Below are 144,179 nucleotides of genomic sequence, written 5' to 3'. Positions count from 1 at the left end.
GAGTGAGATGATCGTATTTATGTGTACAGGTAAGAAGTTAGACTGTGTTAAGAACACTGCAGTGTAATTGCCATAATCACAGAGTTCAATCGGAGTACAATGTTTATGGAGTAAGTGTGCAGAAGTCCACAGAACCCTATCTGGCCTACTAATAAATGTACATCAGGCCATATGTACTGTTTTATAATGCATGCTCAAAGTGAGACAATTATACTGGGCAAAATTTACAAATGTATCTTGCTGCTAAATTGTATTTAGCTTCTATCTTTTTTTTCATAATTTCAATATAATTTTGAACAAATATCAAAGAAATGGATGTAGACAAATGTATGTGTCCTAGTCCATCTTCTGCTTGCTACTCTGATGAAGTCACAATACTGAATTGGCAACAGCTGGCACAAACAGAAGATCAGGCAGAAACTGGGTTAGGAGGGAAAAGGATATTCTTACAAAAACGTCTCCCAAAATATAAATCTTCAGAAAGTTACTGGAAAAGAAAATTGCCTTTGTCTAAATGGCATAAATTTTTTCACCTTTACCACTGTCCCTCTTTAACACAAGAATTGTTTTGCCTTCAAGCTGTATTGTTACATAGATTGTGTGGGCTGATGCCCCAGTGCATGATCGCCCCCTTTGTCAGACAGAGTGTTGCACAGAGTCTGCTCAGATTGGTAGAGTGGTCAGCCAGCCCTGCCTGTCTGAGTCTCTATGTTCCTTTTCTGGAGGCAAGAATGTATTTTTTGTCCTACTGGGGTGTACAGACTTCCCCAAATGTTTGGTAGGGTTTATGTGGTCCTTGTCCTGCAACCCACATTGGCTCTTAAGTTTCTGTTAAGGGGTTGGCAGGGGAACCCAGGCCCACGCACTCCACTGGGTTCCAGCTCAGGTCCCTTAACCCAGGCAGGCAGAATCAGTCCTCAACAGTTCTCCTGCTGTACCCTGTGCTCCCTTCTTACCTCCGTAGGCTTCTGCAAGCTGTGGCTCTGGTCATCCCTTTTTGGGGGTGTTGTCAATGTGGGGCAGCTTCTCAACAGCTTGCTAGCCAGACTTTCTGTCTCTGGCCTGCTTCTTCTCTAGCAGCCACTGTACACCTCTGCTACTTAGCTTTTGTTTTCTCCTGGCTGCTGTGTGGCTGCTAATCGGTATTGGTTGACAGTTCCTGTATTAATTCCTTGGTTACCACATGGGGTCTACACACCCCATAACAATTATCTAGAAATAAGAAATTCTCAAATCAGCCCTTTTCTGATACATTAACGGCTTTCTTGAGACATCTTACACAGTGAAATCGTCTTGAGAAATAAAACTTCCGGAAAATGGAATCTGCCCATTGAGACCTGAATGCTAACAAATCTTAAAAAATGGAAGTAAAACCTTCTCATCGACTTCTACCTGGGGACCAAAATATCATGTTCTGTGTCAGGCTGGATGTTAATTGTGAAAGAGTTACACCTAGGAGCAGACATCTCTTTTGATGTTCCATACTATATGTTCTAACTCTTTAGCAATAACTTTTCATTTTATTTACAATTAATTTTTAAATGAGGAGTTTTTGCTGCTGTCTGACTATTTTGTTAAATAGAAATGAAGGGAGAAAGGAAAAGATTCCCATCTCTTACACTAATAAATCCAAAGTAACTTAACTGAAACCAATGGAACTGCTTCAAAGTTGTACTGGCACACTGAGAGCAGAATTTGGCCTCTAGACTTCCATTCCATTGTGTCTTGACTGTCCATTAGCAAAATTCCATGTTCTTATAATATCTTGAATTGGGTCATATTTAGCACTGCAAAAAATCACCTACAAGAAATAAACATGAATTTTGCGAATGGGAATGGGGTGGGGGTGCTCAGCCCAGAACACTCTTTTTTAATTTAGCATTCATGGGGTGGGGGTGGGAAACTAAGTTACAAATAAAAACATTTAAAGTGAAATGGTGTGGACATAATCATGTAAACCACTTCTGAAAGTCATACCACTTTATTTCTACACGTAAACCAAACCAAAACAATATTAACTTAGATTTAATAGCTGAAATTTCCCTAAAAAATGTAATGCTTCAAACAATGTCTGCTTGCATACCAATAAATCAGTGGCTGAGAGTAGTGTCAAGTATCTCTTTGTCTTTTATTATTAGCATCTGCAAATCCAAATTTACGCCCATCTAAATCCCACCCTGAGGATTTGGGAAAATCTTCCACTGTTGCTCTAGTACTGATCTTATTCTGTTGTACTAGCAAGGTTCAGAATACTCAGGTAGAGCAGCCGCAAGTGGTTTTACAGCCCATCGTGCCTGGAATTGCTCTAAGCAGAATTAGAAGATACTGTGGTAAAAACATTGATGTCCAATCTAGCGCTAGTACTTCTACCATTGGAGCTCCCATTCTTTGTGTAAATGCAATGCAGCTTGCACTGATTTCAAAGGGAGTTTTGTGATTGAGGAGTGCAAAATCTTCCCCTTAATTTTGCATTGTCAAACTGTGTTCTAAAGCAGTGGTTCTCAACCAGCGGTCCGGGGTCCATTAGGTTGGCCCCAGCAGGTTTCGGGGGGGGGGGGGGGAAGGGGGTCTGCCAAGCAGGGCTGGCATTAGACTTGCTGTGGCCCAGGGAAGAAAGCCAAAGCCCCACCACATAGGGCTGAAGCCTGGGGTCCCAAGTCCCACCACCCAGGGCTGAAACCAAAGCCTGAACTTAATGTGGCCTGATCCATTATCTCTTCTACTTTTTCTTTTTTCTTTTTTTTTTCAGCCTTGAAATTCCACATTTAGTTTATTTTACATATACATCAAGAAAGAAAACTGGGAGGAAGTGAATTCTCTTGTCATATAACACAGTAGTGTAATAATGGAAAGCAACAAAGGGTTTGAATATTTGGAATATATACTGCATGTAAGTTTTTTAATGTAAATTTAGTTTTAAAATTAGTAGATTTAGGACAGCTTTAAATAATCTATGAATTTTATGTACCTGTAAAAATATTGGAAGTTATGGTTTTGATTCATAATTAATAATGTTAACCACACATTTTATTACTCAGCCCAGAACACTCTTTTTTAATTTAGCATTCATGCCTTCTTGCTAAGCAAGATCAAGGATTTGCATCACTAACTTATGAAAAGCTATTAATTGGAAAGTTGTTATTGATAAATATCAGTGTCCCTGCTCTTGTTAAAAATAGCACAGGGATCATAGAATCATAGAATCATAGAATATCAGGGTTGGAAGGGACCCCAGAAGGTCATCTAGTCCAACCCCCTGCTCAAAGCAGGACCAAGTCCCAGTTAAATCATCCCAGCTAGGGCTTTGTCAAGCCTGACCTTAAAAACCTCTAAGGAAGGAGATTCTACCACCTCCCTAGGTAACGCATTCCAGTGTTTCACCACCCTCTTAGTGAAAAAGTTTTTCCTAATATCCAATCTAAACCTTCCCCATTGCAACTTGAGACCATTACTCCTCGTTCTGTCATCTGCTACCATTGAGAACAGTCTAGAGCCATCCTCTTTGAAACCCCCTTTCAGGTAGTTGAAAGCAGCTATCAAATCCCCCCTCATTCTTCTCTTCTGCAGACTAAACAATCCCAGCTCCCTCAGCCTCTCCTCATAAGTCATGTGCTCTAGACCCCTAATCATTTTCGTTGCCCTTCGTTGTACTCTTTCCAATTTATCCACATCCTTCCTGTAGTGTGGGGCCCAAAACTGGACACAGTACTCCAGATGAGGCCTCACCAGTGTCGAATAGAGGGGAACGATCACGTCCCTCGATCTGCTCGCTATGCCCCTACTTATACAACCCAAAATGCCATTGGCCTTCTTGGCAACAAGGGCACACTGCTGACTCATATCCAGCTTCTCGTCCACTGTCACCCCTAGGTCCTTTTCCGCAGAACTGCTGCCGAGCCATTCGGTCCCTAGTCTGTAGCGGTGCATTGGATTCTTCCATCCTAAGTGCAGGACCCTGCATTTATCCTTATTGAACCTCATTAGATTTCTTTTGGCCCAATCCTCCAATTTGTCTAGGTCCTTCTGTATCCTATCCCTCCCCTCCAGCGTATCTACCACTCCTCCCAGTTTGGTATCATCCGCAAATTTGCTGAGAGTGCAATCCACACCATCCTCCAGATCATTTATGAAGATATTGAACAAAACGGGCCCCAGGACCGACCCCTGGGGCACTCCACTTGACACCGGCTGCCAACTAGACATGGAGCCATTGATCACTACCCGTTGAGCCCGACAATCTAGCCAGCTTTCTACCCACCTTATAGTGCATTCATCCAGCCCATACTTCCTTAACTTGCTGACAAGAATGCTGTGGGAGACCGTGTCAAAAGCTTTGCTAAAGTCAAGAAACAATACATCCACTGCTTTCCCTTCATCCACAGAACCAGTAATCTCATCATAAAAGGCGATTAGATTAGTCAGGCATGACCTTCCCTTGGTGAATCCATGCTGACTGTTCCTGATCACTTTCCTCTCCTCTAAGTGCTTCAGGATTGATAAATATTTGATACTGACTTTGATGTTATTTCCAGGAGTGATGTAAAAAGGTAGTGCTCCCTCACTATACCTGACCCATCCACAGAATGTAGGTAAATATTTTTTTTGGTTTTATTTGATTTGAATCAGTCAGTCCCAGAGACAATTACTTTCTTACATCTGTATGCCTTATGTGTTAGTATATAGAAAATAATAATAATATATTTCATATAGTGATTTCCATTGCAAAAGCATCCCATAGCACTTTTCAAACATGCAGATCCACTGAAATGCAGCTATCTCTGGGATAAAGGATAGCAATCTGCAAGCAGCATAATACTACAGGAGGGACAATGATGACTAAAGACATCAGGGTAAATCTCTTTTCTTAAAAAAAAAAAGCTATGGGATATATATAGAAGAGATAAGACATCACTGCAAGGTCTTATTTACAACACCCACAAATAGTAAACTAAATGGTTATTAATTTATCTTACTTTGGAAGTGAAAATAGTAAGTCATAGATTCACAGATTTTAAAGCCAGAAAGGACCTCCTGCATACACAGGTCAAAACACTTCACCCTGTTATTTCTGCATCACGGCCATAACTCCAGTTTGAGCCATGGCATATCTTCTAGAAAGGTATATCCAGTCTTGATTTAAAGACTTCAAGTGATGGAGAATAATAGCCCTAGGTAAACTGTTCCCATTCTTATTTACCCTTGACGTTTAAAGGGTGTGCCTTATTTCTACTCTGGATTTGTCTAGCTTCAGCTTCCAACTATTGAATCTTGTTATACCTTTTCCTGCTATCTTAGAGAGCTGTCTACTATCGGAAATTTCCTCTCCATGGTACTTGTAGACCGAAAGGAAGTCACCTCTTAGCCTTCTCTTGAATAAACTAAATAGATTGAGCTTCTTCAGTCTTTGACTATAAGGTACACTTTCCAAACTTCAAGTGATTTTTATCGCTCTTTCGTAAACCCAGTCTTGCTGGGATTTGAATATGTTGTGTCAGGAAGTCTAGCTGGTGTTCAACATATTGGAAAAAATTACATTGATAAACAGCCCCTCTCAGACAGGCTGTAACACGGGTGGCCAAAGCACAGCTCATGAGCCACATGTGGCTCTTTTACAGTTAAAATACTGCTCGCAGAACCCCCTCACGACTCCCCATTCTCCGCCTACAAGACTGGAGGGTGGGGAGCATGGGGCTAGGAGTTTCGGCCTGCAGGGAGCGGGAGGCTTGGGGCTTCAGGCCCACAGGGCACACCTGCCCAGGCTTGGGGCTTCAGCAGAAGCTGGGTTGAAGCCCTGCCAAGAGCCTTCCACATGGAGCAGGAGCCCCGAGCCCTGGCAAGCATCTCCCACAAGGGGCAGGAGCCCCAGCAGGCATGTCCTGGCTCTTGAACTTCTGAAGATTATCATATGCGGCAAAGTGGGTCAGTATATTTGGCCACCATGGGGCTATAATCTTTCTCCATTCACGAATTTTTCTCTCTCTCCTATTTGCTACTATGGGCCTAATTATCCTCTATTTATATTCACAGAAAACAGATGCAAATCCATAGATTTCAGTAGTTATTCATAATCTAGTATTAGTGAGTGGTCAGTCAGGATCTGTTTCCTGTTTTCCCTTGCTCTTTGACCCTCTGTTTCATTGTCCTATGAAAACGTTTTTTTAAAAAATCAGTTACATTTACAGAACAGATATATATTTTTTTTTGCAAATCAAAAAATCTGACTTGCCATTCCGCTCAGAAAGCCAGTACTTGTAAACAAATATATATTAAGCAACTAAAAGATCATCTCCTATTTGTGTGAACTTTTCATCTCCCTGACATTTGCAACTGCCTGTTGCCCATATACCAAGTCAGTTGTTCACACTAATGAAAGCCCCACTGCAAAACATTTAAAACAAGATGAACAAAGCACTAATCAGGGATTTCCAAACTTTTTCATAACCTAGACTATATTTTAATGGAGAAAATGTCTTATAAACTATCTTCCCACCCATTCACAATCACACAGACCGCTTAGCTCTCCCATAGTATAGTGTCATTATTATCAAGGAATTTCTTAGAGTGAGAAAACAATGTGACTTTCACAAACTGGCTTTATTTGAAATTCATCAAGAATACAGATCAAAACTTAGAACTTTGCATTAAAATCACCTTTTGTTTTTAAGTTCTGTGATCTTTGTGTCATTTTGATCATTAAGGGTATGTATACACGACCGGCCGGATCGGCAGGCAGCGATCAATCCAGCAGGGATTGATTTATTGCGACTAGTCTAGACGGGGAGTTGACAGGGGAGCGGCAGAAGTCAACACATCGCAGTGAAGACACCTCAGTAAGTCAATCTAAGTATGTCAACTTCAGCTACATTATTCATGTAGCTGAAGTTGTGTAACTTAGACCAATCCCCTCGCCTCCCCAGTGTAGACCAGGGCTAAGTTAGCAGTCAGTGTATCAGTTTGATCACTTTTAGCCCTGGTCTACACTACGCAACTTCAGCTACATGAATAATGTAGCTGAAGTCGACATACTTAGATCGACTTACCATGGTGTCTTCACTGCTGCCGCTCCCCCATTGACTCTGGCTGCACCTCTCGCAGAGCTGGAGTACAGGAGTCGACTAGACGAGACGCGATAAATCAATCCCCGCTGGATCGATCACTGCCCACCGATCCGGCGGGTAGTGAAGACATACCCTTAGAAAGATTTCCAGTCAATTCATAAATGTCCCACCAAATAAAAGAGATTTTTTGATAATTTATTTAATGAAAGCTTTACCATTTTCTGCTTGGCCTCTCTATTACAGGCTGCCATTAGTAGATTGAATGAAACTGAATTAAAATGTTAAATCTTACAGAAAGATGTGATTATTACATTGTATTTTTCCTAACATATATAAGAAATAATGCACAGAATGAATCCCCTTATCCATACAAGTATAAAGGCAATATTCTCTTCATTAGAACTATGGATCTAATATCCACTACTCTGCACATATTTGCTGTGCATTAGAGGTGGGGAAATAACTGATTTTTCAGTTCACTGGCAGTTCTGGAAAAAAAATAAATAGTTTGACACAAATCCAAAAATTCTGAAAAATTCCAGAGAATTGCAGAAATCGACAAATTTCATTTCAGCTCAGATGAAGCATTCTGCTCAACCCAAAACAAACTATTTTCATTTAGTTTCTGGGCACTTTGTTAAGGTGAAGGAAATAAAGGTGAAGATTCACAGAGAAAGAGGATTATGTACCACCACCTCTGTTATAACTTTCAGCCCATTGATTGGGGTACTTATCCGTATATGGGAGATTTGGTGGGGAGCATGGATTTGAACTCAGGTTTTTCCTACCCTATGAAAGTGTCCTAGCCACTGGGCTAGGTCTCTTGCAAGTCCTCTATGGTAGTTGTTCTACTGTGTAGTGGTACTTAGTCATAGGAACAGGCACTTGAATTTAGGTCTCCTGTTTCCTCAGTAAATGCCCTTACCACCTGGCTATAGTCATTCTTCCTCTATAGCCTACTAACTAGTCAAGTATTTTATATGGAGTGGAACAGCCTCCAAACATTTTGTGAATGGTGTGTTAGTCCCAAATAAAATTTATTTGCATCAAATTCACAAATAGTTTCAGGTTGACCAAAACGGCAATATTTGGCAAATAAAGTATTCATCTGAAAAATTTCATCCAGCTCTAACGTGCTCAAAACTCCTATTGACGTCAGGTTCTAGGTGAACAACTTAGAGGTTTTAATAGATCTTATGAGGATGGAAAGAATCTGCCTGTTTGATATAGGGTTGTGGGAAAAATAATCCAGAACACCTTTGGTATGTGGTGTTCACATTGCATTTTAAGGAAAATCCTATGCGCTCACATATACAGAGAGCCGTTGTTGAATTCAGTAAATATTCCTCCAATGGTCAGATTTAACCCTTAAGTCATCTAGACAAAGTTAAAGCACTTGTTGATCTCATCTATGCTTGCACTTTGCCCTAATCCTCCAATAAGATCTTCACCAGTAGCTCCCTCCTGTACAGTGCCCCATTAACTTTAAGTGGGGTCTATGTATGGAAAAACATGACAGAAACATGCAAGTAATAGCGTATTTGCAGACACCGACTTAATGCCCTTAATTTCTCTTTTTAATAATAATATCTTAATTTTTAATATCCTAATATTTTAATAATAATTAGAGCTATGAAAATAACAGATTTTTTGGTTCTCAGACAATCCTGAAAAAATGGGGAAAAATTATTTGGGGTTGAAATGAAAATATTCTAAAAAAAATTTTGGCAAACTGAAAAAAAAAATTTCTTGAGTTGAACAAAACATTTTGTTTGACCCAGAACAAAACATTTTGGTTTGATTTTGAATGTTTTTAATTTTACTTTTAATACATTAAAGGACATTTGGAAAAAAATTGTTTCAAACAGAAAATATAAAATGTTTCAACAACGTTGCAACAAAACACTGTGATTTGGAGAGTTTGAAGTTTCCAACTGAAATAATTCAGCAAAACTGACACAAATTTGAGAAATGTTTTGGTTGATTAACATGTTTTTTTTTCCAAAAAAGAAAATTTTATGAAAATTTCACTCAGCTCTACTTTTAAAATGCTTCTAACAAATGTGTAGTTTTCTGTAGTATCACTTTTTGCATTGCAACTAAAACAGCACTGGTGACTTCTGTGCAAGCTGAAATTTAATAATACATGCTTTCTAACTTATTTGAGGTCCATTAGCTTTTATCTAGAATACTTACAACAGCATTCTCCCCAGACTGTCGTTCCTCCCGCCCAAAATTATAAATCTTCTTAAGCATATCTAAAGGGATATAATCCTTGCAGTTCAGAAAAAGTGGGAGAAAAGACTAATGAACGTATGAATTTTCAGGCAGTGCAGGCTGGACCACGAGTAGAAAACAAAAACCTCTGGATGCATTACTGCATATTCCATAATATCTAAACATCCTAGCATTTTCTTGAAGGAAAAATGGAAGATGAGGAAAAGACGTTTGTACTAGAAATCAATGTTCATCAAAAGAATGGCCTTGTTGTCATTATATATTTTTAATAGGCGTTAGTGTAGGGAAGTTCACTAGGGAGTAGCAGGCCTACTGGGCAGGCTGCAACTCAGCAATCTCCTAGACTCTGAGGATGGCCTTGCTGATCAGTCTGAGAGGCTGGCAGTCAAGTTACAGTCCTTTGTCCACCAGTGCTCCCTGAGTTCTCTTAGTTGGCCAGAGGAGAAGGGAAGGGTAGGGGGACCTGGGTTGTCCTTCTCCACTGGTTCTCAATCCAAGGTCCAAGGAGAAAGAGGTGAGGAGAGTCTTTCAGTCCCCACTTAACTGATACACCAGACCAGCCTCCTCAGGGCCACTTCCTACCTCCCCTGTTCTCCCTTCAGTTTGGGGCATGGTCCCAGATGGCCTCCTTCCTTCCCACCAGAGGGTGCTCACACAACCTCAACAATTCAGGTAGTCAGGGAGAAGAAAGGTAGGTGGGAGGGAAGAAGGGACTCAGGCCCCTGGCCTTCTGGTCAGGTCTTACCCACAGTCCAGGCCCTTCTGTAGATCACTCTGTCATAGAAGCTACACCTGGCAGCCTTCCTGAAGACTTTCTCTCCTTTACTCACCTGACTGCTTGACTGTCAAAATCCTCTTTTAAGCAAGCCTTCTTGGCCCAGTATTGCTCCACCACTCCCTTAGCATTAGTGTGGTGTCTGCAAAGCGCCATTAGACTTCAAGCTGGACATTGCGGGCTCAATCTGTGTGGATGAGTTTCCTCTGTCCCATGAGAAGAAGTCTGCATCCTTATGGTCACTTCTTGCTTGGTGCAGTACCTCAAACCTGCATGATCCAGGGTTTATGATCTTTCATGGTCTTTCATAGCATGCAGCCAGTGAAGGGATGCATGACCTGTCACAAGACGGAATGGCTGGAATGCTTTGATAGCTCATTTCACTGCCAGGTCCTCCTTCTCAATTTCTGAGCACACAGCTTCTCAGAAGAACAATTTTTGGCTGAGGTAAAAGATAGGGTGTTCTTCTCCTTCTGTATTCTGAGACAATACAACCCCCAGGCTGATGTCAGAGGTGTCCATTTGCAAGATGAAGGGTTTTGAAAAATCAGGATAGGTTCCCAAGTCAGTTGATCCTTAAATTTTCTGAAGACTGGTACAGTGTTTAGACCACTGGACTTCCTTGGGGGCCGCATCCTTCACTAGGTCCATCAGTGGGGCCACAATTGTGGCAAAGTCTAGAATAAACCATCTATAATACAGCACAAATCCCTGAAAATGTCATTCCTGCCTCTTTGTTGTGGACTCGGGCCATTCCAATACGGTTTGAACCTTTCCCACAAGGATCTTTCCCTGACAAGATCTTCAAAGCTTTATGGATCAGATCACGTCTTACACCAAAAAGACCTTCAGAAGACTCAAAAAACACTGCAAGTTTCAACACACTCAGGTTCCTTAAGATCAGATCTTGAGCTATTCTGGAAAAGTAAGGTATTTATTAGGAGTCATAGTATTTCCATACTACTTCCTCAGACTCCTGTTCCTAATGATAGCGTTGACCCCTTTGAAAAGGATAAAAACACATTCCCCCCCCCACAGCGGTGAGGATGAGATTCTAAAGCTAAGAGGGGGAGCAGAATTAATATTATTCTTTGTAAGAATATTATTCTTGCAGAAACTTTCCTCTACCCTTGTTTACAATGTGGTTCAAAGACCTGAGCAGAACTTTCCCTAAGAAAATTATAAAACTGTGTTTTCCCATCCACAGTGGCAATAAACATCTGTATTATTTATAACACAAGCTTCTCTAGCCGAGGCAAAGAACTATGTTCTCTCATACTCATTCTTGTAGTCTAGGTGAGCCCTTTGCTTTTTAAAAATATCAAGCATGTTATCAGTGTTGAATAAAAAATAGCTTTCATGAATAATAAGAGTTAATAGTTCTTGTTTGGAGGAAGAGACAAGAAATTACAAAGCATTTTATTTTTACGCAACCCACTGTGGTAAGCTGCCTCCCTTCCTTGATCAGTTTGTTACAAAATAATGTCTCATCATTCTCTGAAGTCACAATTTGTACATGAGGTTGAATCGGCAGCAGTGGACGGGAGTTCTTTTCAGTTTTAGTCTTTATGGGAAGTTACCGTGAGCTTTTCTACACTTTGGGCACTACAGTGGCATAGCTACGGCGCTGTAACACCATAGTGTAGATGCTTCCTTCAGCGACTGAAGCGGGGTTGTCATCACTCAGATAATCCACCTCCCTGAGTGATGGTATCTAGGATGATGGAAGCATTCTTCCATCAACTTGGCTGTGTCTATGCCAGGAGCTAAGTAGGCATATCTACAACACTCAGGGATGTGAATTTTTCACACTCTTGAATGACATAGCTATGTTAATCTAAATTAAGTGTAGACCAGGCCTGTGAAAATATTGCATCCAGAAACTTAGTTTAAAAAATCCGATTTAAAAGTGGGGACATTATTTTAATTATCTAATTTTGAAGACAGACTTGTACTCTCTTATGAAAAATACTTTTTCTCATCTAAAAATAGAGATTGAATAGACCTTTCCTCTTCCTTTCTGGATATAAGTGATTGACTTCATAAAAATCTTCAATGTAAGGATTGGGAATGAGATATTTAGAAGAGGTATGTAATCAGAGAGGAAGCATAGTCTTGTGGTTAAGCTTCTAAGGAAATCTGGGTTCAGATTCCAGGTTTGCTGTAGACCTCCTGTGTGACCTTGGGAAAATCACTTAAGGCCTTTTCCTCCTTTCACTTACATTGATGAAAATTGGGAATTAGCTCACTGACAATGGAGTGTCACTAGAGTAAAAGTCAGGGGAGAATCAGACCCATTATCTCTCACATGGAGATAATATTAAATTTATCCCACCTAGAAATACTCAAAAAATGTCAAACATTTTTTATCAAAAATTTTTGTTTTGTTTCAAACTTCAAAATTTTCATGAAAAATTGTCCATTTTAGAATTTTTTCACAAAACGTTTCATTTTAAAAATAGTTTAATAGTTTTCATTTCTCTTTGTTTTTCTTTTTTCCAAGTCATTTTCAAAAATCTTTTGAAGGAAAAAGGAAAAAATGTACAAATGGGGGGGGAGCAAGGGAATTCCTTAATTTATTTTAAATGAAAAATAAATAATTTTGAATCCTGAGAAAGAAAAACAATGTTGAATTTTTCACAAAATTGTTTGTTCATTTTTTGTCCATCTGTATTCCCATCCTTTGTCAGAGCTAGTCTCCACTACAGAGGCTATGCTGGTATAGCTATTCTGGCTTAATTATATCAACAAAACCCTGTAGTGGAGATGCTGCTTCTAGTGGCAAACAGTTATTTTGTGTGCACAGTTAAACCACTTCCCCAAACAACATAAATTATTCCAGCAAAAGGACACACCACTAACCAGCATAGTTATGCTGGCAAAACTTTGTAGTATAGACATGGCATCTTTCTTGTCTATTTCGGCCCTAGTCCTGCAAAGATTTATGGCAGATCTACACTACAAACTTTCATCGGCATACCTATGTTGGTCAGCTATTTGAAAAAATGTGGTTTGTGATGACATAGCTGCACTGGCAAAAACACCTAGTGAAGAAGGCTAAATCACGCTTTTGCCAGTGTAGCTTATTTTGAATGGGGGGTGGGATAGGGATTAAGCTTTGCTATTACAAGCTACCTCTATACAAGAGCATTTGTCAGTATAGTGTACTGCTATAGCTATACTGGCAAAGCCTTCCAAGTGTAGACCTGGCATTACACATGCTTAACTTCACATGCTGTGAATAGTCCTATTAAAGTCAATGGCACAGCTCACAGAATGTAAAGTTAAGGACATGTGTGAGGACTCAGCTACATGTAAAAGTTACTGCTTTAGCTCTACCAGTATAATTAAAGCAATACAAGTCCCCAGTGTGGATACAGTTATAGCAATATAAAAGTGTCTCCCTGTATAAGCTTATTCCCTTAAGGCAAGGGAAATAACAATACTGGTATAAATCACCTTTATACCAGTATAACTGTCCACAGTAAGGCTTTTTCTGATATAATAATTTTCTAGCTAAAATAGTTATAGCATTTTTAAGTGTAGACCATGCCTAAATACTTGCAGGATTGGGGCCATAGATTGTAAAACTATTGTCACAGTTTGGGGCAACTACACCTGTATCTTCCCTCTGGGGTTCAGCAAGGGCAGCCACTCTCAGGCTTCCAGCTCCCTAGCTGTTGCCTCTTTTGGGTAAGAACATGAGTCTCTCCCTCTGACCAGAGTATTTTCAGCCTAGGAAATCCACTTTACACATATTGTTCCACAAAGTTCCTTGAACTTCCTCATATCTTCCAGAGATTGCATTACTTTTGTTGTCTGCTAAAGAAGTTCCATACAGTCTCACAATAGTACCTAAACATTTGCCTTTACAACAGAATGTATCCCTAAGGTATTAATTCTAATTCATTAAGGTTTAATTTAATTCAAAAAGACTTGTTCAGGATATTACAGGACACTGTCAATCTGTCACAACCATCACTAAGGCTATGTCTACACTATAGAGTTAAGTAGATGCAAGTTACGCCGATGAACAAAAATGGTATAATTACATTGTTTGTGGATGTTCACACATGCTCCTTCTGTCGGCAGAATGCATTCCCAGTTGACTCTCTAGCATCGATAGTGAGAGCAGTGCACTGTGAGTAGCTATCTCACTGTGCAACTTGCCACCTTCTGCAGCTAGGAGTGTGGGAAGGCGGAGTGGATAGCAGTGCATCATGGGTGTGGGATCAACATCCCATGATGCAAAGTCCATGGGCTTCCAACTATGTTTCGTGCCATATTTCAATGGACTCTGTTTACTGTACGCCTGCCATCTCTGCCTCAAAGGATGGATCCTGCACTGCTCTCTACTGTTGTGGTTAGTGTTATAAACACAATGCGGCTGATCATGCAGTGTACCATGAGCTCCAAATCTAAACAGGAATCTGTGGTGCCTATCCTGCTGTGTGTCATGGAAAGAAACAACACCAGCTTATTTTTGGCATTCACGGAGCAACTGCACACGGTGGACTGTCAGTAATAGGCTCAGGAAACAAGCACTGATTGGGGAGATCATATCATTATGCAGGTCTGGGATAATGAGCAGTGGCTGCAGAACTTCTGGATGTGCAAATCCACCTTTCTGGAACTGTGTGCAGAGCTCACTTCAGCAAGGACACCAAGATGAGAGTTGCCCTCTCAGTGGAGAAGTGTGTGGCGGTCGCTATGTAGAAGCTGCCAACTCCAGATCGCGACCGATCAGTCACAAAGCAGTTTGGAGTCAGGAAGTCCACCGATGGGGTTGTGTTCATACAAATGTGCAGAGTCATTAATCACATCCTGCTACGAAGGACTGTGACTCTTGGAAATGTGCATGAAATAGTGGATGGCTTTGCAGCAATGGGATTCCCCAACTGAGGCGGGGCAATAGATAGCACACATATCCCAATTTTGGCCCCTGACCATCTTGCAATGGAGTACACCAATAGAAAGGGGTACGTCTCTATGGTATTGCAGACACTTGTGGATCACTGGGGTCATTTCACTGATATCAACACGGGGTGGTCAAGGAAGTTGCATAACACACACATCTTCAGGAACACTGGTCTGTACAGAAAGCTGCAAGCAGGGACTTTCTTTCAAGATCAGAAGATTCCAATGGGGGATGCTGAAATGCAATAGTGATCCTGGGAGATCCAACATACCTCTTACTCCCATGGCTTATGAAGCCTTACACAGGATACCTGAACAGCACCAATGAATGCTTCAACCATAGACTGAGCAGATGCAGAATAACTGTTAAATGTGCATTTGGCAGACTAAAAGCTCGCTGGCACTGACTTTATGGCAGGTTAGACCTAAATGAGGAAAATATTCCTATGGTTATAGCAGCCTGCTGTACACTGCATAATATTTGTGAGGTGTCATAACCATACAGCTAAGGGTAGCCTAGAATTCCTCCTTACCTGTAAGGGGTTAAGAAGCTGAAATAACCTGGTTGGCACCTGACCAAAAGGACCAATGGGGAAAGAAGATACTTTCAAATCTTGGGGTGGTGGGGGGAGGCTTTGTTTGTGTGTGTTCTCTTGGGAAGCAGAGAAGTATCAGGTCAGAAAACTCCTTCTCCTATAAACCATCCTAAAAGTCTTTCATATTACAAAAATTGTAAGTAAAAGCCAAGCAAGGCGTGTTAGATTATCTTTTGCTTTGCTTGTGAATTTTTCCTTTGCTGGAGGGAGGTTTATTTCTGTTCTTTGTAATTTTGAAACTAAGCCTAGAGGAAGTTCTGCTGTGTTTTTGAATCTTTTGTTACCCTGTAAAGTTATTTTCCATCCTGATTTTACAGAGGTGACTTTTACCTTTTTTTTTTCCAATAAAATCCTTCTTTTAAGAACCTGACTGATTTTTCTATTGTCCTACGACCCAGGGGTTTGGGTCTGTGATCACTTTGTAACCAATTGGTTAGGATATTATTCTCAAGCTTCCTCAGGAAGGGTGGTTGTGACATTGTGAGTGTAATATAATATCTCATTGAAAGGTGACAGGACCAGAAAGAGTTAATTAACTCACAGACTGACCTGACCCATGGCCGAACTTTAGAGACTGGTTAAGAAGATATGTAAATGAATAGAGCTTTGAAATGCAATCCTGTATTGTTAGAAATAGAAGAGTAGATGTTTGCTCAGGTCTTGTGATGTAAACAAACAAGTCTTGTCTATGGCTATAGTTTTGATTCAAAGATCAAAAAGGGAATATACTTGAGTGAAATAGTATTATTGTCTGTCTCTTTGAAGGTTGTAATAACTTGTATCGGAACTGTTTAATGGATAAATTATCCTGTGCTAATTGCCATCATGATTGGAAGAAGGAAAGTTAAGCCTATTGTTTTCTCAGGCCAAAAGGCTGCAGGAAATGTATAAAAATCTTGGGACATGATCCTTCTTCATCTCAGATCTGCTTTGGGTTTCAAGAGGGGGAAACCTTAAGCCATAAGGTTTGAGATCCCTAGTCACTGACTGGAGTCACCCTGAATATGGACATTGGACTATAACCTATGGACTATTTCTAAAAGGGCTTTTGGCAACTACAAGCTCATCTCTACTATGTATCTGAACCTCAAGAAATGAACTCAAATCTGTATGTATATTGATCTTTTAACCAACACTCTCTCTCTTTTCTTTTTAAATAAATTTTAGTTTAATTAATAAGAATTGACTAAACGCATGTATTTGGGGTAAGATCTAAATTATTATTTGACCTGGGTCTGGGGCTTGGTACTTTGGGGTCAGGAGAACCTTTTCTTTTGTATGATGAAATAAGATTTTCAGAATTTATCATCATATGTTTGACATGTGTGTCTGGATGGAGGCCTGAGGTTGGGTACTTTAAGGGAACTACATTATTTGGACTTCTGAAACTTGGACTTCTGAGTAACCAGTGAGGTACTATAGAAGCTGTTTTGTGCTGGCTTGGTAAATCTAAGTATTGGAATATCCACCAGCATTTGGGGTTTGTTTGCCCTGTTCTGTTTTCAGTTCACCCTGATTGAGTGACCTCAGCTGGGGCCCAAAGGCAGCACTGTTACAGGGGTGTAAGGGCTTGGGGGGATATTTTGGAGGAATAGAAACTCCAAGTGGTCCTTTCCCTGATTCTTTGTTAAATTACTTGGTGGTGGCAATGTCACCTGGCTTTAAGATTCTACTCGATAAGTTTATGGAGGAGATGGTATGATGGGATAATGGGATTTTGGTAAGTAATTGATCTTTAAATATTCAGGGTAAATAGGCCAAATCCCCTGAGATGGGATATTAGATGGATGGGATCTGAGTTACTATAGAAAATTCTTTCCTGGGTATCTGGCTGGTGAATCTTGCCCATATGCTCAGGGTTTAGCTGATTGCCATATTTGGGGTCGGGAAGGAATTTTCCTCCAGGGCAGATTGGAGAGGCCCTGGAGGTTTTTCGCCTTCCTCTGTAGCATGGGGCATGGTTGACTTGAGGGAGGCTTCTCTGCTCCTTGAAGTCTTTGAACCATGATTTAAGGACTTCAATAGCTCAGACATGGGTGAAGTTTTTCATAGGAGTGGGTGGGTGAGATTCTGTGGCCTGCGCTGTGTAGGAGGTCGGACTAGATGATCAGAATGGTCCCTTCTGACCTTAGTATCTATATTGCACTAAGCCAAAGGTCTATATGTCCAAGGGCAAAGCATTTGTGCCTTGGGGAAGTTTTAACCTAAGCTGGTAGAATTAAGCTTAGGGGGGGTTTTCATGCGGGTCCCCACATCTATACCATAGAGTTCAGAGTGGAGAGGGAACCCTGACATGAGGCTAAGGGTAAAAAAATTCCCCAGGGGTGGAGCATGGAAGTGGATCACCTGGTGGCTAATTTTGAGCAGCCAGATACCAGGGCTATTAGCGGAACACAATGGGGAGTTACTCGAATCAGGGAGGATTTGAGGCACCATTCTCCCAATGGAGGCTCTCATAGTTGGGTGTAACTCTAGCTATCATTTGGAAGCTGTCCAAAAGGGTGGAGTGAGTGGGATACTGCGATGGGCCAGGAAGATGCAAGGAATGTGTGGGAGGAGTTTGGGGAGGGCATGGAAAGCAGTTCTATATGGGCTGCAGGGGGAAGGGGGGCAAGCTTGCATGTATTCTGCCTGCAGCAGGATTAGGGGCTTCAGCATCTTCATTTTCTGCTCCATCACTTTTATCATCCACTGCTGGCACTCCTTCCTCTCCTGCCTATCTATTTTAAAATGCTCTCTTCATGCCCTGTGTTCTTGTTTTGCAGAGTCAGAGGATTGTAAACATGTCCTCCTTGCTTCTTCTCAGTTACTTCCTTATCTGGCAGAGGTGCTCCACCAGTGTGTAGGGGGTTCCCCTGAAGGCCACAGGTACAGAAGCACAAGAAACAGTAAAGAGAAGCATGATTGTTAATGCACTTGCAGCATTGAATCATATGTGAATGCCCTAAATACGGTGAGTTTGGCCCAGGGGAAGAGGGGGCGCTCAAGATCATGCAAAGGGTCTTTGTGGTTTTTAAAGGGGATCACTGCAAGCGACTAGGGACAATATCATAAATTCTGCCACCATTTTCCACAGATGGGGGTCATTGAAGCCAATATCTCACTCCTGAGATTAAGCAAGGATGCAAGAGTGCATCTTCTGCATGCCTGCTGCTTCAGACTGGGTGCCTACGGTGCTCGCCTGTGTGCCGTTTTGGTCCCTGCTTAGCGGATTGCCAGTTGGCATGGGAAAGTTTCCTACAACAGGGGAAGGAACAAAGCAGCTCTGCCAAGGAACCATAGGCAAAGGATTGGTGAGTACCTCCAGGAAAGTTTCCTAGAGAGCTCTCTGGAAGAATCCCTTGAAATCTCAGTGTACATTAACACACTATTTTGTAAAGGGGAATGTGAAGCAGATGCAAACACAGCTAGTCTTGTACATATCTATTTCTTAACTCAGTGTTTCCCAAACTTGGGACGCCAAGTTCAGGGAAAGCCCCTGGCAGGCCTGGCCAGTTTGTTTTCCAGCCACGTCTGCAGGTTCGGCCGATCACGGCTCCCACTGGCCGCAGTTTGCCGCTCTAGGCCAATGGGGGCTGCAGGAAGCAGCGGCCCGTACGTCCTTTGTCCCGCGCCGCTTCCCGCAGCTCCCACCGGCCTGCAGCAGTGAACTGCAGCCAGTGGGAGCCGTGATTGGCTGAACCTGCAGATGCAGCAGGTAAACAAACTGGCCCGGCCCTCCAGGGGCTTTCCCTGAACAAGCGGTGTCCCAAGTTTGGGAAACACTGCCTTAACCCATTTCTAGCATATAGCAAAGCAAAGAACAGCTCTACCTCATGTAACTGAGCAGCATTAACTCAAAATGATCATTTATCAGAGTTCCCCCCTGCATCCTGTGGGCCAGAGACAGAGTGCTGGGACTAGCATAGGGGTTGAGAAGAGGTCCTGGCTTGCCACAGTACTGGACAAACCTGTCGCCTGTCCCATCTCATCCTACAACTCCACTTCTTCATCCCACTTCATCCCCAGGTTTCAGTCCACTAGCTGTTGTTCCAGCCCTCCAAAGTGTCCACGGAGCTCTTGGCGGTGGAGGTGGAGTCGCCACCGAGGATTGCATCCAGCTCCTTATAGAAACAGCTGGTCTTCAGTGCAGCACCAGAGCAATGGTTTATCTGGTATGCCTGCCTCTGTTCCTTTATCTTTGTACGGCACTGATGCATGTCCTGTTCATAGCCCTTATCCAACATGACACAAGAAATCTGACCTTAGGTATATGGCTGGAGCAGAGCTGGGACTGCACAGCCTCCTCTCTCCACAGACCCAGCAGATCTAACAACTCTTGTGTGCTCCAAGCAGGAGAGCATTTGCTCCATGGAGCCGCCATGGTCAGCTGGGAAGATGTGATGTGAGTTCTCCACGCTCAGCAAAGAGAAAGTGGAATTTCAAAAATTCCTCGTCATTTGAAGGGGGAGGGACAGATGTCTGTGTACCTGTGTGCATTGCAGCAGAGTTCGAGCTGCTGAGTAGAGCAGTCAGAATGAGCATTGTGGAACACCTCCTTGAGGCCATTCACAGCAACATAACGAAGTACAGTGTCAACACTGACCCTTTGTTGATCTAAGGCCACTAGGCGGGGGGATCGATCTAAGTTACGCAACTTCAGCTATGTGAATAACGTAGCTGAAGTACATGTACCTAGATCGACTTACCGTGGTGTTTTCACCATGGTGAGTCGACTGCTGCCGCTCCCTCGTCGTCTCTGCCTGCGCCTTTCGCCAAGCTGGAGTACAGGAGTAGACGGGAGAGCGCTTGGGGGTCGATTTAACATGTCTAGACTAGATGCGATAAATCAATCCCCGCTGGATCGATCGCTGCCCGCTGATCCGGCAGGTACTGAAGACATACCCTAACTTTGACATAAAAAGCTCCTAGTCTCTCGTCGATCAGGAGAGTTTTGTTGGCAGCAGGACCATTGCAGTGTACACCTCCAGTGTTTTGTCGATGAAAGCTGACTTTTGTAAACAAAACTCAAACATTTTCCTTGATATTTCAGGATCAATTTTTCTTCTGTCTCAACTGAAGACTAATATTTCTGATTTGTCTACGCTGAGTTTTATACTCTGATATTTTTGCAGATTCTGTCCAAGTATAAAATCATAGGGAAAGTGGATGGCAGATATTCCATACATAAAGTTATATATGTGTATTTGAGATGTGATGGGATTTCTTGTTGATTAAGATGCTTTCTATCATGCACATTTTCTGAGTCAGCAGATCTGTAAATGTGTGACTAGTAAAGGTGAGTCAGTTTGTAATTTTTAATATTAATGTTGTAGGTCAGTTTTTTACAACTCTCAGTATAATGACTCTGTGATGCTTTGCATGTCTGTTAAAGATAGTGGGACTGCATTAATTGAGTGTGCTAATGAATTGATTAAGAAGCAGGGAAGAGTTAAAAAAGAAATGAAGCTGCAATTAGGGGGAAAGAAATGAAGCTGCAATTAGGGCATTGTTGTTCCTATTGCTAAGTGCTGCTGGTTTGGGGAGCTCCTGTGTAACTCGCACCAGCAGAGTGCAGTGTGTTGATTCAGCAGATCTCAGTGTTACTCATAAGGAAAGACTACAGGCTTGGTTCGATGGCAAAGGCATTAGGCCAACATGGTATTAGTGTTCTGGCTCAATGATTACAGGTACACTGACACATGTATGCCTGATACAAGGGATTTTTCAGCTACTCTGTTCTGTATAAAGCAGACAGCACTAAGAGGTCTTGTTATTGTGCTCACTTGCTATGTCTTCCCTACAATAAAGGTGTATGAAAATGGCTATCTTGATGTCAAAACACACATTTTGCAGGAAAGAACATAGCCTCTGATGAACTGTGGAATTTGCTGGGTTGCAAAACTCTATTTCTGTGGCAGAATTAGGAAATGGAAAGACTGTGATTCAGTGTATAATATAACTGCATTTAGGATAGAGCATTTTTTGTAATTTCTTACCAAAAACTGCTTTAAAAGAACACTGAGGCTGCAAAGTTAAGCACTCAAAGTTAGGATATGCCATAATTAAGGTTGCTTGTTCCAGTTTAATTTGGTCTCCTTGGGCGTATGGATTATCATACAGTCCCTAATTTCATGTTCACACACTATTTTTGTTACAGGATCCCTGCCTCATTCAGTGCACAGAATGGATGGTGCTCATTCAATGAGCACTTATTCAGAATTCTGTTTTATCCTCATTGTTCAGTGTGTGCTTTGTGCCTTATTTACTGTACACATTCAAACCCTGCTCTGAATCCAGGATTATTAATTTCCTCAGGGGCTCATCCTTATAGCATCTGAGTGCTTCACAAATATTAATTAAGTTATCTGCACAAGATCCCTGTGAGATGCTTATTACTGTAACATCTGAGTCCTTCACAAATATTAATTAAATTATCTGCACAAGATCCCTGTGAGGTGTGGAACATTATTATCCTTTTACACATGGGGAACTGTGGCACAGAGAAATTAGGGTCAAAAGTATCCACTAATTTGACCACAATTGCACTTGTGAGTGAGAATTCTGCAGAGCAGATCCCAGATGTCTCAAGCTGGACACCCAAAAATGGTCAGGCCAGGTCTATGCTACAGACTTCTGCCATTATAGTTTGTTGTTAGTATTGCTAAGTGCTGCTGGTTTGGGGAGCTCCTGTGTAACTCGCACCAGCAGAGTGCAGTGTGTTGATTCAGCAGATCTCAGTGTTACTCATAAGGAAAGACTACAGGCTTGGTTCGATGGCAAAGGCATTAGGCCAACATGGTATTAGTGTTCTGGCTCAATGATTACAGGTACACTGACACATGTATGCCTGATACAAGGGATTTTTCAGCTACTCTGTTCTGTATATGGCAGACAGCAGTAAGTGCGCTGTGCTGCCACCACTAGCTGAAAGAGGGAGAGATTGAAATTAAACTTGTTTAAGATAATAAAAAGAGGGTGGAGACAGTGAATCATAGTGTTAGAGTTTAGATATTGCTTAGATATTGATAGTTGTTTATAATTATAAAGCTTTAATAATTAATATAGTTTTAGTTGGTTATGGCTAGCAATGACAAGATGGCGGTAGCAAGCAGACACAGTCAGAGAAATCCAAAATGGAGGTCTGGGAGAGATTTGGCCAATAGCAAACAGATAGGCTGATGGGAAACAAGGATCACTCCAAAACTGGAATGAAGGGGTCAGTTAAGCATACCACAGGTTCTCAGTCAGGTCTAGCTTCTAAGGTGCAGGTTTTCAATCAGATACAGTTTTGATTGACAAATAGAGGGCTTAAACCTGATTGGTGGAAATCTTCAGGATTGTAAAAATAACCAATCAGAACAGGCCAAAATCTGTATATATGGCAGAGAACTGATAGGCTTTTGTCAGTCTGTGTCAGAATGTGAGTGGAAGGTATTGGAGTGAGTGAATATTAAAAGAAGAGACATCAGAAACTGAAGATAAGAGCCAAAATCACTGAAGAATAAAGGAAGAAGCAAAAGCAGTAGCAACAATAACATCAGTCCTGACAGATCAGAAGGACCTATAGAGAGAAGAGGGACAGAAGACTGTGGAGAAGCAAGCATGATGACTGTCACAAGGAATAACTAGAATGTATGAATGGGTATTTTTGAGATTATAAAGCTGGATGATTGTGTATGTATGTTTTGTTGTTATATGTATTGTCTTTAACGTTTATGAACTTGTCAGCACCTTTAATGCTTAAGAACTTGTCAGCACCAGCACTGGTCCTCGCATATAAAATGTAACCTCTTAAAGCTATTTTCTAATTGTAAGATATTGCAATTAGGAGTACTTAAATGTGTATCTGTGCTAATAGAATTTTATGTCTTTGTTAAAAGAATGTGTGGTTTTATTTCTTATGTTTTAGATTTGCTGCGTTTTCATAATATTATGGTTTAGGTGTACTGTATTAGGAAATCTCATGTAAAATAAAGGTTATTTTTGTTTTTGAAGAATTACTGTCTGAGTGTCAATCCCTTGAGTGGAAGGCTGTATCCATGTCCTCCTGGACAGAGAATTAGTCTAGTCTAAGAAGTTCTTCACAGGTTGAAGGGAAGCCCCCTGGCAATTCCTCTAGGGCAGGCTACCCCCTTTCACCTGTCAAAAACAGACAAATTGAGGATTAAATTACAAATATTGGCAGGCCATTATAGGGGTTCCTGAAGACTGATTTTGGGGGTAACATGCCTGTGACAAGGTAGCGACTCAATCAACATAACATTATGCTGTCCCTTAGGCCAGTATAGATGCTCATCCTTCTAGTCTTGTTTTATATATTGATAAAAGTTACATATTACACCCCATATGCTTTTTGTTATTATCCTGTGCCTTGTACCTGCTAATTGGAACAAAATATCCTCATCCATTATCTTGTTATTCCATACTTACCGTGCAAGAGTTCAGTGTGGCCCTCTACCATCTTTCGGGAATTTGTTTACATAGTTCCTTGAGAACTCTGGGTGTTATTCCATCCTCTCAGGTCAGGAATGTGCTTATTGAGTTAGCTAATACCTGGTTTGTTACTATTCTGCCAAGGCCAGGCCTACTTTGGTTCATATAATTCACCATGCCTAGGGCTCCAGCAAGGCCTACATAGCTATGTCAGTCAGGGGTATGAAGAAGTGTGATCCCTGACTGACATAGCTTTACTGAAGAATTCTGCAGTGCAGATGCAGCCATACTGACAAATTTGTGATTTTACTGCCATAGTTCGTTACGCTTGTGTGTGTGTGTGTGTGTGTGGGGGGGGTCTCTTACTAAAACAGTACAAAGCACAGCAGCAGCCACACTAGGAATGCTTTGCCATTGCACTTTATGGGTATTCCTGTACTGGTAGAGTGTTTCTACTGTAAACATGGCCTTTATAACCCCCTGTGAAAAGTCTGGTTTAAGTAACTTGCCCAGAAATTACATAGGAACTCTATAGCAGAGACAGGGATATAATCCAGTTCTCCAGGCCTACATTAAACTGCATTAACCATGAGACCATTGTGGCAATCAGAGTCCACATACCCCAAGGGGAGAACAGAAGGTTTAAACCCCAAAAATAAGCAGTGAAATCAACTGATTGCATACAAGGTTATTGTCAGGGCCGCCTCCAGGCACCAGCTTTCCAAACAGGTGCTTGGGATGGCATTCAGAATGGGGCCATAGTCCGTGTCCCGCAGCGGCAATTTGGCAGCAGCTCCGCTTCTCTTCTAGCTGCGTAGGCTTTTGGGCGGCAGTTCCGCCGCTCATCTGGGTGTGGTGGCAATTCGGTGGCAGCTCCGCCGCTGTTGTGGCAGCAGCAATTAGACGGCGACTGCTTGGGGCGGCGAAATTGGTAGAGCCGCCCCTGATTATTGTACTGTAAAAATATATCTAGTAAGGTCTTTTACAAAAGCTTGCAATGTTCTAAAATAGGTGATCATTATGAGATATGTATAAAGGCTCTGGTTATGAATGTATGTATTTGTGTAGATAGAGAACTGTGCTCATAAACTTCGACTCCAGCTCACAGCATGGCAATGAATGATCAGACAAGGAGAGGCACCTCCAAAGCTAAGTGTTTACACAAAACCGAACTCAAGTAATGATCCATTGTACAACCCTGGGAGAGACAGTGATGGGCCATTAGAGTTAATGGAAATATATTGAGATAACTGGAAATTTCCCCACTTTGAATGTCTACAGTGACTGAAGGGAAAAAAAATGCAAACCCTTGTAAAATGGAAGGAGTTTGACATGAAATCTATCCAGAACCTGATGTATAGCCTCTAGGCAAGAAGCTGTCTGTGAAACTGTAGCTAGGAGGTATGCTGGGAAACTGTTCAAATGCAATAGATATTGTATTAGAAGGGATTTTATCTAATACGGAAGTGTAAAGCCTGAAGTGTGTCTTTATGATTATTTTCAGTATAACTTATATATGTTTGCTTTCCCTCATTATTTCATCTTTGAATCAGTGTTTTTTCTATAAAATAAACTTTCTATTTTTACCCCAAGCAGGTCTCTAGTATGTAAACTGTGTGGAGTGTGTGCGCCATAGTGAACTGATGACTGGAGGGCTGGTTTTATACCTTCAAGGTGAGGAACCAGAGAGGAATGATTCAAATATCTGATAATTAAGAACTCAGGGAGGATGGATTTGGGAAGATTCGAGACTGGAAGGGCTGTTTGTGTCATCCTGCAAGGAGCACTAGGTCCATGAGAGCCAGGGTGAGATCTTGTGCTTGTGGGCTGGCTACTGGAGTCAGCATCTGAATCACAGTGACACAGCATCAATGCACCCTGAAGTTACAGGGCATGTGGTGACAGAACCTCTTACTGAACTGGATGATCCCCAAAACATCGCAACCATCCCTTCTCTTCCTGCAATCCCCTGCCTCATTCACTATTGCCTGTGGTTTTGGGTATAGGACTTGCTGGAGGAGGAGGCTGCTGCTAGCATTGCTGCTACTGCGTTACCCGTGGTGCTGTTGCTGCTGGTGAGTGGGGAAGCTGGATGGAGCCCTCCCCATAGTCCATCCACTCTTGCTCCTGCTGTTGAAGACCAACTGCTGGCCTACTTCCTTGTCAGCCTCCACTCACCTACTCTTGGACTACTACTGCAACAGGAACTCTTATCACAAGCACATGTGGATGCACTTCCCTCCCCCCGCCCCTTTGATTTTCCCTCTCCCTCTCTTCCCCCAGTTTACATTTGGATGTGGGGCTGCCTTTTCCTCCTTCTGTCCATGCCTGCCCACCAGCCCCTCCCCCCGTGATTGCAACCTCTCCAATCTTGCACAATCCCCCTCCCCTTTGCAGTTCATTGCCCCCAGCTCAGGTGCTCCCCCTCTTCTCAAAACTTCCTGCTTCCACCCCTCCCCCAGTTTGCTATCTGCCTCCAGTGCCCTGCCTTAGGCCCCCATTGCTATATATTTGCCTATCCCTCTTGCCCCACACAGGGCCCCCTTTGCTATTTTGTTACTTACCCTGCCCAGAGCCCCTCCTTCACTGTTTGATCACTGCCCTGCTCAGGCCCCCTTCTCTTTCTATCTGCTGCCTGCCTTACCCATGCCCCACCTCATGGTTTTGTACTCACCTTCCTAACCCAGCCTCCTCCCCTTTTGCTATTTGTTCCCTGCACCACCCAGCCCCCTCCTTGCTATTTGTTCCTTGCCTCCCCTGCCCCATGCACCTGCGCTTGTGAGTGCCCCCCACCATTTTGTTTCATCTACTATTCACTGCACTCCCTCAGGCTTACGCTGCCACTAATCCAGTGCAGCCAGGAGTCATCCCCCCCCCCCGGCCTATTGTGCCCCACGCTCTCTTTGCTTTATTTCATTAACTCCTCCAGTTTGTTTGTACCCTTCTCCCCCACATACAGCCTCCATTTTCTTTACCCTGACCCTTCCCTTTATCATTTCTACTCTCCCTTCCAGTGGCTGTTCCTGCCACCTGCCCTCAATGGTGGACACTTACTCAACCATGTGTGTGACTTCTGCTTCAGTGGCCTCATCCATGGGGAGTCTGAGGGGGGGGGGATCCCTGGCCACTCCTTGGTGCACGGCACAATAGTGCACCACATTTTATAGCTACCCAAGTGCTGCTGGTGAGTATGCACAATGCTGACACAAGCAGCCAAGTATTCATATGCCTAAGCAATATAGAAACTTTGGTGGTTGTATTTCAAAGTAATTTATGTTGACCAAACTTTGTGCTGTAGACATGGCCCCATTATCAAGATTACTGAACTCCCTGGAACCATAGTGGGACAAGTCAGGGCTGGTCCTCACAGAGTTTTTCCACTCATTTAATTAAACCAGTTTAGTAAAAGTGGACATATTTCAATTAAAGTTGTTTTGTATCAGTGTAACTTGTGTTGGTAAACCAGGAAAAGGCCATGTCTACACTATGGCAACTATACTGGCACACTTATGGCTTCATATTGAGGGCGGCATATGTTGTGTTTTTTCTTTAGAATAAAATAGTGCCACATGATTCACTCTCTCTGTACATGACTGATCATATTTCTTATATTTTAATAGATCCCATAGCTATTTTCAGAAGAGGAAAAGGTTTTTCCCTGTCTTCGGTCAAAATGTAATATGCCCCTCTCCTCAGTACTAAGCAACGAACAATTAGGCCCTAGATGAAAAGGGAAGTCCAGAGAGAAGAGAAGTGAGAAGAGGCTTGAATGGCAAGAAGGGAAGCAATTGAAAAGACTAGGATTAAAAAGTAAATATGAAGGCTAGAGAGAAAGGTAAGAAAGATTAAATACTCTCATACAATGATAAACACCTAGATAAATTACCATTGTGGCACTCCAATGGCTATCTAAAAGAAAAGAGAACGAGGGTGGAAACATAGAATGCAAGACTAAATATAATAGCAATAGGGGAATAGAAGAATCATGAGAAAATAGACAAAGCCTTGTTTAAGGCCATGTAGACCAGTTGTTTTCAAACTGAGGGTCGCAACCCAGTACTGGGTCGCGGAATGTAAGGCACTGGATCACGGTGGTGCTGGTCAGTACTGCCGACCGGGCTGTTAAAAGTCCCATTGGTGGTGCTGCCCAGTTAAGGCAGGCTCTTCCCTACCTATTTTGACACCACACTGAGCCCCAGAAGCAGCTAGCAGCAGGTCCGGCTCCTAGTCGAGGGGGCCACAGGGCTCCATCTGCTGCCCCCACCCCGAGCACTGGCTCCGCACTCCCATTGGATGGTTCCTGAGGGGGGCAATGTCTGTGGGCAAGAGACGCCCAGAGCTGCTTGCGTGCCTCCACCAAGGAGCTGGACCTGCTGCTGGCTGCTTCCTGGGTGCAGCATGATCTTCAGTGCCAGGACAGCCAGGAAGCCTGCCTTAGCACCCCCAACGCACCGCTGACTGGGAGTCACTTGAGGTAAGCCCGTGCCCCAACCCTGCACCCCATCTTTGAGGGCCCCCCATATCTGGAGCCCCTTCCTGCACTCCAAACCCCTCATCCCCAGCCCCATCCTGGAGCCTGCACTCCCCAGCCCTGAGCCCTGACCCGCTCCTGCACCCCAACCCCCTGTCCCAGCCCAGAGTCCCCCCCACACCCTGAATGCCTCACCTCACAATCCTCACCCCCACACTCCAACCCTCTACCCCAGCCCTGATCCCCTCCCATACCTCAAACCCCTCATCCTCAGCTCCGTTGGGTCACGGGCATCAACAATTTTCTTCAACTGGGTTGCCAGAAAAAGAATTTGAAAACCACTGATGTAGACAAGACTTTATACTTAAACTGTAAGCTGTTGGTGATAGAGACCATCTTTTTATGACTTGACCTTTTAAGCATTATCATAACACAGATAATTAATAATAGAAGAGACGTAATAGAGAAATGGAGGCATTACTTTTCAAAGGAAAGGGACAACACTAAACTAATGGTATTAAACATCTGGCCCAAAGGCAGGTATACTTCGTATTTGTATTAGGTATTTATCTCACCCCAAGAAAGACTGCAGTCTTTAAGCCTTCATTTTTAAAATAAAGTATTTATGCCTTTATGATTATGAAGAAAAGCTCCCAAATGTGAACTGATTTTAAAGCAATGCAAAATTATCTTCCTTCATCTGAAGATAGTCTGAGAAGTGTGAACTGGCACCTTTAATCTCAAAGGGATACTAAATTTAAATGATAACTTCAAGAGCCAGATTTTAAAATAATTTAAGTGCTAAGTGCAAATCTGTGCCCCTAATTTATGCAATACATTGACAACGCGTGTGCAAAACTTGCAATAAAATGCAAACGATCTGATAAACAAAAGGCAGAAATAGCCCCTGGTTTTAAGAAAAGGAGGACTTGTGGCACCTTAGTGACTAACAAATTTATTTGAGCATAAGCTTTCATGGGCTACAGCTCACTTCATCAGATTTTTTTCACTCTGGTTTTAGTACCACTTTTCCTAATGAGTGATGCTGCATGCAATAGTAACTTCATTACAGTCCTGATCCTGGAAACACTTAGCATGCAACTGCACTAGGAAAAAAGGTATGTTCTTTAGGTCCTGTTAGAACACACATGGTAACACAAGTCAAAATCCTAGCGAAGACCAGGAACTTTTCAGCTTTCACATGTTAGCAAGTTAAGGTAAGGACTATGGGGGAGCATTTTTTCCTAGTGAAGACAAGGCCTTAAGCATTCAGTGAGACTACTCACTTGCATGAAGAAAAGGAGTACTTGTGGCACCTTAGAGACTAACAAATTTATTTGAGCATAAGCTTTCGTGAGCTACAGCTCACTTCATCTGATGCTTCATCACTTCATGCATCCGATGAAGTGAGCTGTAGCTCACGAAAGCTTATGCTCAAATAAATTTGTTAGTCTCTAAGGTGCCACAAGTACTCCTTTTCTTTTTGCGAATACAGACTAACACGGCTGCTACTCTGACCCTTGCATGAAGTTATACACTTGCTTAAAATATTTCTGGGCTAATGCTTTGATCCTGCAAAGAAAACTTTGCAGATGCAGCCCCATCAGCTATGTATAGATGTAAAGATCCACCTACATGGTTCTTTTCCAGGATTGGAATTTACAGGAAGAAATTTAGATCATGTGTGACTAAATCATTGTATTTTTACTTTTGTTTAAAGTGTAATTTTTTCCAATTAATGATGGTATGGATTTCTAAACTAATCATTTTATTTGGGAACAGTGCCTGGTTTCCATCTCCTCTATATGACTCTGTCATCACTGTAGATATAACCGTGAAATTAAAAAAATATATTGTTTGGCAATAGGGATTTATCCAGTGTCTCCAACAAACATCAGCTTTGAATTTATTTAATTTTAACTATCTTTTCTATTGATAGCTAATACTTTTCTACATATACACCTCTGATTTGGAACAAACAGAAATGTGTTTTGTTTTGGATAATTAGGAGTATGTAAAGGATTTTAGAACTGAGATGGGAAAGTAGAAGGATTTGTTTGACTAGCATTTGGTATTTTTGGTGGCATTTAGAGTTTGGATGCTTATTAAAAGAGCCAACTGTATTCTGTAATTAAGTAATTGAAGTTGTCTTGGTTGTCCAATTTTTGTTGTTGATATTGGTAGGAATTTTTCTTCTTCCTTCCTTGGGCACTTTTGATATATCTTTGGATTAGACACAATGTAACAACTGCTTTCTCTTCAGTGACACCTTGTATTTCCTTCCTCTGCTTTTATTTAGGGGTTTTCTGAAGGTCTGCTCACTTTCTCAAGGTGTTCATAGTTCTGTGGGCCATGTTTTTTGATAGAGATGAACTCATTTGAGGCTTGTTATTGCACCACTGATGTTGGGGCAGTTTTGCAACAGACTTCAAGGGGAGCAGAATAAAATCATTTGCAAACCCATCATCTTGACACCTGAGACCCACACAAATTTATCAACTGTACTTGTACAATTACATATTCGTAGATTTTAAGGGAAAAAGAACCATTATGATCATCTAATTTGACCTCCTGCATAATACAGGCCATAGAATTTCCCCAGTAATTTCTGCATTAAATCTATAACTTCTGGTTGAACTAGAGCATATATTTTAAAAAGACATCCAGTCTTGATTTAAAGACTTCAAGTAATAGAATATCCATCACATCACTAAGTAAGTTCTTCCAACGGTTACTTACCCTCACTTTTCTTTGATAAGAAGTTCAATCTATTTAGCTTAAGTCACTTGTAAGGCAGATTTTCAAGGCCTTGAATCATTGTTTTTTGGGGTTGTTGTTTTTTTCTGAACACTTTAAAATTTTTCAACAAATCCCTTCTCTCTTCCCTTCAGGGGCTGGGCTTTCTTAATTTTGTTTCGTCTTTCAATACTGTTAGTGCAAATTACAGTAAGGAAAAGGCAAGGTCAAAAAACTGGGTTTTGCAGTTTCTCTAAGGTTGTGAGGAGTGGAATGGTGGCTGCCCTTCCCCAGTCTCTATCTCCACTTTGAAACCTCTTTGGTTGAGGTGGCAGCTTCATTATAAGCTACAGCCAATCAGACACGCCCAGTTCCAGGATCAGCTCTAGAGTTCTAAAGAGGGGCTGTTGGAGATCCCAACTGTCATCTCTGTGGATGGTGGACAGTTTAGTTGTCCAGTCCCTGCAGTGGAGCAGCCAGGGCAGGGCTTTCCAGCTTCCAGCCACTGCCTGCTGCCTACCCTCCCCTTCCCACCCAGCCGGCTGTCACCCACCCTCTCCTCCCCGCCATTGCCTGCAGCCTACTCTCCACATCCCTTTCCTGCTCTTGCCTTCACCTACCCTACCCTTCCCTTCCCTGCCAACACCTGCCACCAATCCCACCCTTCCCTCCATCGCCTGCCACCAATCCCACCCTTCCTTGCCATCGCCTGACACATACCCTACTCCTCCTGCCCAGCTGGCTGTCAGCCACCCTCCCCTCCTCTGCAGCCTACCCTCCATTTCCCTTCCCTGCCGTCACCTGCCACTAACCCTACCCTACCTTTCCATCGCCTGCCACCTACTCTACTCCTCCTGCCCAATCCTTCTCTTCCCTGCTGTCGCCCGCTGCCTGCCCTTCACTTCCCACCCAGCCAGCTATCACCCACCTTCTCCTGCCCTGTCACCTATCCTTTTCTTCCCTGCTATTGCCCACCACCTACCCTTCCAGAGAGGCAGCAGCCATCAGGTACGTGACAAATATCTGACTCCATATATTCAGTCTGAAAGTTTCTTTTGGCATTAGTTGCTGCTGGCTCAGGCTGTGCTGCACTTCCGCTCTCCAGACCAATAGAGCCCAACAAGCAGGGAAATATTGTCTAACTTCTTCATTCCGGTTATTCTAATAATCCGGCAACTCTCTTCTAGTACCCACTTCACGATACTTCCCTTTTGCTATCTTTCTGTCGATGAGCAAACAATACATTCTTCTGACCCTGCTCAACCCTTGAAGGGAGAGGTTAGAAACTCATACCTCTGGTTACTAAAAATCTGGCAACAGTGTGAATGAAACCTTGCCGTTAAGCATTTGTGATGAAGGTTTTAATAGCTGCTGCCACCTGTGGCACTGACCCAGTAAGTAACAACCATCAGGTAAGTAACAACAGAAAGATGGATTATTTCAGAATATAAATCTATATAATTCTTGAGGGTACAAAATGGCAGGTAAATAGAGACAAGGGCTATGTCTGCACTAGGTATACTGGTATATTATCCCAACATGCGGGGATTCTATCCTGGCAAGCAGGGACTCCAAAAAAAAATTGGGGGGTCATGGTGGATAATCAGCTAAACATGAACTTCCGATGTGATGCTGTAGCTAAAAGAGCTAATAAAATCCTGGGATGCTGAACAGAGAAAGGGAAGTGAAGCTAGACAAATTCAGACTGGAAATAAAGCATTAACGGTGAGAGTAATTCACAACTGGAACAGTTTACCGAGGGTTGTGGTGGGTTGTCCCCCACTGACAATTTTTAAATTAAAATTGGATTTTTTTTTTTTAAAGATTTTGCTCTAGGAATTATTTTGGGGAATTTCTCTGGCCTGTGTTATATAGGAAGTCATGTATGTAGGCTTCCATGCCGTTAGAGGAGCATGGCACTGTCCTCTATTCTAATGCATATAAATAGGACCCTACCAAATTCACAGTTCATTTTGGTCAATTTCACGGTCATAGGATTTAAAAATTGTAAATTTCATGATTTCAGCTATTTACATCTGAAATTTCATGTAATTGTAGGGGTCCTGACTCATAAAGCAGTTGTGGGGAGGTCACAAAGCTATTGTAGGGGGAGTTGCGGTACTGCTGCCCTTACTTCTGTGCTGCTGTTAGCAGCAGCACTGCCTTGAAAGCTGGGCAGCTGGAGAGTGGTGGCTGTTGGCTGGGTGCCCAAATCTGAAGGCAATGCCCCTCCAGCAGCAGTGCAGAAGTAAGGGTGGCAATATCATAGCATGCTGGGCTTAGAGAAGAGCTGGGCTCCACTCTCTGGCCGCCCAGCTCTAAAGGCAGCGCAGAAGTAAGGGTGGCAATACCATGCTCCCCCCCACCCCCAAATAACTTTGTGATCCCCCTGCAACACCTTTTTCGGCCAGGACCCTCAATTTGAGAAATGCTGGTCTCCTTCACGAAATCTGTATAGTAGGATAAAAGCACACAGAAAACCAGATTGCATGGTCTGCGACACGTTTTTCACTGCCCTGAATTTGGTAGAGCCCACATATAAACCCAGAAATGGTGTGGGAACAAATCACCTTCCTGTTCTAGTAAGGTTACTTGCCAACCTGGAAGAGGACAAACGGATACGAACAATTTTAAGCTTGTTTTTAAGGTTCTTGGTAAAAAGCAAAATTGAGCGATGATATTTAAAGTAAGGGAGGTTCACAGTCAGAGCACATTACAATGACTTAAAGCGGGTACGTTGCAACAGGCCAAGCCTTAAGGTTCCCTTTCCTGGCAGCAGCACTCGGTGTTTCCCTGGTCGGCTGGTGCTCTGGAGGTAGCAGGCCCAACAGTGAATACGCCCCCTGACTTCACCCTGCCCTGTGCCCTTCTTCCCGGCCCTCAGCCGCCTTGCCACCCTGCAGAGTCCTTGGTCCCCGTCAGGCCGCCAACTTCCTCCCGCCGCTCGCTCTCCCGGCTGCTGAGTCCTGCCCCCTCGCCTAGCTCCGCCCTCCGCTCACACTGTCCCAGGGCGCCGGGCTGATATCACGCCCGGGGTTTCCATCGGGCCGAGGGAGGGGGAGACTTGACTGTACTGAGCGGCTGTAGCGTGATGGCGGCGGCCGGGAGGACCTAACCAGCGGCGGCAGCGGCGCAGCGCGCACCCTGGTTCTCTCCCCCCCTCCCGGTTCGGGCTTCATTGTGCGAAGCGCCACGGGCCAGACCGCCGTGTAGGTCAGCGAGGGGCCCAGTGCGGCCGGCGGGGGAGAAGCGGCCCAGGCCCGGCGGCGGCGGCCGGAGTAGCCACCGAGCCCGGGCTGCAGGCAGCACTTTCCTCTCCACTGGGATAACGCCGTGTCCCGACCGCGCGGCGCTGGGGAGGCCCGGCCCGGCCGAGACACGCGCAGGTAGGAAGCGGCCTGCCCGGGCTCGGGGGGGCTCGTTAGTTTCTCGCAGGTCTGGAGCTGGACTCGCGGCGGCTGCCGGGGGCTGAGTGGGAAGAAGCCGGGAGTGGGGCCCTGTTTACCGCTTCCAGGCTGGGCGGGGGTGATGAGCGCGAGGGAGCTGGGCTCGCTGTGAGCGACGGGGGGCTGGGCTCGCTGGCTGCTGGTGGGGGAGCCGGCTGGGAGGTGGGAGCGCGGCCCTCGGGCTGCCTTGGCGATGTGAGGAGCGTGCAGTGCGGGGGCTGAGTCGGCCGGGGAGCCGTGGCCAAGAGCGGCGCCAGTGCAGGCCGCGCCGGCAGCGGGAAGCGTCCACGGAAAGGGAGGGAGACCGACCATTGCCTGGAGGGGGGCGGAGGCCGGGGCGGTTGTGACCTGGGCGCCCCTGGAGGGCGGGTGGTTGGGAAAGTAAGAGGCCGCTGCGTTTGGAGGATTACAGCCAGGGGGTCCCACAGCACAGCAGGGGAGGTGCATGGTGGGGAGAGGAAACTGCGGCCACCGGGGGCCGGGCGGGTAAATGTGGAAGCTGCTGAAGGCCGAATGACTGGGATGGGGCTGCCGGTGCGTGGCAGGGATGGCAGGGCCGAGGAGCCCGCGCCGCAGCGGGTGCTAGCCAGGCCCCCTAGCGGGCAGCTTTGTTGAACCACTAGACCCCCAGGGCTGTTATCGACAGGGGCGCTCCCACCGCAACAGCGCCTGGAAGTGCTGCGGCGACGGGCCGCCCCACGGACGCGCTTTGCCCCTTGTGAGCGGCCTGTTTGTCCCTGATTCCCAGTCGGGTTGGGCTTGTGACTGGGGCAGGATTATCGGGCTCCTTGGTGGCTCATACTCTCCGCCATGTCCTTTGTGTACTGGTCTGGATGAGAGACGATGATGCCTGTAGCAGTAGCCCGAGGAAATCCAAGCAGGAGAGATTCAGTCGGATCACTGTGGCCAAACGAGGAGGTGGAGGGACGGGCGAGCTGTGTCTGAAACCCTCGTCTCATTCGCAACCATTCAGTGCCTTCGGGGCACTCTTCATTCGCTGATTTGTTAGGAGGTTTATCCTTGTACTCCTGCTGTAGGACACTTACAGTGACCCCGGACGCTTTGGCTACTTGAATACACACACAGCTCTGATGATTGTGGTATGTGAAATACTGACCACTGATCTTGAGTTAGGTTTGTTATTGGATAACACTTGACAAGCATAACTTTTTAAATGTGTGGCAGTTAGGCTGGTTGATAGAGAAAATGTTATGCTTGAACCTGGAAATGCTTTTACAGTGTGTTTATAGTATTTCTTTAGTGATCTGATTATTGTTCCATCAATTGAAATAAAATACTTGTCTTTTTACCCAGTACTTGTTTAAAGTTTATAATGCAGTAGCGCTTAAAAGCCAAGTAGGTCTACATCACATTGTTCAGCCCTTGATTCATACAATAAATGACAGTGCCTGTCCCAAAATGTTGACCGGTAGTACCTTCTGACTTACTATAAATTAGAAAAATACTTTTATTTAGTTTCAGTTTGTGTTCTTTGTGTTTGTCACAGGACTTTCAGTTTAATAGTTCCTTTGTATAGCCAGTCATACTCTGTTCTTTGTGTGGGCCTTTCACAGAGCAATGGGAAAGAGAAATGTTCTTTAAACAGGAAAGTGTGATTACAAAACTATCAGCAATTTTGGGTAGCGCCAGAAACTACTTTTCACTTTTTTTAATTAAGTAGATTTCATATTTGATCCTTTGGAGTGTTAGTTTGTTAGGTCAGTTATCTTTAGCACCTTTAGAGGTTGTATGGAACCATGCAATATTTCAAATCATATTCTTAACACTTTTATATGTCTAACTCTGTTTTAGGTAATTTGGGAAAGGATCTTGAATCCCTTCGGTGAACAGTTGAACAAACAAGTCAGCTGTAAAACACGTGGAGTACAAGGAAGACTATAAAGGGAACTTTTAATATCCATCTCAAAGACTGAGTGGACTTACATTTTAAACTTCTGAATATTTACAATGAATGGGCACAGTGATGAGGAAAGCATAAGAAGCAGTAGTGGAGAATCAAGGTAAGCACTAATCGTTTCAAGTCTTTGCTATATTGTCTTGTTTGAAGACAGCTTGAATTTATAACTTTGTGGACAGCTGAAACTCTTTGTCATTGATGCAGAACATAGTTTTTAGGTCTCATTCTGTCCTCTTCCGATCCTTATATAATGCGTCAGCTTGGTTTCTTAATGCATGTTTTATAATAAGTATACAGTTTATTGGTATTTAGCCTGCGCTATGTGCATTTGGAAAAAAACAGCTTGCTTGGCATTATTTATTAACTGTCAGCATTGTTTCATAACAACTGTAGACCTTAGTAAAGGAAATTTATTTTAGTGTGTTAAATTAGTATTTAGGTAATATAGTTGGTCCAAGAGAAGAGCCTTTACTGTTTATAAAACCAATTTTTGTCTTGGCTAATAAATTTGAAGATGGAAAAATTTATTCAGAATATCAAATTAAACCTCGGATATTGGAAATTCCACCTATGCACTCAGATACCATGGTGATGGGTGCAGTATAAAAGCCCAACCTAACCTACAACAGGAGGTAGGTCTTCGATTTTGTTACGTAATCTGTAGTTTTCCTTAGTTGCTGAGCTATAAAACCTTCACCAGTGTGACATAACCAAGTAGCAAAATTATCTTCTCAAGTATGGCCATTGATTCGTTGGCGTTTTGAGTTATTTAACAATCTGTAATCTAGAAGTTACTAGTCTCGAACTTTGTTTTGGTGCGTGAGAATGTATATTGCTTTTAGTTGTTTAGAACAATGGTTCTCAAAGCTGGTCTGCCGCTTGTTCAGGGAAAGCCCCCTGGTGGACTGGGCTGGTTTGTTTACCTGCCGCGTCCACAGGTTCAGCTGATCGCAGCTCCCGCTGGTCATGGTTCGCTGCTCCAGGCCAATGGGGGCTGCAGACAGCGGCACGAGCTAAGGGATGTGCTGGCTGCCCTTCCCGCAGCCCCCATTGGCTTGGAGCGGCGAACCGCAGCCAGTGGGAGCCACGATCGGCCGAACCTGTGGACGCGGCAGGTAAACAAACCGGCCTGGCCTGCCATGGGGCTTTCCCTAAACAAGTAGTGGACTGTCTTTGACAACCACTGGTTTAGAAGGCATTCCTCTTGCTATAGGGAAATTTATTTAGTATAATACAGAACTTGTTTTCAAACCAAGCAAAACAGTCCTCATGGAACCTTAAAGACTATTTTTTGGTTTTCATAAATTGCAGTAGGAAAGATAAAACGTTGTGCGTATAATTTTTATGAATTTTGTAAATTTAAGGTCTCTCTGGATTTCCGATGTCTATAGTAGAAAATGCAACTTCCATCTAAAAGATTTTTTGCTTGGTTGCAGAGAATTTCAGCCAAATTGTGTTTTTTTTTTTTTACCATCTTTAGACTGAAACAGTTGTAAAGGAGGTATTAACTACCTCTTTTTTTCAATGGGATGTTAACTAGTTCTCATTTAAGCTTCAGTGTGTATATATTAACTATTTAGCTAATCAATTTAACAGAACCTCCCGGGTAATGTGTTTAAGCGCTATGGACAGAAATTAAAATTTTGTTATCCTACAAATGTGCTTGGTGTGGTGTCAACAGCTTTGTATGACTATAGGAAATTGAAAGATTACTATTTAATTAAAGTAATATAATGCATGCTGTACATGGGAGGGGACAAGACATACAAAAATGTATTTACACAGTAAATGTCATCATGCCTCTGTGTAATGAGAACTTCAGTTATACCTAGAACTAATAATGTATATGCATTTAAAATGACAAGTTTCAGATTTTTGTTTTAGTGCTTGATAATGATAAGGATTCACTCTAATGTTTCTGAAGGTTTACTTGATGAGTAGACAATTATCTTGCTTTTATTGGAAGCAGCAAGGCTGTGGAATTTCAGCTGCAGTTTAATACCATAATGTTGCACAAGTTCAGAGCTATGCTTATTTTCACTTTCTCGGGAAAAAAAGTGTCAACAAAGCTTGGCCTCCTGAATTTCAAAATGTTGTGAATCAAAATTCAAAAACTGTGGTTAACTTGTCTGGAACATCTCAAATGTTTTTGCAAATGTATGGGGTTGCATTGCCTACTTAAAAAGAAACACAAGTCACCCTAATTAAAGATAATGTAAGAAGAGAGATGCCTCATATCAAACTGAAACACTGTACCTGCTACATAATGTATATAGAATAGCAATCTATGTGTGCTTTCTTGTTTAAAAAAGGTAACATACATTTAAAATATTACTATTAAATAAGCTGTTACAAGTATTTCCAATAATCTGATTAAAAGTGCATATCAAGCAGAAATTCTAATATACTTAATCAGCTTGATTATTAACTGTGGAGTCAAATTTCACTCTGCATTTAAACACAGCTTGTTTAAATGTATTATTTATTAACCATATAGCCTAATAATTCATTAATAGAGCTTAAACAATCCACCTGCTTACTTGCAAGTTGCAAGCAGGAAGCTTTCCTTTGTGAATGATAGATACAGTATACATTTTCATTTTAAAAAAGTTCTGAGCGCTAGTTGTAAAGGTAATCTGAACTGAATGTAAATTCTACCAATACTGTCTAGCTAAAATCTAAACAAGGGTTCTTAAATGTATGGTCCACCCATGTAGTTTTGTTATACTGTAATTTTTTTCAGAGTCTCCAGAATCTAAGCTTTTTTAAAAGGGCATCTAATCCTCCTTGTTGCAGAGATAAGCTTCCAAATGTAACCAATGCAGTGATATCTGCATTCCGCCCGTAACCCAGAGATATGAACTCCCATGTTCCTTTAAATCTGACTAGAAGATCAGCATTAAAGCCTCATGATGACACTTCACTGTCAACATTAACTATTTAACCACAGATTATTTTAGTGGATAGAATCGTGGTGGGAATAGGACTGAAGCACACCGGGTAGGTAATTGGGAGTTGCTGCAGGGAAGGAAATGCAGAGAAAAGGACAGAGGAAGCACTCAAAGACAAGGAATGGGGAGAGAAACCACAAAGGGTATGCTACCTGCCGGATCCGCAGGCAGCGATTGATCCAGTGGAGATCGATTTATCGCGTCTAGTCTAGTCTAGTCTTAACAAGTACTCCTTTTCTTTTTGCGAAAACAGACTAACACGGCTGCTACTCTGAAACCTAGCAAGAAGTTGTTGCATATATGAAGCCCACAAAGATTGTTCCAGCAGCAGCCTGGTAATGGAGTTCTAGCTGTCTTCCATTCCCCTCTGTTAGGATGGGGAAGGAAGAAAGCGGGGATCTTGCTTATGAAGAGTGCAGATCTCCCTTACTTTTGTGTCCAGTCTCCACCCCATCCAGAGGCTGATTAAATTTATCATTTGGCTTTTCTATCCCTGTTCACCCATAGCAGCTGCCAGTTAGGAAAACTTTATTTTACCACTTGTGAAAAAAACATGCAACTTTTATGTTCATAGTCCAAGCATTTGCCAAATATTGCATGTGAACCTTGTCTATGGTAGCAGTCTTCGTGCTTATAATTTACCACTGGTGCTGGCAATGGTGGAAGCTGTAGGTTGGACAAGACTAAACATCCTATCATCTAACCCTGCTTTTTGTCATCCCAATGTTTTGTCATCCCATAATTGTTATGGAGACTTCTTTTATTTCTGCTTATTCCAGTATGTAAAGACAGTTTCACAGGATTATGGAATGTGTCCAGAGCAGTTAACAGTAGCGTCACAAATTGTTGTTCCTCTGAGTAGGAAGGAAGCATGAGCAGATAAATTCAGTAACAATAATACTGTCTTTGTGCAAATGGCCTTTGCTATAAAGAAGGAAAGAAACATTGTTTGAATCAGATGTTCTTGAAAAAGTTTTCCTTTGGGGAGTAATAGCTCTTTATGGGGGCTCAGCTACAATTGCCTGCTAGTTAGTGTCAAGAAAAGCTTAGTGAGCAAGTTAGCGCAGCCCCACTGGGGAAATTCATTACTGCGTTACCTACTCCTGAATTGCATAAGGATAGTAGCAACACTAATGGGTTGAACAGAGGGTTGCTGTGATCTGGTTTTCATTTTTCTGCTCTTACTGTGTGCTTCAGGTAGAACAGGGCAGGGATGCATTGAAGAGTGCATGGGGAGGGGGGGAAAAGAGAAGTGTCATTCTCCCTGCAAGTAGTCAAGAAGTGACCCTGGATAATGTTGTCCCTGAACCCTCTCTATGTGAACATTACATACACTTACTAACAGAGAACTAATTCTGCTAAATGAGATGCCCTGCTTAAATTCTACTTTAAAGCCAATCCATTCCCCTGACCCAAACTGGAAACACATTTTTTGGGGGAATGGGGGAAACAAAACACCTGTTACTAGGACAAGACCTTCTGTAGAATTCCAACACAAATCAGAAAGTAAAAGCAGTTTGTGACATCTTTTCATCAAAAGATTTAATATTTTAAAAAGACCCCTGGAAGAAGATGCTATAAATCTAAGGGCAACATATGGGCTTCATGGACCCTGTTGACTTTCACCACAGTCCTCCACATAGTGGGGAGATTCTTTCTCTGTTGCTTATATAACTTTAGTGTTTAAAGTGTGTTGGTGAGAATTAGTACCTCTGTTCAAAGAGCCTCTAAGTTTCAAGTGTCCTATCACAAGTTGTTTTGTTTTTGTTTTTACATTCCACTACAATAAAGCTAAATCAATGAGAAATTACCCATATGTCATCTGATGCCAGAGGGTTTTTTATTTATTTTTTTTTTAGGTTGGAAAAACTCAGACTGGGTATTTGAGATACAAAAGTTTGAAACAAAGTGAGTTTTTTCACTTCTGAGGTATTAGTAATGGTGGTAGCGGTAATGCTTATCTCAAACAACTAGAATTGGCCCTTCCAATTGTGTTTAATTGTGTTGGATTCAGTAAGGACTGGCATCACTGGCTAGTTTAGGAGTTTAATTTAGCTATTGCACAATGTATTCAGCTGCATTTGTTCTGATACAGGTAGTTTAATCCTGTGTAGGCATTATCTAACGCAGGGGTGGGCAAACTTTTTGGCCTGAGGGCCACATCAGGGTTGCAAAACTTTATGGAGGGCCAGGTAGGGAAGGCTGTGCCTCCGCAAACAGCCTATCCGCCCCCTCTCACTTCCCGCCCCGACTGTCCCCTCTGAACCCCCGACCCATCCAACTCCTCCCCCCCACCGCTCCTTGTCTCCTGCCCCTAACCACTCCCCAGGACCACACCTCCTATCCAACCCCTCTGCTCCTAGTCCCCTAACTGCCCCCCACCCCTAACCGCCACCCAGGACAACACTCCCATCCAAACCCCTGCTTCCCCTGACAGCCCCTCCTGAACTTCCGCTCCATCTAACCGCCCCCTGTCCGCCCTCTGGGACCTCCTGCCCCTTATCCAACCCCTCCCCACCCCCTTACTATGCCCCTCAGAGCAGCAGGAGCTCACAGCCACGCCACCGCCCTGCCCTCAGGAGGAGGGACAGCAGGGGAGGAGCCGGGGGCTAGCCTCGCTGGCCGGGAACCCAGGGCCCGAGCAGGACAGTCCCGCGGGCCATAGTTTTCCCACCTCTGATGTAACGGGTGTAAATTGTGGGCCATGGACTTCTTGTGGCCATCTTGGGAGCCGATACTCCTCTCTGTATACGGAAGGCCAGTGAATCTGATCAGAGTGGCAAATGGATGGCAAGGAGCCACATGGAGATAGAAGAGTTTAGTGGGTTGGGGTGATGGGAGATGGGAAGCACAAGAAGAGAGCCACATGGGGGTTTCATTGGTTTACATGGAAATGCTGTGGAATTTTTGAAGTATGTGGTTAAGAGTGGTAACAGAATTGGGAGGATCAACAGAGTAAGTGTTTCTGCATAGGAGCAAAGCAACAGATGCTCAGTACAGAAATTATTCATGCTGTCATACTTATTTTGGAAAAAGTTTAAGGTTGATCATTCTTATTGGTAACTTCAGAGGAATATGGCTTAAGGATACTGCTTTTTTTAACAGGTTTCAGAGTAGCAGCCGTGTTAGTCTGTATTCGCAAAAAGAAAAGGAGTACTTGTGGCACCTTAGAGACTAACAAATTTATTAGAGCATAAGCTTTCGTGAGCTACAGCTCACTTCATCAAATGCATCTGATGAAGTGAGCTGTAGCTCACGAAAGCTTATGCTCAAATAAATTTGTTAGTCTCTAAGGTGCCACAAGTACTCTACTGTTTTGTTCCCTTTGTGCCAGGATGCTAAATCTTACATTATGTACTTTCACAGAGATAAGCTAATTTAAAAACTCTCTTATGAAAAATTTTTTGATGAGCTTTCAATTTTTAAGCTGCATATGTCTACAAAATTTTGTCTATGAAATTATGTCAAAGTGGCGGCTCCATCATACTCGCATTACAGATTTCAGTTTAACAAGAATGTAGTAGCAGCTTACTTAGTCTGGCTATCGGTGTCTCAGCTCCCTCTGTTGATCCTCCTGAGGTCTCTAATAATAGCGCGGTCCTTGTCAAATACATTCTCCTTCTTGGGGTTCTAGTTTATTAAAATAACAGTTCAATGTGCATGAAAGTCAAAACCTGTTTTTCCCAGATCCTACGTTCTTCAGCCAATTGTTGTTTCTTTTGATTCTCACTCCTATCTGAATTCAGGCTGCCCCCAGCAGACCTGGCTTCTTGTCTCATACTCCTGTCAGGTGACCATTGCACTGAGTGGTAAACTAAGTCACGAGTGAGGCAGAGCCCAGGATTCTCAAAGGGTGAGCTCACCCTGTGACAAGGAGTTGAATCTCATTAAAATGGCAATTAAAAAAAAATGGAATGTAAACTGTGAATACTATTTATTTTTCATTATAGTTTGTTGAAAAATGTATCGATACAGAAAGAATAAGTTAAATCTGCCAACTTTTCACTGGATTGTCATGCTTTTCTTTATACCCCTTTTTTTGCAAGAAATCTAAACCACTCTGGGAAATGTTGTGTTTTCCACACTGTTGCTCCTCCTGCTGATTCTGAGACTATCAGTTATACATGCATAATGTTGTGAAAGGTTCTTTTCAAACATTGATCATGAAATTAACTTTTTAACTATACATTGTGAACTTGTGCACCAGGCCCCACTTGATGACATATCTGCTACATGGGGGGTGGGGATGGGAGGGAGAGACTCCCTCAAAAAGTATCAACCTCCCTGTGATGGGGTGAAGTAGGCCTAAAGGCCCCCTGCTGGAGGCCTCAGGATTCTGCCACGCACATCCCAGGAAAGGCGCAGTGGAGAGGTCCTCCAAGAAGCCTAGAGTGGTTGTGAGGAAGTCAGAGGGGCTGCTGGCATGGCCCATCCGGCCAGGAGGGCCCTATTAAAAAAAGGAGCTGCAGAACAGAGCAGTAGTTAGTAGCTACTTGAAGCCAGAGAAGAAACGACTGTGTGCTTGGCTGGAAAAAGCAGCAGGATCACAGACTGCTAAGTAGGGCAGGGACTAGGGAGTGAGAGGCTCCTGGCTGGCTGCTAGGACTGAGCCTAAGACTGTTTAAGCAGGGACATGGGGAGCATTAAGGGAGCTCCTGGCTGGCTGTGGGGACTGAATAGGGACTGAGCTCTGTGGATACAGCCCCATACCAGGGCCTGGACTACTTATTGAAAGAACACAGATCCACCTAACCATAGGGGGCACTTGTGAGAGGTGGGTGCCAACCCTTTAACTCCCCTTTAAGATTTATCTCAATCTGCCACGCTGTGCTCATCTAAGATTTTTACCTGGTGAGTTACTGGGTATTTATTAACATGAGTTAAGAACATGCTATTTTTCATGGAGAAGACTCATCCAGTGTCTGTACAAGCGGTGTCAGCTCTGTTGCAGTTATTTGCTTGGAGCAAGACTTGCCACTCTCTACCTTGCATCAGGACTGAAAACAGTGGCTTTGCAGCTGACCCATTGCTATTTGTCCTCCCTGCGTAGTCCCACAGTGCCCCTGAAACTTTGTGCATTGCTTACGTCTCTTGTGCTCTTGGTCACTTTTTTGTTTTGAGTTCCTGTTTAATAAAGTGCAGTGCATGCATCTTTAGGTTTTTATTTAAAAATAAATAAATAAAGAATATCTTTATCAGTGCTGATGCAATTTAATTTTTCAGAATAATTGTTTTTATGTATCAAAAATGTTCATTTGCTTGGCTCACACTTTTAAAAAAAAGTTTGTATAATACCTCTCCAAAGAATTGCAATTTCTGTGAGCCCATACTTTAGGCAACTGGAAGAGGCACTTAAAGTGTACAGTTACTAAGCTGTTGTCCAACAATTAGTGACAGCAGATGCTTGGTTGCCCACTTCCCACACAGCTGTCATTAACAGTTCCTTCTTCCTATAGTAGCTTAATGTGTCAGTGAAGAGCACGAAGAACTTCTGGGGTGGGTGGACACACTCCAATATCCCTTCCTTTCCCTGTATACCTTTGGGTTCTTAGTTTCTCTTAATGGGGTGGGTGGCCCTCTGATGTGAGACAGTGGAATATGAGGGAAGAGGAAACGAAGATGGAACAAATGAAAGGGATATTTAGAAGAGGTAATGTAACATAGGACAGAGTAAGAGGAAGAAAACATAATGTGGAGGTAAATGTGAAATGGCAGAAAAAGAAACAAAAATAAATTAATATATGATTTAATGGTAACGGAAGAATAGAATGGAGGGTGGAGAAAACATACAACTTCTGACTCATCACTTTTATTTATGCTACAGCATACTGATACTTAAAGTTCCTTCTCTTGGGTTTAATTCCCCCTTTGCAAATTAGAGTGAAGCACTGCTACAGAAATTTAACAGAGCACAACTAACTGTTTGTTTCAAAATTTAAAAAAAACACCAAACCCCTGTATTATATGAACCCCACCTTAAACCTGTTTTACTGAAATTCAGCTCACACAGGGTAGGATGTTTACCTTTCTGCCCATAATCATAAGAACATAAGAGTGGCCAAACTGGGTCAGACCAAAGGTCCATCTAGCCCAGTATCCTGTCTTTCGACTGTGGCCAATGCCAGGTGCCCCCGTGGGAATGAACAGAACAGGTAATCATCATTCTTAGCTTCTGGCAAACAGAGGCTAGGGGCATCATTCCTGTCCATCCTAGCTAATAGCCATTGATGGACCTATCCTCCATGAATTTATCTAGTTCTTTTTTGAATCGTGTTATAGGCATTATGGGCAAGGAGTTCCACAGGATGACTGTGCATTGTGTGAAGAAAAATACTTTTTTTTTTTTGTTTTTTAATTTGCTGCCTATTCATTTCATTTGGACACCCCTAGTTCTTGTGTTAGGAAAAGGACTAAATAACACTTCCTTAATTACTTTCTCCACACCAGTCATGATTTTATAGACCTCTATCATATCCCCTTTTAGTTGTCTCTTTTCCAAGCTGAAAAGTCCCAGTTTTATTAATCTCTTCTCATATGGTTGCTGTTCCATATCTCTAATAATTTTTGTTGCCCTTTTCTGAACCATGGCCAATTCCAGTATATCTTTTGTGAGATGGGGCGACCACATCTACACACAATATTCAAGATGTGGGAGTACCATGAATTTATATAGAGACAATATGATATTTTCTGTCTTATTATCTATCCCTTTCTTTACGATTCCCAACATTCTGTTCGCTTTTTGACTGCTGCTGCACATTGAGTGGATGTTTTCAGAGAACTATCCACAATAACTCCAAGATCTCTTTCTTGAGTGGTAACAGCTAATTTAGACACCATCATTTTATATGTATAGTTGGGATTATGTTTTCCAATGTGCATTACTTTGCATTTGACAACATTAAATTTCATCTGCCATTTTGTTGCCCAGTCACCCAGTTCTGAAAGATCCTTTTGTAGCTCTTCGTACTCTGCTTGGGACTGAACTATCTTAAGTAGTTTTGTATCATCTGCAAATTTTGCCACCTCACTTTTTTCAGATCATTTATGAATATGTTGAACAGGATTGGTCCCAGTACAGGCTCTTGGGGGACACAACTATTTACTCTCTCCATTCTGAAAACTGACCATTTATTCCTACCCTTTGTTTCCTATCTTTTAACCAGTTACCAATCCATGAGAGGACCTTCCCTGTTATCCCATGACAGCTTACTTTGCTTAAGAGCCTTTGGTGAGGGACCTAGTCAAAGGCTTTCTGAAAATCTAAGTACACAATATCTACTGGATCCTCCTTGTCCACATGCTTGTTGACCCCTCAGAAAATTCTAGTAGATTGGTGAGGCACGATTTCTTTTTACAAAAACCATGTTGACTCTTCCCCAATAAATTATGTTCATCTATATGTCTGACATTTTTGTTCATTACTATAGTTTCAACCAGTTTGCTCAGTAGTGAAGTCAGACTTACTGGCCTGTAATTGCCGGGATCACCTCCGGAGCCCTTTTTAAAAATTGGCGTCACATTATTCTCCAGTCATTTGGTACAGAAGGTGATTTAAATGATAGGATACAGACTACAGTTAGTAGTTCTCTCAGAACTCTTGGGTGAATGCTATCTGGTCCTGGTGACTTATTACTGTTTAGTTTATCAATTTGTTCCAAAACCAGCTCTGACACCTCAGTCTGGGACAGTTCCTCAGATCTGTCACCTACAAAGAATGGCTCAGGTTTGGGAATCTCCCTCACATCCTCAGCCGTGAAGACTAATGCATAGAATTCATTTAGTTTCTCCGCATTGGCCTTACTGTTCTTGAGTGCTCCTTTAGCATCTTGATCGTCCAGTGGCCCCACTGGTGGTTTAGCAGGCTTCCTGTTTCTGATGTACTTAAAACATTTTTTGCTATTACTTTTTGAGTCTTTAGCTAGCTATTCTTCAAATTCTTTTTTGGCCTTCCTAATTATATTTTTACCATTTGCCAGAGTTTATGCTCCTTTCTATTTTCCTCACTAGGATTTAACTTCCACTTTTTAACGGATGCTTTTTTCTTCTCATTGCTTCTTTTACTTAGTTTTTAACCACAGTGTCACTTTTTTGGTTCTCTTACTATATCCTTTAATTTGGGGTATACATTTAAGTTGAGCCTCTATTATGGTGTCTTATAAAGTTTCCATGCAGCTTGCAGTGATTTCACTTTTTGCGCTGTACCTTTTAATTTCTGTTTAACTAACTTCCTCATTTTTGTGTAGTCCCCCTTTCTGAAATTAAATGCTACAGTGTTGGGCTGCTGTAGTGTTTTCATTGCTACGGTGATGTTAAATTTAATTATATTATGGTCACTATTACTAAGTGGTCCAGCTATATTCACCTCTTGGACCAGATCCTGTGCTCCACTTAGGATTAAATCAAGAATTGCCTCTCCTCTTGTGGGTTTCAGGACTAGCTGCTCCAAGAAACAGTCATTTAAGGTGTCAAGAATCTTTATCTCTGCATCCTGTCCTGAGGTGCCGTGTACCCAGTCAATATGTGAATAATTGAAATCCCCCATTATTATTGAGTTTTTTAATTTTAATAGCCTCTCTAATCTCCCTGAGCATTTCAAAGTCATTGTTGCCATCTTGGTTAGGTGGTCGATAATATATCCTACTGCTATATTTTTATTAGAGCATGGAATTACTATCCATAGAGATTCTTTTTGATCTCGGTAGATGGGACTGACATATACTTAGTTTCACTCTACTGCTATTGTGTTTAAGAGCAGCTTTAGCAAAGATACAATCCTCTGTATTGCTGCTAGGAATTCTCTGAATTGGAGAGGAAGCAAATGAACAAAGTGCCAATAACACCTCTTCTTTCCCATCTCCTTCCTCGCATAAGAACACCTCCAGCAAGAGCAGAGGATCATAATCCCTGCAAGAATAACAGAATGAAAACTTTAGGTTCAAGTTAATTTCCTGATTTTGAACAGCATGAAACGGATATGATCCTGGGACAGTAGGAGAAGAGTTGAACCCAAATAGAAATTAAGGGAAGAGGCAAACATGGAGGAACTGCATTGGTGAACAAAGGCATGTTCATTTGCAATAGTTCTATTCAAGGATATTTATCCATGTGTCAGACTTGGGGCATGGCTACACTGGAAACTTCAAAGCGCAGTTGTGGGAACGCTCCCACGGCAGCGCTTTGAAGCGCGAGTGTGGTCGCGCATAATCGCTGGGAGAGAGCTCTCCCAGTGCTCCTGGTAATCCACCTCCATGAGGGGATTGGCTCAGAGTGCTGGGAGCCTGTCTACACTAGCGCTTTAAAGCGCTCAGTCTTGCTGCGTTCAGGAGGGTGATTTTTCACACCCCTGAGCCAGCAAGCTAGAGCGCTGTAAAATATAAGTGTAGACAAGCCTTGGTCTCTTACTCTGTGGGCAAGCACGTACATTTCTAGAAACAGTGATGACAGCATTTTGAGCTGCTGGGTGAAGAAATGTTTCAGAGTAGCAGCCGTGTTAGTCTGTATTCGCAAAAAGAAAAGGAGTACTTGTGGCACTTTAGAGACTAACAAATTTATTAGAGCATAAGCTTTCGTGAGCTACAGCTCACTTCATCGGATGCATTTGGTGGAAAAAACAGAGGAGAGATTTATATATACACACACACACACACACACACACACACACACACAGAGAACATGAAACAATGGGTTTATCATACACACTGTAAGGAGAGTGATCACTTAAGATAAGCCATCACCAACAGCAGGGGGGGGAAGGAGGAAAACCTTTCATGGTGACAAGCAGGTAGGCTAATTCCAGCAGTTAACAAGAATATCAGAGGAACAGTGGGGGGTGGGGTGGGAGGGAGGGAGAAATACCATGAGGAAATAGTTTTACTTTGTGTAATGACTCATCCATTCCCAGTCTCTATTCAAGCCTAAGTTAATTGTATCCAGTTTGCAAATTAATTCCAATTCAGCAGTCTCTCGTTGGAGTCTGTTTTTGAAGCTTTTTTGTTGAAGGATAGCCACTCTTAGGTCTGTGATCGAGTGACCAGAGAGATTGAAGTGTTCTCCAACTGGTTTTTGAATGTTATAATTCTTGACGTCTGATTTGTGTCCATTCATTCTTTTACGAGAGACTGTCCAGTTTGGCCAATGTACATGGCAGAGGGGCATTGCTGGCACATGATGGCATATATCACATTGGTAGACGCGCAGGTGAACGAGCCTCTGATAGTGTGGCTGATGTGATTAGGCCCTATGATGGTATCCCCTGAATAGATATGTGGACAGAGTTGGCAACGGGCTTTGTTGCAAGGATAGGTTCCTGGGTTAGTGGTTCTGTTGTGTGGTGTGTGGTTGCTGGTGAGTATTTGCTTCAGATTGGGGGGCTGTCTGTAAGCAAGGACTGGTCTGTCTCCCAAGATCTGAGAGAGCAATGGCTCGTCCTTCAGGATAGGTTGTAGATCCTTGATGATGCGTTGGAGAGGTTTTAGTTGGGGGCTGAAGGTGATGGCTAGTGGCGTTCTGTTGTTTTCTTTGTTGGGCCTGTCCTGTAGTAGGTGACTTCTGGGTACTCTTCTGGCTCTGTCAATCTGTTTCTTCACTTCAGCAGGTGGGTATTGTAGTTGTAGGAATGCATGATAGAGATCTTGTAGGTGTTTGTCTCTGTCTGAGGGGTTGGAGCAAATGCGGTTATATCGTAGCGCTTGGCTGTAGACAATGGATCGAGTGGTATGATCTGGATGAAAGCTAGAGGCATGTAGGTAGGAATAGCGGTCAGTAGGTTTCCGATATAGGGTGGTGTTTATGTGACCATCGCTTATTAGCACCGTAGTTTCCAGGAAGTGGATCTCTTGTGTGGACTGGTCCAGGCTGAGGTTGATGGTGGGATGGAAATTGTTGAAATCATGGTGGAATTCCTCAAGAGCTTCTTTTCCATGGGTCCAGATGATGAAGATGTCATCAATGTAGCGCAAGTAGAGTAGGGGCATTAGGGGACGAGAGCTGAGGAAGCGTTGTTCTAAGTCAGCCATAAAAATGTTGGCATGCTGTGGGGCCATGCGGGTACCCATCGCAGTGCCGCTGATTTGAAGGTATACATTGTCACCAAATGTGAAATAGTTATGGGTCAGGACAAAGTCACAAAGTTCTGCCACCAGGTTAGCCGTGACAGTATCGGGGATACTGTTCCTGACGGCTTGTAGTCCATCTTTGTGTGGAATGTTGGTGTAGAGGGCTTCTACATCCATAGTGGCTAGGATGGTGTTTTTAGGAAGATCACCAATGGACTGTAGTTTCCTCAGGAAATCGGTGGTGTCTCGAAGATAGCTGGGAGTGCTGGTAACGAAGGGCCTGAGGAGGGAGTCTACTTAGCCAGACAATCCTGCTGTCAGGGTGCCAATGCCTGAGATGATGGGGCGTCCATGGATCTTGGGTAGCAGATAGAATACCCCAGGTCGGGGCTCCAGGGGTGTGTCTGTGCGGATTTGTTCTTGTGCTTTTTCAGGGACTTTCTTGAGCAAATGCTGTAGTTTCTTTTGGTAACTCTCAGTGGGATCAGAGGGTAATGGCTTGTAGAAAGTGGTGTTGGAGAGCTGCCTAGTAGCCTCTTGTTCATACTCCGACCTATTCATGATGACGACAGCACCTCCTTTGTCAGCCTTTTTGATTATGATGTCAGAGTTGTTTCTGAGGCTGTGGATAGCACTGTGTTCTGCATGGCTGAGGTTATGGGGTAAGCGATGCTGCTTTTCCACAATTTCAGCTCGTGCACGTCGGCGGAAGCAGTCTATGTAGAAATCCAGGCTGCTGTTTCGACCTTCAGGAGGAGTCCACCCAGAATCCTTCTTTTTGTAGTGTTGGCAGGAAGGTCTCTGTGGGTTAATATGTTGGTCAGAGGTGTGTTGGAAAAATTCCTTGAGTCTGAGACGTCGAAAATAGGATTCTAGGTCACCACAGAACTGTATCATGTTCGTGGGGGTGGAGGGGCAAAAGGAGAGGCCCCGAGATAGGACAGATTCTTCCGCTGGGCTAAGAGTATAGTTGGATAGATTAACAATATTGCTGGGTGGGTTACGGGAACCACTGTTGTGGCCCCTTGTGGCATATAGTAGTTTAGATAGCTTAGTGTCCTTTTTCTTTTGTAGAGAATCAAAGTGTGTTTTGTAAATGGAGCCCCGACCTGGGGTATTCTATCTGCTACCCAAGATCCATAAACCTGGAAATCCTGGACGCCCCATCATCTCAGGCATTGGCACCCTGACAGCAGGATTGTCTGGCTAAGTAGACTCCCTCCTCAGGCCCTTCGTTACCAGCACTCCCAGCTATCTTCGAGACACCACCGATTTCCTGAGGAAACTACAGTCCATTGGTGATCTTCCTAAAAACACCATCCTAGCCACTATGGATGTAGAAGCCCTCTACACCAACATTCCACACAAAGATGGACTACAAGCCGTCAGGAACAGTATCCCCGATACTGTCACGGCTAACCTGGTGGCAGAACTTTGTGACTTTGTCCTGACCCATAACTATTTCACATTTGGTGACAATGTATACCTTCAAATCAGCGGCACTGCGATGGGTACCCGCATGGCCCCACAGCATGCCAACATTTTTATGGCTGACTTAGAACAACGCTTCCTCAGCTCTCGTCCCCTAATGCCCCTACTCTACTTGCGCTACATTGATGACATCTTCATCATCTGGACCCATGGAAAAGAAGCTCTTGAGGAATTCCACCATGATTTCAACAATTTCCATCCCACCATCAACCTCAGCCTGGACCAGTCCACACAAGAGATCCACTTCCTGGAAACTACGGTGCTAATAAGCGATGGTCACATAAACACCACCCTATATCGGAAACCTACTGACCGCTATTCCTACCTACATGCCTCTAGCTTTCATCCAGATCATACCACTCGATCCATTGTCTACAGCCAAGCGCTACGATATAACCGCATTTGCTCCAACCCCTCAGACAGAGACAAACACCTACAAGATCTCTATCATGCATTCCTACAACTACAATACCCACCTGCTGAAGTGAAGAAACAGATTGACAGAGCCAGAAGAGTACCCAGAAGTCACCTACTACAGGACAGGCCCAACAAAGAAAACAACAGAACGCCACTAGCCATCACCTTCAGCCCCCAACTAAAACCTCTCCAACGCATCATCAAGGATCTACAACCTATCCTGAAGGACGAGCCATCGCTCTCTCAGATCTTGGGAGACAGACCAGTCCTTGCTTACAGACAGCCCCCCAATCTGAAGCAAATACTCACCAGCAACCACACAACAGAACCACTAACCCAGGAACCTATCCTTGCAACAAAGCCCGTTGCCAACTCTGTCCACATATCTATTCAGGGGATACCATCATAGGGCCTAATCACATCAGCCACACTATCAGAGGCTCGTTCACCTGCGCATCTACCAATGTGATATATGCCATCATGTGCCAGCAATGCCCCTCTGCCATGTACATTGGCCAAACTGGACAGTCTCTACGTAAAAGAATGAATGGACACAAATCAGACGTCAAGAATTATAACATTCAAAAACCAGTTGGAGAACACTTCAATCTCTCTGGTCACTCGATCACAGACCTAAGAGTGGCTATCCTTCAACAAAAAAGCTTCAAAAACAGACTCCAACGAGAGACTGCTGAATTGGAATTAATTTGCAAACTGGATACAATTAACTTAGGCTTGAATAGAGACTGGGAATGGATGAGTCATTACACAAAGTAAAACTATTTCCCCATGGTATTTCTCCCTCCCTCCCACCCCACCCCCCACTGTTCCTCTGATATTCTTGTTAACTGCTGGAATTAGCCTACCTGCTTGTCACCATGAAAGGTTTTCCTCCTTCCCCCCCCTGCTGTTGGTGATGGCTTATCTTAAGTGATCACTCTCCTTACAGTGTGTATGATAAACCCATTGTTTCATGTTCTCTGTGTGTGTGTGTGTGTGTGTGTGTGTGTGTATAAATCTCTCCTCTGTTTTTTCCACCAAATGCATCCGATGAAGTGAGCTGTAGCTCACGAAAGCTTATGCTCTAATAAATTTGTTAGTCTCTAAGGTGCCACAAGTACTCCTTTTCTTTTTGGGTGAAGAAATGTTTGTGATCCCTTGAACTATGAGAATGAGGGGTACAGTTTTGGAACCTTAACTCATAATGAGCAGAACCTGTTCAGGTGAGTAGTCCCATACAGCTCAATAGGAGTGCTTGCATGAACAGGTAGCATTCATTGTGAGAGAGGGTTTCAGAATTGGGCCTAATTAAGAGGCAGAGTTGATAACCCTGAGCAGTATCCATCAATCTTCAGCTGGGAAAGGGAGTTGCTGGCATAAAATGCCTTTGGAGAAAGTGGGGAAGGGTAGGAAAAAAAGGAAATAATATATTGAGGGAGTAACCCTGCTTCTGAAGCAGGGTAAGCCTCAAGCAAAGGAGGCATTAAGATTTGACTACATTTGCTTGCAGCTATTAGTTTGGATTCACATCTTAACATCTTTGTCACTTAGGGAGCCCAGGTACTGTTTAATTGTAATGTTAAATCAATTGTCATGTTGTCATGTAGTTGTTCTCCAGTAAAATAATTATTTTAAAGGTCAGGTTTGATATAGTGTGAAACACTACCAGTAGTAGTTCAGTTAAAAATGAAAGCTTATAATGATTCTTGCTTGAAAAATATTGATCACTTCCCTTCTAGCATCACATCTCTCCTTTTCCACTTCAAGAAAGATTAAACCACTGTCATACAACTTGGAGAGAGAGGGGTCTTTTAGTTCCATAAATCCAGCTTGTCTATATTTAAACTTTTTTTTCAAACTGATTTAGATTTGGGAATAGTTTTTCTTCTGTAACTAAAGGTTTTGGAACAGGAAGTAGTTTGGAGGATGAAGTAAATCTCATTTGCGGCACTAGAAATCTGGGTGATGAATTTCTGATGTCCATTTTTCTGGGAGATCTGATTTTTTTAATTTAAGAAAGCTTAAATGCTAAGTGTCTTCAACCACTCAGCAAAAAAATTGAAAATCCATTCAAAAATTGAATGGATGCACTGTTTTCCTAAGGCCAGTTGACATGAGATTCATGTGGAATGTTGGGGATGGAAGAAACACTGTTCTAGATCCATATTATGTCAAGGCAGTTGATCAAGATAGGTCTTGCATGCACTAGGAAAACTTCAAGTTTAATCACACTGTGGATCACTTAGCACATATGTACACCCAGGTGTTTCCAGTGATGTTCAAGTGTAAATAAAAAACACTTTTTAGATAGGAGTTAGTGCTATCCTAGAATGCCTTTACTCATTCTTTACTGACAGTTTAATGGATCAGACTACTGCCTCTATTATCTGTCAGACTGATTACAGATTGGCATGCAAACTGCTCAAACCCAATCTTCCTGTCCCAATTCAGTGTTCACCTGAGAGCAGCCAAGATGGAACTCTGCTGAAGTTGTCTCCACTTGGCTTCCAATGGTTACATCCCCAAATCCATCTTATGGAGAAACAATGAAGGGCACTAAAATAGCTTGAAGTACACTGTAATTTAAACCTGTAACTTCTTGTATGTATATTTTGCTCATGCAATTTCACCTGGAAACATATTTCCTCATGAAATGAGTATTTAGTCTGAATTACACACGGATTCCCCCTCTCTCTATTTACTTGGGGCTGTTACAACTACAAGTCTTTCTCTTAGGACCATCTCCCATAGCCCTACGCTCTGAAAAACAGAACAGAGGCTTTAATGTATGTGTCCCAGACTGACTTTTCACCCTTCATCTCTTGACTATAATCTCAGCCTCTCATTTGCCCATTTCCTTTTTTTTTTCTTCTTCTTCTCTGCTTTCCCACCTAAGACAATGGAGGAACTGGGTGGAGTGCATGGAACGTGGTCAGCAGAGGTTTAGGCTTTTTTCATGGTATCTGCAGTGAGTAGGAGGGCATAGCTTCTGCCCCTCATCATCAGATGAGCAATTCCTCATGCAGGACAGCACCATTCAAAAGAGACAACTAAAACAAAAGTATGTAAATAAGTGCAGATACATACACTATATACTGTATAATCTTACACCTGTTGCAAAGTGATGTGCTGGAAAATGTGGAATAGGTACCCAGAGGGGGAGAGATGTGTCAGTGGACAGAACACTAGTAGGCACGTGGGGCAAAAATGCAAAGAACCTGCAGTTGAAATAGCATGACTGATGTGAACTCACTGCATTGTTGGTACTTATGCTGGTGCTGGTTCACTTACCACTGTTTCACTTACCAATGCCTCAATTCTTTTTTTGTACATGTTGCCTAAGAGAGCAGGTACTGGTTGAAGAGAAGACCTGAAGGCCAGGGGCTGGTGGGAATGGAGTAGGGCATATCCTCCCAAGTCCTCATAGACCTAGGGTAGGAATGCCAAAACCCTGATGTTTTACTCCAGTCTGACCATTCCAACTCTCCAAAACCTTCCCAGTGCACATAGGCAACACCTCCACCCATCCCCTGCATGCTCCAGACAAACCCTCCAGTCAACACTATACTTTTTTTCCTCCAGAAACCCCTCTATTTTATGATGACTTTCTGGGTCTTTGGAAAAAACTTAGCAACTCTGCTTTGCTAAAAGGGTTATTTCAGAATTAAACAAGGTACCCCATGAACACCAATGTTTGTTGACACAAATTACACACAGTTCTCAGACCCTACAAGCCTATGGAGTGGGAGTCTGGGCTAAAACTATTTCTTTGGAGATGTATAGAAGTTTGTTTTTAACCTTTATTAATAATTTTGAATGGTTGGCTCTTCATTACTGAAACTAAACTTAGAGGAGTAGATGAAGTAGACTTTCAAAGTAAATAAAAAAACAATCCCTCTGACTTTTGCCAAACTTTCCAACTTAATTCTGTTCCTCTCGTTTCTTCTGGTGGTACAAATGGATTCTTCTGTCTCCTCACCCACCTTTTCTTTCCTCTTTCTTTTCTCTATCAGCTTGGTTAGGAAGGACTAATCTCCCAGCAAGCGTTTGAGCTTGAGAAAAATAATTACGGTCATATTATAGATAAAAGCTGTGAACTGAAATATGAGTGGAGTGTTATGCTTCCTAAGATAAATCCCTTCCTCCCCTCTCTCACCTACACACACAAAGTAAATTTTAAAACTTAAACTTTCATAATACGATCATATATCAAAGCAGTTTACAAATGTAACCATACTTTGGGTTGGATTGTGCTTGGGGATAAAAGCTGACTGTCCCTTTCTGGCTGTGAAGGATATTCTACCATCAGAAGAGAACTTGTCAGGCTTCAGTGATCCGGTAGAACGCAGGGACAAAAAACAAAAGGTCAATTGGAGCTGTAGTATCAATTTAAAGGGATACTACAGTGGTCCATGTTGGCATAAACTATTTATCCGTTCTTCAGTGTACTAGAGCAGAGTGATCCACCTGTTAAAGGTAAACTGAAAAGGGGAAAAAAGGGTTTGTCCATTTAAATTTAAAAAAAATTTTTTTTAGACCTACCCCTGAGGACTGCCTCTGTTGTGTATTTTGTCTCATTTTTCCCGTATAGGAAATAAGCCCTTGATCAGGGAATGGGGAAGTTTAGGAGCAATCTCAGTGCCTTGTTTTCTTTCCTGGGTAAGGATGCAGAAGCTCAATAGCATGTTTCTCCACATGCTTACTTGAGGACACTGGGGCTTGGTCTGCACCTAAAACTTAGGACAACCTAGCTATGTCGCTCAGGGGTGTGAAAAGACCCACGGCCGTGAGCTCAGAGCCTGGGTCATCTGACTTAGCTTGCAGGGCTCATGCTGCGGCACTAAAAATAGCAATATAAATGTTGGGCTCGAGCTAGAGCTTGGGCTCTGAGACCCTCCCCCCTCACCAGGTTCTTGAGCCCCAATATCTACACTGCTATTTTTAACCCTGCTGTGTGAACCTAAGTTGACTTGGGATCTGAGCCTCACCACCTCCTTTTTTTTTTTTTTTTTTTTTTTTTTTTTTTTTTTTTTTTTGCTGTGGAGACATACCCAATGAGCACTTTATAGAAAAAGCTCATTGTTCTCTAGGTAACAGAAACATTGTTTCTCTCCCACTGGGCTAGGCAAAGATGGGAAAGAGGTAACTTTTAACATTGTCCTTTTGACTTGCTCTAGGATTAAAGACCAGGAGAGAGAATGGTACTGTTGGGCTTCACAGCTCGTAATGGGGCAGTTGTAGATAGTAGAGCTCTTCCCTTAATATCTACAACAGCTACAGTCAGCTACATTAAAATACTTTACACTGCATATGCAGTGTTGTTCTAGCCATGTCTGTCCCAGGATATTAGAGAGACTAGGTGGGTGAGAAAATATCTTTTATTGGACCAAACTCTGTTGGCGAGAAAGACAAGCCACGCAGATCTCTTCTTCAGATCTGGGAAAGGTATTCTGAGCATCACAGCTAATTGCAAGATGGAATAGATGGTTTAGCATAAATAGTTAGCTCATATTCTAAGGGATCATTCAAGGTAGAGTAGCCTGGTAATACCTCTGTATAGGACAAAAAGAGAGGATTTAGTGGGTTACAGATTGTCATATGGCATTTTTATCTGAGGATATCAATGTTGGGTTTTTTCCCCTAAAGATGGATATTATCCCCTTTTAGACATGGGAAAGGTAAGGTGCAGAGTTAAGGGCCAAATTTTACACGATTGCCTCAATTTCTTGATGCCTAATTTTTAAACGCTGAGGTGCTGTGCATGCACAGCTCCCATTGTCTAATAGCTAGTTGTTTAGTGCTAATATTGGAGGGATTTACTCTCAGTTCATATTTGGAATGCTGTCTTGGCATCCATGAGGACATAATTTTTTATTTTTTTTTTTTAAAGCACTGTTCCAACTACATTATTTTATTGTAGAAAACATGCTCTTAACAAATATCCCATTAGCTTACAGAGTCTTTGGTTTTTCGTTTGTTAAAATAAAGCTACTGGTAGTCTTTAAAATAGTTACTGCATGCTTTGTAGTCTTATGTATTCATCAGTCATTAATAGAGAAATGCGCAACTTGCATACATTGGTTCAAATAGTTTTAGCACAAAGGAAAGTTTGTTTAAAGTTATGTGATAGGGTTTTGGTTTTTTTTAAACGTGTGATGTAACTGAAAGACTGTTAAGAGGATGGATTGATTTTTGTAATAGTTTGTTTTTTGGTATTACCTGTTGTTCTTTATCAAAATGCTTATTTACAGTCCTGTTATAATTCTTTTTAAATTAATCGGCTACTTTGAAGGCAATATTGTCCCTATAATGCTTTCCATCAAGATATCTGTTTAAAAATATTGGGGTTTCTATGTTAGATTAATATTATGGGTTTTTTTTTCAGAATCCGAGACTTTAGCACAGGTTATAGAGAAAATTGTTTTGAGAAACCAGATTTGTTTGTATCTTGAACATAGTTCACAAAATGTGCATATAAAAATATTGTTTCAAAATGTTACGTACACTAATTCATTCTTTTAAATTAAATACATTATTTGAAGTGTGATGTAACTAAAAAGGAGGAAGAGAGAGAAAAGGGGGCAGTTAGTCATCTCAAGCATAACTATGTGCGGAGGGCAGGTGACTTGCTGATGGTCATGCAGTAGTTTAGTGGGAGACTAGTTTTTTTCTAAATGGAGAATTTTACTGGCATAAGAGTGTCAACATGGGGAGTTATATTTGGATAACTATACCAGTAAAATCATGCTAGTATAATTACCTATGTAGACAAGCCCTCAGGAATAGAATCCAAGGGCCCTGATAACCCTGTCTTTGTATAAATCACCAGGTCCAGATTTATAACAAAAGGCATGAAATGTGACCAACAAAGGATTTTGTTTAAATTGATAGTTTGTCCTATTTTGGTTTCTCTATGAAATATAAAGAAGGGCTGAAATATGTGTGGTTTTTAAAAAGTTTTTTCTTTTTCCTTTTAGTTCAAAAATATTAGGAAAGACAATTTGATCTATCCTTCTTTTGCTCGAAGACCTCTTTTCAGTCTTAGAGCATATTTATTGTTCTCTCTCTCACCTGAGAGTGATGGGTGATACAGAAATTAAATAGATGTTCTTAAAAAACAAAAAACAAAAAAACAAACAAATCCCAAATACATAATTGCTATGGATGTGAAATGCAGTGCCATTACCATTCTGCCTGCCTGGACTGGATGAACTGTCCTATATCAGGGTGCTGTCCCTGGTCCTTGCTTGAAGCATAAACTTTTATACAAGGTTTGGCTAATAGCTCTGAGTTAATCAGACCCCTTTCTCCTTTCCTGTTGTCTGGCTGTCTGGAAAGAGGAGGGGCTATCTCTGACCCTTTCTTTCCATCTTAGTTCTTTGTGCATGAGCTGTTAATTAACTGCAGGGTGAAAATCATAGTACATGTCTCTATCCAAAACCCATTGTATAACCTACACTGGACAAGAAAGCTACCTATCCCAAAGCTGAACCTCATGGAAGTTGGGTGTAGGGCTTTCACCAATATACAATTTCCTCTTATAGGGACTAGATGGATACCTCTTACCTTGAATTTGGCCCTATTTATAAAGATAAGCAAGGCATGTTTGTTTTGCCCATACCTTTAAAAGTAAAACTGTGGACATTTAATCAACTGACAGTCTTTTTTTTCCTCTCTCTTTGAAGCTGTGGACTGCAGAGGAGCATAGTCTATGGATATGTTGTTAATTGACCCAACTTGTGAAGTGCTCCCAGTTACCACAGCATGGAGGTCCTATAAATGGATGTAGTGTGTTATTTAAGAGTAGTTTATTATATGCATGCTTGGCTAGTTTCACAATTAATTTTAGAGGTGAAGCTAAATTATTTCTAATTTCACTTTGATTTTATCCTACTACTCAATGCTGCATAATATTCTTTTATTTCTAATTACAGCCAGTCGGATGACGATTCTGGTTCAGCATCAGGTTCTGGATCTGGTTCAAGTTCTGGAAGCAGTAGCGATGGAAGTAGCAGCCAGTCTGGTAGCAGTGACTCTGACTCTGGTTCAGAGTCGGGCAGTCAGTCAGAATCAGAGTCTGACACATCTAGAGAGAAGAAACAAGTTCAAGCAAAACCACCAAAAGTTGGTGGAGCTGAGGTAAAATGCACAAATAAACATTCCAGTGAAAGATATTGGACTTTGTGTCTATCACCTATAGCTATTTTCACTCTAGATAAGCTATAAGTAAAAACTGGAATGAAAGACTTGTTAAACTGTTAGGATTTGAGTTTGGATTGATTAGTAAAATATCTGCATACCATGACTGGAATATCATGGAAAATATTAAGGCCAAGATTTTCAGAAATAGATGCAAGAAATTATGCTCCTAAATTCTTACCAGGATGCCTAAATAGCCTGATTATTATTATAGCTGAGCTCCCAGCTGCTCGTATTGATTGTAGGAGATTAATAGTCCACTTTTCAAGATCAGGCCACTTATTTAGGCCTCTACGCTACTAAATCCTTTAACTCTATTCGTTTTTGAAAATCATATCTGTATACTTTCGCTTGCTGTTATCTGATAAACTGTTGAACTGAAAAACTTCAAATTTGCATGTAGTTAGTCTTCTATGAGGAAGAAGTTTGCAGAATTTCAGAAGAAAATCTAAATTGTTTAGAAAATTGCTTCTGAGCATATCCAGTGGGATAAAATAACCTCAAATTTGCTCTAGTTGCTTCTGTGTGTAATATATAATATTTGTAAGTATTATGACTCCCCTTGAATGAAAGAAAGTATAATAAATATAACAATATTAATTAACATAATTCTGCTTAAAACTCAAAGATTTTCCTCTTCATTCATTTTTTTTAAAGTGTTGCAATGCTTCCATATGAAGCAAAATTATTTGACAATTGTATTAACTACATTCCTTATTGGAATTATCTGAGTTATAAAATTGAAATGTGTTAGCAATGGCTATAGCATATGTATTCTTTTGTGTTAATATAAGGGTTCTTACTTAAATTTACTGTAAAGCATGCTACATTTTGCATTAAAATGCTGTAACAAATTGAAACATTCTCCTCATTCTCTAAACTGAAAATAGTTACTTTTTTAAGCAAAACTTCAGTTTGGGAATTTGACTGTATTAAATCATTGTAAAGTCCACTGTATTTGATTGCATGACTCTTCTATTTGAATTCTGTTTCAGTTTTGGAAATCAAATCCAAGTATTTTGGCTGTACAGAGATCAGCAATGCTCAGGAAGCAGCATCAGCATCAGCAGAAAGCAGCTTCATCAAACAGTGGGTCAGAAGAGGTGAATAGCTTATTTTGAATCTATGCTTTAAATGTAAACAGAGGTGTCCTAGCTCACTCCATATGTGTGTGTGAGTCTGTTTGAAGGCAATAAGCATGGTGTGTACACATCTCAGGAGAGAATTTTGCTCTTCTAGAGAAATGTTAAATCATTTTTAATTTTGTATATTTGGGTAAGTGATGCAGAAATTACCTTTCTTAGAAAGCACTTTAACCAGATGCTGTCAAATTGTGATCCATGGACCAAGCTGGCAAGTCACGTATTACTTGCTCTCATTTGTGTTTCCAGCTTCTAAATTCCTTAAAAGCATAAAAGTACTTTCCAAATATTACTTTTCCATGTAAGCAATTGCTGTCATTTCTGAAAGTATGTTATGCAGTAGTGAATGGGAAGAGATGTAGCTCCATGCCAATCCCTGTGAGAACATGGTCCACACTATTTTAAAAAAAAAAAAAAAAAAAAAGTTTTGAGAAACCTTGGCCTAAACTTGTAGTCTCTTCCAAGGAATCACTTTCATTTTCTTGTTGTAGTGCTTTTAGAATTATTCAAATACAAAGTAGAAGGTTTTAAAGTCTGAACAGTTGATTTTATTTCAATCTAGGGTGCGAGCACATGTTTAAAGGGGATACTATTGAGGTTGAGAGGGTGAAAGTTATCTGTTAAACAAAGAAGTTTGTGGACATCTCTGCTCACTTCTAAAGAATAATTAAACACTATGGTCAGAAGTATCTTCTCTCATAATTTCTCCATTTTCTTCTTCTGTTACCCTGGACTTCTGTTTTTGTATGATACAGTTGTTTTCATTTTTAACTGTTTTAGTTTTATGGGAAATGTAAGTTAAGATTTTTCTGTGTAAATACTTAAAATCTTAACTTACAGCTATTGCTAAATGGTTCTTCCTAAAAGTTTCTTTTCAGGATGAAATTTGAACTGTTCTCCTTCTGAGTGAGAATTATTTTAGGGAAGTCTGAGTTGATATGGTCCATCCATATTTTTTTTTTTTTTTTTTTTTTTTTTTTGGAGAGTAAAGGTAGTGAGAACTCAGATATATTTTTGCCTTCCTTAAAAAACAGTTTAAACAGTTCTAGGGCCTGAGTGGGTACAAAGGTGGTATTTGGTACAGGGCTCATTTGTAAACTACAGAGGAGATTTTCAGTCTCCTGATGGAAGTACATTTTGACTACTTTATGACAGTTTTAAAAATCTACTTCATGCAGGCACAGTAGTCTTCATAAAGATATTCTAGTGGAGCACTGTGAATGCATAAACAAGTGTGATGGATTTTGAATCATACTAAAACGTGGAAACCCTAATCGTATTCAGTGCATCATTGTGTACTGAAGGAGATGGAATCAAACATGAAAAATAAATTTATACCAATTCAAGAATGGAAGCCAGGTTGCTAACAGTTGCACTGCTCTTTTAATATTTGATGATGAATTCTATATATTTTTTTGCTTTCTCTGCAGGATTCCTCTAGTAGTGCAGACACTTTGGATGACTCATCCAGTGAGACCAAGAGGAAAAAACATAAAGAGTAGGATATTTTACATATAAGAATACTATATAAAAATGTTCTTCCTACTTGCATATTTTAGTATTTATATATACTTCATCTAATATATAAAAGTATTTCAGTTCTACTCTGACTTCAGGTTGGTTTTTGGACTTGATTTTATCACTTCTCACTTTTGATTAGAATGTGAGGTATTTTCTAATACATAGATGTTTAGATGCAACATATATTCAAGTTGAGTCCTATATGTAAAACAGGACTTTAAATTCCCCAATTAGTAAAATAACTTGCATCAGGTACACTTGTATTGATTGTGTCTGTTCAAAAGCACCTCCAGCAGTGCTTTGTAGAATCTACAGTGGAGTGTATTAGTTGTAACATTACTTTTCCTGTTGAATATCCTATCCTGAACATTATCTATATATGGCCACGGTAAGTGGGAATAGGTTATATAGGTCATTTTATCTCCAGGTCACTAGTTGGAATTAAGCAGTTAGTGACAAAGTTGATACAATTCGACATCTTTTTGAAATCTCAAGGGCAAAAATGACCATCATGTTTGACGCTAATTGGCAGTCTTATTGATCTCAGTACAGCAACCAAGGATTGAATGACTTATGGAAATTAAAACTATCCTATCACCCTGAGAAGCATGCCCTTCACCTGGTCAGAGTTGAGGAATGTTAGAGGTGCAGTGTAGGGAAGCTTGTACTGCCATTGCCTGTGTGATATAGTTTCTGTGGAAAATTAAACCACTTCAATTTCTAGGACTGTCAATCTGGCACTTTTCTTGAACTCTTTAAAAACAAACAAAAAACCTCTCTTTTAAAATTAGTGTGTAATTTTGTATGATTAGTTCTTTTTGGTTGTGATTGACAAAAGTTATTTATTTTTTTCCTATCCTTTGTCGTTTAAAAATTCACAGAAATTTATATTAGAGTATGGAAAACCAAAAACTGTTGAATTTATATATCTAATATAACCAATTATTTTGTTTTAAGAATATTTTAACTAGTACATTTGTATGTAATTATCTTACCAAATACGCAGAGACCTCTGTCCATGTTTCTTGAAACAGAATATTGAGCCCTAAAAGACACATTTTCGTAGCTGTTGTCTCTTTGTCCAAATAGCCACTTGCCAACCTACATATCAGTTTGTCAGGATGCCCAAAATTAATATCCATGGAAGAAACCCTGATTATAGTAGGTTCATGTTACACTATAGCATTAAAAGTTCATGTAACTCCTGAACAATTATCCATTTATTGGAACACTGAACATTGAAAATACAATCTTACTTGTTTCTGAGAGGTAAAGTGAAGAAAAGTGTTTCTAGTGTCATTATATTACTTCCTGATTTACTGCCTAATGAAAAGCCGTCTGACATAGGGGTTTTTTTTTTTCAGAAATTGGATGGTATTCCATGCTTCCAGATGCAGTATCCATGTTCATGGCAGTAGAGAGATCAATGAGTTTTCATAACATTTTCTATCTGTTCTTAGTAATTTTCTATCTTTTTAATGACACTGAATTATTAACTGCCCTAATGCTTATTTCTGTCAACAAGATTATTCCGGTTGCTGGCGTTCATATATACAGACTTCACAGTAATACTGAATATTCTAATTCTTGAGTTTTCTGCTTTTCAATATATGCAGTGAAGACTGGCAAATGTCTGGATCAGGATCTGTCTCTGGGACTGGTACAGATTCTGAATCGGAGGAGGATAGAGAGAAAAGCAGTTGTGAGGAGAGTGAATCTGACTATGAGCCAAAAAATAAAGTGAAAAGCAGGAAACCTCCAAGCAGGTAAAAATTCTGGAAATTAAGATACTTTGTTATAAGATTTCTGGTGGGAATATGAATGTCTTTTCTCTCTCTCTCTTTAAGCTCAAATCCAAATGTAACTATTTATTAGTAGAGTTCTATATTCCAAGAGTGGAAGTTGTTTTTTGAAGTTACAAAAGATGTTATCACAGCAGTGAGTCATAGTGAATGTTTTTCCCTACATTATCTAGTTCAGCGTGGTACAGTTGAACAATCACTGTGAAATATTAATACTCTGTAAGAAATGGCAGAACATTTGTGGGTATTTCTGAATTGAAAACATCTTTGTTTTGTCAACTCTTGTTCTTTTTAAGAATTAAGCCAAAAAGTGGGAAAAAGAGTGCAGGACAGAAAAAGAGGCAACTTGATTCATCCGATGAGGATGATGATTATGATAAAAGAGGGTCTCGTCGCCAGGCAACAGTCAATATTAGTTACAAAGAAGCTGAAGAAACAAAGACAGACTCGGATGACTTGCTGGAAGTCTGTGGAGAGGATGTCCCACAACCCGAAGAAGATGAATTTGAAACTATAGAAAAGTTTATGGATAGCCGTTTTGGACGAAAAGGAGGTATTTTTGACTTAGATTCTCAAAATGCTACAGTGAATCCAAGAGCAGTTTTTACAACTTTTATGTATTTTTTCAGTTTCTGCAGCATCTAAACTTTCATTTAAAAACCTATTTCTAGCTTAATAAATGCAAAGATAACTTCCTAAATTTGAATTCAGAGTAAACAAATGGAGTATTCTTGCTCATGGTTGTGTGCTTGCTTACATGTTGGATGTTAGCTCCCAAGTGTAATTATAATGGTTTATGTATCTGCAGTAACTGTTGAATTGCTTAGTAGTTTGGGGGTAAAATGGAGAAGGGTGTAGGAATGGAACCATTGGAGGTGGGAATTGGGAGTTGCTTCAGGGAAAGAAATTCAGGTGTCATTAAAAAAAAGACATTTTTTTCTTAGTGTGTTAACTGGTCAAGGAGAACCCTAGTCTCAGCCCTAGGGGTTGGTCTCCACCAGCTAACATTTTAAAACCACAACTTACCCTGTGTATATTAAGATTTTAATGTGTTAGTTAACGTGCTAAAATACACCATTCTTCCTAGTGTTGATATGGCCACAAATTGCAGGGGGAGGAGATGAAGAGGGAAGGTTAAAAAGAATGATGGTCATAGAGGGACCTTTGATATTAGTGGGAATTTCATGTTGATTATGAGGGTAGTATATGGAGTTCAATATTTATGCCCTGTCCCACAGTCGTAATTAAAACTGAAATTTGGCTCTGTCCAGAATGAGATTTTGATGATCCTGTTTTAAATTCTTTTTAAAACTTCTGTTGTAACTTACAGTTAAAGAAGAAAACATTTTTACATTTCAAAAAATATATAATGTGCATAACTTTTTTTATGTTTGTCCTCTTCCCCCAAAATAATGTTAAACATACATTAAATTTAAAACACATTGAATTATTTCTCTTTGGTAGTAAGTATTAAGAATTTTGGGAAAATACAGTTTCATAATATCGTAAAATCTTTTTTCTTCAGACTAGGTAGGCCGTTTTGGAAGGGAATTCACAAGCGCATGTATGTAGTACAGGAGTTCTCAAACTTCATTCAACTGCAACCCCTATCTGACAACAAAAATTATTACACGACCCCAGGAGGAGGGGATTGAAGCCTGAACCTGCCTGAGCCCTGCTGCCCTAGGTGGGGCAGGAGAACAGGGGACAAAGCCTGAGTTCTAACACCTTGGGCAAGGGGGCCAAGTCGAAGCCCGAGGGCTTCAGCTCCAAGTAGGGGGCCTGTAATCTGAGCCCTGCCACCCAGAGCTGAAGCCCGTGGGCTTTGGCTTCAGCCCTGGGACTCAGCAAGACTAAACCAGCTCTGATGACCCCATTAAAAAGGGGTCACGACGCACTGTTTGAGAACTGCTGACATAGTGAGTAACCTTGATCCACACCAGAAATTCATCACTGCTACTGTCCCCTTACATTTTAATATGTGCTGTTTTATAAATTATTTAAATTATAAATATACAGAAACATTCCTAATTGGATGAGCCTAAACATACAAAGAAACAATAAACTTCATAATCAAAGATATACCAAATGTAAGTTCAAATATGGGTTCTGTATCTTCCTTTTCAAAGGTCTGTGGCTGATATCTGAATGGATACTTAATATGGTCTATTAAATTATGTATTAATTTCCTTTTGATCAAAGGTTTGCATTATTAGTGCTCTTCCAAACTGTATTCAAAACCAGCTCAATCTGTTTTAAATTTTCTATGCAACTCCAAAACAAAGTAAAATTTCACCGCAAAGGGAATAACTGATTTAAACTCCATGGCCTAAATGTAATACAAATGGTACAGTCTTACATTTATGAAATACATTCCACTCTTCTCCTGAACCTACGTGTCATTTAAACTAAACATAGGTAAAATATAAACTGTAATATGCGAAAATAACCTGATCTATTCTGTGTACAGTTTGTAGGGGTGTTGTAGCTGTGTTGGTTCAGGATATTATAGAGACAAGATGGGTGAGGTAATATCTTTTATTGGACCAGAGACAAGCTTTCAAGTTTACAAAGAACTCTTCTTCAGGTCTGGGAAAGATACTCAGGCTGTCACAACTAAATACACTCTTTAGCTGTTCCACCTTATATTTAGCACACTTGCATTTAGTATATTTGACACTCAATACATTTCCCAGACTTGAAGAGCTCTGTGCAAGCTTGAAAGTTTCTCTCTCCAACAGAAGTTGGTCCAATAAAAGATATTACCTCACCCACCTTGTCTCTCTGTGCAAAGGATGTCAAAACGCATTGTACTGATGACAAAAGGATTGAACTTGAACAACCCAATATTAATAATTTGGAGCTGGAATTTAATACCACCCCTATGGCAAACAAAATGTTAATGAATATAACCCTAAGGAGCATCTTTCCATTAAAGTAATATAAATAACTTTATGCCTCATTTTGGAAAAACTGGCCTATGATAGGCAAAAACTTAGGGAGCATATTCATTATTAGAATATTTAACTCTTCTGTAAGTGAGTGGAAGATCTGTCCATGTCTCCATATTTCCTTACACTGATAAATAATTTCAGCTAGCCCTATATCCAAACACTTAATTTTTTCTGAAGCCTATTGTATAATAAGAGGCTTTAATTTTTTGTAATATAATGGATAAACCATCTTTTCTCCCAACTGATTCTAGATTTGAATTCAAAAACTCGAATTTATCAACTCTTTCTTAATTTCACTGTTTCACCTGTATTCAGATGCATGTGTTGGCAAAATCAGGGCCTACACTTGTACATTAATTACGCGTCTCTTACCTAAGATGACCAGGTTGTACTTTTATAGAAATTTCTTTTAATGAAATTAAATTCCTTCATTCTGTTTTAGAAAACTTTTATAAAAACATTCCTATCTCTGCCCCAATATGGCATGTATTAACCTCGTCTTGCTTAGGTTTGAGGCTTCAAGTGAGCTGAAGTGCACCAGAATCTTTCCAACCCACTCTTCCTTCCACCTTATTAGTTTCTACAAAACAAAATTTTTTTCATATTTTTTGTTGTTGTGAAGAAGGCTTTGGAATGCATTGAGGCTCAGTGAGTCTACTAACCACCTGAAGCCTTTTGGTAAGGCTTTTTGACACAGTCCCACATGACATTCTCATATTTAAACTAGGGAAATGTGGTGTAGATAAAATTATTATGAGTGTGGATGCACAACTGGTTTAATGACTATATTCAGAGTAGTTATCAACTGGGAAGGTGTGTCTGGTTGGGTCCTGCAGAGGTCAGTCCTGGGACTGGTACTGTTCCATGTTTTTTAATTAATGACTTGGATAATGGAGTGGAGACTATCTTTATAAAATTTGCAGGTGACAGCAAGCTGGAAGGGGTTGTAAGCACTTCGGAGGACAGGATTATAACTCAAAATGACTTTGACAAATTGGAAGAATTGGTCTGAATTCAACAAGATGAAATTCAATAAAGACAAGTGCAAAGTACTTCACTTGGCAGAAAAATCACATGCACAACTACAAAATGGGGACTAACTGGCTAAATGGTTGTTGACAGTGATCTGGGGACGTTAGTGGATCACAGATTGAATACGAGTCAACAATGCGATGTAGCTGCAAAAAAAAAAAAGCTAATATTCTGGAGTATATTAACAGGAGTATCTTATGTAAGACATGGAAAATAATAGTCTTGCTCTACTCGGCACTAGTGAGGCCTCAGCTTATGTACTGTTTCCAGTTCTGGGTCCCACACTTTAGGAATGATGGGGGCAAATGGGAAAGAGTCCAGAGGAGAACAACAAAAATGATAAAAAGTTTAGAAAACCTGACCTATGAGGAAAAGTTTATTTAAAAAAAAAAAAAAAAAAAAAGTGGCCATGTTTAGCCTTGAGAAAAGAAGACTGAGGGGGGGACCTGATAAATCTTCAGATACATTACAGGCTGTTATAAAGAGGATGAGGATCAGGTGTTCTCTGTGTCCACTGAAGGTAGTAATGGGCTTAATCTGCAGCAAGGGAGATTTAGGTTAGATATTAGGAAAAACCTACTAACTGTCAGGGTAATTAAGCCCTGGAATAGGCTTCCAAGTGGGGTTGTGGAACCCCCAGCATTGGAGGTTTTAAAAACAGGTTGGACAAACACTTGTCAGGGATGGTCTAGGTTTACTTGGTCCTGCCACCGCACAGGAGGATGGACTTGATGACTTCTCGAGGGCCCTTCCAGCCCTACATTTCTGTGATTCTGTGAAACTGTTTGTAGAGGTTTAAACTGCCCCATTCATATCAGAGAGGCAAATGTTGATACAGTTTCATTGCTAATCACTGCTGATAGTTTCACTTTAACAGAAACAACTGACTACTTTACTTATCAAGTGTGTTTGGAAATAACGGAACTAAATTAGAAAAGGTCCATTTTAGGGCATGTTCTCCTCTCTGTGGAGCCAGCTGTGATACTCTAAGGAAGAGGTGGCCAACCTGAGCCTGAGAAGGATCCAGAATTTACCAGTGTACATTGCCAAAGAGCCACAGTAATACGTCAGCAGCCCCCCATCAACTCCACCCCCCGCTCTCAGCACCTCCCGCCCACCTGCAGCCCCACTGATCAGCACCTTCTCCTCCCTCCCCGCATCTCCTGATCAGCTGTTTCGTGGCATGCAGGAGGCTGGGGGAGGAGGAGCAAGGGCATGGAAGGCTCAGGGGAGGAGGAGGGAAGGGTGGAATAGGGGCAGGGCCTGTGTCAGAGCCAGGGGTTGAGCAGTGAGCACCCCCTGGCACGCTGGAAAGTTGGCACCTGTAGCTCCAGCTCTGGAGTCGCTTTGTATACAAGGAGCATATTAACTTCTGAAGAGCCGCATTGGCACCAGAGCCACAGGTTGGCCACCTTACACTTAGGTTTTGGCCAAGTCTATGCTAGAAGTGCTTTGCTGGCACTCTGCTTTTGCAAGCATTGCTTATTCCAGTCTTCCTGCCCCACCATTTCCAAGCAAAATAAATGCAATTTTGATTGTATAACTGTGTCTGACCTAGTGGCTTTTGCTAGCACAGCTATCTTGGTTGCAAATTGCACCTCATTGCACCCTGGGCAACATAGCTATGCCAACAAATGTTTGTGGTGTAGACCTGGCCTTGATATCCCAAGCAATGAAGATTTTATTACTTCTGGTATTCCAGAAAGTAGAGCTTTGTCTTCTCGGGAATGTCATCTACCAGTGTAGCTGCATTGGTCCATCTTACCTTGGTGCAAATTTTGCTGCATGGGTGAAAATTGTGCCTACATTTGAGGTGAATCCTTGCCTATTGAAGCCAATGGCAGAATTTCCATTGACTTCAGTGGAGTCTAAATTTCACCTCAGTGAGTAAAATACCAGTGTAAACAAGGTCTGACAGATCTCACCATAAGAAATTTTGTTCCTGATTTTTTTCTCCATCTCATCATCATCATCATCATCCCATTACTCCAGGGCTTTAAAATGACATCAACAACATGAAATCTCATCAACTTAAAACAAACTAACAAAAAAGTTAAATGTAGTTTCAGGTATTAAACATATCCATGAGTCCCATTGTCAATGTTTGTTGTTTAACAATAACACTTTTTTTGATTTTTTATAAATGTTTATCACCCCCTATTGGTATGAGAGAAACCACCAAACAGAAGGGGAAACAGACTGACTGTATAGGTGATACCATGAAATTAACTATGCACAGCATGACAAATGAAAAGAGTAAACAAGTGGAATTTTCTGTTATCTCTTTCAGTTATGGGTAGCTTTAGGTGTTAATTTGTAACAATGCTAGGTTAAAAGCTTCAGCCAGAAAGTGTTTTAAAACTGACAGTGCCCTTTTAAATAAGCCTCATTGAATACTTTGATAGGGAAGCTTCCATGGTCAAGTAATGGAAAGAGAATGAGAGGACAGCTGCAGTGGAAGGAGTTTAAGGGGAAGCTAGTTCAATGCCATGCAAATGAGCTTCATATTGTGTGTTACGCTGTATGCACAACTAAGTAGCTTCCTACAAACTTAACCCCTCTTCAGAAGAATGCAGAAAGTCTGCTAAATAGGATATTTATCAGTGACTAGTGAGATGGTATTGGTGACAGTAGGATTATCGTGCCACCTATTTCTGACCTCACCGACAGTATACTGGTGGAGATTCAGATGGTGGATAACTACAGTGTGGTTTGCATTTCTCAAAGCAAGTTGTATGCAAATGGTTGTGTGATCAATGCAAGTATGTACCCAGGACCTGTGCTAACATGTACAGACCATGCTGAAGCCACCATCGTCACATCTTCACTGCAATTTTTAGCCTTGTTTGCTAGATTAGCGCTAGCATGGGTGTTTCTCTCTCAGCTACAGTCACATCTTTGATTGCATTGTAGTCGTACGCTGCAAAGTCGTGGTAGACAAGTGGGCATTGGTAGAATTTGACCTTGTCACCTCTTCCTGGATCACCAGAATATCTAGGAATGTGGTGTTGCTGGAATTTTGGTAGCCTGCAATAGATTGGTCATGATAATTGCTCCCTCTTAGCAACTAATGCCCCATAAAAAAAGTCCGTTGAGTGCTGGGATTGATGTTCTCTTGTCATGAGATGTCACGGCAAGTTTCAGTTCTCGTCTATCAGTTTATTTTAGATATTTGTAAGGTGGCTGTCTACCCCTTCTTTCATCCACTCTCCTTTCACCTTCAGTTAATTTAGATGCTCAGTTTTATTGGTTACATTGTATTATTATTATTATTTTATTATTAAATCAAGTCTTTGAGACAATTTATTCTCTGGCATATACTTCTACAACAGAATTATGCAAGTAACACTCGGTGGAAGAGAACTACAGAAGTAGTTGATCATGTGTTGATAAATGCTCATATTATAAAAAATTACCAATTTGATTATATTTAATATCAAATTCATTGTTAGGTGATTCACCGGTACTCATGCTCTATTAAAACTTCTGTTGTGATTTCCTTTTCAGCCACTGGTGCTACAACCACCATCTATGCAGTTGAGGCAGACGGTGATCCAAATGCAGGGTTTGATAAATCGAAGGAGCCAGGAGAAACACAGTATCTAATTAAATGGAAAGGCTGGTCTCATATCCATAACACATGGGAGACTGAAGAAACCTTGAAGCAGCAGAATGTTAAAGGAATGAAGAAACTGGACAACTACAAGAAAAAGGATCAGGAAACAAAACGATGGTAAATGTTATCGATAGCCATCTTTCATAATACAGATTTTTTTTTTTTACCAGCATTTTTGCTTATGTAGTATTGTAAGGGGATTGATCTCCGTAGAAGAATATATTTCCATAGGGTATATTCAGCAAGAAGTTAATGCATGCTCTTTTTATTGTTAGAACCACCTCGACATTTTAAGGTCCTGCAAGGTGTACAGCAACCTCAACTTCATTACTCATGAGTGAATGATGATATGTGGCATCTTGCAGGATCATGCCTTTAATAAATAGCTAAGCCTGTTTGGAAGTTATTTTTCTTAAATGTTTATAATATGCATAGTATAAATAAAATATTTACTCAATAAACAGTATGCATTGTTTACTGTTTACTCAAATGGCCTACCATTTGCTTTTCTTGACCATTGTACTTTAACAGAACTGTTCATTACATTCTCCACAGTGATACTTACTTCTTTTTCTTAGAAGTTTTAATTCTATACACTTTGCTAGGCTTTCCAGTTCTACTGTCTCATTTTTCTGCCCATTGTCTGGATCAACAAGCACTCTCTTATCAATGTTGTTAGAAGTCCTGAATTAAATGTTTGGAGAAAATCTTTACCTTCTACTGCCCTCTTTTGATGCTGGTTTCCACTGGGTTATTCAGTGTCCTACATGAAAAGTGGTAGTTCTTGTCCATTACTTTTAGGAATGGTTGAGATGGATTTCCCTGGATTTAACCCCCTTCAAGTGTTGTTCTCATTAAGTGAAAAAAGTGTCCTACAGAGTAAAATACTTTAACTGTTAGGAGTGGACATTCCGTATTATACCTACATTAATTATTTTTTATCAGGTGTAGCTGACACTAGTACAGTTTCTCAGTAGTTTTTCCTCAGCTTCCAGTCAGGAGGGCACCTAATTCAGATAAGGAATTTATGTAGCAGGTCTTTTTTCTCCACTGAGATATCTTTAGTTCCTTTCTCAAAGAAGCTTTCCCTGCAACTTTCTTTCTTACACTGAAAGCTTTAGGACTGTCAAATTGTTTTAGTTTAGAATGAAACAATGTAATGACTATTTTCATAATTTTCATTCCAGGCTGAAAAATGCTTCTCCAGAAGATGTGGAATATTATAACTGCCAGCAAGAACTTACAGATGATCTTCATAAACAATATCAAATAGTGGAGAGAATAATTGGTAAGTGACAAATTGGAGACTGGAAATAACAATAAGAATAATATACTGTCATTGCTTCTATTTTTATAGATTCTTAAAAATGTAGGGTTTGAAGGGACCTCAAGAAGTTATCCCCCTGTGCTGCGGCAGGACTAAGTAAACCTAGACCATCCCAGGTGTTTGTCCAACCTGTATGGTGGAGATTCCACAGCCCCCCTTGGAAGCCTGTTCTAGAGATTAATTACCCTTGTAGTTAATGCATTTTTCCTCATATCTAACCTAAATCTCCCTTGAGTTAGATTAAGCCCATTACTACTTATCCGACCTTCAATGGACATGGAGAACAACTGATCACTGTTCTTTTTGTAACAGCCTGTAACATATTTGAAGACATATAGGTCTGTTCTCAGTCTTTTTTTCTCAAGACTGAGTATGCCCAGTTGTTTTGACCTTTTCTCATGAGTCAGGTTTTCTAAACCTTTTATCATTTTTGTTGCTCTCCTCGTTACTCTTTCCAGTTTGTCCCCATCTTTCCTAAAATGTGGAACTCAGAATTGAAAACCATACTCAAACTGAGGCCACACTGGTGCCAAATAGACTGGGACAATTACCTTCCATGTCTTAATATGACACTCTTGTTAATACACCCCAGAATATTAGCCTTTTTTGTTGCTGCATTGCATTGTTGACTCGTATTCAATTTGTGATCCACTAAACCCAAGACCCTAGTCAGTAGTAGTACTTTCTAGCCAGTTATTCCCCATCTTGCAGTTGTGCATTTGATTTTTAATTCCTAAGTGAAGTACTTTGCACTTGTCTTTATTAAATTTCATCTTGTTGAATTCAGACTCAATTCTCCAAATTTTATATTTGTGGATAATAAATTTATTAGAATTCTTAATTATTTTACTTTCAAACTAAAATAATATGGATATAAATTAGGATGGAGGTTAATCATGGGCTCTTTAATTCTGAGCACTTTGTCACTTGATTGTGTCACAAAAATGAAATGTCTCATTAAAATCAAAATTATTGATGAAGTATCTCAAATGTATTCTACAGCTCATTCAAATCAGAAGTCAGCAGCAGGTTATCCAGATTATTATTGCAAGTGGCAGGGTCTCCCTTACTCAGAGTGCAGCTGGGAAGATGGTGCTCTCATTGCCAAAAAATTTCAGTCATGCATTGATGAGTATTTTAGCAGAAATCAATCCAAGACGACTCCTTTTAAGGACTGCAAGGTGAGTGAGATTTAAGATAATTTTCGTAGACGTCTGAGAATTGAGACAATAAAAATATTTGTAGCTGGCTGTTTTGTTCCTGGATTAGGGATGGTATACTTTATAAAGTTTTTCAGATCACAGAATGAAATATTAAAATTTAGTTTAGTAATGACTGTTAAGGTATATAACTTGAGTCAGTGGTCTTATTAATTCTAAGCAGACAAATGTCCCCATCATAATTATTTTCACTAAAATGTGGAATTATGTTAACTTTTAGAAGTTAAAATAGTAATGTTATAAACATAATTTAAATTATTTTCCATTTTCTCCTGCAACTTCAGTAAAATTATATTTAGAATCTTAAAGCATTCAGTAGTAGGACTAATGTTCAATATCACTTTGACAGGTTTTAAAACAGAGGCCAAGGTTTGTTGCACTGAAGAAGCAACCATCATATATTGGTGGGCATGAAGGCTTAGAGTTAAGAGACTATCAGTTAAATGGACTAAACTGGCTCGCTCACTCCTGGTGCAAGTAAGTACGTTCTGAAAGTCTGATGCTTTTCTATTACTTGTAAATGGTAGAAATTCATAAAACCTTAGCAGAATGGATTATTTTGTCATTGGAGTAGTAAATTGTACAGTAAAGATTTGAGAGGTATTGCTTTCACCTGCAAATACATAAATTTAGCACATATTTGATTTGTACAGGCAAGACTTCTATGGTTTTTCTTTTTCTCTCTAGTGCTTGTAGGTGAAATACAATATAAACTACATTATCCTCAAATATCACACAATGAAGTTTATTTTTAAAATTCATGCACAGGATCTATTTAGTAGCTTTATACAGAACAAAATTTATCTTGGGTCCCTTTTTACCATTTGATATTGCAGTTTGAAAATCCTTCATTAATGACAGTAATTAAGATTCTTCTTTGATTGATTGCACATGTCCTTTTCAATGTAGGTGTCTGTGTTCCAGTGCACATTGTCAGAGAACTTTCCCCTCTGAGGTCTCGTGCACCATTTTCAGGCATAAAGGGCTGAGCTGTCCCTGACCCCCCTCAGTTCCTTCCCGCTGCCCATGTTGGTTGTTAGAGCTCCTTTTCCTTCTACAAGTCTATAGTCAAGCACGTAAATAGTACCTGTTTTTTTTTAAATTGTGTTTGTGTGTGGATCTGGCACCCTATCTGGATACCGGCCATGGTACAGGAGATATGTTGTGCTCTCTGGGTTTCAAGCTTTGCCACTCCTGTGGTAAGGCAATACCTAACAGTGAACCAGATCCCTTAAGCACTTGGAGGAGGCTCATTTGAGAGACAAATGTGCTGATTGTAAGGGCTTTAAACCCCACTCGAAAAAGGACAGGGCAACTAGACTGAAATCTGCTGCTGGAATCGGCACTATGTCTTCTATCACAACCATCTACCTCAATCCAGATATTGTCATTGCTCAGCACCAGTAGCGCGTCTTTGGCATTACCAGCACAAAGAGGTAGATCGGCGTTGCTGTTACCAAGGAAGAGGCACTGTAAATTGGATTTGATACCAGGATCTTGGAAGGAAGCAAAGAGGTTGAGGTCATCTAAGGACTCGGGAGGGTGCTAAGGACTCTAAGCAGGGAAGTTCATTGACTGCAGAGCCCAGTATGGGCCTGTTGAGACTGGCTCTCGAAGCACCATCATTGGGATTCTCTTACTCCCCAGTACTGGAGAGTACTTTCCCAGAACCATCTACTCCTGAGGCATTTGAGGCTATGAGAGCGTTGTTTAACCTCTTGGTGCTGCTGTCACTGGCAATTCAGGAGTCTAGCCTGGCACCAGTGCCCAAGATACTGGAATTAGCAGCTTCACCTCTGTAGTGGGCAGATCCGACTGATTTGGCTATCAGGGTACCAATCAAGATGGTACCGTCTAGGGAAATCAAGGTGATCTCCCTGGGTCTGAACAGTCCTCTCCGGTACCAAACTGTACAACCCCGCCATGGTCTCAGGAAGAGTATTTTTCTTCATCAGACTCAGCAGTGAAATCCTGTGTGTTCCTAGCCAGTCTCACCGTCAAGAGAATACCACCTGTCTTCCCTGGTTTCAGCCTCAATTTCAGCAAGGAGCTTACCGAAACGACCCTTGAGCCAAATACACTTGGGGATCAGGGCCATACCAGGGGCCATTTTGAAACCAGTGGAGATTCCCCTCAAATCGAATGTGTCCCCACATCCATCTCAGCTGACTCCATCTACAGGCAATCAGGAACATCCATGCCACAAACATCCTAGTGTTGGTATTAAGCCTGGCACTGAGCACATTCAGGACCCCTCTCACAAGTATCCACGAGAGCAGTGGAAACTGGACCAGTCCCTGGTATTGTTGTCATCTTTTTCCTCTATCCCCTGATGAGGCAATTGTGGTAGAACCTATCTCTCTGCCTCCTGATGATTTTAAGACTCATCGGGAGTTGTTGAGGAGGATGGCTGTGGCCCTGGACATTCTCCCCGAGGAGATTCAGGAAAAATCCACTGAGCTGGTAAACATTTTGGCATCTGCGACCTCAGCTAGAATATCTCTCCTATGCTGTTTTAGAGCCAAAAAAAAATTGAAATTTCAGTCACTCTGGCCTCCATAATCCCTTCACTGAGGCCAGGGGACCGGTATGCTGCTCTCTACTTAAAGGACATTTACTTCCATGTGACAATCCATCAGACCCACTGAAAATTTCTGAGATTCACTGTCAGCAGTCATCATTATCAGTTCCCAGTGCTCCCCTTTGGTCTCTTGTCTGCCTGGCATGTATTTACAAAGTGTATGGTGGTGGTAGCAGCATTTCTCTGGTGGTCAGGGGATGTCTTTCCTTACCTTGATGATTGGCATAAGAGGTTGATCCACGTCACAGAGAGGTTGTTCAGCATAAACATAATCTGATCCACCTTTGATGCGCTCAGACTGCTGATCAACACGGACAAGTCAGTCCCATTTCCAGTTGAAAAAATATAATTTATTGGCGTGGTCCTGGATTTGACAATGGCGAGGGCCTTACTATTGCAGGCCACGTTTCATTCAATGCAAAACTTCATTGTAGACTTAAAAGCTTATCTCCTCATCATGGTGAGAAACTGTTCAAGGCTGCTGGCACAAAAGGCAGCATGCATTTATGTAGTCCAATACGCCAGGCTGTTTCAGACTCCTTCAAGGCTGGTTGATGGGCTGAGGTGTATTCACCAAGGAGGCATCACATAGATATGTTACTGCACATACGGAATTAGATTTTATCCTCCCTAGATTGATGGACAGACCTGACCAATGTCTGCAAGGGAGTTCCCTTTGGCCTGCCTCAACAATGTTTTACCTTAGGTGTGACCTGAGGTACCTGAAGGGTAGCCCACACTGAAAATGCCAAGGTCAGGGCAGACTGCAAAAAGGAGAGCAGATTCCCCCAAAACTGGGGGTTGTAGTTAGATTCATTAACCAGTTACAAACGGTGCTCCTGCTCCCCCACACTGGTTATCAAGAAGCTGAAAAAAATAACTCTCACAGTCCCCTTTATTGCATTCCAGTCTCTGGCTCCCAATCAGCAAATAGGTCCATTATAGTGAGAAGTTCCTTAAAACTCTATTCACTATATAAAATGTTCTGATCCCCAAAGGGCCAGCCACATGACCAGAGCAATACTAGTATGGATCATACCAATCTGCCAGTCAATCCTTTAGTATCTAAAACTAAAGGTTTATTATAAAAGAAAAGAATGAGAAGAGAGTTGTTAAATGGCCAAAGCAATACACAGATATGATTTCCAAGTCTATATATCAGCATCTTAGCAGAATTGGTACTTAGCTAGAGTTTGCTGGCTTGTGAAGTCCCTCTGGAACACATCCAAAGCTTGGATGGGTCCATCAGTCCTTTGTTCAAAGCTTCAGTTTGTAGAGAAGTTACTCCAAAGGTGAGATGCAAGAATGAAGACAAAATGGAGATGATGTAGCTGCATTATTATATCCTTTGCCATGTGACTTGTACATCCTTTGCCCCAAACATAAACTCGCTCCCAGCATGTGAGCATTGAAGAGTACGTAGAGTCCCCTATCCGTAAGCATGTTCCTATATGTCCTGCTGACTCATAGGCTAGCCCCTGGCTTCTCTCAATGGGTTCATTGTACAGCTGGTTGTCCTTGATGGGCCATCAAGCAGGCTGGATAATGCTGATGCCAATCTGTCTGGGGATGTCACCCAGATACACCGCCCAAGTTTGAGATACAAATATACCACACATTTATAACTCACAAAGAAAGGTGGTACATATAAATGAGCTTATCATATTTAGCAAATCATAACCTTTCCACTGATACCTTGCATGGCTTATATTATATAAGATTCATTGTGATTTTGTAATATTGATATCAATAATATTAAATATAATAATATTATAAATGTTATATTCCATACATTGTCACGTTAGGCATGGATGCCTCGGACCTGGGGTGAAGGGCTCACTTGGGACCCCTGCAGATGCAAGGCCTTTGGTCTATCCCAGATCTCAGTCTAGACAAAAAAAACATCAGGGAGTTTTGAGATATCCACTTAGCTTGCATGTTGTTCCTTCCTAATGTCAGCGGAAGAAGCATGTTAGTGTTGACTGCCAGTATGATGGGGAGGGGAGGTGGTCCTCTTTACTCTGTGAGGAAGCAATCCTACTCTGGGACTTCTGCATCAGCAGTTCTATACTTCTGAAGGTGATCCGCCTCCTGGGCGGCTCAGAATAGAGTGGCCGGTTTCCTGCACAGGTTGGTTGTCAATTACCACGAGTTGTTCCTTTGCCCAGATATAGCAAGGGCAATTTTCCTGCTCTGGGAGATCCCCAGTGGATCTGTTTGCAACAAAAGACAACAGAAAATATTAGTTTTGCTCCTGAGAGGCCCATAATACAGGTTTGTTAGTGGATGCTTTTCTTCTGTCATGGTCAGAGGGTCTTCTGTATGCTTTTTTCCACCCCCAATCCCTCTTCTGCCCTGATCAAGCAGGATGAGGCCCATTTTACACTGGTTGTCACTGTGTGGCTTTCATAGCTCTTAAACCTCTCAATTAGTCCCCACTGTTACTCCCACACCACGTAGATTTGATTTCACAGAATTGCGGCTGCCTCTTCCACCCCAGTCTTCGGGCCCTTCACCTGATGGCAGGGAGGTTTCATGTTTAACTTAGGCAGGAGTCCTGCTCTAGAAAATTTCAGAACATGCTGCTGAATAGTAGGAACCATCCACTAGAATTACTTACCTGGCTAAGTTTCAGAGTAGCAGCCATGTTGGTCTGTATTCGCAAAAAGAAAAGAAGTACTTGTGGCACCTTAGAGACTAACAAATTTATTTGAGCTACATTATTGTACATTACTCACGAAAGCTTATGCTCAAATAAATTTGTTAGTCTCTAAGGTGCCACAAGTACTCCTATTCTTTTTACCTGACTAAATGGAAGAGGTTTTCCTCCTGTTCCAGACTGAAAGGGGTTTCCACCTGTTCTTGCTTCTATTCAGCACACACTGGACTACTTTCAGTCCCTGAAACTTCAAGGATTAGTGATTAGCTCAATTAGAGTACACATAGCATCTATCTTGGCATTTCACCCATCTCTGGGTAACCATTTTCTTTTCCAACCTGATGGCTGTAAGATTTTTAAAGGGTTTGGACAGACTGTTTCTGTAGGGACATTCTTTCTGAAAGGTCAGCAAGAGTATTGCTGGGTTAATATGAAAAATAATAGTGAGTAGTAAAGGGAAGGAGAGACTACGCGCTCTGTCTGGATGAAAGAAGAGCTTTAGCATTTTATCTGGGACAGACTAAACCTCTCGGGTCTTTCTCCCTATTCTTCATTATGTTTGCAGACAGAATGAAGGGCATTCCTATGTCCACACCAAGGATTTTGGCTGTATTCGACTGTGTTACCAGTTGGCTAATGTGAAGCTGTCAGATAGTGTGTTGGTTCATTAAACTAGGTCCCAAGCAACCTCCTGTGGCTTTTCTGGCTGATATGCCCATATTAAACATTTGCAAAGTGGTAACCTGTTCATCATGTCACATGTTTGCCTCTCGCTACTCTATCCTTCAGTAATCTAGATATGCTTTTTGGATGAGTGGGCCTCCAGTCCCTGTTCAAATAGACTCTGAAATCATCTCAGTTGAGCCTGCTTATGAGTCACCTACAGTGGAATGGACATGTGCAGTCACTCAAAGAAAAAATAGTTACTATCTTTTCCATAACTATTGTTCTTCAAGGTGTGTTGCACATGTCCATGATCCACCCTCCTTTCCATCTCTGAGTCTTTCGGTAGGAGAGAGCTGAGGGCAGTTTTGGGTGGCTTGGCCCTTTATGCCTGTGCGTGAGGCAGCGGAGGGCACTTGTGCTGCCCTGATGGGTTCCACTAAGGGGAAAATTCTGACAACTGTGCACTGGAGCACATCGACACCTGCAGTGGAATGGACATGTGCAACCCATCTCAAAGAACCACCATTACAAAAAAGTTTGTAACCATTTTTTTCTGAATTGGTAGTATGAAAACATTCTTTGTTTTATTGCTGAATATACAGTTATAAGCAATAGTCCTCATAATCTGTGAGCTAATTACATTTCCTCAGAAGATATACATTTGAAAAATCTTACAAAACATCTTTGAACTTCTATTTACAAATGCTTAAAGGAATGTAATTTTTATCCTGGTGATTAGCAGTATGATAATATATAATTTTTTTTTATATTTCTTTCATTTTGCAGAGGGAACAGTTGTATTCTTGCAGATGAAATGGGTTTGGGTAAAACAATACAAACTATTTCTTTTCTGAACTACCTGTTTCATGAACATCAGTTGTATGGGCCTTTCTTGCTGGTAGTGCCACTTTCTACTTTGACATCTTGGCAAAGAGAAATTCAGACGTGGGCTCCTCAGATGAACGCTGTGGTTTATTTAGGAGACATCAATAGCAGAAACATGGTGAGTACATTTGAACAGTAATGAAAAACACAGTGCTAAAAAGGATTCTTTCAAACATTTGCCTATTATTCATCTTTTGTGTGTTTGGTTAAAAATTAGAAAACATGTATTTGCCTGAAATACAATATTTAATATGAAAATTTGAAAGTTTAGATTTTGGTGTAAAATAATTACTTATATATGCTCTTTTATTTCCTTCTTAGTCTCTGCTTACTACACGCAGGGAGCTTGTTTGAAAATCTAACCTTCCATTTAAAAATAAATTTTCTCTTTCCCTTGTGGTTGAGAAGATAAAATTTAAAATTGTGAACAGAATGTAAAGTAATACAATGACATCTGTCTGGGTGTGCAGAGAAGCATAAAACAATAACTTTAAAAAGTGCTAACTGCCCCGTTCACGTCAAGGGATTGTTAACTAAATGTCATAGTTGACTATTTCATTGCTGGTCACAACAGTTGCATAAAATCTGATGTGAGTGGAGTCGCAGAATTGCTGAGCTTCGTTTGGCCAGAATTTGGAAGAGTACCATTTTTTTTTCCCTTCCAGTTTAACCACTGGATGTAATGTTCAGAGTTGTGAATTTCTTTCAGAATGAAAATTTAAAAATCAAAAACCTTTAATTTTTCATGTTAGCTTCGCAAAAATTCATGGAATATTCTATAAATAAGCATGGTCCACGTATCACCTGTTACTTTTTCTCCTTTGCAGTTAAGGAGGCTTTAGAAAGTTCTTATTTTACTAAAGTAACAATGAAGCAGCCAAGTATTGTTTAGCTACAGTTTTCTTTAGGACACAGATTAATGATGCACCATGAACATACAATAACTTTTAAAATTATTTTAAAATACTACAATAGATTTGTATCATTTCAGTGAACAGATTTTATGAGTTGATTACTGAATGTTTACATGAGAAATAAAATCATTTGATGGCCAGAAATGACATTAAAGCTTGTCTAGGTTATTATTTTGGAATAAATTGCTAATGTATCTCAAATGTTTTTGTAGACCAAAGGTGGCATATACTTCAAAATGAAAAATAGTTGACTAACTCTTTCTTCACCTTCCTCCTTCAAATGCAACTTCTCATTCTAGAGGAGCAAATTACCTTCCTGGTTTTCTTTGATCACTTTATGACATTGCCCCTATATCTAACAAGTTACTTTTGAGTGTTTATCAAATATATATTATCCTACTTGTAATTCTAATTCTTTCCTATTAGTGATTATTTTAAAAAAGCACAAAATAGAAAAAAATCAGATTATTGTATATTATTTAACATTCATACTTCTGTAGCATTTAAAGTTAATCAAGTTGAAAATGACCATCCAAACTTTCTATCTCAAATTTCTCACAAATTTACAATCTTTCTTTGTAGATAAGAACTCACGAATGGATGCATCCACAGTCCAAACGGTTAAAATTTAATATTCTTTTGACAACTTATGAAATTTTGCTAAAGGATAAGGTAAGTCATAATTTTGAATTATTTTATTTTCCATTAATAGAGATTACCATTTATTCTGTACCACAACATATAGAATTGTACTTGCCATTACATTTATTTTGGCCCTGGAAATGTGCACACTTTGTTTTTATAAATATGATAGATTTTCTATAACAGTTTAGATTATTTTTCTTCAAATCTCTGAGAGACATTGATTTGTTTCTCCAGCTATTTATGCTGCTACTACTACCTACTGCTGCTCTTTCAATTTTGATATTGAACCTTGAGGAGTGATATCAGAGAGCCACAGATCCGGCACCATATACTGTAGTTCAATTGCAGTGTTTGGTCAATATGTGATTATGATGAATAGTAGTGCAGTGTTCTCATATATCAGTTTGAAGGCACTCCAATTAACCTTGTGGACTTCAGAGCACTTAGAAGCTCAGAGTTGAGCTTTAAACAAAAAAACTTTTTTATACCTTAATTATCAATACAAACATCACAACAGCATATCGGAGCATCATGCCGCAATTATTTTGTGGTTAATTGACAGTTTTTTCTCTTCTTCTTCTTTTCCCTATTTCTAGCAGCAAGTGCTGTGTTCTCTCCCCTCATTTCTGTTTTATATATTCTGGAAAGAAGGACCATAGTTATTTCTTTTTGTAGTGTACTTTGTACTACCTCATGTGTGATTAAATAGCATTCCTGTGAATTCTTTCAGAACCAGAGGAAAGCTAATTAAAGGTCTGAGCTAATGGATCCAGAGGAAAGCTAATGGAAGCTAATGATGTGTTGAGGCCTGAGTTTTTGTTGGTATAGCTCACACTTCTGTAGTTCTTTAGCTCACACTTCTGAGTTTTTGTTGGTATAGCTCACAGCTAACTATAATATTTTAACAATTAAGAACTCTTTCTGCTGTTGATCCCAGCCAACTTAAGACATAGATCAATATTAAAACACACAGGTGTCCATATACCATTAATTTAAAGGTTTGCTAACAAACATTATATCCAGTTATCGGTTACTCTGCTTCATGTTTGGCGTGTGAAAAGGGACTGGCAGAACTAGTAGTCAGTTTTTAAGGTTTGAATTTTATTTATTTATTTATTTATTTTATTGTAGAAAAATAATAGTATATGGCCTTCATGATTCTAACTATCAAATGCTTCTTTTACATAATTTTCTTTTCTTTTTTTAAGTCTTTCCTTGGTGGTCTAAATTGGGCATTTATAGGAGTGGATGAAGCTCATCGTTTAAAAAATGATGATTCCCTTCTATACAAGACACTAATAGACTTTAAGTCAAACCATCGTCTTCTTATCACTGGAACTCCTCTGCAAAACTCCCTCAAAGAGCTCTGGTCTTTGCTGCACTTCATCATGCCAGAAAAGTAAATAAGATCTTTCATACTCTTGTTAATATAGTTATAGTATTCTTAAACAGATAATTTCACAGTGAAAAATACTTTAAAATATCATATAATATTTAAACATGTAGCAGATGCACTTATTTTTCATGCCACGTCTGACAAATAACTTTGATAATAGTTTAAAACTTTTCTGTTTTAGAAAACCATTAAAATAAATGGATTGGTACTGGAAACGCCTTAATATGGGTTACAACCCTGACAGTATGCCTCACCTTGTTTTGGAGGATAGTCTCTGTACAGTTAATTCTCAGCATCCTTTCAGTCATTGTCTTTGAGACAGCTAATAAGGTTATCTGTTTAATGTCATTTATGTTTGCATAGCAAATGCCTCTCTGTCACATATTTTTGCCCATAAAATACAATAGGAAATACAATGTCATTGGTTCCTATAAAGAAGTCCATATTGATTCAGAACCAGTGATGCTGTATGGCCCATTGCACTAAACTAAACACTATTGAAAATCATTGGCTAAAACTTGCCCCCAAAACTACATTTACATAAAAATGCAAGCAATCTGAACAGTAATTTGGTTTTCGCTGTGCTGTTAATATATTTGCATTTCTCTCAGAGCTGGTTGGGAGTTTTCCATTGAAATGGTTTTCTCCTGGAAAATGCAGTTTCTGCAAACTCCAAACTTTTCTTCTGTGAAACATTCAGTTTTGCTGAAAAATTTTGATTTTCTGTTAGAAAAATCTAGATGAAATATTTCATTTTTGGTCATCTTAACCCAAATTGGATTAATCAATGTTTTGTTGAACTGATCTGAACCCAAACGAAACTGCATTTCCCTTTCAGTGCATTACTTAATAGGAGTTGTAGTTCTGACTCCCATTCTTAACTATGGGCTGGGCTCCTCAGAGGATTTACATCTAATACAGTGTGGATTTGCCTCTAAGCTACATGATGCATTATGGGAGAAATGTGACTGATGAAGTACAGGAAATATAGTATGTGCCAGGGAACCTGACCCATAGGGGAAGCTAGGAGCACCAGGCTCTCGTATTACAGTTCCCATGAGGCAATGTATCACTATGAGCAAATGTAGTTTTGTTTATTGAACTAACTCAAAATGAAGCATTTTCGGTCAGTTCAATAAATCAGAATGAAACATTTGAGTTTCCGGAATATCAAAATGTTTCATTTCTTGATTAAATATGTCAAAAAGAAGTGTTTGTGTTTCCTGATCAGAATTCCCTTTGCACAAAATTTTTTTGAAATTTCAATTTTTCATCCTAATTCAGGATTAAAACAAATGTTGAAAAGTTGGCATCTTCTACAGATGGATATCGTAGGTTGTGGGTATAATAGCCCAGGGGAGCTTAAGCCTCCCCTGCGGTGCAGCCGCCGACCCCTGCCTTTCAGAGCATAGATGCCTTGGGCATCTGCACTCCGCCTTTTCTCATTCCTGCTCCACCCCTTCCCCCAGGCTCCCACCACCCGCCCCTGGCTGCAGCCCTCCTCTCCTTCACCTCCGTCCCCCATAGGACCCCCCACCACTCAGCATGACCCTCCTCCTGCTAAGCAGCATGTGGCAATTAGGGGTACCTGGGGGCATCGAATGCTCCCACCCCTCCCCCCAGTTTTTATTCTTATTCAAGTCAGACGGGAGGAGTGCTTGAGGGAGGGGTGGACAGAGTGGGCCTTGTGGGGGATGGGGATGGAGGAGAGGAGGGACTTGGCCAGCAGCGGGCAGGGAGACCTAAGAGAGTGGGTGGGGTCTTGGGGCAGAGCCCTGGTCTGGGTACAAGGGTAGCTTCCAGCGCTCGGGCTAGCCTCCCCAAACGCGAGAGGCATGCGCCACCCATGGATGATATTCTGAATTTTGCTCCAATCTGCTCTTAGTTTGGTTAAACGGCTAGTCATTTTCTTTTCTCCATATATTCACTTTCTAGTCCACATTGCTCTCAGGTCATCCACAGTGCATCAGTGCTTCATTTTTCAAACACTGCAGATGAATAGAAAAACTTGATACCACTAAAATCTTTTATGTTACCTTAAGGTTTTCTTCCTGGGAAGATTTTGAAGAGGAGCATGGCAAAGGGAGAGAATTTGGCTATGCAAGTCTTCACAGAGAACTTGAGCCATTTCTGTTACGGAGGGTTAAGAAAGATGTAGAAAAATCTCTACCTGCCAAGGTTGAACAGATTTTGAGAATGGAGATGAGTGCATTGCAGAAGCAATATTACAAGTAAGTGGGCTACCTTGAAATAGCCGAAAAAAAAACAACAAAAAAACCAAACACATCCACCTCCTATATGTGTGATTGCCATATTTTATTGAGTCTTTGCATGCTGCTAATTGCTAAACAGATATTTTTCAGCTTGTAATAAAGACTTATAAAAACCGCTTCTCTAAAATCCTGGCCTAATTCAAGCCTATGTGATTTTTGTCATTGACTTGAATGGATCCTGGATTTCACCTTTAGTATATGCTCTCTGCTTTTAAGATTTGTTTTAGTGTAATTCATATTAATTTAATTCCTTTCAATCAGCTTGTCTTATATGGGATACTTGTGAGTTTTATGTTTGGAGCTTCATTCTTTTCCTGCAGTTACTGCATATTTTAATAGCTGCCTGCCACCTTTTGTCTCCTCTTTGGTCCTTCCCTCCACCCCCCCGAAAAAAATCTGGTTAAGAATTACACTACATATTCTATATCATAGGTGGATTTTAACCAGGAATTACAAAGCCCTGAGTAAAGGTTCAAAGGGCAGTACCTCAGGCTTTTTGAACATCATGATGGAACTCAAGAAGTGTTGTAACCATTGCTACCTCATTAAACCACCAGATGATAATGAATTCTATAATAAACAAGAGGCCTTACAGGTAAAAAAAAAAAAAACAACACTTTTTTTTAATAAAAATTATTTTCTTAGTTTTATTTCTGAAATATGCATGCAAGTGGTTTATACAGCATTTATCTATTTATCAACTGTCTTATTGAAGTATACTGTGTAAAGTGAAGACCTGAACTTGTGATGTGCATTCTGTATTATAGATATGTATTGAATAGATTTTGTGTCGTAGTTACTATTGTATTTATTTCTGAATAAAAATAGAGCTGATTTGATTAAATTAAAAGGGAAGTAGTCTACTGGGTTGAGAATTTGGGACACTATTTTGAACCAAAGCAAAACTTGACAGATTTTAAATCAATCTGAAAAAGAACAAATTAAAAGGCCAAGATACCTCTGTAATGATTGCTTTCTAATGCCGTATAAGTATAAACCTATGCGAATTTCTAGCCAAGTAGACTAGAGAATAACTGATGACAATATAGCATTCTAAACAATTAATACAGTACACCCTTTCTATAATGAACCCTTGCAGATCCAAGCCATTTGGTTGTTCTAGCCAGGAGTTCATTAAAGGGAAAGTGCCCTTCTGTGGGGATGAGGGTTGTGGCTGACACCTCAAGCCCCATGGCCGAGCTGACAGCTTGTGTCTGAGGCAGACAGCTCCTCTGGCCACAGGACCTCAGGAGCACTCTGCCATGAGTCCACAGGAATTTTCTGCCGCAGCTCCAGGGCCAGAGGAGCTGTCACCCCCATGCTTGCAGTCCCAGAGCCAGAGGAGTTCTCAGTCCCACAAAGCAGCCCCGGGGCTTGAGGTGGGATCCATGGAACAGGTTCGTTATAGCCCAAGGTTTGCTATTGTGAAGGGCGTTATAGTAAGGGTGTACTGCTGTGACAGAAGTGTGGGCCTTTTTGTATGTTTCTGAAGATCAGAGAGGAAAAATTCATTGGATCTTTTCTCATTTTAAATATTTTTCGCAGAAGTACTGAATTTTGCAGTGACAGCCTATGATTTCAACCCAATCTGCATTTTAAAGTAGTTCTTAAGAAGGCTGAAAGATAGTTATCTTAAAATTTGGCATATTGAGTGTAAATCATACATAAATCATGGGCCATATTTGTCAGAAATACTTCTTCATTCATCATTTTAATAGATGCATATTCAAAGTGATAGCTTCCCTGCTCCAGGTTAATAAGATAATTAGTTAGCATTAGTGAAAAACTGTAAATGATGTGCAATTACCATCTTAATTTTACCTTAGGATATTTCTTATGTCCTGATGGTACAAACACTTGTGCTTAAGTATATGCAGCTGAGTATTCCCATTGATTTCAGTGAAGCTGCTCACATGCTTATAGTTAAGCATGTTTGTAAATTTTTACAGGATTAAGATCTTAGTTGATCATACCAATGTGTAAAGTGTCATGCACCTATTGCACTGTATAAATATTAATTTCTAATGAATGCATGTTTACTATGTACAGAAGAGAATGGTGGTTAACTCAATCTGCCACTGTACCTAGGGGACAACGCACTTTTTGCAGGAACTCTGCAATATCCAACATTCCTTCAGGCTAGTAAACTAAAAATTAAACAAATCCAACTAGTTATAGTGTAATTTTTTAATTTTTTTTTGTAGAGGGAAGGAAAGGATTGGATGTGAGAAGAGAGGGGAAAGAGAAAGTGTGAGAGGAAAAATATTGTTGTTTTACTTTTAAGGCACTCACTTCTATATTGTTTCCAGTTTCCCAATGATATTGTTTCACTTTTAAGGCATTACATTGTTTTACTTTTGTTTTACCTTTAAGGCACTCAGATACCATAGTGATGTTCCTGGTATAAAATACCCAGATAACCTCCACGATACCTGAACATCACCTTGGGTAGTAACATATTTGTATAGCAACTTTATTTAGTTACAAAGGTAACTCTGTATAGTCAAGATCTTTTGTTTTCAGTTTTTGTTTTGTTTAAAATTTCCCAGGAAAAATATCAGTATTTCTTACAAAAAATTAAAAACTGGCAAAAATTGGTGCCAAATGTTGCTTTTCCAGTTTTCTGGATAAATAGTGGGCTTAATATTGGGGGACGGGAAGGCAGAAAAAAAGCAACAAATAGAGAAAAGTAACAGTATTGAAAGGAAAAAAGGTTAATGCTGTGGTTGTTTGTTTAATTAAGTGTATTTAACTGCATAATATTATATTACTGTGCATGCTTCTTCCTGAAAAGAGAGGACCGTTGGTACCCTCGAGGTCAGGTCAGATCAGATTAGATTATCAGTGCTGCATTTCTCCTTCCTTAGTGAGGAGACAAGTCCAGAGAATTCCAGCACTACTTTTCTTTAGGACTCAAGCACTGACATATATACACACGCACCCCATTTGTGTGTATATATGTGTATCTGACACTGTCCAGCCTTACAGATAACCTCACATTTACACTTAAGTTAATATTAACATACACATCTACCTAATGTAATATATTGGGTTTTCTTAACATAATCAATATTTTCATGTACTTCAGTGGTCCAAAATTCAGGTGAAAATTGTTTTTTAAAAAAGAATAGCCTTTGTAAAACATGGGGATTTTTATCAAAAAATCCGTTTAAAAAAAAATTAAAGGGGCCCTTATATGTAGTATACCAAGGTGAATGAGTTCCTTAGTTGGAAGTTCCAGTGAAGTTTTCTATTAAAATAGCATGAACATTCTTCTGACTGCTGCTACTGACTAGGACAGTCCAGCAAATTATATTTTTCGGAGTTAGGAGTCATTTTAGATTAAATGTTTAAGGTATCAAGAAGTTACAAGTATATGCATGATGTGAAAGCTCTCATCAGCTGCCTAACAACCATGACTCTCACTGCACACATTTGCCTGCTTTAGGCAGGCTAAATTCATACTGTTTTTCTGTTATACTGGGGTGGAATTGAATATAATATCCTGATTATTTTGTTCATTAATGATTTAACTTTTGATTCATGCACACAGTACACTGACTACAATATAATAAAAAAAGTATTCTTCTGATCACAGAATATTACAAAATGAATCCACATAAATTAGTAAAGATTTTTATTATTCCTGCAGCATTTAATCCGTAGCAGCGGGAAACTAATCCTTCTTGACAAGCTACTGATTCGCTTAAGGGAGCGTGGCAACAGAGTTCTTATTTTCTCTCAGATGGTGAGGATGCTGGACATCCTAGCAGAATATTTGAAGTATCGTCAATTCCCCTTTCAGGTAAGAGTTTATTCTTGTTCTTGTACTGGCTGAAAGAGTCTACATTCTCTTTTAGCATTTAATATCTTGTCACCTTTATTTAGCAGAAAATGGCTTGCCAAATGATCTATACAATTTTTCTTAAGAAAAATTAATCAACAGTGTTTTATATCCTTCTTGAAGACTGAGCTTATGAACAGAAAACTAAGACTAGTAATATAGCCTAAAACTTATTTTGAAACTGCATGGCTGGATTTAGGAGGAACTTGAGGTCGGGGGGTGAGATTTCAAGTTACTGTATTTTTTTATGGCTGTACTTTTGTCAATTCAGAATTAAAATTTACTGTAATAAGTGTACTTTGTAAGGACTAACCTTTATATAGACTTGTATTTTAACTGAAGCGTTCAATCTTTCTAGAGACTAGATGGCTCAATAAAAGGGGAATTGAGGAAGCAAGCACTGGATCATTTTAACGCAGAAGGATCAGAGGTAGGCTACTGTGTATTTTCATTTATGGAATTTGCTTTGTCTTTTTCTATTATTTATATTTTGTTTCTTGCTATTAATAATTATGATAAAAACCATTACAGTAAAAGCCAAGATTTCAGGGTTTAAAACCAAGGAAATTTAGCATTAAGATTGAAATGTCATCCTTATCTATCTGGAATGTTTACAACTGTTGATCTTCTAAGTAGAACTTATTATTGGAAACATTGACAAAACAGTTCATTAGAGTGTATTGGCCATATCATAAATGCCGAACACTTCTCCAGCACCTTCCATCCAAATATTTCAGAACACTTAACAAACATAAAGAGTTAAACCTCACACGTGTCGGGGGTATGACTTCTATTTCTGTGCTTTTGCAATAATACTATGCATCATCTTTTCACATAAAGTATGATCCTGATTACTTGTGTAAAATACCTTCTTCAACCTTAAGAAAAGTATATACTTTTAGATTAGATCTGAATGATATTAGTTGGATTATCCTTTTGTTATGTAACAAAACACTATAAAATGATTCTTATAAAAATAGGATTTTTCTTACATTGAATAGAGCTTATTTCCTTTATTGGATTTTGCTGTGTACGTCATAATTCAATGTCTGTACTTGCGAAGCTGTTTCCCCTCACCTCACAAAGGAACCAACATTTTGTCCAGAAAAGTCCATTGCAATATTGTTCTAATTTGATTTCTAAGCATGTAGCTAAAAATTCATTTGTTCAAAACAATTTGGATTATGAATCTTCTACTGTTTCACATCCATTTGTGTATACATAAAGTGCCCATGATCAGATTATTTAGGTTTAAATGAGACCTACAATTAATTTTATCCAAATGGTCACAAATACTCCGCTTCATAGTTTAGCTTTCACTTATTCTTTCTGCTAGTGTCTACCTTCTAGAATTCTGGCTCCTTTTGTCATCCAACATGAGAAGATAACCTGCACCAAAAGATGAGTCATCTAAATTTAGCAAGATAGGTTCAGCTTTACCTTTTGGAGTAGAGAGTCCCACATCCTTGGGACTTCAATCAGCATGAAAATCTACCTTAACATTTACTAAAAAAAAAAAAATAAATACACTTGATATCAGTTCTTATTAGTCAATTAATGATATTGTGGTAGCAGCAGGAACAAGCTCCAGTTATGGACCTGGGGTCCTACTGTACCAGGCATTGTACAAATACACAATCTAAAAGATGGTTCTGCCCAAAGCGCTTATACAAACTAAATTCATTTAAGTTAAGATTGATTTTTGGCTGGATTTTGATATTGTATTTATGATGCATTTCTTTTTTTTCTACTTTCAGGATTTCTGCTTTTTACTGTCTACGAGAGCTGGAGGGCTAGGTATAAACTTGGCATCTGCTGACACCGTAGTTATATTTGATTCTGACTGGAACCCACAAAATGATCTGCAGGCACAGGCTAGAGCTCATAGGATTGGCCAAAAGAAACAGGTATGTATTTCAGCTTTAAGTCCCAAACCTGCAATGGGGTTCTGTCAGATGCAGGATTGGAGGCCAAAGTCTGCGTATATTTTTAGAGCAATAAATATTGGGTTCATAGATAACTCTCAGTATAATGACAGGTTTCAGAGTAGCAGCCATGTTAGTCTGGATCCGCAAAAAGAAAAGGAGTAGTTGTGGCACCTGAGAGACTAACAAATTTATTTGAGCATAAGCTTTCGTGATGCATCCGATGAAATGAGCTGTAGCTCACGAAAGCTTAAGCTCAGATAAATTTGTTAGTCTCTAAGGTGTCTCAGTATAATGTGTTTGCGTATTTTTGTGTATAGTACATATAAAATCTGTGTAAGTAGGATGCTGACTTTAATAACAATAACCGTGTTACTTGCTAAAGAATTTTCATTTTGTAAAATACATATTAGAACAATTAGAGAGACAAGGTGGGTGGGGTAATATCTTTTTTTTTTTTTTTTTTTTTTTTTTGGATCAACTTCTGTTGATGGAGAGATGAGTTTTCCTTGTCTCTCTTGTATCTTGGGATGGACTTGGCTACAACATTGTCACACTAGTAAATTTGTAATAGTACATTCGTACTGCTGTGTTCCCTATATCAAATATAATGTGAAATTTCTGCTTTGCTAGTGCTTAACTGAGCCTTATATTGACTAAAATAGGACTTGTTCATTGAGCAGCTGGAACTTGCTCCTTCATGGCAATGAATACCAGATGACAACTGCAAGTAGTATGGGGAGGGCTGTGGGTCTGCCACAAGTGTAGTATGATTTAAGCATAAATTGTGCATGGATGTCATTCTAGAAGATAACTGAATCTATGTGCCTCATCACTGGAGTTTGATTAAAAGTTCTGGAATTATACTAGTTATGAAACTGCTTATGGAGAGACTTGAGTGAAAGAGCTGACTTAGTCTCTAAACTGAATTTAAATCTGGAAACACAGATCAACAACAATCAGGACATTGAAAACAAAGATTTGACATCTTTATTTTTTTCTTCCCCTTTTTAGCACAAGTTTTTTGTTAGTCTTAGATTAATTTAAATGTAGTTTTAATGTGTAACTTCCAAATGTTTATGTCAAGTTTTTATGTTTTTGTACACAGGTTAATATTTATCGGCTAGTCACAAAGGGATCAGTAGAGGAAGATATTCTTGAAAGAGCCAAGAAGAAGATGGTGTTAGATCATTTAGTAATTCAGAGAATGGACACTACAGGGAAGACTGTACTCCACACAGGTTCCGCTCCTTCAAGGTATATTGATACACAATCCAGAAAGGGTGATAATTTTTTAATATATTGACATCTAATTAAAATAATGTTACTTTTTTAGATGTTGAGTGAGGAAATATCTAGTGAACTTGTATATGTAAAATTTAAAGAATTAATTCTGATTCAAAATTACTTTTGCTACCTTCAAAAACCTTTTTTCATATTGCATGTTAGATGTAACTTTTTCTTACAATGCACTGAGAAGAAAACTTGCTTGAATCATGATGGAGAATTTGTCACACTAATCTAAAGTTAAGGTGTTTTCTGTAAATAGTAGACAATGAAATTTAGTTTCCTGTATTTTCAGCTCTACTCCTTTTAATAAGGAAGAGTTGTCAGCAATTTTAAAGTTTGGTGCTGAGGAACTTTTTAAGGAACCTGAAGGAGAAGAGCAGGAGCCACTGGTAAGCAGGGCTAACTTTCTACATAAATTGGACACATCAATCTAATCTTGTTTTCAGTCTTTTAATGGTAACAAGAAATGTTATTTTTCAGGAAATGGATATAGATGAAATCTTAAAGAGGGCTGAAACACGGGAAAATGAGCCAGGCCCATTAACCGTAGGAGATGAGTTGCTTTCCCAGTTTAAGGTACTGCTCTCTCATTTATTTCTGTTAGTGGCAGTTTCCTTTACAATATTTGTTAATTTACAGAAATACCTGAAATATCCATCTTATCTTTATTCATATGTAACAACCATATCAAATTAAGGAAATTCATTAAACTTTTTATCACAAATCTCTTTTCACATGCATAAGATGGTTGTCTCCAACATGAGGTTTTAAAAAAACCTTAAACTTGACTAATTTTGCCTGATTAGTAAGACATCAAGTAATTCACCTGCTGTCTGTTCAGTTGCAACTTTACTGTGATATCTATAAATTATTCATGTCAAGATTGTCATATACATTTAACATTATTTTAAAAGGGTGTCAGGGTAGTGTTCAAGTCTAAGCTCTTTCAGACTAGTAGGAGCTGGCCGCAGCCTCTAAATTTAGGTTCCTTAATACGTTCATTTTTAAAAGCTTCTTGTGGTGGTTTGTTTGGAGAAGCTTTAACACCTTCATTGCTTGCAGCAGGTCTTTGAAGTTTGGCATGGAGAAAGGTCTTGGGATAGAGAAATATCTTGTCTTTGTCCCGTGAAATTCCACGTGGGTTTAACTGAATTATAAATGGTTAAAATAACCATTTGCCAGTCTTGGTTGCATTCCTGAGGAAAATTTTGGCGGTGTATCAAAATAATTCCTGAGGAAAAAGCTCCAACAAAATGGAGATAGGCTTGAGAGAATATATCTGTAGTTTAAGGGTACGAAACATTACAGGGATTTTGTAATTATCCCCAAATCAAGCATTAGAAGGCTAAAAAATACAGAATCAAAGTTACACTTAAACAAAGTTCAAATATATTAAGATAAGAAATATACAATTAGGGCACCAAAACAACCTTAACCTTGTAGTGATACCATGAAATGACCAAATGACTATGATTAAGGCTAAGATTTTGTCATGCATATTTTTAGTAAAAGTCACAGATAGGTCACGGGCTTCTGTGAATTTTTCTTTATTGCCATGACCTGTCCGATCAGTGACTTTTACTAAAAATATGCATGACAAAATGGGGAGCTGCAAGTTCCCCACGCCACCCGGTTTGCCTGTCTCAGAGCTGCAAGGTCCCCCACCAGTGGTGGCTCCAAGCTTAGGGCACCCCCACCACCTGTGTTGGCTCTGGCTTGGAGCTCTGGGGCTGGCTACGGTGGCTCCATGCACCTGGGCACCCCTGCTGGCCACAGCAAGCTCCGTGCTCCGGGGCACCCCCACTGCCCACAGTGGTCAGGAACTGTGGGAGGGGCTCGCAGCAGCTGGGAACAGCGGGGCACCCTTGCTGCCCTCTGTGGCTGGAAGCTCAGGCCCCGCAGTTCCCAACCGCCAGGGCTGGTGGGGACCCTACAGCTCCTAGGCCCTGGAGGCTCAAGTCACAGAGGTCTCTGGAAGTCATGGATTCCCTGATCTCCATGACAAAGTCGTAGCTCTAACTATGATTAAGGCATTTTAATGTTTGTACTCCATATTTTTTTCATACCCACCCCAGTGTCACTACAAGGCAAGGTGTTGTGTGTCATGCATGCACGTGTGAAAAAAGAGTACATAATGTATATATTATACCTAGGCATAATTGGAGTGAATTGTAAATATAAAAGTATGCATGTGCTGTCATGAATATATGAACCATATTTTCCTAATATTATAGTTTGTGATGGTGTAGAGGTAGATTCCTATACTCTTATTGGCTCTTAAATGTGTTCTGCTTTACAAGGTGGCCAATTTTTCCAATATGGATGAAGATGACATTGGGTTGGAGCCTGAACGAAATTCAAGGAACTGGGAAGAAATCATTCCAGAGCTCCACAGGCGAAGATTAGAAGAGGAGGAAAGACAGAAGGAGCTTGAAGAAATTTATATGCTTCCAAGAATGCGAAACTGTGCAAAACAGGTATCTTTGGGTTATGACAAACTTTTCTTCCCTTCTCATTCCCCTTTTTCTTTTATTAATTATCGTGTATTTTAGATAAACTGAGAAACATTTTATTATGAATTTTGTTTATGTAACTTTATGTGACTTACTCCTTTTCAAAATTCCAGATCAGCTTCAATGGAAGTGAAGGGAGGCGTAGTAGGAACAGAAGATACTCTGGTTCTGATAGTGATTCTATCTCTGAAAGAAAACGACCCAAAAAACGAGGAAGACCACGCACTATTCCACGAGAGAATATTAAAGGATTTAGTGATGCAGAGATTAGGCGGTAAGATGGGGGTGGGGAAAGAAATGCTTTGTTATAGTTGTGAAATGAAATTTCATCAGATTATAGTTTAAAACTATGGAACAAAGTCAATTTTAACTGAATTTGGATTAAGAATTTTTAGTCTAGGCATATGGTGCTGACATAATGGACTATTAATACGTACACAGTGAAATCCCATTTTAATATGGTATACTATTAAGTTGAGTATGATGCCTGATTGACTTGTTTCATAGTATGTACAGATCCTAATCCCTGCATTCCCCCGATACTGCACTTTCAAAAAACAATTGTTACAATGGTGAGAAATTTTTATAAAATATGTATGAGTAGGCTAAATATTTTCTTTTTCATAGTTAATTATAAACCGTAGGTGGAGAGAGAGACTGCACATCTTTGCAGGAAGACCTACAAGAAGTTGAGTGGGTTTTGTTTTGAATTTCTCACCATTCGTAATTGAATTCCTGTGACATGATGCTTTAAGTTTTTAAAACCATAAGAAATCATTTAAGTGATCTTTTGATGTAAACTACATGACATGATCACTTCAAATAGTTGGTTCGGGAAACAATGTTTGGCATGAGGGAGAATAATTACTTTTTTTAATCTTACCTTTTCAAAATGCTGATTTGTTTCTATAATTTAAGTATTTAAAATTATCTCCATTAAAATGATTGTAACACTTGAAGAATATTTTAGATTATAAACAAAATTTTAAACTTTAAGATCCTCATTCTCTCTCCATTTCATCTAGCAACATTAATGGATTACTGCTTTTTTTTCAAGGGTGCTTTTGTGACTACGGTAGTAACTCGGATTCTGATCATGTGCGAAAAGGAAATTGAGCTGCTTTGCTTCCCTTCTTTATCCCGGATGTTTCATATTTCTTAATAACCTACCATCCACATGTGATTCTTTTAATTGCAATAATATTCCTTCTCCTTTCTGCCATGTATCTTAAATCTTAATTGAAATAATCTGTCTTGAATCATTACTCCTTAACTATACGAGAGATAATATCTCTGAATTCGCTATTTACTGTAAATCCACATTTGATCTTATGACTAAACTCATCTGGTTGCTTTGAATATCTGTTGTCTTGTGAAACTAATAAAGTAATTTCTGAAATAAATTGTAGCTTCTATTGTTTTATTTATATTATCAAGTAAACTTAATGAAGCACTTGTTTTTAAATGTGGATTATCTTGATTCATTAAAATATCCTAGTGATTTTTCTTTTTAGCATTATTCATATAATTTGGTTTTTATATTGCAATAAGCATATTATTCACTGTAGTTTTTAAACCATGATTAGTTAAGTTTACATTTAAACAGTGCAATTATTTTCTGTTATTAGGTTTATCAAGAGTTACAAGAAATTTGGTGGCCCTCTGGAAAGGTAAACCTATTTGATTATAGTTACGTAACAATTTGGAATTTTATAAGATTAAACATAAAAACAATATACTAAGAGTCCATATCTTGAAAAGAGAACACTGTGCTAGTCTGTTACCTTAATAATAATAATAAATTATCTTCATATTCTTTATTTTTCTTCTTTCATATATACTGAATGCCAAAAGGACATCTCAGGTCATTTAATCTGACCCTTTGCATTTTGCAGGACTCTTCATTATGTCCTTCAGAGTCCTATCTTAACTAGCACATTGTTAAGTCATCTTCAGTGATGGCTATTCATCCACCTCATTTTGTAAGCTATCATAAAGCCTGTTCAATGCCTATTGAAATTTATGAAAAGACTCACAATGGTTAGGCCCCAGTTGCCCAGTTAGCGTTACTGTTAAGTATGTTTTTTCTAATGTCAGTCCTCATTTTTCTTCTTAAACTGTTACACTGCGTTATGTGAGCAATTTGTCTCTTTCTTTCTGTCTTTCTTTCTATAAACTGTGGGGTCATGTTACCAACAATTGTCAGTGTGGGTGTGTCTGTCTCAAACACCCACCATGTACACACTCCAATACTGTATAAGTAAAATTAGCTCCCTTATTGTTCCTGTTGATCTGTTTTTCTGATCTCTAGATTACTTTTACTGACATTTTTACAGTTTCTCTATAGCATTTCTAAACTATATGGATCAGAACTGCACACGACATACCAGATATGCATGCGTAGGATGAATGCAGACTGACATTACCTCTTTAGTTTCGTATTTTGAAGGAGTCCTTTATAAAGTGTCAAAGCTTCAGAGGTGTAAGAAGAACTTGTGTTTTATTACAGGCTAGATGCTATAGCTAGAGATGCTGAATTAGTTGATAAATCTGAGACAGACCTTAGGCGCTTGGGGGAACTGGTACACAATGGATGCATTAAGGCTTTAAAGGACAATTCCTCTGGACAAGAAAGAGCAGGTATAGTATGTTTGAGCAAAACAAAATGGAATAAAAAGGACTTATCAAGAATAAGTTTTGTTAAGTGGTTAAGTATAATATCAGAGTTATTAATCTGATTCTAACTATTGCAGATACACTAAAAACATCAAATAGGTGGATTGTGAAATCAATACCAGTGTGTGTAAGGTTTTTTTCTGGGTGAATTATAAGGGTAGACAGTTCATTTTCACTTTTTCAAAAGTTTAAATTAAATCTGGGTATCAGTAATTGACAATACTTGAGATTCCGGGGGTTGACTGGAGTTTTGTTTAACCAAAATTAATTTGAGTAGATGAATAAAATGTTACGGTGCACTGCTGCATGACGGACATATAAGATCAGAATCTGGCTTATTTTTTCTTTAAACTTGCCAGTTGATAAAATACACTTAACATTTATCCATTTTATGTACAATATATGTTACATTGTTATGGTTCTTAATTCAAGGGGGCAGACTTGGAAAAGTTAAAGGCCCAACATTCCGAATATCAGGAGTACAAGTGAATGCAAAGCTAGTCATCTCTCATGAGGAAGAGTTGGCACCATTGCACAAGTCTATTCCTTCAGATCCAGAAGAAAGGAAACGGTGAGTAGTAATAATTGTTTTTAATATGAAAAATAAGCTATTTTCTGTCAACTTATTACATTAAATGCCTTTATATACTGACCTGTGCAAACATTTTTAGCACCCAGGCCTGATTAAAGCAATCTGGATTTTAGACATACCAGGACCTGAGGGGAGTTCCCCTGTGGTTCCTTCTCCTCTATTTAGAATGGTGGTGGAGAGTTCCCTTCTTTTCCCTTCCAGGAGTGACAACAGGGGGCCCCTCTCTTTCCCTCCTCCCTTTCCCATCACTGAAGAAGCATGGGGTATGGCAGTACTTACCCTGGCTACTGGAATGTATCGACTTGGATGGCTGAGATGGGCACTTATCTCTAGCCATATGCTGACTCTTGTGCTCTGGTGGTAATGGCCGGGCCTCCCAAAGAGTGCGGCTTTTGGGTTAACTCACTGAGATTCACACCTCTTATAGCTATAGTTTTAGCCTGTCTGCAGACACTGCACTGGTTACACTTAGGTCACATTTGCAAGCTTTTATTTGCAGCTATCTGAAGTTAGAAACTTTTTAAAATGAGTGCTGAGAATGTAATGAGTCACATAACTTCAGGAATGATGATCCTAGACATGGGCCTAAGACATGCCTCTTTAGTAATCTTGGCCTGTTTAGCACACAGATCACAGCATTAATTTAATTAAGCAAAATTGTTGTAAAATGTTTTTGAAAACCTTAGAAAATACATCTGAGTTACTTTCTCAGCAAGTCTTTTCCCACCTCTTTAGTTTTCAGAAATAAGAATATTTGTCTTTCTGATATCTTCCCTCTAGATATGCCATTCCGTGCCACACTAAGGCAGCTCATTTTGATATTGATTGGGGCAAAGAGGATGACTCCAATCTTTTAATAGGCATCTATGAATATGGGTATGGTAGTTGGGAAATGATAAAAATGGATCCTGACCTCAGCTTGACACACAAGGTATGTCCTGTCATCCAGCTGGTGAGCATATTTTAAATTCATTTTGCTTAATTGATAAGAAAGAGCCATTGAAACTGTTTACTTTATGGTAATTTGAAATCTCACAAACAGTATACGTCAACTCTGCTTTATTGGATCCCCTCTTTTGGTTGACTGGTAGATGTCAGGCCATCTTTACCCCATTGTGCCATGTCCTGGTACAATGTTTATCTTTCTTTTTCAGTCTGTTAGCACTCTCCTCTCCTATTATCTCTCATCCCCTCTCTTTTTTGGGTATTTGAATTCATTTTTACTCTTGGTTTTTGCTCCCAAGCCCTGTTTGCTCACCTGACTCATTTCCCCCCTCACTAGAAGCAAGTATGTTATTTGAGGTGGAAGTTCCATCCATTGATGTCCATGTGGTACAGGAGCCTAGCTTCTCCTAGCTGAATTATGTGTTATGAGAGCAGAAACTCAAAACCAGGACTGGTAACTCTTGTGTCGTTGAATTGCTTTTGAGGCTCTCATATTAGTGTACTGTGACAAAGTTCCTCCTCTACCTTGGTGGGTCTTGTGCTTATTGGCAGACTTGCTTGCCTCAGAGATTCACGGTTGCCCTCGGTTTGGCTGTTTTTTGAACCCACAGTCCAGGTCAACTCCTCTGTGTCTGATCAGGAGTTGGGAGGTTTGGGGGGAACCCGAGCCTGCTCTCTACTCCAGGTTCCAGCCCTGGGCCTTGTGGAATGCAGCTGTCTAGAGTGCCTCCTGGAACAGCTGTGCAACAGCTACAACTCCGTGGGCTACTTCCCCATGGCCTCCTCCCAACACCTTCCTTATCCACACCATAGGACTTTCCTCCTGGTGTCTGATAATGCTTGTACTCCTCAGTCCTCCAGCAGTACACCTTCTCACTCTCAGCTCCTAGTGCCTCTTGCTCCCAGCTCCTCAGACACACACCACAAACTGAAGTATAGCTCCTTTTTAAACCCAGGTGGCCTGATTAGCCTGCCTGTCTTAATTGATTCTGGCAGCTTCGTAATTGGCTGCAGGTGTTCTAATCAGCCTGTCTGCCTTAATTGTTTCCAGAAAGTACCTGATTGTTCTGGAACCTTCCCTGTTACCTTACCCAGGGAAAAGGGACCTACTTAACCTACTTAACCTCGGGCTAATATATCTGCCTTCTATCACTCTCCTGTAGCCATCTGGCCTGACCATGTCACAGTACATAGTGGGAAGGAGCAAAAAGTTGAAGGTGGGTTTCAAGACGTTTTCCACTCCTCAGGCACACTAGCATTTACAGTGTAGCGTCAGAGTGGATCCAGAATCATGCAGCTTTTTCCCACCTCCAGTGCTCTTCTCCTCCATATTTCTGCTACTCCAGCCTGCTGCAGCTTTTCCACTCTGGCATCTTCCAAATTGGAAATACTGTTATTCATACCTGATGTTTTTTATTCTCCTTTCAGATTCTACCGGATGATCCAGATAAGAAACCCCAGGCCAAGCAGTTGCAGACCCGAGCAGACTACCTCATTAAATTACTCAATAAAGATCTTGCAAGGAAGGAAGCGCAAAGACTTTCTGGTGCAGTAAGTGAAATTTCAGATCTTTAACAATATGATAAAGTAGTAATCTGCTTGTTAGCAGATCCTCACCGCTGCTCCCGCCAGTCGTCACACTGATGACCATTTAATCAGAGCGTGTCTGGCTAGCTCAAATAATAATTTATAAAATCAGATTACGTAGGGTTTTTGTCTTTAGTTTGTATGTGCTCTTTATTGTCAGGCTGGCTCCCTTTCCCATTTCTGGTATAACAAGGTAACTTGTATATCTGAATACCATTTAATAAAATCAACTTCTATCTAATATAGAAACAAATCTTTCTGATTTGGAATGCATCTGATGAAGTGAGCCGTAGCTTACGAAAGCTTATGCTCAAATAAATTTGTTCGTCTCTAAGGTGCCACAAGTACTCCTTTTCTTTTTGCGAAATCTTTCTGAATGGCTCATGGCAATGAGGCATTTCAATTGACAGAATTAAGATGATGTTTTTGTATTCAGGGAAACTCAAAGAGGAGGAAGACAAGAGCTAAGAAGAATAAAGTGGTAAAACTTGCAAAAGTTAAAGAGGAGATAAAAAGTGATTCTTCTCCACTGCTCTCAGAAAAATCTGATGAAGAAGAAGAGGAGGATAACAAGGTGGGTAATTTAAAAATGTTTTCTGTTCATTTTGTTCCATCTCACTTAAATATTGCTTTTACACAAAATCGTTAGAATGGCATTCTCCTAGCAAAGCATGTTTAACCTTTGAGTTGTTCATATTTTCTGTGATAGCTCTTGTTAATCTTACGTTAGTTAAACATTATGGAGGCGGATTAATCCCTTTTAGTTTAATAATAAATAGGGTCCTACCAAATTCACGGCCAAGATAAACGCATTATGGACCGTGAAATCTGGTCTCCCACTGTGAAATCTGGTCTTTTGTGTGCTTTTACCCTAAACTATACAGATTTCACAGGGGAGACCAGTGATTCTCAAATTGGGGGTCCTGACCCAAAAGGGAGTTGCAGGGGGGTCGCACTATTGCCACCATTATTTCTACGCTGCCTTCAGAGCTGGGTAGCCAGAGAGCAGTGGCGGATGGCCGGGCGTCCAGTTCTGAAGGCAGCGCCCTGCCAGCAGCAGTGCAGAAGGAAGGGTGGCAATACCATACCAAGCCACTCTTACTTCTGCGCTGCTGCATTCAGAGCTGGGTGGTCAGGGAGCAGCAGCTGATGACTGAGGGCCCAGCTCTGCAGGCAGTAGTGGAGAAATAAGGGTGGCAATACCATACCATGACATCCTTACTTCTGCGCTGCTGCTGGTAGCAGCTCTGCCTTCAGAGCTGGGCTCCTAGCCAGAAGCTGCTGCTCTCCAGCTGCCCAACTCCCTACAATAACTTTGGAATTTTTCTCCCCTCCTCCCTTTCCTTTTTGGGTCAGGGCCCCTACAATTACAACACTGTGAAATATCAGATTTAAATAGCTGAAATAATGAAATTTACAATTTTTAAAACCATATGACCATGAAATTGACCATGAATTTGGTAGGGCCCTAATTATAAAGAAAACTGCAGCTATGGCAGTATTCTAAATTCTTATATAATAAAGTGCGATTATTGTCTGGAAAATGACATTGTGTTATTTCAAAGGTTCCCCACCCATGACTTCAAATTTGCTAGAAATACTAATCCAGCATTTCAGAGTAGCAGCCGTGTTAGTCTGTATTTGACTGGGAATGGATGAGTCATTACACAAAGTAAAACTATTTCCCCATGTTATTTCTCCCCCTCCCCACCCTACCCTCCACTGTTCCTCAGATATTCTTGTTAACTGCTGGATGAAGTGAGCTGTAGCTCACGAAAGCTTATGCTCTAATAAATTTGTTAGTCTCTAAGGTGCCACAAGTACTCCTTTTCTTTTTGCGAATACAGACTAACACGGCTGCTACTCTGAAACCTGCTGGAAATAGTCTACCTTGCTTGTCACCATGAAAGGTTTTCCTCCTTTCCCCCCCCCTGCTGCTGGTGATGGCTTATCTTAAGTGATCACTCTCCTTACAGTGTGTATGATAAACCCATTGTTTCATGTTCTCTGTGTGTGTATATCAATCTCCCCTCTGTTTTTTCCACCAAATGCATCCGATGAAGTGAGCTGTAGCTCACGAAAGCTTATGCTCTAATAAATTTGTTAGTCTCTAAGGTGCCACAAGTACTCCTTTTCTTAATCCAGCATTGGAGCTATAGATAAAGCTCTACTGCTTTGTGCCTAGGGCATCATTACTAGCTGTACTGATTCTTCAGGTGGAACTTTTTTTTTAACAGTTATGTTGGTGCCTGAACCAAACCCTCAAAGACAGCCAGTTTTAGCCCTTGAAACATTTTCAGTCAAATGTTCAAATGATATTGAGTAATGCTTTCTCCATTTATCCGTTGGAAAAAGCAAGGCACAGCAAGGTTAAGTAACTTCTCTCACACATACCTTCCCTACCTCCCAACCTCCAGGCTTCCTTGCTACCATTTGTTTTTAATGCATCATGTAAAGCAATAAAAAAAAATAAAATGTATTTAAGGTCTAAGGCCTTGTTGCACATGTTTAAAGATGTGATTTTTAAACCAATAGTGAGATAAACTGGTACGTTTATGGGATAAACTGGTGCAAGCCATTTTGGTTTGAGTCAGGCTTATTTTGGTTTAACTTCAGTAGATTAGGAATTGTTTTAAACTAAACTAAACTAAAATAAACCACCTTTAAACTGAAATAAGAGCATCCATGTAGGGTTTCTATAAGTTAAACTAAACTGGTTTTAAAAAAATAATTTGTTAAACCAGTACAACTCTCTTGTGTAGATCAGGAATACATTCAAATACAACAACAAAAACTGAACCGGATGTAAATCATCTTGGTTTCCTTTACTATAAGGATCAATACTTAATTTTAGTTAAGAATTCATGTATGTATTCCCTTTTGATTATGAACAACCACTAAGACCATGTGTAAAGCTCGTTTTTCTCCTTCTCCAATCAGCTGTGATATTTTAGACTACAGTCATGCTATTGCGTAGCCTCAGAAGCTTAACCTGCTAAATTACTTTGTGGGAGGAACAATGGAATCCTAAAGCTAAATAATGACTCTTCAGTCCACTCCCCAGATGAGCTTCTTCACCTCCATTCCAAGCAAAGGATCCACAAGACTGCCCAACTGACTTTTCTATTTCCTTCTCAAGAAAACTTTTAGAATGTGATACCCTTGTGTTCCCATAAAGCTGGCATTGACCAATTCAACGTTCTCTGGCACATGCCTATTAAACTTCAGAAGTGTAATTGGTTTTTACATTATCACTGTGTGATTTAGCTGCACTTTATAGGTATTAAAGTTTTAAAAAAATCACACTTAGAGGAAGAATGGTATTATTTTTAATCTGACTACTGTAAAATTTTTAAAGCTAGGAACTGAGTTTGCAATGTGATGCCTATACTTAAATATTGCAGGATGAGATCGCTTCAGTCAAACATCCAAATAAAAAAATAAAAGCAGAAAAAGAAAATGATGAAAAATCTGAACCAGATTTTGGTATAAAGAAGGAGGTAGAAGAAAAGAGAGAAACAAAAGAAAAGGAAAATAAGAGGGAGCTGAAAAGGGAGAAAAAAGAAAAAGAGGATAAGAAAGAATTAAAGGAAAAAGATATGAAAGAAAAGAGAGAAAGCAAAGTAAAGGAGTCCACACAGAAAGAAAAAGAAGCAAAGGAAGAGAAGGTAATTACACTTCAGTATATTATATAATACAATTTTTTTTTTAAAAAAAAAGCACAGGTTGGTTTTGAGGTAGAAAGGCATTTCAGATCACTTAGTGGTCTGTTGTTGTTACTGTCACCTAGTTTCGCGGGCTGAAAGTGCAAGCGGGATAAGAAACTTTCGCACTCCTTTTCCCCCTCTCTTTCCACATCCCTAGGCAAAAAAACAAAAGAAAAAATAAAATATATGTCAATGGTCAATATGTGTAGTAAGATACTGTAATTATAGACCTAAACTGCAATTCCCTTTTCACATCTATTTTAATATTTTATTTATAGATAAATGAAGTCAAATCTGACAACAAAGACAAAACTAAGAAAGCTACATCAGCAGATACTCCAGTTCATATTACTGCAATTAGTGACCCAGTTCCTATATCTGAAGAATCTGAAGAGCTGGATCAGAAGACATTCAGTGTAGTAAGTTCCTTATTGCTATCTTAATGCTGGTTTTTGACACAGAAAGAATGACATTCTGAATTAAAACTGCTTCCATGTGCTCAGTTAATGCCAGTGTGCGTAGCCATTGTGGCACTTGATCCGTTGCCAGTGAGGTCTCAGAATAGCGCACCAAAAGCGTGGGCAAGAGTTATAGATAGATAAATAGATAAATTAAAGGTTCAGTTCTGTCTTCATGCAGACAAACATTACAAAATTTCTGCACAAGCCCAATAGCAGCTTTTTCAGGTGTGTGCTTGTACTTCTGAGTTACATATTGAATATGCACTCTCCTTTTTAGTGAGGTCCTATGAAAACAATATGACAATGATCACCCGGTGATATGGTGCCTAAATATGCTCTGATCTCTTCACAGGTCATTTGATATGCATATGCCCAGCACCATATAACATTTAAAAATGTGAAATCCTGAGATCTGTGTGCTTCACAGATGAGATAGGTTAGAATTAGTTTGGATTGTTGTAGGTCTATGTGAGGATCCTTGTTGTAGGTCTGTGTGAGGAATGGACGAATGTAATATTTCATCTTTTGGTTCATCTTGTCTTGATCATTGAGCTTGTGCCTATGCTGAGGGAGCTGTGGCCTGCAATCTATAAGATGGGCCTGTTTGTGTTCAGGAGGGATGCATGTACTGGGCCCATTGTTTGGCCATAAAACATGCATACTAAGACACAATATGCCATGTTCCAGCAGTCAGGTTCATGCTCAAGAAGCATTTCTTAACACTGACTATCATGCTGACTGTCACTCGGTTTCTCATCTTACCTTAATAGAAAATGTTAATGCGGAAGGTTGTGACAGATTACCTTAGGCAACATGGAGTTCTCAGACTGCCTAGACTCCCTCAATTGAATTTTCCATCTGGGTGTAGCACAACATGTCAGATTCAGAGAAAATTTACATCTTTTTTTTCTCTCACTGTATATATTGTACCTGTGCAGACTTTGATTGACTAACATCCATACCCAATTTACTAACCAATTTTACATTCCTCCTGAACTGGGCCCACTGAATCTAAAGGAATCCAGATTGGTTTAACTCATAGTTGAGAACCATAAGAGAGATAGATAACAAGAAAATCAACTCCCCTCCCGCCCCCTCCCCCCCGGGTCTTTTTTCCCCTCAAGACTAAACATGCCCAGTTTTTTCAACCTTTTCTGACAGGTAGGTTTTTCTAAAGCTTCTGTCATTTTTGTTGCTCTCCTTAATTTGGTGTCATCCTTCTTAGTACAGGTGTTCTGGACACCACACTAAGTGGTGTGGGGCAATTACCTCTTGGGTCTTAAATATGATCCTTCTATTAATACACACCAGAATATTAACTTTTTTCACGTAGTTGGCTCATACTCAATTTGTGATCCATTATAATCCCCCAGATCCTTTTCAACAGTGTTACCACCTTGACAGTTATTTCCCACTGTGTATTTGTGCATTTGTTTTTTTTCCTTGTAAATTTAATCCAGGAGATTCCACTTAATAGCAACCTGGATATTAACAACTTCCAATTAATAGCAACATGTTGCCGAGAACCAATCCCTTCTCATTGCCTTTAATATTATGGGACTTCAGATGTTGGCATCAGCATGCAGCTTCTTAACGGGTTAACAACATTTTTTTGGAAGAGAGGCATCAGCTGCAACTAGGGAAGAAAGTGCTGGGAGGACGTGCCTTCCCTGGCTGTAGCCCCACAAAGCTGCCTGTGACCAGTGCTCAGCATGTCTCAGTGCTTCTTTTTGGGACTGCAGCCCCACAAACCTACTTGTGCATGGGGACTTGCATGAGGTCAAGGCTGTGGGCTGGGAGGGGAGGCTGTGGGCAGGGCAGTAATATGGAGAGGGCTGTAGCTTGGATGTCAGACCACTCCCTGACTCTCTGGCTTTGCCTTGTCGGCGACTGCATGCAGGGAAGAAATCACTCTGAAATGGTGAGCCCCAATCCCTGGAGAGCATAGGGAAAGGTATCATACAGCTCTGTGGTCCCTCAGCACCCCGTTTAATATAGAAAGCCCCAGAATCTGGGCTCCAGTCCCTTCTCCCCACTGGCTTCCCTGGCTACAAGAAGATCCGTGGCCAGGGAAGGGACATCCCAGCACTTCCTTCTCCAGCTGCAGCCTTGTAAACCTGCCTTCTGCTTATTGGCAACTGCCAGATAATGGCAACTTTTTGCTGGCAACAGAGAGGTTGCTGATAAGCAAAATCTACTGTACTTCGCACTTCTTTTTATTGAATTTCATCTTGTTGATTTCAGACCATTTCTCCAATTTGTCAAGGTCGTTTTGAATTCTAATTCTGTCCTCCAAAGTACATGTAATTCTTTCCAGCCTGATGTCATCCACAAATGTTATAAGCATACCCTCAACTCTGTTATCTAAATTATTAATGAAAATATTAGTAATACCAGCCCAGGACTGATCTTTGTGGGGCCCTACTAGATACATCCTCCCAGATGGACAGTGAACCATTGATAACTACTCTTTTTGAGTACAGTCTTTCAGTCAGATTTGCACCCATTTAATAGCAATTTCATTTAGACCATGTTGCCCTAGTTTTCTTATGGGAGTATCATATGGGACTATGTCAAAAGCCTTATAAAAACAAGATTTATCATGTCTGAGCTTCCCTTCCATTCACTAGGCCAGTAACCTGTCAAAGAAGGGACTTATTGTGGTTTAGCACAATTTGTTCTTGACAAATCTATGCTGGCTATTGCTTATTATCCTGTTATCCTCTCAATACTAACAAATCGCTGAATAAAGAGTATTTGTTGAATGCTCTGGCCATGTGAATTTAAAAAAAAAATACTCTTCCCCATATTCGTCATAATAGGAAAACAATAAGAGAGTAGTCCAGGTGCTTTTAGCGCTCAAGACACTGAACAGGTTGATGAAGGAGACAAAGTTGTGATGAAATCATAGCACTTTTGCTGCAGTCTCTCCAGAAGACCTTCTAATATCAGTGAACCAGGCAGGATCTCATCTACAAAGTCCAGTCAGGCCCTGCTTTTGACAATTTCTCCTATTCACCTACTGAAAGCATCACTTCCACTATAAGATATTACAGTTCAGTCTGTCCTCTTCTCCCCCCTTCTCTCTTTTCACTTAGAGAATCAAGATAGGTACAAAGAGATCCTAATATCCCCTTTTTTCCACTTTTTCTCACTGGCTCATGAAGAAATGGGTGTATGGGAGGGCTGGATATGGGACAAGGAGAGCCAGCCTCGTCCATTCTTCCTCGTGCAAGGAAAACTTGAACTGAGTTTCATCTGTCTGTCCATACCAGCATCTCCCTGGTAGTCTTAGCTTCATTCATAGGGATCAATCCACTGGCAAGATTGTCTGAGAGAGAGCTGCAGAGATTTTTCTGAAGGGTAGGGAACCGCTCCCAAACAAGAGAGGAAAAGGAATGCAGATCCTCTCCTGAGTGGAATGTCACTTGTCCTCTAGGCTCCAATTGTTTCAGGATTCATCTATTCTAGATTTATTGAATACTGTCATATATGGTCTTGACACTGAATTTGTATACAGGTTTCTTGAAAGTAACACAGGTCTTGTATTGTGTATTTGTTGCTGAAAGGTCAAAAAAACCCAAAAACATTAGAATTATAATAATGAGTCATCGTATCTGTTTCTAATATCCTATTTCTAAGAAAATCTTACCATATAAATTAGTATTTTCTTAAATCTTAAATACAATCTGATGCTTTCATATAGGAGCTAATATCGCAGTGGTTTAAATTATTACTTTTCCAAAGGAAACTTGTAGTAAAAGAGAATTTTAAGAGCTGTGAGCCAGAGGCTTGATGTTTCATTTGGCTTAGAGTAGCACTGTCTTTGCCTGTGTAAATATCACAGTAGTAAGGTGGGTCATGTTGTAGAATTTATCTTTTTTTCCCCCCTCCCTCCTGACTTATATATTCCTTTTTCCACTTTACAGTGCAAAGAAAGAATGAGGCCTGTCAAAGCAGCGCTGAAACAGCTGGATAGACCAGAAAAAGGTCTTTCAGAAAGGGAACAGCTGGAGCATACTAGACAGTGTCTGATCAAAATTGGGGATCACATCACTGAATGTCTAAAAGAGTACACAAATCCGGAACAAATTAAGCAGTGGAGGAAGTAAGTAATCCTACATTTTTCATGAATGAAAGGGAAAAATTCATCACTGTTCCTATTAACTAGAGCAGTGGTTCCCAAACTGGGGTTTGTGAACCCCTGGGGGTTCACAGAATGTTACAGGGGGTTCGCCAGAAAAATTTCACTAATGGCCAGAGGACCCCGGGCATTGGAGGCAGCAGGTGGGACCCAGTTGCAGGGCGGTCAACGGGGTCCAGCAGCGGGAGCACCGCGGAGTGCAGAGGAAACTTAAACTTAAATCCCTGGAAATATTCATTTTTAGGAGGGGGTTCACAGGCTGTTAAAGTTTGGGAACCACTGAACTAAAGTGATTTCTGTTGCTTTCCAACTCTCAGTTCTGGAGAAGACATTGTACTTCTGAAGTTTGCTGATGTAGTGCTGAAAACCACAGAGCATTCATTGATCTCATAGGGTTTCAAAACACATCTTCAGTGCTTAATTTACTACTTCTTCAGTACACTTCAGTAAACTTTGCTCTTTCTTGGCAAATGATTTATTACTACTACTTTGGCTTAAGAGCTTTATTTAAGTATATACAATAGCTGTGTTTAATTACACTTGTAATAATTGGTCATACATGGAATCTCTGAGAACTGTCGGGGATGATTTGTCTTTAGCATGCTGTTTGTACAATCAGATATTGGTGTAGTTTGTCTCTCAGTGCCCTATATATGGCCAGAAAGAGACCAGAGTTTGCACAGCCACTGTATGAGTAAATATAATGACCTCTCCACAACCCAAGAACTTGGGCTGCACCTCATTACTTCCTTCCAAATAGTTCCTTCCAAAACTACTTTTAGGTAGTTCAGAGTAGTTCCAGGCTTAGCCTTGCCACTTCCACCCTCTCTTTCAAATTTCTCTTTCAACCATGAAAATCAAAGTGGCACTTAATGCATCTACATTCTATATTGCAATCCTGGCTTTTAAAGTTAAATTGGGGACAGCACCAAGGAAATTTCTCTTTCCCACTCTCTTTTGAATCAATAGGGGCCTGATATTTCAAGGACTTTGTTCCCCACATGGGACCTCCCACCAAACTCTTTATCACCAATTTTTCCCTCTCCCAGTCTGGACAAACATCCAGAAAATGAATTAAGATTCATTTCCACTAGTATCTTTGTGATTACTCATTTGTGAAAATTCATCTGGTTTCAATGCAGAAGATACATGACCAACCCTTGGAATCATATGGACACATCCTATCTGCCTCTGCTATTTTCAGGAAATTAGGCATGTAGCACAAAAGTCTTGCACTGGGGGAAAAAATCTTGGAAGTTACATCATTGAGTTTCCATTTTAGAGGGGATTTAGAAAAAAAGAGAGCTTTTTGACCTTGAAGAAGAGATCAAAGCTCAAAAGTTTGTCCAACACCAACAGTTGGTCCAACAAAAGATGTTAGATGTCACCCATGTTGATGACAAAAGATGTCACCCATGTTGTTTCTCTTAAGAGAATTGAGTACTCAACTCCTATTGTAAAGGCAGGTCCATCCTACCCTTAATTAGCAGAGTATTCACTGATGTCAGTTACTTCTTCATCGTCATATCTGCATTCTAAACTAATTATTATAAACATCACATAGCAGTAAAGAGAGGAATTAATAATACATGTGTAGCATTTAGTGCTTTATATCTTCCGAGAACTATGCAAAATTGTTTGTTGTATTGCTAGATATGCTACCTTCTCATGTGATTGGACCTGATTCACCACTGCATTACAACTCCATTGACTTCAATGTAGTTACACCAGTGTGGCACTGAAATATCACAATGGTGAATCAGGCCCATTGTATACAAAGTGGCATGAAGGAAAACCAGTGCATGCGGGAAAGCTAACCTGTCTTTTTTTTTTCTTTTTTTTTTAATTTTCCTTTCTCTAGAAATTTGTGGATTTTTGTGTCAAAGTTTACAGAATTTGATGCCAGAAAGCTGCACAAACTATATAAACACGCAATCAAAAAACGCCAGGAATCTCAGGTAATATATTGTTTTATATTTAGAGACATTCTGAAAAGATTTTTTTTTTGAAGTATTAAAACTTTTAAGGGTAAAGTGTTAACGGACTCTGAATTTACTTTGTACAAATGAAACTGTCTGATTTAGAGGATATATTTTTGTGTCTTAATAATATCACCTTTTAGATCAGATGGAATGTTTTAGCACTTACTATTTGTAATTTTGAGATTTAGCAATGCCATGTTTAGCAATGTTGTATTTATTTCTCTTAGCAACACAATGACCAGAACATCAGCAGCAATGTGAACACACATGTGATTAGAAATCCAGGTAAGATGTTCTGCATGGTGGTGTGTTAAAATGTTTTCGAATAGGGTATTTGAAATGAAAGAAACTTCAATAACTCTGAAACCTTCTAAAACTCCTCCTAGCATTTAGTGAACTTGTCCCTAAAGAGGTATAGATTTAGATTTACTTAGTGAGCCCCAGCATACATACTTTAGTTGATGAAACTAAGTCAAGCACAAATCCAACTGCAGCTAGTATTTTTAACAATAATTTGCTATTTGGCAATCCTTTTTATTAGAACACGTTTGAAAATACACTTTTTTGTGTTTAATTATTTTAAGAAAGAGAAACACTTGATGCCTCTAGACTAGTTCCAGGCTCCAACATGGGTTTTTTCTTTGTTTTGTTTTTTGTTTTCTTGCTGCTGTTGTAATCACTATCATGGATTCTAAGGTCTTCATTTAAAGCAGGGACCAACAATCTATGGTGTAGGATGCAATATGCGCCTTTTGTCATTGACAGTGACATTATCCTCCCACTCTCATGAGCTTGCATCCACAATGCAATATTGGACTTTTGTGTTTCCTTTTTCACTATATATATCCAATCACTCAGGAAGCCATGCTACTACTTCCTCTGAATTACACTAAAATGCCATTGTTTCATTAGTTGCACAACTAAAACTTTTGTCCATGCTTTGGACATTTCTCACCTTGAATACTATAACTTTCTCTGCTCACCCTACTACTGTTCAACATTCCGCTGGTAAGGGCAACATTACCCGCACTGACCTCTCATTGAAACACTTTGTTGGGTTCCTGTCCTTTAATTAATCAAATTGAACTTTTCATCAGTTCATTCTAGATCCTACATAATCTCTTATATCTCCATCTCTAAATACCACCCTGCATTTCTACTCTTGTTTCTGCCTATGCACCCCCCACTTCTCTCAGTTCACACATTTTTGCTCCCATTGTCAGCTTCTGTTACAAATCATTGTATTTCTCTCACACAGTTTAATCTAAGAAGTTGAAGTGTTGTCCTGTACAATAATCCTTTCATATTTTTCAACTAGAAGTTTTGTAGTTTATGAAATTCCCTTACACAGAAATGCACATTCAGCATAGCTATCTATTTTATTAAGCAGATGTGGAAAGACTGAAAGATAATACAAACCATGATGACAGTAGCAGGGACAGTTATTCCTCTGACAGACATTTGTCACAATACCATGATCATCACAAAGACAGACATCAGGGAGATGCTTACAAAAAAAGTGACTGTAGGAAAAGGCCCTATTCTGCCTTCAGCAATGGAAAAGATCACAGGGATTGGGATCACTACAAACAGGACAGCAGGTGAGTTTTGTTGTTAATCCATAGAAATCTGGGGGAGGGATGTTTTATTTTTTGTTTTGTTGTTGGTATTGTTTCTGGGGATTTTTTAATTGTATTTCAGTTAAGTCGGTGGTTCATACCGAAAACAAATTGCCAGGTTTGTTAGGTCATTGTAGATACTTATCCAACATGTTTTCACAAACTTAGTGAAACTCAAATTCAGTTGATTAGAATACTGTGCTATACTTAAAATGTGCTTGCTTCCACACTTACCCAATAATGTAATGCCTCTTCTGAATTCATCCACAAGACCATCTACCCTCTGTGCATTTAAATCCCTCTTGAAGACTCTGTGTGTGTGTGTGTGTGTGTGTGTGTGTGTGTGTGTGTGTGTGTGTGTGTGTGTGTGTGTGTGTGTGTGTGTGTGTGTGTGAGAGAGAGAGAGAGAGAGAGAGAGAGAGAGAGAGACCTTATTTTGCCAAGATGCAGCATTTTGAAACTCTAGTTTTTTCAGGATCAAACCAGTAAACTGGACACCTCCATCCCTCTGTGCATCTACATATACAAATCCTCTCCCTCTGTACTACTTCCCCATACCTTTCTTCAAGGACTTTGTCTTCTTTTCTTTTGGAAAAATACCTAGCATATTATGTTCTACTATAAACTTATCATAAATAGTAATAAAGGTAAGATTTAAAGTCAGTTCAAAGAATAGAAAGTTCTGATAAGTGAATATTCTGACCCTAAAAAAAAAAAAAGAAGAAGAATCAGCAGCAGAAGACGACAACATAAGACAGGAAGTAATAGGCAATCAAAATGAAGGAAATTGTGTTGGATGGGAGGAAAAATTGATATTCTGATATCGCAAGAGGTAGACGTATTTCAGTAACACTGGACAAGTAAGCCATCAGTGATGATGGGACATGAGAGCATGGAACGAAACATGGTTACCAGGCTCTTTGGAATCTCTTCATTTTATAACACTTTCAATTAGAAAAGATGAATTTGACAAAGTATATATCTCATCTGTTTTTTTAATATCCATGCTCCCTTTGACAAACACAAGAATATCCAAGTTTCTGAGCACCAAAGCTTCATTTTTGTGTATAGTGCAGAATTTAAAAGAATGAGCTCTTAAAATAATTCTGCTAGATTGCCACCATTTTAACCTTTGGTTTTATAACTATTACCAAAATAACAATTTATCTTATCTTTCAGATACTACAGTGATAGTAAACATAGAAAGCTGGATGACCACAGGAGTAGAGATCACAGGTCAAGCCTGGAAGGAAATTTAAAAGACAGTCGGTCTCATTCAGACCACCGTTCCCATTCAGACCACCGGATACACTCAGATCACCGATCCAGTTCAGACTACAGCCATCATAAATCTTCCAGGGACTATAGATACCACTCAGACTGGCAAATGGACCATAGAGCTTCCAGTAGTGGCCCAAGGTCACCACTAGATCAGAGGTCTCCTTATGGCTCAAGGTCTCCCTTAGGACACAGATCTCCCTTTGAACACTCAGCAGATCACAAAAGTACACCTGAACATACATGGAGTAGCCGGAAAACATAACAAAGACTAACATTTTCTGGACCTTCTTTTAGCCATATACAGTAAACTAACACAGTAATTGCCTTACATGACTTGAAAGACATGGACTGGATATTCTATCAGTAGCAGTATTGTTACTTCTTTCCAGGATGCAAGGTCTATTATCCCAACAGAAGAAAAAAAATATTTTTGTATTTAAAGTTTATGCTGCACTGTGCTGCAAATGTTGTGGCACTTTTTTTAAGAAATGGAAAATGTTTACTTTTACAGGGACCTCAACACTGCCCCATTCAGACTGGATCTTATTATAAAACTCTTCATGTCAAAGTGCTTTTAGGCTGAATACAGTTTAAATTATGTTTGTAAATGAACTTTTACACACTGACCTGTGATCGTGTATCAGGAAGGAATGAGGCGTTTGGGTTTTATTTTGTTTTATTTTTCTTAGTAAGAACTCTCAAGGACCTTGTTCACTTTCCAAAGCTACTTGTTTACATTGTACACTGCGACCACCTTGCCGCTTTTCATCACAAGCTTGAATATTTAAATTCTGTACCTAGAACTGTAAAATAGCCAGGATTTCTCCTGTTTGTGATCAATTGTAATGCCTTTTTACAAAAAAAAGCTGTAAATTATTGTAAATTAATTAAATGAGCTTTTTCCCCCTCAGGCTTTTTTTGACTGTTCCTTTCCCCACCAACTCAGGCCTTCTTGTCACAAGTATGGAACAAAATCAGTGTATTGCATTTTTGAATAAAATATCTTGATGGAATCACTGTTCAGAATGTAAAATTGGGGAAAGGGAACACTTTATTCCATTTAGTGCTCCTTTTTTTTGTTTTTTTTTGATACTGTGTGCGTTACATGTTTTGTTTTTTCTATTAAAATGTCCGTGTTGTGATTGTTGTAATGAAATGGTGAGAAATATACAACTAAATTAGGCTCTGAAAAAAAATTAGGTGTATTTGTTTTAAAAGGAGAGTTCAACACATGAACCCTTCAGAATCCATATCAGCCAAAATTTATTGTAAATCCATTTGTTTTACCTCTTCAGTATAGGCAATAATGTCAAATGTGCTATGCAGCCAGTTAATATTTTAGAAGATTTGAGTGACTTTATTAATAGAAATTGTTACAATGCACACTGATTGTAAATAGATAACTTCTATCTGACAAATTAAATTTAACTAAAGGATATATGGGCTCTTGTAGTTTTCTGATGCTGTTTTCCAATGGTATTGCCTTCTTTATAAGTTAAACATTATTAAAATGATTTACCCTTAGATGTATACTAATTTTAGTGATATCAAATTTAAGAATATTGAAGCAAAATCATACTTTAAAATGTATGTCAGGAGGAATAATTTAATAAGGTTAAAAATCCAATGACTTGATGGAATACTTCAGATTATATTTTTAGGGTGCTTATATAATATTTTTGTCTTTATTTTCCATGGTGGTTTTTTTAGGCCATATGTTTTTAAGCATCTCTTTTGTTTAGTTAGTTTACTTCACGTTCTGTGATCCCTGCCTCCCATTTGTCTGTGGATTTTTGTTTTTGTTTTTTACATTATGATAATCTGAACAGTAATTATTTGTGATGTCACAAATAGAGGTTGAGTCCAGAACAATAATAAGCAGATGCAATTTAAGAAAATTTAAAGATCCTGGATGTTTATATGGATGTCCCTAATAAAATGTGGAAGACAAATGACAGAAAAAGGTATTCAAGCAGAATTTTTTCCCAAACTTTTTCCTGAAGATGACAGTTAATATTTTAACAGACAAAAATGAATATCTACAAAAATTCAATATACTTAGACAAAGTGAATAAGTTAAGATTGAGATCTTGGCAATATTGTGTGTGTGTGTGTGTGTGTGTGTGTGTGTGTGTGTGTGTGTGTGTGTGTATATATATATAAAATAAAAGAAATGTAACTTCACATTTGAAACAAATAATAAAAAAAGATAGCTGCTCTTCTATTTTTAACCCACAATCTGTCTGTCAGCTGGCTTTGTTGGAACAGAATAAATCTAGAAAAATAAGCTTTTCCCTAAATTTGTTTTATAGAACAAAAATAAAATTGTAATATAAAATACCTCAGAACAGTTAGGTCTGGTTTGGTAATTGTGCGTGACATGGAATTTATCATCCCTAAATTTCAGACTAATGTCAGATTATATATCACTCAGATTTCTCATTCTTATCTCTAATTGTATAAAATAAAACTTTTCTATGTCTGAAAAGATTAAAATTGAAATGAAATTTCTTCAAGAATTGGCCCACATGGTTCCCCCTGTAGATTTGTGCACGCAAACCTGGAATCTTGTTCTCTTCAGTTCTGGTATCATTATAGTCAGGAAATTGTTTATCTGAGCAAGAAATGTTTAATGGTTAATTTTTTCACCCCCTCTTTGTAAAATTTAGATTTAGTGACTTTGTGGCCTGCCTTTCTTCCCAGGATAGAGAAGCCGGAAAAGGATCAGGCCTTAAAAGATCTGCAATAGTAAAGGGGGTGATCCTGCCCAACTGACGTGAATAAAATTCCTATTTAATTTGGTGATGCAGGGTCTGACCTAAATGTCCATTTTAGAAGAGCATATTTAAGATGTCTGGAAGGAGGAGGGCTTTCTCTTTGGGGCTCCTTGGTCTGTGTCCCTTTTATCCTGGGGACTCTAAGTAAACAAGATAGGAGACTTACCTGTATCCTCAAGAGGTCTTGAGGGCTCACTCAGCCCAGGCAATTTTCAAGTTATTGAATCTGAAGGGTAAGGATCCAATCAATCAAACCTTTTAAAGAGGGAAATAGATTGAGAATAGACTGTTTCTGTTCACTAACAATTTCAATGAAGCAAAAAAGACCCTGAAACTTTCCTCTGAAACCATATTATTTCTCTCGAGCACATTCTATTGAGACAATCTCTAGTTAATAGTGGAAGAAAGATCTCTGATCAGGTGTAAACCAGCATCTGTGGGTGACAAGAATTTGAATAAGTACTTTGTGTAGCCCCTCCTCTATTCTGTGTTCAATCAAATTGTTGATGTGTGAAATCGCAATCTATTCAATCAGCTCTTTGTGTAGTCTTCAATTCCAAGTACCTCACCCTTTTTGTTCAAAGAGAAAACTTTATATAATGGATGATATTTTTGGATGATATAATGCATTATATGTTTCACTCTTGGAAAGCATTTAGAATGGGTCCTGGATTCAGGGGCAAGAAGATTAAAGCAGATGGATAGGAAATCTTCATTCCTCTTTTCTCTGAATTGATCAATTACAAAGCTATTCTAGTTTGAGATTTTCACCTCCAAAGTGAAATTTACCTTTGTGAAGGTCTAGGCATTAATCTTAAGATCACAAAGATATTTACCCAACTCCTACAAACTTCATCAGAGAAGTTCTTCATATTCTACGTTGTAATGGAAAAATCATAAACTGAAAGCATTTTGCTACTTCCCAAGTTAAGAAACAGAATTAAAAATCAGAGGGGTAGCCATGTTAGTCTGGATCTGCATGCATGCATTCGACGAAGTGGGTATTCACCCATGAAAGCTTATGCTCCAATACATCTGTTAGTCTACAAGGTGCCACACGACTCTTTGCCGCTTTTACAGAATTAAAAATGTTACCAGATCACTTCCTTTCTGTGTCCAGACTTCTAGCTCATACCACCCAGAAAAAGTGATGATGTAATTGACTATAGCAATTTTGTTGTGGGTGGTCATTAGAAGTTTATCAGTAAAAGTAAAGTTAAAGTTGAATTTTCACTGATGACCAAATTTGATAAGTTATATACAGCATTACAAACATTTGAGGTGGCCATTGGAAGAGATATAATGAAGCAAAAGGTTGTTAGACAAAGAGTTTAGCCACCTTTGGATCCTATTCATAGGAAGACAACCTAGGTTGGTGGTCATAGATATTAAGTCATCAAGTAACAAATTTTCTCATCTACCTATTCACTGATCAAAGACATCGCTGCTGAAAATTCACAAAGCCATACAGAAGATACTACTGTAGCTGGATGTTCTAAGGTCTCTAAACATCTAGGGGCTATCATTCTCCTTAAAACACCTGTGCTTCACTCTCATTGTTGCCAAGGGAAGGAGGTAGCTATTTTTGCTAAGGGAGCCTTTAGTCTCGTTCCCATAGGGAACAATAGAAGATGGCAACCATTTTGAAAGAATGCAGTTCTTTGTGAAGTTCTCTGAGAAAAAACATTTGTCAATTTCTGATGAGAGAAATTTACCATTATTAAGAATAATGGCAAAAAAAGAAAGTTAATTAAGTTCTTCAGGAGTGGCCAATATACTAGATTTCAGGAAGTTGTAACTTTATGGAAAAGTTTGTGGTGTTTGGTTATTAAAATTATTCAGGACAAAAATGGGTCTGAGACAGGATGCTCAATTTCTTAAAGCATCAATTTTAACTCAAGCTAATTGATTTACTTGTAAATTTCGGAGAGTTCCCCAAAATTACATTTATTCTGAGTGCAGAAGGAAGATTCACTGCACTCTTCATACATAACAAAGAGATTACTTGTGGCACCTTAGAGACTAACAAATTTATTTGAGCATAAGTTTTTGTGAGCTACAGCTCACTTCATCGGAGGCATCCAAGGCATCTAAGGTGCCACAAGTACTCCTTTTTGCGAATACAAACTAACACGGCTTTTACTCTGAAACCTAACGAAGAGATTGAATCCCTGCTTTAAGTGCAGAATTCAACTCAACCTTAACTATGGATTTGCAAGAACATCCAGTACTTTCATAATTAAAGATGCACTATGCATTAAAATTATTAATTTCAACTTTGCTGTTTTAATAATGAATCGTGTTATTTTTTTTTTGCATTCATAGCAGAGGTTTAACATACAGTGAAGGTTTGTAATGACATAAAATTAATAGATATGCTGACAACCTGTGAATTTCAAATAGAATACTTTCAGAACATTGTACGTATTAAATATTCAAGGATAAGGAAGAAACCATCTACAATGTTTTGTAGTATTTAAAAGAATTTACAATACTACCTCACTCATTGGCACTTTACTGCACCACAAACCTACATTTGCAAAAATGTGTTAAGAGTGCAAACTCAAGCACTCACAATTTAGGAAATACCAGATTTTAAAGTTGTTCGTGCAACCTTAAGTCAGTCCCCTTGTGTATGCCATGTAATTAAAGACTATTTTTCCCATGTACCCCAGCTTCATTTACTAGGGTGGACAGTGCTCACTGAAAGGGTAACTATTCAGTATTCCCTTTTATTCTCATCATTCAGTGTTTGGCCCTAGGAGTTATGTAATGCGCACCATCCAAATTCTACACTGAATGCAGAATTTTCTCATGAGTAAGGCTATGTTTTAGTCACGGGTATTTTTAGTAAAAGTCATAGACAACTCATGGGAATTAAACAAAAAATTCACTGCCTGTGACCTGTCTTGGGGTATGGGGGAGGCCTGGGACACGCCATGGATCCTGGGACTGGGCGGTGGTGCGAGGCCTGGGACCCCCACTCTGCATCTCCCTGGAAGCAGCGACATCCCCCTCCCTCTGCTCCTAGGGAGAGGCATGGCCAGGCAGCTCTGTACACTGCCTCCGCCCCAAGTGCTGTCTCTGCAGCTACCATTGGTCTGGAACTGCAGCCAATGGGAGCTGTGGGGGTGGTGCCTGCAGGTGGAGGCAGCATGCAGAGTGCCCTGGCCGCACCTCTGCCTAGGAACTGAGGGATGTCACCACTTCTGGGGAGCCCCCCCAAAGTAAGTGCTGCCCAGGGCCCTCACCCCTTCCTGCACCCCAACCCCCTGCCCTCAGCCCCCCACCCTGACCTAAACTTCTGCTTCTGCTGGGGGGTGGGGGGCATAGTGGCCCAAGACTTCCCCACAGTGGCCAGTGTGGCTGTCCCAGGGACTGCCCGAGCAGCTCAGGCGGTCCCTGGGCCAGCCACAACTGCTGCTCCAGAAGTCATGGAGGTCCCAGAAAGTCACGGAATCAGTTACTTCTGTGACCTCTGTGACAAACACGCAGTTTTACTCATGAGTATTCCTATGGTATATTCCCCATCTGAGAGTTTTACAAACATTAACGAATTTATCTTCCCTGTGAGGTGGGGTGGTGGTGATATCCCCATTTTACAGTTGAGGAGCTGAGGCACAGAGATGTTAAGGCCAAAATTGTCAGTGTCCACTAACCTTGGGTGCCCATCTTGATACAGCAAAGACCTTAAAAGGGAGACTTTTATTCCTGCTATTTCTTTATCCTCCCTGGATCCTTGCCTTATTCTAGGTCTTCCAAAATTCACCTGATACAAAGAATCAGAGTCCATTTGGTGTCTTCAGGTAGGTACCATAATACCTTCTTTCAACCATCAGGATTGCTTCAGAACTCTTGATCTTTGAGTTGCTTGCTTCTACAACTCATTGTCTGTGTCTTACAGGAACTACTTCAGGTTCAAGCTGGGAAGCAAACATGATCTGTGCCAAGTGCTCGTGTCTGAGCTTGTTGAGAGGGTGGGGAGTGGCTTGTTCTCCTCTCTCTTCTCAGGAGATGGCTTATTCATGTGAATGCTGCTGTTTCTTTGAGTGCTTGCATGTGTCCATTTCACTGAAGATGCAGACACACCTAGTGCACAGTTGTCAAAACTTTTTCCCTCACTGGTACCTATTAGGGTGGCTCGAGCACTCTGTCACACACCACAGCATGCTGGTATAAGAGGGCCAAGATGCCCCTTTCTCTCCTCATTTCCTTCTTACTGCTAATGACAGTTGTTGGAGCAATTTCAGACTTGTCATAAGCTTCTCTCAAACCTTTGTCTCTAAACCCTGTTACTGTTACAAAGTAGTTAGTTAATTTTAAGTTAGTTTTAGCAATAGATTTTAGTTTTAGGTCTTTTTGGACTAGTTTTCATCTTTTGATACTGGGATCAGTACTGGAACCATACCACACTCACCGGCTTTTAAGTCCTGCCACACTTGCGCTAAACCTATGCTGGTCAGTGACCCACATCCATCCTATTTGAAATGTTTGAGAGAATCCTGAAATGTCATATTTGTAAGGGAATTAAACCCTACTCAAAGAAAAAGTAGCTGGTCTCAAACATTTGCTCATGCAGGCAGCACTTCGACCCCCATGGTACGGAGCACACCAGAGATGTCTGCAGTTCCTCGGTCCCATTTACCTGTATAAAAGAAAAGGCTTAGGCCCTCCTCAGACTCAGTACCATGTTCAGGGGGTGTCAGTGCCAAAACAGAGTAGAAGCAGAGACTGAGACATCTGGGGGAGAGTCTCTTGCAGGAGCACTCTTCAGCTAAGAAGAAGGGATTGCTGAGACCTGAGCCTATGCCAAGATCATCAAAGGCATTCACTGAAAGATCTCTGCAGCAGAATCATCAGTCATTTCTACTCCCAACCACCCTAGAGGGACCTGCTTAGCCTCTTGGTGCTACTATCCGCAGTGGTGAAAGAAGGTCTGTAATTGGTACTGATGCCTGCAGCGCCTACTTCTGTGTCAGAAACTCATGGTACCGTAACATCCCATGCTTGATGTGATCGAAAGCAAGTCTCCAGTGATCTGGTACCACCATTCCTGGGATACCTGTCACTAGTTCTGCCTCCCTCACTCAAATGAGAGATCCTGTTCTAAGGATGTCCAGGATATGTTTCTGAATAGTAGAAAACTTTCAACTTGGGGCACTTACCTGGCCAAATGGATGTGCTTCTCCATTGGTCCTGGCAGATGGATCCCTAGAGCATGCCCCCGTGAACCTTGTACTGGACTAACTTCTATACCTAAAACATCAGAGATTAGTTCTATAAGAGTACATGTGGCAGCTATCTCAGCCTTCCATACCTTGGTGGATAGTAGATCCCTTTTCTCCAGCCCCATTGTTCCTAAAGGGCTTGATCAGATTGTACCCACGTGTGCAAGTCCTATCCCTCCTTGAGATCTGAATTTGGTCCTAGCAAAGTTAATGGGACAGCCATTTGAATCCCTTGCAACTTGTTTTTTTTGCTCCACCTCTTTATAAAGGTAGCATTTTTAGTTGCCATTACCTCAGCTAGAAGCATGGGCAATTTGAGAGCCCTAATGTGAGCCTCCCTATACAGTTTTCCATAAGGAAAAAGTTTATGTCCAGCCTCATGAAGGTAATTTCTAATTTGCATGTTAACCAGGCACTCTTTTCTGATGCACTCCTCAAAACCCTAGGTACAAGAGACATTTAATTCACTGGATGTGGGGTGAGCTGTAGCTTTCTACCTGGAGTATACTAAGTCCTTTAGATCCTCTATGCAGATGCAAATAGGGCTAACGGCCAAATAGTTTCCACTCAGAGAATCTCATCCTGGATCTCTTTGTGCATTCATTTATGCTACCAGTTGGGTATTATAGCCCTGCCAGATAGAGTATTGGTGCATGCTACTAAAGCACAGACAAATTCGGTGGCTTTCTTGGCACAAATGCTGATCATAGATATTTGTAAAGCAGTGACTTGGTCATCAGTCTATATTTTTGCATCTCATTATGCCATTTCCTGTCAGTCCAGGGACAATGCCAATTTTGGATGGGTTGTCCTACAATCACTGTTCAGGTATCACTGAAGGAAAAAGTTCTCCAACAACTGTGCATGAGGTACACACACCCCTACAGTGGAATGGACATGTGTATCACATCTCAAAGAGCAAGAGTTACAGAAAGGTAGGTAACTGTTTTTATACTAAACCAAATCTTTACATCGGCTCTTCACTTGATTGTCAACATATACTCTTCAGCAGATGTGAGCAGCAAGAATAAAAAACAATGTGAGTTATTAAGTCAGTAGTGAAGTCTTCCAGACTTCTCCATTTCTCCCCACACACATACTCTAAAAAATGAGCAAACAAGGTGTATTGAAACTTGGTAGCCCAACTTAGACCTAATAGTTCAGAAATAGAGATCTTCTTGACCTGCCAAAACAGTTTCTTTGAGTATATGTCAGTGAGGATCCCACTACAGATACTGAAGCAAGCCTCACCTTTTCAAGACAGCAGTTAGTATTGCTAATGAACAACTAGGGTGAAAAATCAAGTGTTAAACCTTTGTCTTCATCCCTGAGAAGGTTTCTCCAAATTTGCCTGCAAAAATTCCTTTAGAGAACATGGAACCATGCACCACTTGCTACATAAACAAGCATGTTCTTCCCCCTGCTGCAGAGAAGCAATCAAGCTGTGGAAATGGTGCCAGATGTCATAACCCCAGTAGCTGCACCCCCAAGACAACAGCAATGATCTGGTAACAGACTGTCTTCTCAGGAAGTTCGCCAATCATGAATGGTCACTGCTGAGATCCATCACCAAGTCTGTGGGAGATGCCACTGATAGGCCTGTTTCCCACCAAGAATCAATACAAATTTCAGTTCTGGAGGTGGCATGAGACTTGGATCATTGCCAGATGCCTACAGTGGAATTAAGGACTCCTATATGCCTTCCAACCAGTACTACTAATCCCTAGGGTGACTGCCAAAGCCAGGCCACACTCATCCTCACAGTTCCCTACTGGCCAATACAGTTCTGACTGACAGACCTTTTGCAGATGTCCACCTAGTCACTGATCAAGCTTCCTGGCCAGCCAGACTTATTTTTTCTGGATCAGGGCCAGGTTTTCCACCCAGTCCTACAGTCCCTACAATTGATGGCCTGGAGTTGGCTGCTGAAGCACCATGGAGAAGGACTGCTCTGGTCAAGAAATCCTATTACCAAGCAACAAAACCTCCATGGGGTGGGGGGGAGGGGGAACAAAAAAAAAACCCACAACAACTTACTCCACCAAGTTGAAAAGATTCTTGATAAGGGCTGCTTAGCACTGCCTAGATCTGGTGCAGGTACAAAAGATCTCCAATTCTTGCTGCAGTTAAACGGCTCTGGCCTTTCCTGTTGCTCAAAGTCCACTTAGCAGCAATACTGGCACACCATCCACCAATGCAGTTGCTCTCAATCTTCTCTCATCCATAGGCATGGAAACTAGGGGAGCGGCACGTGCTGCAGCACCTCCAGGTTTCACTGTGAAAAGTTTGCAGGTGCTGTCAGAAGGAAGCTAGCATTAGTTCATGATTCTTCAGAATCGAGGAGCTGTGCTGCACCCGTGTGGTGTGAGCAGGAATTGCGCTTTTTCACATTGTTTTCAACACACATGATTTATAGTTTCGTTAGCTGGCTTTCAGGACCCCTGCTATAAAAAGTGTTCCAGCGCCACTGCTCTCATCCACCAGTTTTCAAGTTTCTTAAAGGCCTAACACGCACTTACCTACCTGTCAGAGAAACTGCTCCAGCATGGGACCTTAATATCATCCTTCTGAAGCTGTGATGGAGTACTCTTTTGAGCCTCTCTTGGAGTGCTCCATCCACCATCTCACCCTCAAAATGGTGTTTTTGGTGGTCATTGCTTCAGCCAAGAGAGTGAGCAAATGGCAGGCACTCACGTTCAGGTCCATATGTTTCGTAAGGACAAAGTGGTACTAAGACCTAATGCAAAATTCATTGACAAAGTGGTTTCCAATTTCTACTTAAATTAATCAATTAAATTTACCTGTGTTCTTCCCCGAACCATATTCTTCACAAAGGGAGAAGAAGCTAAGCACTCTACATCTCCAGAGCTCTTTGATATTACATCTACAGGGCTAAATCTTTCACACTGTTCCCATACCTATTTGTGTGGATAGTTGTCCTCTCCAAGACCCAGGCTATTTCATCATAAAGACTATCAAAATGGATAATGTATTGCATCTAACTGTGCTACCAGCTGGTGAGTGTACTTCTCCCACTTGTCTATTAAGGCTCACTCCACCAAAGCCCAAGCAACATCTTCAGCCAGTTTCCAAAATGTTCCGATATCTGAAATTTACAAGGCTGCTAGGTGGAGCAATTCACTTTTATATTTGTAAAGCACTATGCACTGGACTTAGCTGTTAGATCAGATGCCAAATTTGGGAGCAGGACCGGCTCTAGGCACCAGCAAAACAAGCACGTACTTGGGATGGCACATTTCCGGGGGCAGCATTCTGGCCAGCCTTTTTTTTTTTTTTCTGGGCAGTTGTGCTCTCGGAGCTGCGCCGCTTAGATGGGGCGAGGGCGCCACGGGGCCCTGGCCACAGTGGGAAGGGAAAGCCCCAGCCCCAGGATGCTGAGTTGCCAGGGCCCAGCCGCTACCTGGGGAGGAGAGGGCGAGTCCTGCCGGGGAGCCAGGGCTGCACCACCACATCTGCGCACTGGCCACTGTGCTGCTTTGTGCCACCCCTCATCTGCGCATCTGGGCAGGGGAGGGGGTAAAGCTCCTGCAAGTGCTAGGAGGAGGTGACATCACTCCCTCTGTTTCCAGTACCGCCTGTGAGCTCCAGGCCCACCTGAGGTTGGGATAGCAAATTTTTTGCTTGGGGTGGCAAAAAACCTAGAGCTGGCCCTGTTTGGGAAAATGGTACTTCAATCTTTGATGCAGCTAATACTCCTCACTGCTACGGTCCTGAGACGATACTGCTTGCCTGGGTTCACATCCCATCTCCTCCTAGAAAGGTTCCATACCATCTATGTTCACAACAATATATAACCTTTGCATTTAATAGGGTTGGCTCCAAAGATACTTAAACCTAATTCAATAAGGTTTTTTCAAGGATATTCCAGGAAATTGCCATATCTGTCACAAGGTGTTACCAAAATTCTGACAGAGTAAATCATATTTTAAAGGAGAGTGTGTCTCATGAATCATCCCACACCAGGGGTGCTGGACCCATTTGTATAGTGATGGTGCTGAGAGCCATTGAACCAAACTGTAAACCCTGTATATGATGGAAGCCACTTCAAGCCAGGGATTGGGAATAATCTGAGTATTGCAGCACCCACAACATTCCTAGTTCTAGCACCTATGTCCCACACTCACCCTTCCTAGATCACTTCCCCTCCCATTAGTTATTGAATAAAATTCTTGTGACAATTGCTATAATTGCTTACTTCAAACACTGATATTAGTGAAGTACTTTTAGTTTTTTAAAATATTTTAGCGATTGAAAATGAGAATGAGCACTATGTGAGCAGGAAGTGCTCACTCAACCACAGTTTGAAAGGCACTGTTGTAAATGAAGGTCTCAGTATTTTACTTACTAAACTTCATCACTTCTGATTTTTATTTTCTAAATTGCCTTTGAATTATTTGGTCTCTCTAGCATTATATGTAATTTCATCATTTTCTTTATTCTGGTGTTTGCTAATTCTTCTCATGTGGTATAGATGCATTCCTGCAACTATGGTTTAAACTTTCACTGTGGGTATTATGGTAGAAAACACATTCTAATCCTTGGGGGGAAAAAATTCTTTTTCGACCAATATATTTAAAGGACCAGTTCAAACCACTAGAGGGTAGTATGCCTTCAGTTACTATGCTGAACAATAGCCTGGCTTAAGCATATTTTATAGAAAATTCAGATCTGTGTCCGTTTTTTTTTAAAGACTATTCTTTAAAATGCCTAAATAAATTCCAAGGGAAAGGTGCTAACTTTTGCTTATATCGTTATGCCTCTTTAGTAAATACTGATTTTTTTTTAAAATAGTTTACTTGTAATGGGCAAAAATTTCCAAAAATGTGCTACCTTCAGTTTAATATGGATGATTTCTCCTGAAGAGTTGAGGATATGCAATGATTGGTCAGATAGTGAAATATTGAAGATTAACCCTAAACTTTTTTATTACAAGCCCAGTGGATGTTCCAACAGGGAAGATTTTTATGCTCTGTGTGGCCTGCGCTAGTGTCTATTTGCTCTTGATCCTAATTCATATGTAAAGGAAATTTAATTTAGCCACCCTTTGAATTCCAGAGCAGAAAGATCATCTTGGTTACACTCCAGAATTTGGAATTTTGAAGATGGTGGAGCCAATATGTTCAGCTAAAATCATAAACCGAAATAGCTACATGATTTTCATATTGAAAAACAGTTAAAATGTACAAATATAGAGGGGATCTGTTATGTCTGTGGCTGAACTAATTTACAAGTTTATAATTCTAGGGAAATTATCACTGCATAGCCTTAGACACTTCAAATATTAGATTGTAAAAGTTGCAAAAATTAGAGATGGAAAATACCTACTGGATCATTTAGAACAGTGCTTTTTAGCTGGTGGGTGTGATCATCAGGTTGCAGGTGGGTAGGCTGCAAGCAGGTACCCACTGGCTGAGTGTGACCCAGATGAGGAAGAGGAAAAGGAGTACCCGTGGCACCTTAGAGACTAACAAATTTATTAGAGCATAAGCTTTCGTGAGCTACAGCTCACTTCATTGGATGCATCACACTACACCAGCTGAGGGAGAAAAACTGGCAGAGTCCTACTCAAATGCTAAGGCCCCACAGAAGCCAAGGAAAGGAGCAATTTGTTCCCTCCTACCTCCTTCCTCTGTTGCAGTTGATTCCCTGACTCTATCACTGCCAAAGCCACTCATAGTGGAATTCTCATCTCCCAGTTCCTGGACAGGGATTAGTGAACTTCATACTGTAGAGTCCCTTGGAATTCTTACACTGCCCTGGAGCCAAGCACTGTAAGTGCAAAGGAATGAATAGGAGAGAGAAGCAGCACTTCCAGCAGTGATCTAGGATTTTCATCTACCCCATTGCAAATGCAGATTTGTTGCTAGCATGTCAACCACTCAAATTTTCCAATACTTGAGTGGCAGAGCTTCCTCCCGTTCTCTTGTAAAGTTATCATTCTATCATCATTTTTATTGTTGTTTACTACTTTTTTTTAAATGCATAGCACAATGGACTTCAGCACTTTATAGGAAATATAGATAGACTCATTCCCTGCCCTGAAGATCTTGCAGTCTAATGGGGGGCATGGCTCAGCAAACAAAAGCTACACTTTTCCTAAAGACAGGTTTCAGAGTAGCAGCTGTGTTAGTCTGTATTCGCAAAAAGAAAAGGAGGACTTGTGGCACCTTAGAGACTAACAAATTTATTTGAGCATAAGCTTTCGTGAGTTACAGCTCACTTCATCGGATGCATTCAGTGGAAAATACAGTGGGGAGATGATTTATATACACAGAGAACATGAAACAATGGGTGTTATCATACACACTGTAAGGAGAGTGATCACTTAAGATGAGCTATTACCAGCAGGAGGGTAGGGGGGAGGAAGAAAACCTTTTGTAGTGATAATCAAGGTGGGCCATTTCCAGCAGTTGACAAGAATGTCTGAGGAACAGTAGGGGGGAAAGGGGTATAAACATGGGGAAATAGTTTTACTTTGTGTAATGACCCATCCATTCCCAGTCCTATTCAAGCCTAAGTTAATTGTAACCGGTTTGCAAATTGATTCTGTTTTTGAAGTTTTTTTGTTGAAGACTAGCCACTTTTAGGTCTGTAATCGAGTGACTGGAGAGATTGAAGTGTTCTCCAACTGGTTTTTGAATGTTATAATTCTTGATGTCTGATTTGTGTCCATTTATTCTTTTACGTAGAGACTGTCCAGTTTGACCAATGTACATGGCAGAGGGGCATTGCTGGCACATGATGGCATATATCACATTGGTAGATGTGCAGGTGAACGAGTCTCTGATAGTGTGGCTGACGTGATTAGGCCCTATGATGGTGTCCCCTGAATAGATATGTGGACACATTTGGCAATGGGCTCACAGATCTTGGGAGACAGGCCAGTCCTTGCTTACAGACAGCCTCCCAACCTGAAGCAAATACTCACCAGCAACCACACACCACACAACAGAACCACTAACCCAGAAACCTATCCTTGCAACAAAGCCTGTTGCCAACTGTGTCCACATATCTATTCAGGGGACACCATCATAGGGCCTAATCACATCCGCCACACTATCAGAGGCTGGAGCTCATGAAAGCTTATGCTCAAATAAATTTGTTAGTCTCTAAGGTGCCACAAGTACTCCTTTACTTTTCCTAAAGTGAACTAGGCCTTCTTTGGTCCCACTATGCCCTTCCCCTCTAGTCTGCTGTTTTTCAAGCCCCCTTATAACCACAAAGCCACCAGCCCACCTACTTCCCAAGATGGTTTCCCTGAAGTCCACAAGATTCAAACCACCTCTCCAAAGCACCTCGGGAGCCAGGCCTCATGCTTTGCATTAAGATGAACCTAAGTGTAGTGGCGCTGTCCCCTGTGTTTGCAGCACTCCCTCAGAAAGTCTGTGGCAGATTAAAGTCAGTTAAAAAAAATTGAGGTTTCTAATGAATTAAAAAGAAAATAAATAATCCAAACAGTGCAGTGCTCCTTGTTTCTTTTACTATATATTTAATTCATTTTCTGCTGCCCCTAGGCTTTCAGTATGCTGTTGATTTTTGTATCTAAATGGAGAACTGATGTTTAGAAAGTGCTAGGGGAAAGGTGGGTAGTGGGGAGCTGGGGCTTTTTGCACTTAGAAACTGTGGGATGTAGATTTGCTTCAAAGGCCATTGAGTCTTCTCTTATCAGATGGGATGCATCTCCTCTTTCCTGCTCCCTTTTGAGCAGGGGCTGAGGTGACTTTAAATTCACAAATTAAGGGGGGCTTTGGATTCTTCATTCCCCTGCAACTCTTTGACAGAAGCTAGCTGCCAAACTGTGCTCTGCCCTGATATCTGCTACTACAGCTGGTAGAGAGCTACATCTCTATTTTTCAGGATTGCGCCTGGTTTCATATTTTGTTCCCTTTCAGATTTGCATTGCCCCTATCCAAGGCCATTATTTGAATACAATGGAAATAGATGCAAGGCTTTAAAGTAACAGTACCCTTTTCCAGTGCTTAATTTGTAAAGAAAGAGGTGCTGGGGCTCAAACAGTTTTTTCACTTTCATAACTGATGCAGTAAATTCAGCTCTGGCACAAATTAAGAACTGCCCTTTTCCAACCATACTGGTGTATTATTTTCTGCTCTTTAATTGATTTTTAGCTGCTGTTTCAAATGTAGCATTTACAGTGTGTCCCTGTTTTTCTGAATACAACATTAAGACATTAATATTTAAACTGATGGTAAAATTATTGTAATTTGAGAAGTACAGGTTTTTTTAAACTGTGTACCATAACTAGAAATGGAACAAAATAATTAGGACTATACACACACACACACACCACCTATCGTCTTGTCATTGGCCAACAGTCAAACATTGCTGACCTCGAGGACATCAGACCATCAATGGGCTGATACTGGACTTCTCCCTATTGCTGGACAGATTACAACAGTGGCAAAAAATGCCTTCTTCAATCTTCCATTGACCGGAAGACTGCATCCTTTGCTCTCAGACAAGGACCAACCCCCTGGGATCAATGCTTTCATCAGTTTCAGGTTTGATTATTACAGTTTACTGTGTGGGACTGAACATAATTGCCATATAGAGGCTACATCTCAAGCAACACTGAGTAGCCTATTTCCTAAGAACAAAGGTGAATTTGAGCACTTCGCACTATTGCTTTTTGATCTCCCCTGATCCCCATTTGTTTCAGGAGCAAATTCCATAGGTGCCATTAGACTTGAGGATCAATAGCTGTTTACATTTCAAACCCAATTTTTCATGGAATTACATAATATGATCTGCTATTTTGCTTTGAGTCTGATTAAAACATGTTATCTGTTTTAGTTTGGATTGCATAACTTGTATCTTTCCCAAAATAGCTTGAATCTGATAAGCAATTGAAGTATAGGATGATGTTTTAAAATGATTAGTTCTAAATATTTTCTGTGATCCATTCTTTAAGTGAATTTTAAAAATTGCAATATCATAGGCACCTAGAACTTCAGTGGAGTTTGGTGACCCTTTTGCATTAAAAAGCAACATTAAAGTGGTAACTCCAAATTACTTGCCTTCAAATGCAACTTCGGTGGCCAAATGCCTAATTTCCCCTGGTTCTTGAGTGACTAGCAGAGCTAAGCTTATGTGCTGCTTATTGTCCACAAATATGCAGTCCAGACTTAATCTCTGTGACAGAGGCAGAGCTTAGAACACAGCCCTCTGGTTGGCATCTCCCATTGGCTAGTGCAGGCAGCTCCCCACCTAGTCTGCTGGCTTTGTGTATCACATTCTAAGGTACCTATCTCTCTCCATGCATTGTATAGGGAGTCCAGGTGCCCAACTCTGCTTTGTGATCACCGTGTTGGTCCTAAGAGAAAAGGAGTACTGGTGGCACCTTAGAGACTAACAAATTTATTAGAGCATAAGCTTTCGTGAGCTACAGCTCACTTCATCGGATGCATTTGGTGGAAAAAACAGAGGAGAGATTTATATACACACACACAGAGAACATGAAACAATGGGTTTATCATACACACTGTAAGGAGAGTGATCACTTAAGATAAGCCATCACCAGCAGCAGGGGGGGGAAAGGAGGAAAACCTTTCAGGGTGACAAGCAAGGTAGGCTAATTCCAGCAGTTAACAAGAATATCAGAGGAACAGTGGGGTGGGAGGGAGAAATACCATGGGGAAATAGTTTTACTTTGTGTAATGACTCATCCATTCCCAGTCTCTATTCAAGCCTAAGTTAATTGTATCCAGTTTGCAAATTAATTCCAATTCAGCAGTCTCTCATTGGAGTCTGTTTCTGAAGCTTTTTTGTTGAAGTATAGCCACTCTAAGATCTGTGATCGAGTGACCAGAGAGATTGAAGTGTTCTCCAACTGGTTTTTGAATGTTATAATTCTTGACGTCTGATTTGTGTCCATTCATTCTTTTACGTAGAGACTGTCCAGTTTGGCCAATGTACATGGCAGAGGGGCATTGCTGGCACATGATGGCATATATCACATTGGTAGATGCGCAGGTGAACGAGCCTCTGATAGTGTGGCTGATGTGATTAGGCCCTATGATGGTATCCCCTGAATAGATATGTGGACAGAGCTGGCAACGGGCTTTGTTGCAAGGATAGGTTCCTGGGTTAGTGGTTCTGTTGTGTGGTGTGTGGTTGCTGGTGAGTATTTGCTTCAGATTGGGGGGCTGTCTGTAAGCAAGGACTGGTCTGTCTCCCGAGATCTGTGAGAGTGATGGCTCATCCTTCAGGATAGGTTGTAGATCCTTGATGATGCGTTGGAGAGGTTTTAGTTGGGGGTTGAAGGTGATGGCTAGTGGCGTTCTGTTGTTTTCTTTGTTGGGCCTGTCCTGTAGTAGGTGACTTCTGGGTACTCTTCTGGCTCTGTCAATCTGTTTCTTCACTTCAGCAGGTGGGTATTGTAGTTGTAGGAATGCATGATAGAGATCTTATAGGTGTTTGTCTCTGTCTGAGGGGTTGGAGCAAATGCGGTTATATCGTAGCGCTTGGCTGTAGACAATGGATCGAGTGGTATGATCTGGATGAAAGCTAGAGGCATGTAGGTAGGAATAGCGGTCAGTAGGTTTCCGATATAGGGTGGTGTTTATGTGACCATCGCTTATTAGCACCGTAGTGTCCAGGAAGTGGATCTCTTGTGTGGACTGGTCCAGGCTGAGGTTGATGGTGGGATGGAAATTGTTGAAATCATGGTGGAATTCCTCAAGAGCTTCTTTTCCATGGGTCCAGATGATGAAGATGTCATCAATGTAGCGCAAGTAGAGTAGGGGCATTAGGGGACGAGAGCTGAGGAAGCGTTGTTCTAAGTCAGCCATAAAAATGTTGGCATACTGTGGGGCCATGCGGGTACCCATCGCAGTGCCACTGATTTGAAGGTATACATTGTCACCAAATGTGAAATAGTTATGGGTCAGGACAAAGTCACAAAGTTCAGCCACCAGGTTAGCCGTGACAGTATCCTGTACTATACAGTACTATACAGATACTATACAGTATCCCGTAACCTATCCTGAAGGACGAGCCATCACTCTCACAGATCTTGGGAGACAGACCAGTCCTTGCTTACAGACAGCCCCCCAATCTGAAGCAAATACTCACCAGCAACCACACACCACACAACAGAACCACTAACCCAGGAACCTATCCTTGCAACAAAGCCCGTTGCCCACTCTGTCCACATTTCTATTCAGGGGATACCATCATAGGGCCTAATCACATCAGCCACACTATCAGAGGCTCGTTCACCTGCGCATCTACCAATGTGATATATGCCATCATGTGCCAGCAATGCCCCTCTGCCATGTACATTGGCCAAACTGGACAGTCTCTACGTAAAAGAATGAATGGACACAAATCAGACATCAAGAATTATAACATTCAAAAACCAGTTGGAGAACACTTCAATCTCTCTGGTCACTCGATCACAGATCTTAGAGTGGCTATACTTCAACAAAAAAGCTTCAAACAGACTCCAACGAGAGACTGCTGAATTGGAATTAATTTGCAAACTGGATACAATTAACTTAGGCTTGAATAGAGACTGGGAATGGATGAGTCATTACACAAAGTAAAACTATTTCCCCATGGTATTTCTCCCTCCCACCCCACCCCCCACTGTTCCTCTGATATTCTTGTTAACTGCTGGAATTAGCCTACCTTGCTTTTCACCCTGAAAGGTTTTCCTCCTTTCCCCCCCCCCCCCCCCCCGCTGCTGGTGATGGCTTATCTTAAGTGATCACTCTTTTTACAGTGTGTATGATAAACCCATTGTTTCATGTTCTCTGTGTGTGTGTATATAAATCTCTCCTCTGTTTTTTCCACTAAATGCATCCGATGAAGTGAGCTGTAGCTCACGAAAGCTTATGCTCTAATAAATTTGTTAGTCTCTAAGGTGCCACCAGTACTCCTTTTCTTTTTGCGAATACAGACTAACACGGCTGCTACTCTGAAACCCGTGTTGGTCCTGTGATTTTTCTAGGTGCCTAAAAGTTGAGTGCTGTGATGCTCAGCATTGCAATGCCTAAGAACCTTCATGGATCTAGGTCCCAGTCCCCCAATTCAGCAGTTCCTTTTCAAACCATTTTTGATTGCTGCAAATAGGACTAGATTTTGCCATTGATATTCAAGTACACATCAGCTAACTTGTAAAATCAGTTACTGCATTTTTGGGTTAATTTTACAAGATCTGCATATTGGTTTATTTTGTTAACTTATTTTCCCCCAATGCCCCCAGTCAAGTCTCTCCCCCTTCCCTCCCTCTTCCCCCCCCCCCCACACAGAAAAGAATTGAGTTTGAAATTGTTAGATTGCCTAATCTTAATTAAATCAGATTGCAACCTTTTGGGTTCACAACCTCCTCTCTGATCAGTGAGAAGCTATCATTGGGGGGAGGGATAGCTCAGTGGTTTGAGCATTGGTCTGCTAAACCCAGGGTTGTGCGTTCAATTCTTGAGGGGGCCATTTAGGGGATCTGGGGCAAAAATTGGGGATTGGTCCTGCTTTGAGCAGAGGGTTGGACTAGATGACCTCTTGAGGTTCCTTCCAGCCCTGATATTCTCTGAAACTTTACATTTATTGTCAAAGGAAGGATCATAATGGCTCTTGTAATGTTGTATCTGACCAAGTCCACCATATATGAAGTCAAAGGAGGAGTATCATATAGTGAGTGAATCATAATTACTTCATCTGCTTCACTCTGGGTCTGAATGAACCACAGGCTAAACAGGCTGTTCATGGAAGTGTTTTCTTTCCTTCAGATGCCTATTCCAGTGTTAGGAGATTGTGAGCCAGATCCTTAGTTGGTTTAAACCAGTCTTGCTTTATTTCTGGCTCTGTGTTTGTTTATATTTTTCTATTTAATTCACATTTTCTAATATTCAGTTTATTTATTTTGTTAACTTATTTTCCCCCAATACCCCCAGTCAAGTCTCTCCCCCTTCCCTCCCTCTTTCCCCCCCCCCCACAGAAAAGCAAAGCAAAGCATTGTGGTAAGGAACACAATATGAGCACACAGAGATGCCAAGAAATTCAGGGCTAAGGCTCTGACTCTAACCGATGGTGGTGTACTTACTAGCTATTCTATTGCAGCATGCATTGAGACACAATACCAGAACAGAATGAGTTATAGACAAATTAGCAGCCATCTGCCTGAATTTCCTTGCCTTTGGTTTCTACTAGACCTATACGATGTGTGTTTGGCAGTATTCTACAGGCAAGCCCTGGACTAATAATGTCAATAAATCTAGCTTTTAAAGGTGGCTTTTGGGACACAAAGCAAAACTCTACATGAAAATTCAGAGAAACAAATAGCTGAGACTGCTCCCCGCATTACTCCACAGCGTTAATGAATAAGGCTTCAATCCTGCAAACACTAACATACATGCTGAACTCTACTACTGTGAGGAGGGCCATTTCAATCAATGGTGCCACTCACTGTAGCAAATTTAAGCATACTATTTTCATGTGTCAGGCCCAGGACTGTACTTAGCAGGAATTTATGAAAGAAAGCAGAAGGACACCTTCCAAAGAATACTTATGCCATGTGTAATCATCATTATACTATCTGCTTTTTTTTTATGCTGTGCATTGTAGTCAGCAGATTAAACTAGAGTATTTCTCAAGGGTGTGCGTGCGTGTGTGTGTGTGTGTGTGTGTGTGTGAGTGAGAGATGTTTATTAATCCTTTGAAAATAACAAATCTGTTTTCTGCTTTAGTTACTGAAGATACCTTTGTTCCTGATGAACTCCCACATGCTCTTCCAAGGGATGGTGGAAAACAAGGTCTAATAAATGTATTGTGCCCGTGGCATAAATCTGACTTGATTAGGTTATTACCATGTCAGGCCTGATAATGTAATTTCTTTTAGGGTTGTGCAGAACTCACAACCATACAAATGTTTAAATTGGGGTCATAAGTATCCAAAGGTTGTGACCTCATCAATGGAACCACCTGAGCCCAGCATTTCCCACCTCCTTCAACCCCTGTAGGAAATCAATTCAAACTGCTCCTCAGCAAACCACCCTACTGTAATTTTATCAGCATTACTGTCATCTAGAGAGATCTGACAATTGGCATCAATCCATCCTCATCCTCTAGAGATGGCAACTTGGCATGAAATCCTGCTGGCAGGTGGGCTTAAAGCCCAGGTTTCAGGGTTCCTCTGTGCCAACCAAATTAGCCTCAGCTGGGGCAGTAAATAAGTTATGCTATCATACTTCCCTACAGAGGCTTTCTGTCTGGCTAATTTAAACTGCTTTTATTAGGACAAGCCTAAAGAAAAAACTGAGTTTCTAAAAGTTTGGATCAATAATAATGTATATTAATGAAAAGACCACTGTATGAATGGAACAGGCCATATGTTGAGAATGTCCAAGACAAAAATTTGTCCAACTTGCCAATCTTTTCCTTTAGAATCCCATCACTAGCAGGCTTAGTGCTTCCATCTTCCTCCCTTTGTTTGGCAAGATGATTATTTATATAACATGAATAATGTGGTAGGCATTTTAGCTGTGTAGAAAGATATTGTCTGTGTTCTGATTTGCTTACTATCTATGTAGACAATATGCAGATACGAGGAAGTGACAAAAAGCTGCCTCAATGAACAGTGAAGTGTGGCACATTTCTGGTGGGTTTCATATGTTGTTGTGGCCTTAAATTATGTTTTAAATTGTGGGAAGAGGTGGGGGGAAGGAGATTGTGACTGCTTTCCTGAGTTGAGGAGTAGATAGCCATGCCAGCTTCCAGAAGTTCCCTGAAATGATTGCTCAGGGTAAGGAAGGTACTAAGTTCGCATTTTGAATCTCTGAATGAAAATGTCATTCGTGGTGTTTTGACAAGAAGCACCTGTGAATGAGATGGAGGACGACAGGGAAGATATCCTTCTCCTGGGGATACTTCAGCCAGTAAAGCTGCTTAGGTACCCCCATGCCATGGCTGCAGAAACTGTTTCTCTTTCACTCACACTCACCCTGTGTTTCGGCTCTCTTTTATGTGGGTGCTAAGCTGACAGCCCTCTTCAATGGCCTGCATCAGGCCTTCCTGAGGAGTTTGACAGGTATCAGCTCGGAGCACACGCACAGTACCCGAGTACCGGGCCTTGCTGATGAGATACTTTTTCTTCCATCTACTTTGAGAATCCCTCCTCAAAGCCCCTGGAGCTTCAGCCTGAGCTCTGAGCTGCTCATTAGCTGTGGGGTAGTATCAGGACTCGGGCAGCTTGTGAATGCCAACCACCAGAAATGTAGTTACCTAGCTGACTTAGGAGCAGCCGAGTGGCAGTTTTTCAAATGTCAGTGGTGCCTAAATGATGGATTTAGGCACTTAAAGGGAGAGAGAGGGACCTAAAGACCTTTGAGGGTTTGAACCCCAGGTCCTTTTGAAAATTTTACCCTGAATCTAAAAATCAAGCAGCCACTCTATCTACTTTACATACTGATCCTTAACATTGAATTACTGAGAACTTGGCTGGAGGCTAAATGGCTCAAAATAAAACCTAAATTATTATCCAGGTAGGTTTCAGTGGTATATGTCTGTTTTGCTAAGTAGACAAGACAGACATCGGGTTGGAGTCGTAAAAGGCAAGCAGTGGTGAAGAGACTCACCAAGATCACAGCAGATCAGGAGCAGTACTGAGAACACAATCCAAGTCTCCCAAATCTTCATCTAGCTCTCTGTCCTTTGGACCGTCACATGAAAGTTGTTATACCATGTTATGAATTCTCCTCTTGCTTGCTATAATTTTACCCACTGGTTCCCTTGCAAAACAAGTTGCTTGAGTAAGAAAACAAAGAGCTGTCACACAGCATGGGAATTTTTAAGTTATTGAATGAATCCTCTGTTCAGCGCTGCCAGCCCAGCGGAGTTCTTCCAGCATTAAGAGGGTCAATAGTAGCACAGCTGAACAAAGGTCCATTCAGTTCCTGTTTTATAACTGTAAAATTAGATATTTTACCATATAACCTAAGTCCATATGTAGAAAGTGTCTTCACTTTTTAAAGCGCTCTATTCCCTATGTGAAGTAGGAACACCAATAGTATCAAGCTTGTCTAGTTGGATGGAAATTAAATGATAAAGCCACAGTGAAAATCAAATGTTAAGCCACAATCCCACAATGGCTGTTTCGTGCTCTTTTAACAGTTTCATCTTATATCTCTGAATACGCAAATTTTGTAGTAGGAATCTGTGATGTGGTTGGACTCACCACTCTGGCATCTCTTGCTGGCTGTCATAGGAATTAGGTCTGCACACCAGGGCACCCTCCTCTGATGGTGCCTCGTTGCCATCACTTTCGTTCCAGGACCTACATCACTCCCAGGACTGCGGCATCCTTTTCTGCCCTTACCTCAGGGCCTCAGCCTGCAGGCCCTAGCAGCCAGCCAGGAGCTCTCTCTAGCTCCCCAGTCCCTTCTTGTAGCACTGCTTTGTCCCAGGTGCTGGCGCTTCTTCCTCCTGCTAGGAGCCTAGTCTTCTCCAGTTAGCTGCTGACCTCTGCTCTGCCCTGCAGCCTTTCTTATATGAGTCTGCCAGGTTGCCTTGCAAATCCAATCTAAGTTGGACTGGCTACTCGTCTCAGACCCTTTCTAATTGGCTGCCTCTGGCGCAGCCTCCCTAGGGCTGCTTTTAACCCCTTTTCTGCCTGTGAGGGGCAGCTACCCCATCACAGAATCTTTTGATGATTTAAAATATTATTTAAATGATTTAAAATAACTCTGTAAAGAGGGGTATCAGTGATGGACACAATACAGCTTATTGAGATTAAAATATTTAGTACTGTGTGCTTTCTGAAAGAATTTGACCAGCCCAGCGTGCATGGGTGTGACCAGTCACCTAAGCCACAGTGGACAACTTTAGTATCCTGATATAGATATTTACTGATCTCTTTAAATACACACACATGCAGGCAGACTAAATTTCAAGAAGCAGTAATCCTTGCAGTGTTTTATATGCATAGGAAGTGATGGTCTTCTAGAAGATCCTATGCGTGATACATGCAACCCACAATTTGATTGTCCAGTGTCTTTTTTTGAGATATGATCTAAGTACTTTTTACAATATCTGAAACTGGACCAACTTCTTTTGGTGAGAGAGAAACTTTTGAGCTTACACAGAGCTCTTCTTTAGGTCGGGGAAACACACTCAGGGCCGATCTATTCTATAGACCTATGTGGGTATAACTATGTCACTCAGGGTCATGAAAACTCATCACCCCTTGAGTCACAGCAGGAAAAAGAACAGAGAGCAGGGCAGAATGGAAGCTTGTAGATGGGTATTGTTAGTAAGTTATAGATTGTTGTAATAAGTCATAAATCCAGTATCTCTATTCAGTTCATGATTTTTATATCTAGCAAAATTATGAATGTAAGCTCCCAGGCTCATCTTTGGAAGATGTTGTGTAAATTTCTTTTGAGAATGAGGACTGAGGTCAGATATGGAGGGATTGCTTTGTGAAGAGTGTTTACCCATAGGTGATGTGGTGTTTTTGTCTTTTATCATTTTCTGTATGAGTTGAAAACATAGTGATTGTCTCATTTCACCCCCATAGTAGTTGTTGGGGCATTTAGTGCACTGAATGAGGTACACCTCATGTTGTGATAGGCATGTATAGGACCCATGGATCTTGACAGGTGTGTTGTGGGAAGTATCGATCATCATAGCAATAGAGACATGTCCACAGGTTTTGCATCTGTTGTTCTGGCAGGGTCTGGTGCTGCTTTGGGTTGGTGTGTCCTGGTTTGTAGGGAGCTTGCTTCTGATGATGAGCTTGGACAGGCTGAGGGATTGTTTGAATTCCAAAAGAGAGGATTAAGGAAATATTTCTTTCAGAGTGTGGCCCCCATTGAGTATTGGTTGTAATTGTTTGATGATACCCCATATGGAGTACAGTGTGACAACCAGAGATGCATGATCGGAGAGGGTTTAATTTCCATATTGAAGCAGGTTCTCTTCAGGTATTTGGGTGAACCCAGGCAGACCCATCATATCTGGCCATAGAACTCTTAGTGAAGGAATATTGCAAAAAGAAAAGGAGTACTTGTGGCACCTTAGAGACCACAAGTACTCCTTTTCTTTTTGCGAATACAGACTAACACGGCTGCTACTCTGAAACCTGAAGGAATATTGGGACTCATAGAACCATCCTCAAACCACTCATCACACAAACTGCCAACTTACTCCAGGACACTACCAGCTTCCTCCAGAAACTGCGCAACATTAACTATCTCCCTCGGAACATCATCCTTGTCATGGCTACCACACTGCATACAAATGTCTGGAATGGAATTTTAAAATCTGTTTCAGTTTATCAATACCTAACATAATTCAGCATTGATTTATTACAAGAAGCTAACTTCAGCATCCTTTTGACAAGTATGCAGCACTGACTATTTTTAGCTCTTCATACGAAGTATTGTCTATCAATTTGATCCCTCTCTTTTGGCGGGGAGGTGAAGATGGGGGCGGAGACAGATAGGAATTAGGTGAGGGAGCACCTCTTTTGGTGTCACACACATATCCTGGAATCTTTATCCTTCAAGCTACAAAAAATGTATTGGGATTCCTCTGCAGCAACAGTTTTCAAGGAAGGTATAAAGAGGGATTCTTCCTTGCAGAGTATTTGAATTTGTTTTTTGTTCTTTCTTTCTTTTTCTTTCCTCACACCACTTTTACTTCCTTCCTGTGGTTGGTCTCTTTCTGAATCTGTTTTCCCTTAGACTAACTCCATGTATTATGCAACACATTAATAACAGATAAACATAAACACCACAAAACCCAGCAAAGGTTCATCCTCCCAGGACCGTTCCTCTCCCCCCCTCCCATTTTACACATGCTTTTCTCTTCTGTTGCTCATGCACTCTTTATTATTTATTATTATTATTATTTTTCCCATATACCTCTGCCTCATTCAGTGCACAGGCTGGATGGACAAAAGGACAGAAGTAAAATGGCACAGGCACTCCTGGCAGTTCCTAACTTGTGAGTGCTTGGCTTGCAATCTAAATAATCTTCTTTTAACACAGATGTAATTCCCTAGACTCCCTAAAAAGCTAAAAATATATATGTACAAATGTTATGCCACTCCCATCATTCATCATCAGCAGAAACCTGAACCTTCAGTATTGTAGCACAGTCATCTACCCCTTGATTTACACAACTAACTACATCAGCTGTCACAAGGACCGTCCCTAGGAAGTCTAGGGCCCAGGATGGAAATGATGAATCCTTCATTTCCAGGACTAATGTCACTTTCAGGACTGACAACGCCCGGCTCTGGCTAATCACACCGGCGATCCGCTGCAGGGCCTGGAGCGGTGGCCCTAATTTGTTGTACCCAAGGGACGGCTCTGGCTGTCACCAATAAAAGATTATGGGCCCAGTTGCTGAGCGGAGCCCAGTCTGATTCTCTCCTACCCCCCTAGACAGCTCCCTGATAATTTATGAGCACTTCTTCCCAGTGTGGTAGCTCCCAGCAGTTGGGAACAGCCATATTTTGTACCACAGGTGCCGACTCCGTGGGTGCTCTGGGGCTCAAGCCACTGTGTGGCGGCTGGGGGAGGGCAGAGAGCAGTGGGCGGGCGACATCTCGGGGGAGGGGTTGGAACAGGGGGCTTTCTCCATGTTTAATTTTCAAAGGCCTGTTGCAAAAAGTGTAGGATAGCACTTTTGAAAAAAGGGTCACATCTTTTATAATGGAATGTCTGAGACAGTGTAAGTATGGCCTCATAGACACCGACTTCTATTGGCATCGGTGGGAGCTTGACCCCCGTCTGCCCTGGCCCTACCCTGACTCCACCCCTGCCTTGACCTCATTCCAACCCCTTCCCCAAAGTCCCTGCCCCAACTTCACCCCCTCCTGTCCCTATTCTGACTCCTTCCCCCAATTCCCACCCCAGCCCGGCCTCTTCCCCTGAGAGCGCCACGTCCCCACTCCTCCCCCCTCCCTCCCTGAGCGTACTACAGCTGTTTGGCGGTGGCAAGCACTGGGAGGTAGGTGGAGGAGGCGGAGGTGAGGTGGGGGGGGGAGCTTGGCTGCTGGTGGGTGCAGAGGTGCTTCAGCTCCAGAGCACCCACGGAGTCAATGCCTATGATTATGGAGGAAACTGGTAGGAACCCCCCTCTCCTCCACAAAGGGAGTTAGGTGCCTAAAGCTGGGTTTTAGGTGCCCAAGCCCCAGGTTTTTGGTACCACAACCCCCGTATGACTCTCGCTTAACCCTGTGGATGCCTAAATTCACTTGGCACCTAAAATTTTGCTGTAAAAGGCTCCTAGGTGCTTGTGTCTG

General features: G+C 40.6%; 1 protein-coding gene and 1 long non-coding RNA gene across 3 annotated transcripts; one reads left to right on the top strand and one right to left on the bottom strand.

The window, feature by feature from the left end:
• Nucleotides 1–34,448: 34,448 nt before the first annotated feature.
• Nucleotides 34,449–117,320, top strand: CHD1 (chromodomain helicase DNA binding protein 1). 2 transcript variants are annotated; one of them, XM_038401992.2, is made up of 38 exons: nt 34,449–34,592; nt 35,690–35,752; nt 36,465–36,673; nt 60,421–60,625; nt 61,681–61,788; nt 63,258–63,325; nt 64,965–65,114; nt 65,447–65,703; nt 72,644–72,869; nt 73,940–74,040; nt 75,082–75,260; nt 75,649–75,776; nt 81,992–82,208; nt 83,587–83,676; nt 84,858–85,048; nt 87,088–87,276; nt 87,751–87,913; nt 90,971–91,123; nt 91,521–91,592; nt 92,920–93,069; nt 94,196–94,344; nt 94,670–94,766; nt 94,858–94,953; nt 96,678–96,854; nt 97,004–97,164; nt 98,519–98,560; nt 99,400–99,530; nt 99,999–100,137; nt 100,939–101,089; nt 102,532–102,654; nt 103,127–103,264; nt 106,095–106,358; nt 106,676–106,816; nt 110,788–110,966; nt 112,864–112,960; nt 113,212–113,269; nt 114,375–114,585; nt 115,783–117,320. In XM_038401992.2, the coding sequence occupies exons 3-38, from the start codon at nt 36,621–36,623 to the stop codon at nt 116,144–116,146; spliced, it is 5,418 nt and encodes a 1,805-aa protein (XP_038257920.1). In that variant the 5' UTR covers nt 34,449–34,592; nt 35,690–35,752; nt 36,465–36,620; the 3' UTR covers nt 116,147–117,320. The 2 variants fall into 2 exon arrangements, with proteins under 2 accessions (XP_038257920.1, XP_038257922.1); XM_038401994.2 differs by lacking the exon at nt 35,690–35,752 and having other exon boundaries at nt 34,452–34,592.
• Nucleotides 46,528–59,342, bottom strand: LOC122460184. Its single transcript, XR_006281305.1, has 4 exons — nt 59,331–59,342; nt 56,670–56,674; nt 52,888–52,898; nt 46,528–46,729 (listed from the first exon to the last, which is right to left on the bottom strand). It is a non-coding gene; the product is annotated as an uncharacterized LOC122460184 (long non-coding RNA).
• Nucleotides 117,321–144,179: the final 26,859 nt, after the last annotated feature.

Source organism: Dermochelys coriacea, chromosome 5 (assembly GCF_009764565.3).
Source record: "Dermochelys coriacea isolate rDerCor1 chromosome 5, rDerCor1.pri.v4, whole genome shotgun sequence".
In the NCBI taxonomy this organism is placed as follows: domain Eukaryota; kingdom Metazoa; phylum Chordata; order Testudines; family Dermochelyidae; genus Dermochelys; species Dermochelys coriacea.
The sequence above is the reverse complement of the archived record's forward strand: the minus strand, read 5'-3'. Positions and strand labels throughout refer to the sequence as shown.

What these genes read in the sequence shown, in the direction of transcription:
- CHD1 (XM_038401992.2), top strand. Translation starts at nt 36,621, where the DNA reads ATGAATGGGCACAGTGATGAGGAAAGCATAAGAAGCAGTAGTGGAGAA. An exon ending in AAATTTTGCTAAAGGATAAG is followed by an intron (nt 83,677 to 84,857) that starts GTAAGTCATAAT and finishes TCTTTTTTTAAG; the next exon opens with TCTTTCCTTGGTGGTCTAAA. An exon ending in ATCGTCAATTCCCCTTTCAG is followed by an intron (nt 91,124 to 91,520) that starts GTAAGAGTTTAT and finishes CAATCTTTCTAG; the next exon opens with AGACTAGATGGCTCAATAAA.